We start from the raw sequence: 132500 nt of genomic DNA on the forward strand, positions 1-132500 counted from the left end.
AAATTTTATAACCCAGCACATGAGAATAATAAATGTTAGTGTTTTGTCCTTCATGTGACACAAAACAGATATGTGTTATGGAATTTAATGAGAGTGTCATTTCTGAATTTTTAAAAACAATGTGGCCGACAATTTGAAAACCTTTGAGTTTATAGTCACATTTATTTTTAGTGAGAGTATGTATGTGTGTGTGATTGTGTGTTGTGTATATTCACATAGTTTTCAGACCAATTAAAACAAAGATTTATATTTAAATTTTCAATTGGTCCCCTTGAAGTTGATGATTTACCTGATATAAATAATCATATGTTCACCTGCAATGTCACTTAATAGATCAAGTGATGTTTCCTTTACAAAAACAAAAATATTCAAAATTCTTCTCCTATTTGGAAAACAAGCAGAATAAAATATTTTTTTGCAAATTACAGCATAATAAACCAAAGAAAAATAAATTGAAGAGTTAAGAAGATAAAATCGTTTCCCTTCTCTCAATTAAATAAACAAGAAATGTGGAAGTAAACCAGAAAATCTAAATCCCAAATTAAGAGATATTGAATTGTAAATGGCAGCAACCGAAAGTTCAATACATGTGGAAGATGTATTCAGTAAGGCTCTTTTCAAATTGCAAACAAAATCTTAAAAGTACACCGAATTATGATTGCAAAATAAAAGTTAATCACAGAAGAGATCACAGTAGCTAATTAAATTGATCAAATGGCTAGGTCCATAGGGAAAATGGTTAACATCTGATTACAAGACAGCTTAGGTAAGTTCCAGTTGAATATTAACCAAAAAGACTCTTGCGGAGAAGAGTTTAGTGTCATGCTTTACCTAATTTGAAAGTAGATTATAAGTTGTAAGCTTCCAAATGTAATGCTATGACCAAACTCACAATTCTACCTTTTATAATACCTGGGTCAGTAATGGCTTTTGCCACATTTTTTTAGAAGAATTATATTAAGCAGAAATTATTAAACAGTTGAAAACCATTAATGAAGATGAAGCCTAAAACTTGCTAAATTGTAACATACAACTGAATATTTTTGTTTCATTTGGTTCAATAAGATGGCAAATTTCACATAGAAAAATAGACAAACAAGCATAATTTTTTTTATTGTAACTATTGTGATTATTGTTTATGAGTTATGTTCAATGGTGGGAAACCAAAAAGTTAAAAAAATAACAGATGATGAAACTGAAGATTACCCATTGTAGTAACTGCCACACTTTATTATAAGCAAGAACTGCACTGAATGCACATAAGCCTACACCACCATACCCTACTTATATATATATATATATATATATATATATATATATATATTTGTATCTTGTAACAGCTGCTACTTGTTTAACCCCTTTATACATTACTTAATTATTTTTGGTAAATGAGAAATGCCTAAATGTCAACAAGAGAACATTAAGATGAGAAAAAAAATTTATTTAAAATAAATGAATCCCTATTTAGTGACTACGTATACTGTTGGATATAATTGTTTTAGCTTATCTATAAAGCCATTAAAATAGTATGTATTTGGAGAAGTTCAGTATGTGCTTATCATACAACACTATTAACAAATTAAATAATGATTTGATATGACTTTTTCTTCCTTGCAATAATGATTGAGTCAGCAAAAAGTCATTCTACTGCCAAAATGTTGAGACCTGTATCATCACAACAGGACATTCTGTATCTGAAACAGGAGCTCTGTATAATTACCAAGTATCTATCATAGTTTGTAGGGTATAGCTCAAGTATTCAAAAGAGCCTAGGTATTGATAAAATTATTCACAGTATTGTTTCTACTCTCCTTATAAACAATATTTAAACTTAATTATAAACTAAATTAAGAAAGAAGTTCTCTTACTTCTATGGTAAGCTGCCACACTTAGAATCAATGCATTAATATTAAGGCAACAGGATATTAAAACTAGTTTCAGAATGATTCTTACTTATCTTACAACCATTTTTTAAAATAAAATATTGTTCCTAAGTAGAAATGTTGTTGTTTATACAGATGTAAAAGCATATCATCTCAATTTCTGCTGAAATATTTTTCAATACTTCTCAATTACGAGCATAAAAAGAACATTTCTTTATAAATATTTATTCTTCTACAACTAATTTCATTATGTTATGATGGCCTCCTACCACTAATACACTTTGTTATTATTAGTTTGCTTTCTATCACTTATTTTAATCAGGAATTGACATTAATGTTAGACATGACAAGGAATGAAATTGTATTCTATGGCTAGAGTCTAGCTACAGAATACAATATAATTAGCCGCTAGACTAATATAGTTCCTGGGTTAATAACAGGTGATCATCATCTAACATCCTCTTTCTAAGCTGGCATGGGTAAGTGGGTGGGTGGGGGGGCACGGGGCGCACCAGGTTCCGATCTGATGAGGAAAAGAAATGAGGTATGAAATCAGATTTGAAGTGACATAAACACAGTCTTATTTCTTTATCAAACTACCAAAGATAAAATATATAAAACATTATTTGAAAATAGCCACAGAAAAATATGATTTTGACTGAATGGAGTGTTGAAAATATAAATTTCTATTTTTTCATGGGGTGAGAAGATAACATCATCATAACATTGTCTCCAATTTGTCTTTATGCTCCTACTATTGTTATAATAGGGATAAAAACAAACTAAGTGTAAGATACTTCATGCTATTTAATAACCAAATCCTTCAGCTAAATAAAATAATAATAATAATAATAATTATAGATGATGATGATGAAAAGGATATGAAAATAGCAGAAATTCTCATATATATTGACCACAAGGTTTGAAACAAAAAATGGTGAAGAAAGAAATGATTTGGATGTACAAAAAAATTAATGTAAGAGCATCAATGACTTAATTCAAATATCATTTGTATGTATATGCACACACACACACACACACATCTATATACATAAAAATACATTCATACAATATATACAAAATTATATTCATATTACACACATGCATACGTTTATAGTTATCCACCAGTGTAAGAGTATCTAATGACTACATACATACGTATACATATATAATTTGAATCCATTTTGTTCTTTAACTGAACAAACTTGAAAGGAGTTGTTTACCCACTCATAATAATGGCTTGTCTATAATCAATGTCATAGAATGTACCAATTAAAAGTCTAAATAGGAAGGACAGAAGCTTGTTAAGAATAGTGCATGAAATGTGTATATATATATATATATATATATATATATATATATATATATAATATATATATATATATATATATATATACATACATATACACATACATACATACATACACACACACATAAACACATGTTTACGTACCACATATACCCAAAGGTAGATTTGGAGCAGATATCAAATCATAAGTCTTATGCATAATCACATTCTAAAATCTATACCCAGTTCGCTTTTAATTAATGAAGGCTATGACTTAAAATTACAACCATAGAAAATGTGTGAGATGTTAGAATATGATGCTCCACTCACAAAATATTTTTTCATTTATATTGTACTTTAGCATTTTTGTAAGGGTACATCTCTTCCTCCCTCTCTCTCTCTCTCTCTCTCTTGCTTACATACAAATATGTGGGTAGCAGTGCAATGTTTGAAATTCAAATTTTCTCTTGTAGATGTATGAAAGACAGTTGATTCTTGTTCGCTAAAGATAGTTAAAACTAGAAGGGTTAAGTCTAAAATCCTTAAACAGAAGCAGTTTAGTGTCATGGCTAAAATTTTCATCATTATCCTTTAAAATTCTTAGTTAAATAGTTTATAACCAATGCTGAATGATAGTTATCATGTTTAGAGAAGCTGACCAAACTATTAAACAGATTCAAGACATTAAAACAATGTAAATCTCAATAAACACCTTTAAGTTAATTCTATCTACTAAAGAAAACATACATGTCAAAATATATCTTCTGAAGATGGTCAGAGATTACAGTAAACATAGTAAACACGTTAAGTGAAACACAAAAATGAGGTTAATGGTTCAATTAATCCTTACTACTCAGGCAATAATTAATCACTGACTTAGTGATTCCTTTCCACCAGGAGTGTATAAAGACAAATACAGCAAAGTAATAACATATATCATTATTCTTACAAGTAAACTTTTATGGGGCCTTGATGGAATTAGTGCTTTTAATTACCTTATTACTGAAATTTTGACACATCATAATCACATTTTGTTGAATTAAAGTAATATAGGTTTAATGGAATATGGACCCAGATCATTTCAATGTAATAAAAGATTATTTACAAAGTCAGAAAACAGCACAGCTCCCATGACTTTAAGAAACATTTTTTCACACTGACAGTTGCTGAAGCATGGAACAAACTGCCAGCCTCAGTTGTTAGTTGTTGGAGCACTGCATCCTTCAAAACTTCCATGCTTTCTGAGATTCGCCAACACTACACCTGATTTCCTCCCCTCCATACACACACAAGCATGTATCTGACTCATACATTGTTCGCTTTCCAGACATTTGCACATTACTGCATACACTTTATACGCACTTTTGACAAGTTGTGGTGCACCTGAGCACTGTATACCATAATTTCATTATTATTATTATTATTATATTATTATTATTATGAGAACAAAAAGAAAAGCTGGGCACAGGAATAGCCATGTCATTTCAGACACAGTGTTCCAGGTTGAAATCTGTTGTATGACATGTTATGCAAGTATCTTCAACTACAGCCTCAGTTTGGGTTTGATCATTGTGAGTGAAATTAGGTATCCCTGGCAGGTAGATTTAATCTGTCACCAAGTTTAATGCTACCACCTGGTAATAAAGGTCACATTTGTGGCTTGTAAGGAACTAATAAGTAAGACAATGTTTTATAAATGTTCGAGTATTCCTGTATTCTCAAAAACACAAGTGTTGCCTATATAAGCTGTTGAAATTGAGAATCATAAGGCTACATGCTAGGTTCATAGAGAACTCACTAAAAGATTTTAGTGGAGCCCAATTTGTTGCAAGCATTTGGACCAGTTTTCCAACAATGGATAACACAGGAGTTAAGAGTTTCTATCTTCTTTCAGTAAACTAGTCCTCAAGGTCCTGCTTTCCCTGCACCAACTAAACCATGATAGTTTTTGATTTGAATTTACTTATCTGCTTTTTATTTGAATATTCTAGCTGTCTTCAGATAATACTCTTGAACAGTAATTTTGCTGTCATTAATGAACAGCTTCCTACTTTGAAGAAATTCATTTTGCTTGAAATGGAAACATAACAACATTATCAATATATAAGAGTAAGGAATAAAGATAAATAAAAAGAGAAACAATAATGAAGCTTCATGATAAATCTTGAAAAGGAAAAGAGAAGCTAAGTAAACAAAGAAAATATAACTAAGTTTAATATTCTTTACCGGGAACAAAATTATAAAGTTTGTACACACAAATACACAAGCACAGGTTTGGTGATGCAAATGAGAAAAGTCAAAACGCAAAGTAGAGCTCATATATTTCTTCATTAACTATAAAGATGTGTAAATACTGCAAAAGCCGAAAGTTTTGTACATGGTAATCATCAACCTTTGAGATGTGCTATGAATGAAACTCTAGTCCCTTGAGTCATTTACATATCTTTACAGCTAATAAATATATATAAAGAGATAAAGATGACATATATATATATATATATATATATATATCACATTTGTGGCTTGTAAGGAACTAACAGGTAAGACAAAGTTTTATAAATATATATATATATATGTGTGTGTGTGGATCAAAACAGTTTCATTCAAATTCCTTGGTACTCTGAGTTTCAAAGCATGATGCTGAGGATTAGCATCATGCTTTGAAACTTGTAGTACCAAAGAATTTGAATCAAACTGACTGTTTTGATCCATACATGTAACTCCCAATAAATGTATTGAGTGCTCTTCTTTTGTTTGTCCACTCACTCATATGTATGTGTGTATATATATATATATTATATATATATATATATATATATATATATATATATATATATATAATGCTGAAAAGGTGCTTCCCATGAAAATAAGCAAATACAGCATATGTAAATAAATTTTTAGCAAACTCAAAGGGAGTAGGCAAAAGACATCTATCCCTGAGTAATGATTTCTGAAAATATTGTATACAAAATCAAAATCTATTTAGCATAAAAATAGATTATCCACCTACCCACACACACACACGTATATATATATGCACATATATGCATGACTTAGATTTTCTCTTGTTTTGCTAAATAAATTCATGCATGAGATATTTTCAAGAATGCGTATGTGTGTGTGTGTGTAATTAAGTAGAATGTTATGTAATTAGTTTTTTTGTTGTTGAACTATCCTGCCTAAATGAAATGCAACAGGCACATGTTTTCTAAAAATACAGTCTTGCACAACATTTGAAAGTGTTTGTATTTATAGTTGATCAACTCACAAGTTGTTTAACAGTGACCACTATGTGTGATAGGAAAACTTATAGCCAAACACAACTGCTTAGACCAGTTTCTTTTTAGACATAGATAGATGTACCTAGTGTAAGCTATGGACACATAAGAGGTGCAGCAATATCAAAGGAAGGCTAACTGGGAAGATAGTTTTTGTATGTGGCAGATGCTCAGGAGCAATAAACACTGAAAATGTGCAGTGAACAACTCCTGTCACATTCCAGGGAGAAAAACTAGAAGTGGTTGATAGCTTCCATTACCTAGGGGACCAAGTCAGTAGCAGGGGAGGGTGAACTGAAAGTGTAGCTGCTAGAATAAGAATAGCCTGGGCAAAGTTCAGAGAGCTCTTACCTCTGCTGGTGACAAAGGACCTCTCGCTCAGAGTAAAGGGTAGACTGTACGACGCATGTGTATGAACACCATGCTACATGGCAGTGTAACATGGGCCGTGACTGCTGAGGACATGTGTAAGCTCACGAGGAATGAAGCCTGTATGATCCGATAGATGTGTAATGTCAGTGTGCATGCTTGACAGAGTGTAAGTACCTTGAGAGAAAAGTTGGACCTAAGAAGCATTAGATGTGGTGTGCAAGAGAGATGACTGCGCTGGTATGATCATGTGGTGAGAGTGGATGTGGATAGCTGTGTGAAAAAGTGTCACACCCTAGCAGTGGTTGGCATTAGGAAGGACATCCAGCTGTAGAAACTCTGCCAGATCAAGATTGGAGCCTGGTGCAGCCATCTGGTTCGCCAGTCCTCAGTCAAATCATCCAACCCATGCTAGCATGGAAAGCAGACATTAAACGATGATGATGATGATGATAGATATTAGATACTGAGTTAACTTTCTACTTCTATCATTGAATGACTTAAATTTTAATGAAATTGTAAGATTTCAGCTTAGGTAAGTAAAGTTTTGTTACATCCAAAAGTTTTTTTGGTCTGTTTCTAAAACCTTTGTGGCTAAAGAAATTAAGTGATTATATTATTTAAAAAAAAAAAAAACGGTAACACTTTATTGTATCTACTTTAGGAGAGAGAGAGAGAGATCAACAACCAGGTATGTCAAAGAATGACCAGCAATAAAAAATGTTAAAAAAAAAAGACAAGAAATTATGAGGATGGGTTCATTCTTGCATAGTCTGCAGAACAGCGAACTGATTATGAAACAAAAATGACAAGCAACAGGTACAACTCCCCAATAATTAAACTAAACCAAATTAGAAAAGAGGCCTCAACTGTTGACAACTTGAACATAAATCTATGAGCATCATGTTGACAATTTACTCTTTTACTTGTCTCAGTCATTTGACTGTGGCCATGCTGGAGCACCGCCTTTAGTCAAGCAACTCGACCCCGGGACTTATTCTTTTTGTAAGCCCAGTACTTATTCTATTGGTCTCTTTTTGCCGAACCGCTAAGTGACGGGGACGTAAACACACCAGCATCGGTTGTAAAGCAATGCTAGGGGAATAAACACAGACACACAAACATACACACACATACATATATATATATATATATATACATATATACAACGGGCTTCTTTCAGTTTCCGTCTACCAAATCCACTCACGAGGCATTGGTTGGCCCGGGGCTATAGTAGAAGACACTTGCCCAAGGTGCTACGCAGTGGGACTGAACCCGGAACCATGTGGTTGGTTAGCAAGCTACTTACCACACAGCCACTCCTGCGCCTGTGTGATACAAGTAATGAAAAGATACAAGTAATGAAAATCCTCCACCATATAATTCTTGTAATGTATTTTGATAGTCTTACACCAATATTTCTGTATTTGCTTTCATGGAAGAAACAAGCAACTTCTCTGGTGGTCTTTATAGGCCAATTGTATAAGATGAATTTTTAGTAAACATTTTAATATTTCTATGCTTATACTTAATCCTTTTGTCTCTTTAACATGGTGAATCAATGGCAATTGATGAATTGGACGGAGGTATAGAGTAACTTCATTATGTATTTTAAACAAGAATATATAACTCTAGTTACACAGCAAATCTGAATAATCACCAATACAAAATCAAAGTGGGTAAATGTTGAGGTCATGTATTTTAAGAATGAAGCTGAAATATTAACTCTAGGAACCAAAAAATAAATAAATAAAATGTAGAGTTTCAAGCACAGCTATTAAGTCAGTATAAAACATCTATATATGACGAAGAATTTCAAAATGAAATGTTGCATAAACTGTATTCATATCAAGAATTCTAGTGAAAGTCATAAATACGAAGAGATTCTAACAACTGACTAAATGACCGCACTTCAATATTTAAGCATCGGGTCCAGAGGTAAATATTCAATGTTATTTTATAGAAATGATTGTTAAAATGTAGATGAACAATGATAGGAAAATACTTTGAACATGTGCAAGAGAATAATAGGAGTGTTATTTCATCTGTAACACTTTTACTTCATCAAGCTGAAATCTTTAAACTTAAGGTAGCGATCTTTATAAGTGAGAGGAATACAGATCTTTATAAGTGAGAGGAGTACAATAAGGTAAATTGATTCGAGCGAGGTCATTGCCAGTACCGCCTGACAGGCCCCTGTGCCGGTGGCACGTAAAAGCACCCACAACACTCTCGGAGTGGTTGGTGTTAGGAAGGGCATCCAGCTGTAGAAACACTGCCAGATCAAGATTGGAGCCTGGTGCAGCCATCTGGTTCGCCAGCCCTCAGTCAAAATCGTCCAACCCATGCTAGCATGGAAAGCGGACGTTAAACAATGATGAATCATAAAAACTCAGAAAATTCAGCACTGGAGTACAAAGGTATTAGACAATAACAAGACTAAATAGATAACTGAAAAAAACCCAAATCAACACCAATTTCAAAATAAGTAAAAGACTGAATTATCTTGTGGTATAATCTAATAACGCTTCACTCTTCAATTCCATTGTAAATCAATACTAAAATATAATGGCCAAGCTAGAAGTCCCTTACTCTATTTTATATGTTTCCCTGATATTATTTTATTTTAAATTAAAATGAAAATTAGTTCTTAAAGCAACTAAAAGATTCCATCAACTACTCCAATGAACAAAATGGGGAAAAGCAATAAAACTACATCACAACATCTTTCTGAGACAGGAAATTATAAATTGTTTAGATATATGACTCCATATACATAGAGCAAATCTGAGAACATATATCAAGAAAGGTTATCCCAACAGTTTTGAAACAAGTGATTTATAGACACTACAACTGCTTTTAAAGTTATTTGTTTTATGAGAGCAGAACATTGTATAGAAGGAAGTTTTATTTTGGTAGCAATAACAAAAACTTGATCATGAAGAATAATGAAGTTCGTTTTTAGTAGCAATCATTCAAAGGAACTGCTGCAGTTACCTTTAAAGTTTAAGCCAGTGTAATATCAGTTGAAAATACATCTAGATTCAATAAACAAGCAAAAGCTTATATTTTTTGAAGCTATAAGGTCCAACATATATTGATGCTCAGCAAACATGCAAATACGGTACATATAAAGAAATCTTAAGAGTTTAGGAATGTTTTACATCCATCTCAGAACATAAATTGCTTGCACACTTAAGACATTCAAACATTATATTTTGATAATCAAAACTGAAAGAAACTGACAAGGAGCAAGCCAGCTGTAAATTGCAGTGAACAGATTCAATCGGCAAGCAATTACAACATTTGCTATGCTCTTAGACATTAAAGAGTTCTTAGCCATTCTAGATTCTGATAAGGCTGCAAAAGTTTCAGCAGAGGATTTTGTATTTGATGACATTTGATATAGATTAAAAGGTAGACAAACTTTTAATACATAACGAATAGCATAACCCATTGGGTCACTGGAACATCATTGATGATTTGTCATGTGCTGAATCTAAGGCAAGTCAGCTTGGTCAAGCCTATCCTTCCTCTCCAAGTCATACTTATAGCAGGGATTGAATTCAAGACAGTAAGTTAACAAAATATTTGTTAATTTTATGATTTGCAAACAAAATATTGTTCAGTAGGAATGACTAGTTCACAAACAACAGAAAAACTAAATATCTATAAGGAAAAGAAAGACAAATTGATAGAACAACTTTCTTATTTCAAAGTATTAGATTTCAGACAGACAAAAAAAAAAAAAATCAGCACTAACAGGACTTGAACAACCACACATCTAATGTTTGCTGGACATTGATCACAATATGAATTACATACAAAGAGTTTGTTATTCTACTTTCTCAACTCTATGAATACTATTTTTAGTCATATAAGTTAACTGATAATTCTAAGTTTATAATTGAGTCAACTAAGAGAATACAGAAATATTCTTTTAGTTGACAGAATAATGCAACAGAATTTTAAAAAATCTAAATCAGTTTATCAGCTCATTCATTTACTTAGACAAGAGCTAAAAGAAATACTTGGATCCTTATTAAAGATTATAAGAGTAAAATTAAACAAATTAATCTGTAGGAGAGCCACCCTAAATGAAGCGTAATATAAGCTGGGTTGGGGAGAGATAAAACTCTATATACCATCAGTAAAACCTGCATAAGAACAATTATCATTATGGCAACTGTTTCTTTCTACCATTCAGCTTTTTGTGTAGAGCTGTAGCTGTCTCAGTTGAAAGGGGTGTCATTCAGGAGTAGCTTGAAAGACAATAGTATCTCCTATGTTGCTGGAAAAGATACTAATGCTCAAAGCTTAGTCAAAAGAGTAGTAGGTAGACTCAGTTCAGTAATTTAAGCGGCAGTTCTGTATAACTGATATGTATTTCTTTAACTTGTACCGAATCCATATCTTCACATGGATCTAACCTAGAGAGAAATGGACTTTTGCTAGCTGCATGAAGACAAAAATCTTCTGTGGGGAAACCAATCCAGTTATTTTAAAGCTGGTTCTACCAAAGACCACGACCACAAAATTTGTTTCTCAGAATGCATTTGTAAAAATATTGCAAACTGCTTGGATTTTTGGAATGAAAATTTAGATAAGACAGGAGTATCACATACAGTAGAGAAGATAAAATAAAATCTTCTGACTACCATAATACCCGTTTCTAAAGGCTGAGACAATTGTTATAAAATAAGCATAATAAAGAAATTATTTTTACACAACCATAATTTCTAGTGCTCTTATAGAATAATATCCTATAGAGAATGTTTAGCTAGGAAGTACTGTAAGAGCCAGTCACAGAATACACAACTATATGTACATGCATGAATATTAATTCTCTATTTTTATTATATTTGTATTATTTCTGACAAGATTTTTTTCCTCCTTTCTTTTAACAGATTTTATGTACACAACCTATCTTTTTATATAATGGGCTGCAGAAATTAAATTAAAATTGCCTATATAATTTCAAAAGGTTCTAGAGAATAACTTTTTTGCATTAAACTTGAATAAATTGATGCTATTCTTTTCTTGTAACAAATCAAAAAGCTTAAATCTATATTTTATAAGTAAAGATGATATTTGGAATGTAAGAAACAATATATGAACAAATAAATCAGAAAATGTAAAAGATATTCCTTTAAAAATACACAAACTGTTCAATACATCATTTTTTAGAATGTATAAATTAAGTTATTCAACATAGAAGGACTACAATAAGACTAAGAGGAAAACTTGGTTAATATGAAGACTATGAACTTGTATACGTGTACTGAGAAAAGTGGCATTGAGTAGATTAACAAGATATTAAAATAACTATAATTTTGTAGAAATAAGCTAAACAAATTGTTTATAATGTTCTTAGATTTGGATGAAGAGCAAAACTGTCTGAGAGAAATACAAAACATTTAATGCACCTATGCAATTAGTACTATGAGTTACACACTAGCGCTACGATATAAAAAATTTCTATCTACTGCTATTTGTCGTAAAATATTTTCCTAATTGAAAACCAATCAAGAAAGTAAGTGGTAATCTAGGCACTCAACAACGGCCCAAATGCTCCAACTTAGAAGAGAGTGGTAATTCTATAGTCTTTTCAGGAATGAAAAGAAACACTGAATCACCATATTTGAATGAATACCTGAGAGAAAAACCTAAGAACTATTCATATTGACAGGTAGTGTGCATGTGCGCATGCACCTGTATACAAATGAAAATTAGAGAAGATTATTTTATTTGCTAATTATTACTTGACTATTTCCAACAGTTCAGCTGAGTCATCAATTCTGGTCTAACAAGTTGCATAGTATTCAAAGACAGGATGCACATTTATGCTCTTGTTTCTATGCTGTTTAGACTTTTGGTCAAGGAAACATCAAGAATGAAAATTCAGAAACCAGATTTTTAAAAAACTTCCAGCTAAAAGCCCCTTGGTCACAGACACAAGTAAGAACAAGACAGGTATTAAACAAAATCACACAAAAAAAAAAAAAACCAAGTCACAGTACAAAATGTCAAATAAATAATTAAAAAGATGGAGGGGAAAAGGTATAGTTGCATACGAGAGAGGGTGTATACATGAGTATACATGTAATATATGTAGCAGTCATGTAGTATTAGTATTATAATGCTAGTTTAATAATTATATAGCAGAAAGGAAGTTGAAACAGCAATTACAGGATAAGGTACTGTAGGCAAGGCCAATTAAGAATAATTTCTTACAAAGATATAAAACATCACATACATAGAAATAAATGGGATATTTATTTTGTACATGTGAAACAGTTTCAGTAAGGAATTGAAACCAAGTTGCATCCAGATCTTACTGTTACAATGATTATAATTTTTCTTTTTTTTTTTTTTTTTGTGTGTGGAAGAGAATATATAGCTTTTATCTTATTTTATGCGTGTGAGATATGGGGAGGTGTACCGTCTATAAATTCATCCCTACGATATTGCTGCTATTTATTGAACTTCAAAAAAATGAAAACCTAACTGATTTAAATTTAGAAATGCAAAAGAAAAAAAAAGATATTATAAACAGTATATAATAATTTCTTTCAGCTAAGAATAAGGCTCTATATTTTAGCAAAGGGGAAATTGGAAGTGGCAACATTTATGCTCATTATTTACATTTGACAGATATTTGTCCTCATCTCATTTGTTAACAATGTTTCAGCTGATATAATCTCCAGCCTTCATCAGGTGTCTTGGAGAAATTTCAAACCTAGATTCTCATTCCTAAGGTATTTTTTGATGTTATTATTATTATTATTATTCAGGTCACTGCCTGGAATCGAACTCAGAATCTTGGGGTTAAGAGCATGGGCTACTAACCCCAAGATTCCAAATTCGATTCCAGGCAGTGACCTGAATAATAATAACATTGAAAAATACCTTAGGAATGAGAACCCAGGTTCGAAAATTCCCCCAGACACCTGATGAAGGCTGGAGAGTATATCAGCCGAAAAGTTGTGTCAACAACAAACAAGAGGACAAATATCCGTCAAATGTAAATAATGTACATAATTCCTCATCTCTCATATACAGAACAACATTTATGCTTTTCCTAAGGTATAAGTGGGTATAATCATAGTTAAATTGAAATTTTTCTAATTAGAAAGCAAAACCAGATTGAGATCTTAATTTACCAAGAATGTATATCACATTCTCTATGGCACATGCCAGTAATCTAAAAACATGGGTAAATTTAGTAAAAGAAAGAGAAGTAGGGTTGATTGATTTAACTACAGTATATATCATTGATGTGTATTTTATTGTCCTCAGGAAGACGAGTGACAAAGTTGACCCCAGTAGCTTAGGAATTCTGAACAGTGTGGGACAGTAAAATGATCAAGTCCAATTATCTATTGTTTCTGTTATCACCCCCCATTTTCATATAAAAATAATTTCTTTAGCCAAGGCACAGAGCCATTTTCATTTTTTTTTTTTCCTTTTTTGTCAGGAGATAAGATAAACAGAATCAATCGTGGCAGGATTAGGATTCAGAATACTGAGTCACTGAACCGAGACCGGGTGCCTACTGCCAAAATGATCTTCACTACTCTCATACAATGAAAATGTATGTAAAAGAATGTTGGCAATGAAAGTTTAAGAATGGAATACATGATACCTACTTCCTGAGGACAAATACAATATTTATAGTCTTTGATCTATAAACATTATAAAACAAGACTTAATTAAGACATTACTTTTTTTTTTTTCAGTCATTTGACTGCGGCCATGCTGGAGCACCACCTTTAATCAAGCAACACGACCCCAGGACTTATTCTTTTGTAAGCCCAGTACTTATTCAATCGGTCTCTTTTGCCGAACCGCTAAGTAACGGGGACATAAACACACCAGCATCGGTTGTCAAGCAATGCTAGGGGAACAAACACACACACATACATACATATATATACATATATACGACAGGCTTCTTTCAGTTTCCGTCTACCAAATCCACTCACAAGGCTTTGGTCGGCCCGAGGCTATAGTAGAAGACACATGCCCAAGGTGCCACGCAGTGGGACTGAACCCAGAACCATGTGGTTGGTAAACAAGCTACTTACCACACAGCCCCTCCTGCGCCTATTTAATACTTAATAGTTTACAGTGTAGCAGAAGAAACTGGTAATGCGAACATGGAGTGGATAAATCATATTTCTGTACACCACTAAGTCACAGAGTAAATGAGACATGAGAAGGGAGAGGGATTTTGTTATTTGATCAAGTTATTGGGTGCAGATCAAGATCCAGTGATCCACAGAAACATAGATACAACCTCTTGTTTTCTTCATCATACTTTTCTTACTAGCAAAGTGAAGATTAATTGGTTTGGAACAATTTCTGTGTATGCGTGTGTGTGCATACACACACACACCCAAATGAAGGAAATGCTAGCACTCAAACACCTAAAAAGGTAGTCAAACTGTAAAGGAATTAGTCAAGAGAGAATGTTAAGCATGATGTGATATGTCAGTTTCTCTAAAAACATCCAATAGAACTCAATAGTTAAGCTTTCTTTCTTTCATAAATTCTATGATTTTACTAGGAACATAAACTTAAAATTGCCTAAATTCTTCATAGATTAATCTTTTCTTTGCTCATTACACCAACAAATAGTGATTCAGACAATACAAGCTCATGAATCTAAGAGCAACAAAAGACAAGGATATAAAAAAAAAATTATTAGTTTTTTAGTAATAGTTTGTTCCTTACCATCCTTCTTAATGATTTTTTTGTTTTTTGATCCCAATAGGTGCTATGGAGGTAATGAGCTGGATAAAAATTTCCATTTTCCATCAATATTTGCTGCCAACAGGTTACTGTGCAAAATCTTTATCACAACAGGTTAGACAGTTCACATGAAGGAGACTTTAGGATGAGAAATCAGCATATATAGATGGCCAACTGAACACACTGGCAGTGAACTGTTGTACTTAGTAGAAAAGAAGAGATAGACAAAGGAAGGAAATAAGAGAGACAGAGGCAGAGAGAGAGAGAGACAGACAGAGAGTCAGAGATAGAGAGATTGTGTAAATGACTCCAGTCCAACATTAAAGCCTACTTCCTCAAACATGGCATAAAACAAAAATTTGCCTTGTGATTATATATTATACATTTCAAAAGATCCGGATCCTCTGCCTTGCATTTGTAGTGTGGCGAGAGGAAAGAAGGCAGACTTTTCTGTTATAAGATTAAAAAAGAGAACATATTGCACATGCATGCCTGTGTATGTACATGTGTGTGTATGTGTATATATATACATACATATATACATACATATAATATATATATATATATACATACATATATACATACATATACATACATATATACATATATATATATACATACATATATACATACATATATATATACATATATATATTACATACATATATACATATATATATACATACATATATACATACATTATATATACATACATATATACATACATATATATACATACATATATACATACATATATATATACATACATATATACATACATACATACATACATATTATATATATATATATATATATATATACATACACACACACACACTCTCACACACAATGTATGCATGCACAAACACACACACACGCAAGTGTGTATATTTCTTTAATGTTCATGAAAACACGTTTCTACATACACTCCCTCCTCCCTCACATGATATATATACATATATATACATATGTTAATGGTAATATACATTAACGGAAAGATGAAAACAGATTCACTTTTAACATGGTAGCTTTCAATCTAGTTGATTTTACGGGCATCCACCACACAAGAAACCTTGTATACTCATACGTAATGGAGAGATTAAAACAAACAAACACACACGTTATCGATGAACTAACATTGAAGAGAGAAGCGGTTGATTCAATACTCAGAAGCTATATACAAATATTACACATATCATTCAATACACAATGCTATATCACATAGGTTTTCATACAGAGAGAAAGAGAGAGAGAGAGAGAGGAAGGAGGGAGGGAGAGAGAATCCACAAATGATTTATGTATGTTCTTAGAGGCAGGATAATACAGAGATTCAATTTTGTATACAGACAAATGATGTAATCCTTTCATTCGTATATATATACATTCACTTACATCCATATATTGTATCATCATCAGCTTAGAAACATTTAACCAATGAAAGAAATTAAAATGATACATCGGCATTTTGAAGCCATTCAAAACCCAAATAAATGAAGCAGTCACAAGTTCCTAAGAATGTTTAAAGGATGATATAAAATAATAATACACAATAACAAGAGTGTGATATGATATAGTCAATCAGCATTGTATTACTTGCCATATTTCACTCTTCTTATTGTGCATTTAGCTTTCTGAAGAGTTATGTCAATCTTCATAATGATAATAATAATGATGATGATGATGACAATAATAATAATTCCTTCTAATTTTGGGTCAAGTTGATTATATCAACCCAAGTACTTGGCTGGTACTTTATTTTCTTGACCCCCGCCCAAGAGGGTGAAAGGGAAAGTTAACCTTTGGCAGGATTTAAACTCACAATGTAAAGAACCAGATGAAATGCCACAAAGCATTTCGTCCAATCTGCTAACGATTCTACCAGCTCATTATTACATGCCATGTTATGATGACATGCAGATAATTAGCATGCAACCAATTTTGTGAAATAATTTTCGAAGTGAAGGCAGTTTTCCTTGCAACCAAATACTGCGGTGGAATTATTAGAAAGTAGATTAAATTAAGTTATAAAATAGCTTTATATATACATATACACGCACACACATGTATGCATGAATGTATAGACATATGAGTATGTATATACATATATACATGGGTGTGTGTGTGTATGTATATATATATATATAAAAATGTGTGTGTATGTCGGTTATTTGTGTATGTATGTGCACATACACTAGTTACTTATACATTGCAAAGATGGTCTGTAAGTAGTGAAACTTGGGTTTCTTCTTGAGACAAAGACAAAACTGAAATGAAATTTGGATACTTTTTGGCCAAAGAAAATAAACATGGAACTAAACAATAATGTGTCTCTACATAATTGCAGGCAACTCATAAGTTAGGAAAGATGTTACTATGGTCACCAAATTTATCTCCAGGAGAATGTAATTTAGGTTTCAGACTTAATTTGTTTTTTTTTTTAGAAGCCTTATTAGCTGTTTGTTGCCAGTTCTGTCACAGAGTGATACTAAAATGAATGAAAGGAGACCCAAAAGTTCAGTAAAAAGCTGATTAAGAATTGGTGTGATGGAAGTGTAAAATATGATGTATGAAGTTATGATTTTTGTACAAACTTTGATGATTATCATTCTGTGGGCAACAATAGAAATCAACTTTGGTTGGTGAAAGTCACTCTGCAGAAATGGATAGAAAATGGGATGACAATGTAATGACAACCATCACATCTGCCTGCAGCAGGATTAGGATTTTGATCATATCTGCTTTAGTAATATCACTGTCTCTACCACTATATGGATGACTGCAGTACTGTCCATTTTGAAAACAAGCAGATATATAGTGTCCTTGCCTGTCCAATATCGAATGATATGGGGATGATAGATGGAGCTCCAACACTGGAAAGAGAACACCACCATTAACTGGAAAAGAATAATGGCAATAGAGCAATCATCTATGTTATGGAAAGAGAAATGGGTCACTAAAATGTTTTCGGTTAAAACTTAAATCATGCTTACACAGACATCATTATTGTTGTCCAGCATCGTTTACTGACATTTCTATTTAATTAATCCAAAAGAGATAAAACGTTAAACTTACCAAAATAGAATTTTCAACACAGAACCAAGAGACTGCGAATTGGGATATGAAGATTAGAAACAAAAGTAACGAACAGACCATTAATGAATGTGGGGGGGGGGGGTGACTTGTTTGCATAGGGAAACAGGTTGCAAAGAATGATTCAAGCAAAGAATTATTATTATTATTATTATTTTGCCCATACATTTGGACAAGTCTATCACTCATTTTGTTTAAAATATTAACACTTCCACTTCATTTTCGCTTATTGATTTTTACATGGGGGCAGAATAACATCAACTTTTTGATGCTTTTTTGCCGTTTTATTATTTTTTTTTTTGTACAATGAGGGGATGATGAATGAGAAGGGAGAAAAGGAGGGTGAAAAGGATGATTAATGTTTTGGTAGAGAGAGAGAGAGAGATGTCTGAAGGTGAGATGAGTGAATGACACTGATAGGTTATCAAAAAGAAAAAAATCCTTCGACATTCAGCAGATTTCAGTTTCAATTTTACATACAATTATGCACATAGATACACACTAAAACATGTGCATGAACACACACACACACACACACACACACACGTGCACACACACATCTGCATTTATGAAGGAAAGAAATTTTCAAATTATAAAATTGATCCATTGATTACAAAGGAAATCTTTTCTACAATCTTTCTCTCACGCTGTAAGGTGTTCATTGTAGTTTTAGCTTCAATGAAAACAACATTTAACACATGCACACACACACACACACACACACTCAAATATTCATTGAAATAAAAATATACATTGAAATAAAAATATATACATATATATATGTATACATATAAACAAACATATTGCCATGTATATGTAAACATTCAAACACATCTGTGTGTGTGTATATTTGTTTATATATAAACATAAACTTAATTTCAATCATATATGTGCATGTATGCACATATATATATATATACACACATACATGTATACATGCACACATACCATGCCTTGTCTTTCGCATTTTCAAATTAACAATGATGGTAAATGATGATGGTGGAAAAAAAAAAAAAAATCTGCAATGAAGTTAAAATCTCTTCTGATTATTTACAAATATGCAAATTTTGCTTGAGGGTGTAGAAATGCTGCTATACTTCATCTTGTAGTAGCCAGCTCGGTAGGAGCCTATAACAGGTACATATAATGGCGTAAATTAAGCTGCTGTCAATCTGAATAATCAACAACAGCCTTTTCAGAGCGGTGACACCATTGCATTTCTGATATCCCTCAATTCTTTATATTAGCTATCAGCAAAATGTATTGTCAACGATAACAAAAACAACTATAACATTTTGATTTGAAGAAAAATTATTTTTTCTTTCTCATATTTTTTTTTGTTTTAGGGCTTGAGATCTGAAGATTTTTTTTTTCTTTTTGCTTTTTTTTTTTTTGTGTTGTTGTATGCTGCTGTTTGCATCAGACAGTAAATCTTGGCAAGATTTAGCTGCTCATTGGTTGCGGTTAATTCAGCTGTTTTACCTCGACTGCAAAGCTTTTTTTGTACTGATGCTATTTTAATAACTATTTCTCTTTTATCTCCATTTCCTAGGTCTTGGCATGAAGAGGTATGAGGAATTTATGTCCGAATGGTGAAGAATACGTGATGCCAACTTGTGCCATCACCTTACGAGGAAGACCAATATCGCACAGGTAAACTTGTCCAAACTGCCCTTTGAGATTGAGTGGAAGGCAAAGACTTAAACTCCACTTGGCATGGATGAGTGTGCCTTGCTGTGGGGGATCAATAGCTAAAACTGGAGCCTTGCTGTTATTAGCCCATACCACAAGTGCTTGGTACCAAGGCTGGTCTCGCAAAACCATGTTTTCATGATTATCCAAGCTATTAACAATTATGTCCACAGGAAATTTTGGCAAATCTGAAAAAAAAAATAAAGTTTTAAATTTCATAGTTGACAAGAATTAATTCAAAAACTGGAAATACTAGTCTATCACTAATATAATTCATTTAGAATTAAAACAAAACAGTTCATCCATCCATCCACATATATCTCTCTCTGTTTGCTTTTCCTGTCATAGGTTGGGCAGTTCAACAGGATCTAACAAGTTAGAGGACCATGCTTCACTTAAATGTTTAAGTTCTGGTATGGTTTTCTATGGGTGGTTACTTTTTTATGTGGTACCAGCATTAGAGAAGTTGTCATGATTCTTGGTAAAATTAAAGAGTCCTTTCAACCCTGCATTGTCCCTATTTGATAATTCCCCAGCCATTTTGCAGAATGTATTGGGTGTTTTTCATGGTACTAGTACTAGTGAGGTCACCAAGTAACTCCCAAAATTGAAGAGAGAGACAGATGACTAGGCAAGATACTGAGCAAAATAGATATACAACACATGCATGTGGTCAAACTTAGTTATTATTTGGAGCTAGTGCTCTGCTAGATGGAGTGAAGGACCACACTTCACTCTACATCAGTGTGAGAGTGTATGTACATGCACACATGTGTGTGCACACACACACCATCTATCTTTGCATTTGTAGCATTTTTTTCCAATTCTCACAATGGCATCAGAAGCATGTAGAAAAACATACACGAGCTCAGCTGTAGGTTTCTAAAGTGAGAATTCTAAGAAATTATCTGAATGCGTAATGTTAGCATGCATGAATGACGAGCTGTAAAAGAGCTAAAATAGAAACAGGACTTCAGAGGATCACAGAAGACTACACTGATTCAAACATGTGATATATAAGGAGAATATCAGTTGATTAAAGAAGTGTTGAGTACTCTAAGTGGACAGAACATGGAGAAGAGAGAAAATGAGGAAGACATAGGAAGACGTGGTGAAAACTAATCATAAGAGGCTGGAACTCATAAAGGAAATGACAAGGATTTACAAGTGCTGAAATGCTGTGCAGGAGAAGACCTGAGCAACCCACGCAGGCAAAAAAAGATGATGATGATGATGGACATTGGAATATTTAATATCTACATTTAGGTCTCTTGCACTAATTATGTTCATACTGTATCTACTACTAAACCTTTTCTTGTTATACACTCTCTCTTTCCCATTACCTCTTCCTCTATCTCTCACTGAATTCTTGCTCTCCCTCTGATCATCATCACATATTCCAACAGTTCTCCATCACTCACTTTCTCAATATCTCTCTTCTATCTTTCTTTATTGAAGTCCAACACCTTCTTTCTTCCCTCATCCCATCACCTTAGTAAATTGTGAGTCGAACATATATTTGTTGGAGGTGCTTAATATTTACTCATGTATTTCACTTGCTCAAGCTGTTCTACCTCAGCCTCCTTACTAATATGTGGCTGTTTATCTTTCTCTTTTCAATTACTTGGACTGGCTCGTGTGCAGGTGGCACATAAAAAGCACCATTTGAGCGTGGCTGTTGCCAGTACCGCCTGACTGGCCCTTGTGCCGGTAGCATGTAAAAGCACCCACTACACTCTCGGAGTGGTTGGCGTTAGGAAGGGCATCCAGCTGTAGAAACTCTGCCAGATCAAATTGGAGTCTAGTGCAGCCATCTGGTTCGCCAGAACTCAGTCAAATCGTCCAACCCATGCTAGCATGGAAAACGGACGTTAAACTATGATGATGATGCTTATCACCCTTCTGCACCTATCATTGATTCCCTTTCATACCTTTTCTTTTCCAACCTCTCATTCTCTCTCTCTCTCTCATCACTCTCTTCTTTACTACCCTTTCAGCCTTGTTGCTTTTATTCAATCTCCTTACCAACAGTCATCATGTAACTGTCTAACCCGTTTACTCTCCTCTCTTTCCCTCCCATTATTCAGACTTCCATCGTGTTCTCTCTCTGGTTTCCTTCAGACCCAATAGTGTGAGAAAGAAATAAACAAACAACATCAATGCAGAGAAGAGGGAGCTCTCTTTAGTCTTGCTGGAGACAAACAACCTTTCGAGTGAAAGTTTCACAAACGAATGTACCCAATGCATCATATAAAGTGGTTGGTGACAAGAAGGGTCTCTTGCCATAAAAACCATCCTAAAAATGTAACATGCAAGTAGGATACAGTTTTAAATCTACCTTGGAGGACTATAATTCTAAATAGACCTGACTCACAGGTTATATTTAGAGTTGCTTTGACAAACCTATGCAGCACAGATAAACAGAGATAAAATGATGATGAGAAAGAGAGAGAAAGGGAGAGAGGAAAGAGAAAGAGAGTGCATGTGTGTACATTGAACTCGATCAAAAAGATGGATAGTAAAAACTAATGCAAATTTATACAAATTGATATTGTGGACTTTTATCTATCTATCACCAGAGATCTCTTCCATAGTCATACAGTTTACAGCCAACCACACAATAAGTCCAGACAATTTCTAAACTATAACACATTCAAGATAATCACTCTTACTTAACAACAATGAATATTCAAAAGTTATTATTAGAGAAAATAGCTGCTGTTTCGTGTTTAGGTTTACACGACTGAGCAACAGAAATGTCTAACTCTTAACACATGTTACATAAGTAAACAGAACTATAAAGCTTTGATTCTTACCTTTAATTGAAAATGTTTTTACTCCATCAGTGAGATCATACAAAGCTAATTCATTTTCAATAAAATGATCCATTTTCATATAATTTGGCACATAGATGTATGTTTTTACATTGTGATTAGCTAGCAATCTGGCACAAGTAATCCCTTGAGCTCCCTGAATATGTGGGCCACACAAAACAACAACAGTAGGTAACTGGTGGTCATTTTTGGGGTTCAATCTTGGGAAGAAAAAAAGAAAGGAATAATTACATTGAAGATTAGAAAACCTGATTGCATAAAAGCATGGCTTTTTATTGAAACTAGCCATACCTGCCCTTAAATCATGCAAGAAGTCACAATTTAATTTTTTTAAAAATTAACCAACATCATTAGTATTATGAATGCTCAATGATTAATTTTATTACAAACATCAAATGAAAGTATAACCTCAGTACTTAACTTTGATGCAATATTTTGCTTCAGGACAGCTGTTTTTTTTTTTTTTTTACTCTTCACTTTTTTTTTCTTAGAAAAAGCACCATCCGAAAGTGGCCGATGCCAGCGCCACCTTGACTGGCCCCCGTGCCTGTGTGGCACATAAAAAGCACCAACCAATCGTGGCTGCTGCCAGACTCCCCTGGCACCTGTAAAAAGCACCCACTACACTCACGGAGTGGTTGACATTAGGAAGGGCATCCAGCTGTAGAAACACTGCCAGATCAGACTGGAGCCTGGTGCAGCCTCCTGGCTTCCCAGACCCCGGTCGAACCGTCCAACTCATGCTAGCACGGAAAACGGACGTTAAACGATGATGATGATGTTTTACATACATTTCTCCACACTAGATATTTCCATACTTGTACATGTGAATATTGTTATAGATATATGTTCGTACCACGAGATTCTTAATTCAAGGGCAACAGGTAAAGTTGCTTGTTAAGCAGACTGAGACGTGGATAAATACAGATTTTATCATAAGTTAAAACTGCACAATGAGCAAAAAAATAAAATTTTTTAAATATTACACTAACCTGTGACTGCCTCCTAAAAGCTGCAAAATCATTTCTGTAGTTGACCGCCCTACAGTTTCAAGTTGCCTTGATTTTGAGAAACCAAATTCTTCACCGGCAGAAAACAAACGTGACCGTAACTCATAAGATATACTTGGAACAGTCAGTCCAGAATCTGAGAACAAGATTTTTATCAATGACAAAACAAAAAATAACACAGAAAAAGATTCAATGTTTTGAACTGGCAATCTGAAATTTCTAACTAAAATTTCTCATCAGAAGTTTTCAATTATTATCCAGGTAACTATGCCACTTTATAATGCCAGCATAGCTTGCGTATTATGAAAATTGCCTTATACCACTAATTTCTTTCGTCTTTTTTTACTAAATGTTGTCCCTCAGTTCAAATTCAGATACATTGGTAGAGAACTTAACAAAACCAACATGTAAAAAGAAAGTGTTGTTTCTTAATTAGTCCATCAGTGCCACTAATTTTTTCTCATTTTCTCTTTCTCGGAGATGCTTAAAAATGAATAGATTAGAGTAAAAGCAAAAATCTATTCAACAGAACATTTGAGAAAATTAACTTTCTCACATGCTTAAAGACAATATGATAGGTACGTCATACTATTTCATTATATATTTCATTCAATCTTTCAAATCTGTGATGATAATTTTACCAAACAGAATATAAATCCAACAAACCTGTTACATATTCTTGGTCTGAATAACAAGGAACTTTAATTTTACATAAAACCACAGGACCAGACTCCAAAATATTTTCATCATGACGATATTTGGCAGGATTTTTCCTATCATTATTATGGTGAATTATTTCTGGCAAAGAATTTTCCATTTCCTGGAAGAAAGCTTTTTTGTCAAAAAGAGCCAAATTTTTCTCAAAGTCAAATTCCTTCAGAAAAGATTCAGAAGGAGCACTAAAACAATCTTCTCGTGTCATCAGTTTGCGACGGCAATCTATTTTTCGAGCTGGAGTTTTCTTCCTTGGTTCTGATGCTACAAAATAATTTTGTAATTATTTAGTCAAAAGAAAATGAAAGAAGGCAATTATCATTTTTTTTCTTCTATAAAACACTTTTAGTAAGTTATTATTATACACATAAATTCATAGCATTATTTACAAATATAAAGGTGCTTGGCTTCAATAACTTTAGTAGATAAATCTTTTACTGTTAAAAATCAACTTCTCAAATATTTAGTTTACATCAGAGTCTATGAAAAGTTTTGATAAGCCCAAATATATATTAAATGTGATCCATAGATGGTTAGTTTACATTACTGTTTAGTATTCAACAACAGCTGAGGTAATGGACAGCTGTGAGGAGAATAGAAAAACAACATCAGAAAATCATTAAAACAAAAAAAAAAAACAAACTAAGATTTAATTTGAAATCATGATTACAAAAAGTTGGCAATGAAAGCCCAAGATTGAACAAAGTGATATGGATAACAAAATAATCAGCACCAGTTAAGTAAGGCAGGACACGAAACTTAGACAAGCATTTCTATAGGTTGGAAATTTCATACACATAAAAAGCACCATCCAAACATGGCCATTGCCAGCGCCGCCTCGACTGGCTTCTGTGCCAGTGGCACATAAAAAGCACCATCCGAACGTGGTCGATGCCAGCGCCAACTCGACTGGCTTCTGTGCCGGTGGCACATAAAAAGCACCATCTGAACGTGGTCGATGCCAGCGCCAACTCGACTGGCTTCTGTGCTGGTGGCACATAAAAAGCACCATCCGAACGTGGCTGATGCCAGCGCCGCCTTGGCTGGCTTCCGTGCCGGTGGCATGTTAAAAGCACCAACCGATCGTGGCCAATGCCAGCGGCACGTTAAAAGCACCAACCGATTGTGGCCGATGCCAGACTCCCCTGGCACCTGTGCCGGTGGCACGTAAAAAGCACCCACTACACTCGTGGAGTGGTTGGTGTTAGGAAGGGCATCCAGCTGTAGAAACACTGCCAGATCAGACTGGAGCCTGGTGCAGCCCCTGGCTTCCCAGACCCCGGTCGAACCATCCAACCCGTGCTAGCGCGGAAAACGGACGTTAAACGATGATGATGATAGAAACTGCATGAAGTGGTAGAAAACACAAACAAAAAAGCGAGACAGAGAGAATGATAGTGACCGAACTATAAGACATGTCAATTGACACAGACAAGGAGATTAAGGCATATTGCTCAGAGCATGTCAGAAACACCATTCCAGCAACCTATCCTGAAAGATATACAGAAACTATACAAATCTAAAGACCTCAAAAACAGAGCTATCTAAAATGTGAGGATTGAAAACAGAAACAATTCCAATAACAAAGGTTTTTGAATAATGAAAATGACAATTATATAATCAAAATGACAAGACTTAACAGACATGCAGAAAAGAGCACAATTAATATAACAGAAAATAGAAAGAAAAGACACACAGAAAAGCATGCAATAAAAACTATCTATATAATTAGCAAGACCTTTCTCTATACTGTGATAATAAAGAGCTTTTTGTAAACAATGCTCAAGTGCACTACAACTCGTTAGAAAAGAGGAGTCAAGTAAAGAAAGACAGTAAAGATTATTGTTAACAACGATGCCATGGTCACATTCACCAGCAGACTTCTTAAACTTGGTGTTGTGGAGGGGGTAGGTGAATTACTGGTTTTCCTTCCAAAAATGTATAATGATACACTTATCTACAACCAGCTTGAACTGTCAGTTATAATCCATTGCTATATTGTGTCTAGATCAGATTACAGGAGAGATCTATAGCATATAAGATCTGCTCTTTTCATCTCAAGGTACAGCTTAATTTTGTCTGCCTATTTTAACAAGCTTCAAGCTAGCATCTAAAAATATATGCAACACCCTGCTGGACACAAGATGGCATCACATAAGGTGCAGAATGTTGTCCTAATATAACTGGCTACTGCTTTTCAACCGGCCAAGCAGGATTTCAACCAATTATAAAGATAAACCTTCAAGCCCCTTGCAAAAAGCTATGCCAGAAGTTATTTGTATGACAAAGATTTAAAAGCTTTAGTAAAGTCAGGATAGATAACATCCACTCATCTTTTGGGGGTTGAATAAGGTTATAAGAAGTCTAGAAGTTCCTAAGTGTCTCTCTGACACTTTAATCAATTTGGCAATACAGCTTGTGAGACTGATTGGATGGTAATTAACAGGTGATGTATGGTCACCTTTTTGAACAAGGTAAAGCCGTGCAGTAGAAAGAGGTTCCAATTTAGAAAAAGGCCAACAGTATTGAAGTGAGGGGGGTTAGTTGATTCCACCAATCTGGTTGATGCTTTATTTTATTGACTGCAAAAAGATGAAAGGCAAATTGTCCATAGCATGATTTGAATTCAGAACACTAAGAGCTGGAAAAAATACCATGAAGTATATTTTGCTGATGCTTTAACAATTCTGCCAATTTACTGCTCTCTAATGATTATTTTTAACATATAAGGCAAGCAATTTATAGGGCAGGATTTTTTAAAATTTTACTCCTGGAAGAATGAAAAACAAAGTTAACCATAGCAGTATTTGAACTCGGAATGTAAAAAGTTAGAACAGACACTGCAAAGCATCTGGTCTGATGCTCTAACAATTATGCCAATCCATTACCGTCCAACCCATGCTAGCATGGAAAGCGGACGTTAAACGATGATGATGATGATTACCTAAACAAGAATAATTACCATTAAAGCCTTCATTTCAGTTTCCTTGTTTTAATTAGTTTTAGAATCCTTCATAAAATAGGGTAAATTTAGACTAAAGGAGAATCACATTCAAGCATCGCAGAAACGCATTCCATCTCAAATATATTTTCTCTCATTTCTCTCACTGAATTATCTGATTTGGATAAATGAAAAGTTTCTGACCACAGATAAAACATCTCACAGAGCCACTGAATGAACCAGAAATTCAACTCTGTTAATAATGTTGCTAATTGATAACACACCTATGTGTGAATATACACATATATTATATGACTGAAACAGGAGTTGTCACTGTGCTTACCAAAGATCAGTTTCATTGCAATCTATTTTTAATTAATTTAAATACCAGAGTTTTCCAACTATCTAGCAAACTATGTAAGAAAATAAAACATACCACATAAAACATATTAGCAAAAGGAAAGGACCAAATCTGACAAGTTCACCTCATATATAATCTTTTCATGAATTACAGGTGCTCACATAGCTTACGTTTCTGTACTGTTCATGTGAAGATGTTACTCTTTTTGGCTACGATTTTAGTCAATCACAACCAATTTTCTCTGGCTACTTCAGTTCAATAAATTGAGGAAATAAAAGATGAAGTGTTATGCCAAATGACATAATGAATGGTTGATGCAAGGTAACTTCTTGTTTAATTTGATGTAATGTAATTACATCAACAGTAATGTAATTCTTCTTCTTCTTCTTATTATTATTATTATTAAAGCGTCAAGCTAGCAGAATCATTAACACACCAGGTGAAATGCTTAGCAGTATTTTATCTGTTTTCAAGTTCTGAGTTCAAAAGCTGCCAGGTTTACTTTGCTTTACATCATTTTGGGATTGATAAATTAAGTACCAGTTACACACTGGGATCAATGTAATCAGCTGGTTCCCTCCCCTAAAATTCAAGGCCTTGTGCCTATAGTAGAAAGGATTATTATTTTTTTTTTCTTCTTTTTGGACAAAACCCTGTGTACTTTTCATCCTGTCTTTGTCCTTACATGTTTTTGATTTATATTAGCCCTTGTGGCCAATAAAACAAGAATTAATTATTATTATTATTATGAAACAAGCATTATGCAAGCAAAAAGATTTTCTATCACTTTTTAACAACTATCACTGGAAAAACCTCCAGACATATTTGTGTCACAAACTATAATTTTAGAGATGATAACCAACATATAACAATAAATTGAATTAAACAATAAAAAAATAATTTTTGGTAAACTCTGAATAATAGTCACCATGAAAAAAAAAATCTCTCATTTGTAAGGACATAAATTCAATCCTCAGTTTTCCTACTAAAGTTTTTTTTTTATAAGACCTTTACAAAAAAAAATCTTAAATCACATGACAAACATGAAGAAAACAAGGCATGTGTGAATGTTTAGTGAATAGCACATCAACAACAACAACAAAAAAAAACCTTAAAATTTCAAATTGAAAACTGATTTTTAAAGTATTTAAAAAAAAATCATTCAAAGCATTCAAAACTTGTTTGTTAATTCTGTTAAGCGGTTTTGATCCTACAGCTGTGTTCAAGTTAATAAAGAATAATTAAGTTCAGTTAATAAATAAAAAAAAAAAGATTGCATAATTGTTTTAGCTTAAAAGCACAATAATCAAGCAAACATGCATAGACATTAAATACTAGCATGCATAAACAAGTTTAATGTCAAGAAATATTTTTAGCTTTAATTTATAGAACAATAAATACTCTAACAACATGCCAACACCCATAGTGAGGTCAATCTTTTGTCAATTCTATTTTTATAATGGTCTCTCACACCACAGTAATACTGCAATACCAATATAACACCTTATTTGCTGATGGTACAATCATAACTGAAAGCTCAGGCAGTTCTTCTACTGAGTATAAGAAAACATTCTCTCTTCTACAAGCTGCCTATTAACCAAAGTTGATAAAATACTTGCATTATACTGCACTAGATTAATACTTTTCCCTAAAACCAAACTTTAATCAAAAGTAATAGTTCATGCTCGCAGGACAGCCTGCTGCGCTGACCTTGGATTGTAGAGTGACCCGCTGTTCTTGAGGAGACCTGTTGAGTCAAGTTCATCATCAAAAATTTGAATGGTAATTGTAGTTAAGACACCAGTGCTGGTAACACGTAAAAGCACCGTTCGGGCGTAGCAGTTACTAGCGTCGCCTAACTGGCGTCCGTGTTGGTGACACATAAAAGCACCAACCGATCGTGGCCGTTTGCCAGCCTGCGCTGGTTCCTGTGCCAGTGGCACGTAAAAAACACCCGCTACACTCACGGAGTGGTTGGCGTTAGGAAGGGCATCCAGCTGTAGAAACACTGCCAAATCAGACTGGAGCTTGGTGCAACCTTCATGGCTTACCAGACCCCGGTCGAACCGTCCAACCCATGCTAGCATGGAAACCGGACGTTAAATGATGATGATTATTTATGCAGTTAGGTGTTAAATTCACTCATTTAATAGCCCAGGGCACAAAATCCCAGTGCTACCCAGGAAGTGGTCTATCTCGATATGGAGGAAGTGAGTGAGCAAAAACTTGACATTGTATACTCAATACAAGAAATTGGTATATAACAAGAGTCTCTGTCAAACTGACCTCAGACTCAGATGTGATATGCAGTGGTAGTAGGAGTACCCTTGAAATAAAATCCATAAACAGCTTGTTCAATATAGGTAGTTTCTTTTAGTCAGGTAATCTAGTTAAGTATATGCCAAGGGAAGAAACTAGAAGTAGATAATAGCTTCTGCTACCTAGACGACCAAGTCTATAGTGGGGATGGTTGCTATGAGAGTGTAGTGACTAGAATAAGAATAGCCTGGGCAAAGTTCAAGGAGCTCCTACCTCTGCCGGCAACAAAGGCCCTCTTGCTCAGGGTAAAAGGTAGACTGTATGAGGCATGTGTGTGAACTGCCATGCTACACGGCAGTGAAACCTGGGCCATGAATGCAGAGGACGTGTAGACTTGAAAGAAATAAAGCTATTATGATCCGCTGAATGTGTAATGTCAGTGTGCATACACAACAGAAAAGTTGGACATAAGAAGCATCAAATGTGGTATGCAAGAGAGGCGACTGCACTGGTATGGTTATATGTCACGTATGAATGAAGACATCTGTGTGAGGAAGTGCCACTCCCTAACTGTAGAAGGAAATTGTGGAAGAAGTAGACCCAGGAAGACATGGAATGAAGTGATGAAGCATGACCTTTGAATATCAGGCCTCAGAGGCAATGACAGGAGACCGGGACCTTTGGAGACATGCTGTGATTGTGAAGATCTGGCTCCCATGCTGGTGGCATATAAAAAGCACCGTCTGAACATGGTTGATGCCAGGTCTGCCTGACTGGCTCCCGTGCTGGTGGCAGGTAAAAAATACCAACTAAACATGGCCAATGCTAGTACCACCATCCAAACATGATTGATGCCAGGTCCGCCTGACTGGCTTCTGTGCTGGTGGCACATAAAAAGCACCCACTACACTCTCAGAGTGGTTGGTGTTAGGAAGGGCATCCAGCTGTAAAAACTTTGCCTGATCAGATTGGAGCCTGGTGTAGCCACTGTCTCTCCAGACCCCAGTCAAACCGCCCAACCCAAGCCAGCATGGAAAACAGACGTTAAACAATAATGTTGATGAAGAATCTAATTAAGTATAATCTGTTGAGTGTATTAATTTGCATTAAAAAATTGAGCCCAAGTGTGGAGAGAGAAAGAGAGAGAGTGGGGAAAGAGACTATTAAAGTTATACTCAAGAGATAACTATTCTGGTATAAACCTGTTATCTGAATGGATGATGAGTGCTTAGTGAAAAAGGACTGTAAGTTGATATTAAAAGGTGTCTGTTAAAGAGTAAAATGTGATGAAGTCAGATTTCAGAAGGCCTCACAGATAGATTGACAAAGGATTCTAATTGATGATACGATACAGTAAACAAATATTAAAACAATATTAATGATATTATTAATATCAAGCAAATACCAGTAGCATATACAGAACAAAATAACACCAAAACCTAAAATATTTCCTTAGTGTGTATAGACACACATAAACACACTCACATACACTGATAAGCTTACATGTTATCTCTACTACTGCTACTATTTAGGCTGGCTTTTTTTTTTTTGGCGGGGGGGCAGTTACATTTTAATTACATAGAGTGCATTTAATGCCAATTTATGGGTGAAAATAGAAGCACTATACACATGAACAATCTGCCAGCAAAGACACAATTACACTACAATTGCACTATTTTGCATTAGCAACATATATACACACCACACTTAGTTTTCTCACTACCTAAATCAGCAGTTATAAATACCTTGCAAATTCTGTAGTTTACTCTTATTCTCTAATAGTTTAGTTTTAGCTCCAATGTCCCCTCCTAAAGATATTAAACAGACAAATGTGAGTAGAGCTGTAAATTCAAGATATGTATGGTAAGACAAAAACCAATAATACAATAACATGTATGGAGAAGATCGAATTTACATGCAAAAATATTAGTTGAGTTAATGTATACAACAATCCAGTTTTATTAATTATCAATAAAATTATTTACCAATATGACAAGTGATTAGTTTTAACAAAATTAGTGTAATTAGAAATACAATATACCCATTATCATAACAATCCAGTTTTATTAATTATCAATAAAATTATTTACCAATATGACAAGTGGTTAGTTTTAACAAAATTAGTGTAATTATAAATATTATATATCCACTATCATTAGTAACAAAATGTTTCTCCCACAACAATTAACAGCAAGCAGAACTACACAACAGAATGTTTGGACTTAAAAGAAATTTTAACAATGTTATCAGTTGCTAGTTGTTATTAATTAGGTAGAGCCTAATGCTGTATGGTTTTTGATAAACAAAACCTTGACACCTGTTTTTCCATTATGCACCTATATGTCAAAGAACAGAAGTCAACTATAGGTTTATTTCTGTCTCATCATCATTTACCATCTGCTTTCCATACTGGCATGGGTTAGATGGTTCGACTGGAACTGGTAAGTAAGAGCGCTACACCAAGTTCCAGTCTGCTTTGGCATAGTTTCTACAGCTGAATGCTCTTCCTAGTGCCAACCACTTTACAGTGTGTGCTGGGTGCTTTTACATGTCACTGGCATCAACCACGATTATGATTTCACTTCACTTGACGTGTCTTCTCAAGCAGAGCCTATCACCAAAGGTCTCAATCATTTGTCAACGTGTGTGAAAAATAATGGTGATCAAGTATAATCAGAGAATGCAGCAATTGAAATATAATGTAAATAAAAAGATAGAAGTTGAAATTAAACAGCTGAATTCATCTTGAGCACCCTAGTAATAATAACTGATGGGTATAGAACTGCAGTTCAGTAATTGATGCTGAATCATCATCAGCATCATTTAACATCTGTTTTCCGTTTTGGCAAGGGCTTGACAAGAGCTAGCAAGGTCAGGGGCCACACCAGATTCCATAGTCTGTTTTGATTTGATTTCTACAGCTGGATGACCTTCCTAATGCCAACCATTTTGCAGAAAATACTGAATACTGAGTAGAATCAGATATTCCATCCTAGATGCAGAAATTTTTGTAGAAATGAGTACATAATGATACATGAAGAGGAATTAGTGTAAAATGGATTTAAAAAAAACAACAATATTTTAAGTTAGTAAAGGTGTTATGTCTAATGATGAAAACTCAGAACTATTAAAACTTCAGTAAGAGTGAAGTCTTGTGGAATAAGTAAATATAACAAATATTTAAAGATAGCTATCATCCATTCTCACTAAAGGAATTTGTACTAAAAAAAAAATTTAAAAATAGCCAAAAATATATTAATTCTTGCCACTTTCAGATTACATTCAGCCATTCATAGAATCATTTACCATGACAAACTACTTCTGAAATTGCTAATTGACAACATATAAAATTGTGTGTCTCACATGGTAAGATAATTTTTCAACACATACTTGAAGCTGTTTCAGTAATAATGTAGTAACATTTCAAGTGAAACAAGTGTTTATCTGATCTGACACTCACTGTGGCTTTCATTACCTTGGTCCACATGCCTCAAACTATTCAAAGTACTTCCTCCCTGTGAATCACCCAGCAACTGATATCTACATGATATAGGGAGTCATTAGAATTATGTGTGTATGCACACATACACACATTATATCACACCAAGTTGTCTTTTGTTACATGATTCACAGGGAAGAAGTGCTTTCAATAGTTTAAAGCAGTGGTTTTCAACCAGGGTTCTGCCAGTACAGTGCAGGAGTTCCGCAAGAAGTTACAAAACTGCTAAACTCGGCAGTAATTTTTAAGTCTCCTGTGCAGATATATGTGCATAAGACTATTAAATTATTGCACAGGGGTTCCTCGAGCCAGTGGAATGTTTCCTTGGGGTTCCGCTCCTGCAAAAAGTTTGAAAAGCACTGGTTTAAAGCATGTGGACCAAGTTAATGAAAGTCACAGTGAATGTCTGATCAGATAAACACTTGTTTCACTTGAAATGTTACTACATTATTACTGAAACAGCTTCAAGTATGTGTCGAAAAATTATCTTACCATGTGAGACACTTACACAATTTCATATGTTGTCAATTAGCAATTTCAGAAGTAAGTTTGTCATGGTAAATGATTCTATGAATGACTGAATGTGATCTGAAAGTGGCAAAAATTAATATATTTTTGGCTATTTTTTTATTTTTTTAAATACAAATTCATGCACCAGACTCAAAATAGAACTAAAATTGTTTGAGTATAAATGTTGCCTGAAGCTACCTGAGTTTCGGCGTTGTTTCAAGTGATCATCTTTATTAGTTGGAGTACGACGATGGTTTCCGTTGTTCCACTGTGAATTCTTGTCTTTGGATGGTGTGCGGCTTTGGTTATAATTGTCATTACACGATACTACTTTAACAGGAGAAGCTGTTCCACCACAAATAGCTTCCATCTGTTCCTTTGTAAATTTGGATGGGGTTGACTGGATAGAGAGAATATCTCGGGCATCTTCTGCTGACTTCAAGATGGATAGTTCTCTGATGTCTCCAGCACTGAAAATAATAAAGATAGAAATACTTCTTCATTGTAAAGCAATATTGTGCAAGATATATAGATTGTAGAATAACATGTATCATTACAATTCAATGCTGATAGTATTAGTTTAGCCTAGAGTAATATTGGTTTCAAATTTTGACACAAGGCCAGCAATTTCGGAGGAGGGAGCAAGTCAGTTACATCAACCCCAGTGCTCAACTGGTACCTATTTTATCAACCTTGAAAGGATGAAAGGCAAAGTCAACTTTAATTGGAATTTGAACTCAATGTCACCATCATGGCCCATCTTTCCGAACGAAGATCAGGAAGGCTGTCCATGTCGCGTGCATGCACGCTCATGACTGACAAGTTCAATATGGGAAAGGCAGGTCCGTGAGCAGTGTCCACAGACGAAGGTAACATCCAGTGTGGTGTCAGAGGCAGCTCGCGCCTTCCTCCTGCGTCTCTTCTTTGTTCCTCAAACTTGCCGACTGCATTGAAGATCGTGTGGCACCAGACATCACGGTCCGCAGCCAGGTCTGACCAGCATTGGTGGTTAATATGACATGCTGTTAGAGACTTCTTGAGGCAGTCTTTGTATCGCTTTCTCAGAGCTCCTCTCACTTGGTGGCCGGTGGAGAGTTCGCCAAACTGGGCAAGACAGACAAAATGCTGCTAAGCATTTTGCCTGGCATGCTAATGATTCTACCTGATTGCCGCCTTAAACCTACAGTAACATCAGAAGAAAATATTTTTAAGTTACTATTCCAGAAAGTAGAATGTTTCCTTCTAATATACCAGAATATGAGAGGTGCAAGGCTTTGGGCCAAGTGTTTATTCTCTGGTTAGATAAACTGAGACAAACACTAACACACTCACCACGATACAGAAATAAATGCCTGTAGCAGGAAATTGATGATTTAACCATATATATAAAGGGAAAGTTTACGAAAATAAACAAAAGACGAAGGCATGTGGAGTACAAACAAACAAATGTATTAGTATAGCGCTCAGAAATAGAAAAAGTCTTTACGTTTCGAGCCTATGCTTTTCTACAGAAAGGGACACAGAAAAAAACAAGGAGAGAAAAAAATGCGTGTAGGAGCTAACGATCTATATATATATATATATATATATAATAAATATTAGGGAATATATCCAAATTTACAGGGAAAAAATCAGATTTAGGATTAAATCCAATTTTATAGTAAAATATTATAAAATATTATTTGAGACAAAACCACTATTTTGCAAAACAAACAAGGAAAGACTTAATCAATACATAAAATTTAATAAATTGATATTTATTAAATTTTATGTATTGATTAAGTCTTTCTTGTTTGTTTTGCAAAATAGTGGTTTTGTCTCAAATAATATTTTATATATATATAATATATATATATATATATATATATATATATATAGCGAGAAGTTGAGGTTATAAGAGATAATGGTGTCATTGAGACCCAAATGTGTCAGGTAATGCTGAATAAGTGCTTTAGACAGACCATAGTTAAGTTCCATATTCGGTAATATTGCGAATAAAGGGTTCAACGTTGGTTCTATGTCAACATGTGTATATAAGAATTTTTTGCGTAATAAGATAAAAAAAATCAAGGCTTTATAGATATTAGAGCATTTATAAATAGATAGATCTATATATAGATCTATGCTCTAATATCTATACAGCCCTGGTTTTTTATCTCATTACGCAAAAAATTTGTGTATATATATATATATATATATAAAGTAAACACAAAATGGAGAAACATTGATCAACAACAACTGACTTACATCAGTTATTATTTTTTATTTCAATACAAATAGACTGCAGTCTATTTGTATTGAAAAAAAAACTATGGTCTATCTATACCACTTATTCAGCATTACCTGACACATTTGGGTCTCAATGACACCATTATCTCTTATAACCTCAACTTCTCGCTATATATATATATAGATCTTTAGCTCCTACACGCATTAGTCTATTTGTATTGAAATAAAAAATAATAATTGATGTAAGTCAATTGTTGTTGATCAATATTTCTCCATTTTCTGTTTACTTTAAATTCGATTCATGATTAACTCGTGTTTATCTTTGACATTGCCTATAATTTATGAGCATAATGTGCTTGCATATGTATGCCCAGGGTTAACATAGGTAATTATACTGGTAATATAACGGATATTTTTATCCCTCAGACAGCTATTCCAACCTCTAACTCTACTAACCATATGTATATACATATCATCATCATCATCGTTTAACATCTGCTTTCCATGCTAGCATGGGTTGGACAATTTGACTGAGGACTGATGAACCAGATGACTGCACCAGGCTCCAATCTTGATCTGGCAGAGTTTCTACAGTTGGATGCCCTTCCTAACGCCAACCACTCCGAGAGTGTAGTGGGTGCTTTTACGTGCCATATGTATATATATATATATATATATATATCATCATCATCATCATCATTATACACATCATCATCATCATCATCGTTCATATATATTTATACATATATATATATATTATATATATATATATATATATATATATATATATATATATGTATATATATATATAGATATCTCCAGTAACTTTATTTAACTATTTGTTAGTAGTATTAATCAATATAGCAATGTTACCACCTTACAAACCATTTACTTGCTTCAATTATTGACTTATCACCATACTGTGACATCATCTTGAAATATACAATAGAACAATCAACCCCAGTACCTATATTTTAAAGCTTGGTACTTATTGTATAAGTCTTTTCTGCTGAGCCACTAAGTTACTAAGAAATAAACAATTGCAGCAGATTTTCTATGGCCTCATGCCTCTCCTGTCATCAACCCTTACTAGTTTCCAAGCAAGGTAATATTTACCCATGGTTGGAAATACTTTAATAAGAGATATGATAGTGATACTCATGTACAACTATCCTATGATGTCAAGACAAAGAGGCACAAATATACACACCTACAAATATATCTCACCTGGCACTTGTGCCGGTGGCATGTAAAAAGCACCCACTACACTCACAGAGTGGTTGGCGTTAGGAAGGGCATCCAGCTGTAGAAACACTGCCAGATCAGACTGGAACCTGGTGCAGCCTTCTGGTCGAATCGTCCAACCCATGCTAGCATGGAGAACAGACGTTAAACGATGATGATGATGATGATGATGTGTGTTAATTATTAGCCTCTCAAGGCTAATAACACAATATTTGAACAAGACATCCATGTTAAGTTGGATATAAAAATTTACTTTTCGGTATTAATACTACTTCCATCACTAATAAGCCTACTGGCTATTTGCAACATCAGTGTCTAAAAAGATGCTGATATCCTATATATTCTACTAGCAAAATTTCACTGGCATGCGATGACTGGATGCTTCTCACTGATGATTCCCAGCAGAATGAAATCAGGTGATATGGGAATTCCAGCACCCATTACAAACAATTCTCCTCTGCACCATGCACCTATATGAGTGAATCTCTCAAGGCTAATAAGGCAGTATTCTGTGTTCTAACAAGACATCTATGTTAAGTTGGATATTTATATATCTATATATATAAAAGCAAGTTTGTTTGTTTGTGCGTGCACACGCATATGTTCCTTATACATTCGGAAACTGAGTTGCTGACTTTGATGTATGGGGTATCAAAAGAGTCAGTAATCTTTCGGCTACCAAATAAACTTTATTTTCATTTACATAATTTCTATGTTATCTCAACAAACAGCTATAGTTATTTGAAAGACACTGCTCTACAACAACCAAGTTTCATAAGAAAGTATTGCATTACAAGAGCGACGATGTGTGAATAATGAAAGTAATGTTTCTCCGAATTGGTTACTCATTAAAAGGCATCCATTTTTCTATATGTTATGAGAAAATACAGTCACTCACTCACTCTCACACACGCACAAAAAAGATGTATGCATATGTATTTATGTAAATGTATATGAAAGATGTGTGAGTGTGTGTGTGTGTGAGAGAGAGAGAGAGAGAGAGAGAGAGAGAGAGAGAGAGAGGAAGCAACTGAGTGCCACTTACACATACATGCAAAAAAAATACATACAAGACAATATACGCCTTCACTCACTCTCTTTATATCTCGCTTTCATACACACACACACACATCCATTTCATATACACATACATACATCTTTCACTTTCTCCTCTCTTCAAAGCATACAGAAATAAAAATTTTTTACAGAAATTAACATATAATCATATGATCCCATATATGTCGAGTTGACAACTTTGCTTCTTCAAACAAAAGAATGCCATAAAATAACTCCCTTTAGCACACACACACACTCTAGGTAAAACTTCTGTATGAATTATGCTATTTCATGCCATGTGCACACATAAAAATTGCAGCTCAAATCCAATTGAAATTAACTTTTTCTGTTCTGTAATTTGTGTTTGTGATGAGCATATTTAAAAACCTGATCTTTGATACAAACTTAAAAGGAAGTTTTCCCAGAAATCTTGTCCTTTACCCCTTGTTTCTAGCATGTCTGAGGTAACATTTGCACCCCCACTTATTTTCTTCCTATATTTCTTCTGATTATTATGTTTTCAATACAGGAGATTAGGTTTTTGCCCAAAAAACACGTTCTCAATATTTTAATTTTCTCCCTCTCCACCCCCAATTTCGTCATTTTTTACTTTCTCCAAATTTTTTTTCTTGATAATCCATGGAGAAAAAAAAAACAGAGAGTATGAATCTTTAAGAATTTTCTTCCCAAACATCCACCCATCACCTCACCACTTTCAAAAAGCTACGAGCGCCCAATGTTTCACTTTTAGCTTTTTCAGAAAACAGGGAAATTTCTCCAGAAATAATGTCCTTTACCTGTTGTTTCTAGCATGTCAGGTTTTCTGGTGGTGATCTGGTATTTTTTACATTTGCTATTTCAGTACAGTTCTACGCATGTGTGAAACACCAGACGAAAGTAAAACATTGGGATGCTTTTGCATTTTGAAAGCGGGTAGGTGAGATGGGGGAAAGGGCATTGAGTGTTTCTTTAAGAAAAATAAAACTTAAAAAAAAAAAGAATATTTCCCAGATTTGTAATCTCTATTTTTCTACATGGTTAAAAAAAAAAAAATTCAAAATTAAGAATTTGCAGTGGGGACGGGTGGGGTGGGGTGGGGGGAATTAAAATTTTGAATACATGATTTCTGGGCAAAATCACATTAACCCCCTTTTATACATAGTTTGTGATCCTTCTTAAGAACAGAAAGCACTTTCATGCAAACCCATGTAAATTGTACCCACCACTTCACTTTTAAACAAACCAGTAATCCAGTTCACTATATATCAGCTGTGCCGATTCTGCCCATAAGAAAGGAACAAATAATACTATGTAGCTGTAGATCATAATACCTGGGTAACGCCGGGATGCATTACTAGTACACATACACAAGCTTCTTTCAGTTTTTGTCTACCAGATCCACTCTCAAAGCTTTGATTGGCCCAGGGCTTTAGTAGAAGACATTTACCCAAAGTGGCATGAAGTGGGACTAAACCTGAAACCATGCGGTAGGGAAGTGGACTTCTTAACTACACAGCCAGAGAAGGAAATTAATCAATAGAATTACCCCAACACTTTACTAGTATTTTATTTCATTGACCCCCAAAAGGAGGAAAGGTAAGTTGAATTTAGTAGAATTTCAACACAGAACAAAAAAATATATATGCTGAACAAACACCACAAGTCATTTTTCCAACTTTAAGGATTCAGTCAACCCCTTGCCCTACATTGCACATAATGATTCTAGAGGGAGAGAAATTAATCCAAAGATAAAATTAAGTTTATAAAAAATGCAAAATAAATTTACTTACGAAATTGTTATTTCTGGATGTTCGCAAGCAATGCCATTTCTATAACAATTATCAATAGTAATAGTCTGATTACTATTGTTGACACACTTCACCTGGCCTTGAAAGTTACCAAGCATATCACCACAGTCCAAAGAGACAATACACCCAACATAGCCAGACATTCTAAAAAATAGAAAAGAAAAAAATATTACAAAAAAATATTACAAAAATTCTTTTAATTAAAAATTACTGGTTTTGTTTAATAACGAAATACACATATCTGACACAATAAAAAAAAATGAAATGACGTTTCATTTGAAATAGAAAGGTGGAACAAAATATTTTAATTTAAATTTAGTGACGTCCTAGTGGTGTTTTTAAAGAACAAGCTAATACTTTTAATGTTATTTTCAAATTTAGAAAGATAAGGCAACAAAATGAAGTCAATAACATAAATATGAGGTAAGTGGGGGAAGAATTTAGATTTTCTTCCAGTCATTTAATTGTCAAAACCAATGGCATAAGCAATATAATAAATAGTTAGCAACAAAGCAGAAAGACCATTGTTGTCAGATCAAAATTGAACAAGGATTGAAATGCTTTTTCAATAATACGAAAGAGTTACATAGCAAATGGGCTTTTTACATTAACAACTTTCTTATATCTGAAAATATTTTCACCAAATATACAAAGTTAGCGAATGGAGAATGTACAATGTATACACTTCCCTTAGTTTAGATTATGTATTTTTATTATATTTTTTAATGGATATGGATTAGATTTAACCCTTCCCGGCTGAAACCGGCTCTGAGTACAAATGTCTTGTTTTCTTCCACCAAACCTTAGTCACAATTTATGTTTCTAACACTAGCTGAATGATAACTAAGTTATTTTACTAAATTCTTTGTTATATCTAAAGTAATTGAAAGGAACACAGAGCATCTCAAAATAAATATAGTAACGAAAGGGTTAAACATCATAAAAAGAGAATATAAAAGGCTTATTTTTAAACATTGTTCTAGGGAAGATGTTCAGTACTCATAGATGTTTAGCTTGAACATCTGAAGGTTGATGGCTGGATGAATACATGGGCAAGGAAGGGGTCACAGTTTGGGAGATGACTTAGTACAGTGTAAGGTTTGAGAAACAAAGACAATAGGGATAACAAGAGGAGAAGAAACCTGAACATTAAGTCTCTCTCTCTGAGCAGGATACTTCACAGCAAGCTAAATCAAAAGAGCAGAGGTCATTGTGTAGTGGTGGAAAAGAAAGCATTAGTATGTTGATGGATGGAATTATGCCTATCAGTCAGAGAAGCTCTTTTTATTTGTTTAGATGTGCATGTGACTTAAAAAGCACATCAGATAAGTGAGCTGTATCACATTGCAAGTAGTTTTGTTAAGTGTACAATTAGGATTGAAGGGCGATCTTATGTGATTGAAGTATTTTTTAGACATTGAGAAGAAACACAATCCATGAGATGCAATCTTGTCTATATAACAGATGTGTCATTTCAATGAAAGAATATTATTTCATAAAGTCTAGCACTTGTAGATAATGTTTTTAACTGTGTGTTGATTATGAATAGAGAAAGTGGAAGCATAGTCTTGTTTATTCCTAGACAACTCATATCAGTAGACTGGGTTTTTCTCCGATGGTCTAGACATATCCTTTCTACTATAGGCACAAAACCTGAAATTTGGTTGGGGAGGAGCTAGTTGATTACAAAGAGCCCAGTGGTCAACTGGTACTTATTTTTTCATCAACCCCGAAAAGATAAAAGAAAGTTGACCTCAGCAGAATTTGAACTCAGAATGTAAAACTGAAAGAAATGGTGAGAAGCATTTTGTCTGGTGTACTAATGATTCTGCCAGCTTGTCACCTTTATCTATATATACCATATACATACATACATACATACATACACAACAAGGGTTTGGCCAGCCTGGGGCTATAGTAGGATACACTTGCCCAAAGTGCCATACAGTGGGACTGAAATCAGAATCATGTGGTTGGAAAGCACATAGTCATGTCTAATTCATCATCATCATCGTCTAACATCTGCTTTCCATGCTAGCATGGGTTGGACGGTTCGACTGGAGTCTGGGAAGCCAGGAGGCTGCACCAGGCCCAGTCTGATCTGGCAGTGTTTCTACAGCTGGATGCCCTTCCTAACGCCAACCGCGAGTGTAGTGGGTGCTTTTTACGTGCCAGGTGATGCTGGCAACGACCACAATCAGTTGGTGCTTTTTACGTTCCACAAGCATGGAGGCCAGTCGGGGCACCACTGGCAACGGAAACGTTCGGATGGTTCTTTTACGTGCCACCGGCACTGGTATAACAACTACAATTGTTAACATTATTTAATTCATTATAGCCTTCTCAACCCTTTTCTGAAGAATGGAGGACTTAGTAAATTTATAACTACTGTAGTAGGATTCCAGACATTTGAAACTTGTAAGACAGGAATTGCAGCTTAAAAATCAGTCCCTCAAATATGCAGCATTCAATTCACAGTAGCCTCGTTTTGCCATTCAGCAAACTGAAATTATATGCTACTGCTATATGTACAATGGAAACAAACTAATTTACATAGCTCCTTCTTTTCCAAACCCATGTAAATATGCTTCAGAAAGATCTAATATGCCATAAAAGCATTGATACTGAAATGTTCCCTTCAATAATATTTGAAAACCAAAAAATTTCCAGTAAAGTTACTGATCATTTTGCTTAAAAGCCAAGAATTCCATTGAGCTATATATATAAAATGAGATGTTAAAAAACATTTTATATTACTACTTCCTATTTCATGAATTAACTGAAGTAATACAGAAAAAAATAATATTCATAAAAATAACAATAACAGTGTCATTTGCTAATTGCAGCATTGTTTTGACACACTAACATGGAGGAATTGTGCATTTATGCATTATTCATTGGGTCAATTGAACAGCTGACTGGTTCGTTTGCATTAATTTATTATAGAGTCATGAAACATGTCCAATGAGAATGGCAGACTTATGCAAGTTGTGAATATTTGGCTACTTTTGTCTGAAGTGAAACCTCAGAGTTAGCACTTTGAATTTAGTGTCAAACTCCAAAGTTCATCATCATTGCCAGATTGAATCCCTTTAACAAGGGAATTGTAACTGGTGGATAATCTCTGCATTGGATATATGTGATTGCTGGGTATGGTCACCTTTGTGTTGCTGTGAATTCACTGGTTGGACCCAGCCCAACTTGTCCTAAGTTAAAAGCAAGCAATTACTGCAATTCTTGTAAGATCATCAACCAAAACACAAAGGATGCCTCCCTACATCGCATAGTCAGCAAGTTCTCTCACCTCACAAACTGCAAATGATCTTTTTGGTCTCTTGCCAACAGAATCTGTATCAAATCTGAGGAGTCTTCCTTTCCTCCACTTCTTCATCACAATTCTGTAAGCAGTATTTCCAAGGAGAGAGCCTCCATATTTGTTGCCCACTTTGCATAAACTCTGCCAGATCAAGACTGGAGCCTGGTGCAGCCATCTGGTTCGCCAGCCCACAGTCAAACCGTCCAACCCATGCTAGCATGGAAAGCGGACATTAAATGATGATGATGATGACTACCACTAACACATTATACAAATGTCTCCCCATATTATCCCTTTTAACTCCATTAGACACATCATCACATACATGTCATGTGTGAAAGCACCTCTGGTCACTTCAAACCAACACCACCACCAGCTCTAACAATGTCACTACTATTACCCTCAAACAATGTATCCAAGAGCTAGGTCCTAAATTCACTTGACCTGCAGTAAGTAACAGCCAAATCTTCCTTTAAATCAGGTTCTATAGTCTTTAAAAAAAAAAGACATTGTATAATGTAATTCTAGACACAGTATCTGAAATATTGACAAGAGGGTTGTACCAGACAGTATAGCAACAACAAAAGAAATTACCAACTAGCTTATACATTACACTGTATCATAAAATTAAAACATGCCATTTATTAATTTTTTCATTCCTTCAAAAAAGCCAATTTAGCTGAGAAGTTTCATGTGGCATAACAATATTGAAATATTTAATTTTGTAAAGCATTGCCACTGAAACCATTACTGTAATATTTTGACATTTGGTTCAGTTAAATATCTCTTATTTGACTCACAACATGCCAATATTTATTTCAAATAAGGGTTTCAAGTATTAAACAATAAAAAAAACCTAGTTTTATACCTGGGTTTCAGCTATTTATTTACCATAGAAAAATATCCAAGTGACTTTTGACCAATATGTTTTTCTCATGTTTTATACTTCTCTTCCTTACCCCAAAACCACTTCCATTTCCCATTTAACTGTCCCCACCAATCACTTCCTTTCTGTGCCTTCTCCCCCTGTGCTGTTTTCCATCATTAACACCTCACTTATCTTCTATCACCTTCAATGCCCTTATGTAGCTACTGCAACCCCCATCTCCATGCCTCTCCTAAGCTTCTCTCCTTTATTTGCTGCAATCACCTCCATATCACTTCATCTATTTTCACCACCCACAAAGCTCCACAAGAGTATGTCCCAATTCATTTTTGCCATCATCTCTCTCACTATCGCTCTCCTTTCTAACTGGAGTATCCATGACTATCTCTGTCCCTCTGTACTTTTGATTTCTCAACTAGCACAAAGTCAACCACCTCAATACTACTCCCCACTGCCAATTGAAGCGGTTTTGCCTTTTTTCTGTCTCTCTCCTTTTTCTTGTCTTACAAGGTACTTAGGTGACCCTCTTGATGGTGCCACGTAAAAAGCACCCAGCTGTAAAAACCATGTCAAAACAGACAATGGGACCTGCTACAACTCCTACCCTTGCTAGTTCCTGTTAAACCATCCAAATCATACCAGCATGGAAAACAAATGTTAAATGATGGTGGTGATGATCTCATTTTCCACATTAGAGTGGGTAACTTTAGAGCTGGATATTCTCTCTGAGCTAAGAATTAGAAAAGGTACATATTTTTCAAGCAGAAACATTAAGATCTTTCGCACCACAATTTTTGTAGTCATAAAAGGTACATTAGGCAAGTGCCTTCTACACCTGTCAAGTGACCAAAGCCTTGCGAGTGCATTTGGTAGATGGAACCTGAAAGAAACACACGTGTGTGAGTCTTGCTTTGATATCATGTGATAGTTATGAATGTCAATGTCATCCAATATTCTGTGAAAATGTGTCTGGCCATGGGGATATATTACCTTGCTTGGAAACAAGTAAGGGTTGGCAACAGGAATGGCATATGGCTGAAAAAAATCCACCTCAACAAATTACATCTGACCCATGCAAGCATGGAAAAGTGGATGTTAAAATGATAATGATTATACAAGTTAGCTTAACTATAATTAACTTTCATATCAACTACGCATTGCTCTCACAAGCAATCAGTCCTCAACTCTTTTGTGATTATCTCTCAAGACTAAAAAATAGAAAAGAATTAGAGTGCATCTTACCAGAAGCTTCACATTCCCCATTAAGTTAACTGCTAAGCCTCTCTTGATTTGGTAGTTTCATATATACTGTAATTTATATTTAGTATTTTTATTTCCCCCATAGGTGTAGGAGTGGCTGTGTGGTAAGTAGCTTGCTTACTAACCACATGGTTCCAAGTTCAGTCCCACTGCATGGCACCTTGGGCAAGTGTCTTCTACTATAGCCTAGGCCAACCAAAGCCTTGTGAGTGGATTTGGTAGACGGAAACTGAAAGAAGCCTGTCATATATATGTATATATATATATATATATATATATATATATATGTGTGTGTGTGTATATGTTTGTCCCCCCAACATCACTTGACAACCGATGCTGGTGTGTTTACATCCCCGTAACTTAGTGGTTCGGCAAAAGAGACCGATAGAATAAGTACTAAGCTTACAAAGAATAAGTCCTGGGGTCGATCTGCTCAACTAAAGGTGGTGCTCCAGCATGGCCACAGTCAAATGACTGAAACAAGTAAAAGAGAGCAAGAGTATACTATTAATCACTGTTTTTCTAAACCCTTCTAAAGAAAGGTAGTATTCTCTATTCTTTGTCGTAGACTTTTCCTGCAGATGCTTCACCAGAAATATATAGAATATATGGTACAATGACCTAGTAGAAAACTTAAACTCTATGTCATTCAGATTCACACGATATAGTATTAGCTTTATATTAACTCTTACATCACCCTTGAAAATAAACTGTACTAATTTGAAGCTCCTATAGATACTTCATCCTTGTGTGTTATTTCTTTTACTTAGCAACAGATAACAATTATTCCAGCAAAGCAGTCATTGGGGAAAAGTACTGTCCTGCATAATTCTCAGTCAGCAATCTTGAAACTATTGTTTTTATTCAGACTGACATTTCTAGCAGCTCAGCAATTATTCCTGATGCAAATTTTCCAGTCTTTATTTGTTTCTTCCAACACTAGAGACAAATGTGAATGAATTATTTGTTTTTACACAATGCCTTGCAACTTTGAACACCTCACAATGTTACACATTTCTAAAGTTTCCTGTTGTTTGTTAGCTATAATTTCCATCTAATTTTCATATACCAATCCCAGAGGATCCTATCTTCAATTTCTGCCAAACCTGATAATTATAACTTCAATCTACTAATGCATTCCCTCTACTTTAGTCACAAAGTGAATTTGTCATCTTACAGAATTATCCCTCTATCGGTGGCACGTAAAAAGCACCATCCAATCGTGGCTGTTTGCCAGCCTCGCCTGGCATGTAAAAAGCACCCACTACACTCATGGAGTGGTTGGCGTTAGGAAGGGCATCCAGCTGTAGAAACACTGCCAGATCAGACTGGGCTTGGTGCAGCCTTCTGGCTTCCCAGACCCCAGTTGAACCGTCCAACCCATGCCAGTATGGAAAGCGGACACTAAACGATGATGATGATGATGAAACATCCAACTGTCCTGTATGCTACTGAAGGTCCAATGTCTACTTAAAGAAGCACCATCAAGTACTATTTGGAAATTTTCCCTTATGGGCTAACCTAGAGCTAAACAAATCAAAAAAGAGAAAATAAGTGTAGAAGTAAGACTAACTTCAACTGCTTCATTTATCTCATTGTTTTGTTTAATACCTGGTCAGCTCTGATTTAGACTCATCAAAGTTGCTCTAACTACGACACCACATCCACCTTTTCAGATATAGCATAACCATGAATACACATTATCCTTTCTGGAGATGGTGTGATTTGAAGATTTGGCTGTCATTTCCAGCAGAAAGATTAAGGATGAAATAAATCAGATATGACATAAGACTGATGGAATAATATGTGACCAAATTGAGTTAGCAAATACATTCATGCGCGTGCATGTTTTTCATTCTTTTACTAGTTTCAACATTTGTAACTGGGTCAATGCCTTCAAGAGTATATTGTAAATTATATTGTCTCCACTATGTGTTGAAGATACTTATTTTTATCAACCTCACACACACATGCACATCTATACATATATCATCATTATTTAAACAGCAACTAGCACTATGACCCGGCAACGCTGGGTCATAGTGCTAGTGCATGCATATACAGCTGTGTGCGTGTGCACATACACGTGAGTACTGTCCAAATTTCCAACCAATCACATACAGCTAGCTGGCATTCAATTGGCGTATCAAGTTTCGGGCATTCTGATTGGGTTTTGGATAGAAAATTCACAAAAAAGTCACGTCTATTGATTTTTTTAATGGCTTTGTGGGGTGACTGGGGAAATGTAAAGATCTGCATGACCACCCCTGGACGGTTTTGAATGATCATAGAAAGAGCGAGCCCTCTAACAGAAAAATTGTGGATTTGTATAAAGAACACACACACACAGACATTTTGCCGTTTATATATAGAGAGATGTTCCAATGCTGGCTTTGGTTGGACAGTTTGACAGGATCCCATGGGTTCAAGGACTGCATCATGCTCCAATGTCTGCTTTGGTATTTCTATGGCTGGATGCTCTTTCTAATGCCAACCACTTTACCGCATCTACTAGGTGCATTTTCTTTTTTTCTTTGTCACCAGAACCAGTGAGATTGCAAGACTACAATTCCCAATGGGTAGATAGCTTTATGCTAAATGAGGAGTTAGAGTATGAAAGAGGCCAGAGCAAGCTTTTTGCTGTAGGGGAACTTAGGACCACTCACATTTTAGAAGAGTGGTTATGAGGTATCTGGGTGGACTTTCAAGGTATGTGGTAAGTAAGAGTGAGGACAGAGAAACCTGGAATATAGGTGAATTGAGGTTGCAAGAGTGTATGAGAGACTGAAATAGAGAAAAGAGAAAGGAAGGTAGGAAACAATTGTAGAGATTGTGTAGGGTTAAAGTAATGAATGGTGGACAAGGGGTGGAGGAGGACTAATAATGCATACAGTGAGTAGTAGAGGATGACTAAAAGAGCAGCAGAATAGCAATGATGACACAATAGATAGGGGAAGGACAAGTAGGAGATAACATGTGTTTGGATAGGCTGCAGAAGGGAAGGGGTGAGGTAGGTATAGTGCATGAGTGACATACATATGGTGGTAGAAGGGAAGAAATAATTTGGTAGTACAGTGGGATGGGGGTGATCAATGTAAACTGTGGGTGGAGAGAACAGTGTTAATGGATGAAGGATGGAGAACAAGTGAAATGGTACCAAGTAATAAGAAAAATATGTAGTAATCAAGGAAGAACTTCAGTTAGAGAGCTGATGTGTAGTGGGAATATTTTTAGGAGATTGGGCAGAGGGCTCAGTTTTCTCTCTCAGCCAATCCTTGAAGGTATGTCCTGACACATCTACCACCATCTTTCCATGTCTATCTTTCTCTCTAAGTCTCCTTCTCCCTTCTCTAACTGGAATATCCTTGTATCACTTCTACCGCAAAGTCCCTCTATTATTCTTGTCAACTCTCATCAACTGGCTCAAACCCACGTTCCTCAATACTACTCCCCCATCTCCAGTCAAGAAGACTGTCTTGCTTTGCAAGAAACTTGGTAACCCCACCGATGATGGTGCCACAGAAAAAGCAGCCAGCACACTCTGTAAAGTGATTGGCATTAGGAAGGGCATCCATACATAGAAACCATGCCAAAACAAACAGAACTGGGACCAGCCCTCCAGCTTGCCAGCTCTTGTCAAACTGTCCAACCCATGCCAGCATGGAGAACACGTTAAACAATGATCACACAGACACAGCACTTCCAGGACTCAATTTCACTGAGATAGGAAGGGTTCTTCTCAAGAACAACAAATTGGCAGTCACCCCAGCCCTTTGTTATCTCTGTGAGGCTCAAGGTCCCAAGATCAGCCTTTACCACTTCATCCCATATCTTCCTGGGTCTCCCTCTTCAAATTTTATCAACATTAATATCAGCACTTCTTTATACAGCTGCTTTCATTCATATGTATCATATCATACCAGCACAGTCTTCTTTCTTGTACACCACATCTGATTTCTCTCATGCCAAGTTTTCTTTCTCTTAGCACATTTCTACTATGTTGGTCATACACACTAACCTTGCACATCCAATGGAGCATGTTCACTTCATTTCTTTCCAATCTTCTCAAGCCTTCTGTATTCATTGCTCATGTCTCACTACCATGCAGTGTTGCAGTTCTAACACAAGTGTCATACAATCCACCCTTCATTCTAAGGGAAAAGACCTTTATTGCCAGCAGTCGGAGCAGTTCCATGAACTTTCTCTCCAGCACATTCTTACTTAACCCTTTAGTGTTCGTATTATTCTGCCAAAATTAATCCTTTTTTATCCACATTGTTTTGCACTAATCAGGCATTATCTTGGTGCTATGAGATTTTGACGAGGTAGCTGTTAATTTTTAAAACGATATTGTAGGGTTGGTGTGAGAGACCAGATCTGGCCAGTTTGAACATAAAACAGGCAGAATACTTTTGGCCGGATATGGCCGGTTTGAATGCTAAAGGGTTAAGCTACTATACTTTCAGAGCAACCATCTCTGTTGCTAATAACACCTACTAGGTAACAAAAGCTATCAACTATTTCTACTGAGCAATCTGGGCATTTAAGAGAATCTATTGTCCAGTGTGCTCATAGTACATACTGCACCAGTGCATCTATCACATAGTAAGCTTAAGTTCTGTTTTTTTGTGATTCCGATAGAAATCTTGTGTGTCTATTACAGTGGGTAGAGCATATGGAGTTTATACCAACACCTTTTCTGCACATCAAACAAGTTCACTTTTCTGAAGATATCAGGATCCTGTCTTCTTTTGTCTTTGTTAAGTCTACCTTTAAACTTCTCAATTCTTGATTTAGTTTCCATGTCTGGAATTTCCTTTCTAATTCTCCTATAGATTCAGCTATAGGGACTAAATCATCAACAATAGGAGTCCCCATGGACAACAAGTGGTTGGAGCAAAGTGCCAGCCAAGCTGAAAGTAAGTGTTATTGAATGATATGGCTAATAGGCAGAATCGTTGGCATGCCGGGCGAAATGCATAGCCGTATTTTGTCTGCCGTTACGTTCTGAGTTCAAATTCCGACAAGGTCGACTTTGCCTTTCATCCTTTCGGGGTCAATAAATTAAGTACCAGTTACGCACTGGGGTCGATGTAACCGACTTAATCCGTTTGTTTGTCCTTGTTTGTCCCCTCTGTGTTTAGCCCCTTGTGGGTAGTAAAGAAATAGATATGGCTAATAGGGAGATATAGGCTAAGAGACAGGCTTGTAAAATCTGGAAGGAAGAAGGTAGCCAAGAGTATTACCAACTGGTTAAAAGGACAGCTAAGAAAAGGAGATACTTGACTATGGGTGTGACATCCACCCCTGCTACTGACTTGGTCCCCTAGGTAATGGAAGCTATCAACTACTTCTAGTTTTTCTCCCTGTAATGTGGCAGAAGCTGTTCTCTGCACATTTTCTGTGTTTATAGCACCTGAGCATTTGCCACATACAAAAACTATTTTCCCAGTTAGCCTCCCTTTGATATTGCTGCACTTCTTATGTGTCCATAGCTTACACTGGATTCACCTTATGGAGTATCTACCTAAGCCTTTTCTACAGATCGAGCCTAGATGAGCATTCATCCATCCGTTGATGCTCTCGGTGTCAGGGGTTGACCTGCTTTCTCTTCTGTGGGTCTTACAAATAGCAAAGGACCATGTTTCGGACTTCTCCCACTACAGAGGCGCGATCTTGCGAGCTCTGGGACGAAGACCACTTCACTCAACAGCAACAGCGTCAACAACAATTTCAGTGATGAATTTACCATGACAGTAAGAGTCCATCAGGGTTCAATCTCCTCCTATTCATCAAAGTCCTATATACATATGCATACAAACATACATATATATCTCATCCCTATCACATCTTTTCTCTCTCTACCTAAAGTAGCACGTTTCTCCTCTAACTTTTTGTTTGTCAATACCACTCTTCTCCATAAAAAACCATGCCAAAGCAGAGTTTCATGCAGTCTTTTGACTTGCCAGATCCTGTCAAACCATGGGAAACGGACATATGATGATGATGCTCAGTATCAAGTGAATGAGAAAGAAGCACTCAATACATACAGAGGATATGGTTTTTAACTGTAACTGAAACTGAGAGTCTTTATCGTGACTTGAATGTCATGCTACTGTAATCTTCAGGCAAAGCTTGACCAAAGATCACTGTGGCATGAAACTGTAGTTGCAAAACAAACTCTCAGCTTCAGTATTAATAAAAAAAACTATATATATATATATATTACATTATATATATATATATCCACACACACACACATGTATCATCATCATCGTTTAACGTCTGCTTTCCATGCTAGCATGGGTTGGACAATTTTGACTGAGGGCCAGCGAACCAGATGGCTGCACCAGGCTTCAATCTTGATCTGGCAGAGTTTCTACAGCTGGATGCCCTTCCTAACGTATATATACACATATACATTATCTTTTTCTTTTACTTGTTTCAGTCATTTGACTGCGCCCATGCTGGAGCACCACCTTTAGTTGAGAAAATCGACCCAGGGACTTATTCTTTGTAAGCCCAGTACTTATTCTATTGGTCTCTTTTTGCCAAACCACTAAGTGACCAGCATCAGTTGTCAAGCAAACACACACACACATATATATATATATACTTATATGCGATGGGCGTCTTTCAGTTTCTGTCTACCAGATCCACTCACAAGGCATTGGTCGGCCCGAGGCTATAGCAGAAGACACTTGCCCATGATGCCACGCAGTGGGACTGAACCCGGAACCATGTGGTTGGTTAGCAAGCTACTTACCACACAGCCACTCCTGCGCCTATATATATATCCACATACACACAAACATGTATAGCGGCAATACATATACTAAAATTGGAATGTAGAAGTAAAAGGAACTTTTTACATACATTTTTTTACATTTATATATGTGTGTATGTATGTATGTATACACACACAGGTAGCAGTGTGTGTGGGGGTGCTGATATAGCCATCCTGTACCACTTCGATGATTAAAAGAAAAGAAACATTCGTTCCAATGAAGTTGATGGTTCTATTTCAGTATCATAGTTCACTACGATTATCTCAGCTAGATCATAATCTATGGCAGTAATCTGTTTCGATGATCTCAATAAAAAAACCCAGTTTACAGCTCTGGTTAAATTACAACTCAGTTTACAGCTGAGGTTAAAATATCTAAACTAATGATCTAAGAGCTTAATCTTATCTTGAGGTTGACTGATGTTCATTGCGTGTTAGACAAACGTAATATATTAGGTCGATTACAAATAACCAAGTAATTAAATACAAATTGGTTGTATACTGTCAATCTAACGTGAACGTGACAGTAGGGGGTTACACCACCGCTGTTTAGCCCTAGGAGGCATCGACGCTTCCTGATGGTTTTGACACATTATTCCTGTGTCCTTATATACATTTACGAAGGGGAGACAAACACCCCCAGCAGCCAGGCCTGTATCAAGAGACACGCATGTTTCAGGATCATTGTCCTTCATCGGTCTAGAGTAGCAGACGCCCGTCAGCCGCGAATATCTGTCCCGATCCGCAAATGTATATATCTAATTTTCAGTGAAGTTTATTCACTGATTACCAAAATCAGAAATATTAAATTTCTAAATCTCTCATAGAGATATGCACGGTAGTGGGGCGATAGAATGGTTGTATACTGTCAATCTAACGTGAACGTGACAGGACACAGGAATAATGTGTCAAAGCCATCAGGAAGCGTCGATGCTTCCTAGGGCTAAACAGCGGTGGTGTAACCCCCTACTGTCACGTTCATTCTATCACCCCACTACCGTGCATATCTCTATGAGAGATTTAGAAATTTAATATTTCTAAATACAAATTATTTTAATTTAACTTTAACCCTTTAGTGTTAAAACCGGCCATATCAGGCCAAAAGTATCTTCCTGTTTTATGCTCAAACCAGCCAGCTCTGACTTCTCGCACCTACCCTACAAAGTCATATTAAAAATAAACAGGGACATCGTCAAACTCTCAGAGTTACAAGATGTACAATTAATTTTAAACAATGTAAGAAGCACTATCCGAATCGTGGCTGATGCCAGCGCCGCCTCGACTGGCTTCCGTGCCAGTGGCACGTAAAAAGCGCCAATCCGACCGTGGCCGTTGCCAGCCTCGCCTGGCACCTGTGCGGGTGGCACGTAAAAAGCACCCACTACACTCACGGAGTGGTTGGCGTTAGGAAGGGCATCCAGCTGTAGAAACATTGCCAGATAAGACTGGAGCCTGGTGCAGCCTTCAGGCTTCCCAGATCCCCGGTCGAACCGTCCAACCCATGCTAGCATGGAGAACGGACGTTAAACGATGATGATGATGATGTAATTAAACAGGCTTTACATTTGACAAAGTAATCTGAATGCTTAAAGGGTTAAAATGAGAAAACACCTCAGTATCTAGTTCGTTTTCAATAAAATACATAATTTTAGATTAACTAGCTTGTGTTTGTTTTTGATAAAGCTGTAGGTTTATTATAATTCAGAAAACATTAAACCTAGCTTTGGAGGATAACTTGTTTAAATGAAGATAATTATATCAAAATTGGCACTATTTAACATTCAAAAGTAAACTTTGGTCTTTCCGAGTCATCATTCTAATATTTAAAAAGATCTAACATTGTATTTCTTGTGTACTATTACACAGAAATAATTTACAGACAAACGAGGTAATAAGAGGAAGTGAAATTTAGCTAAAACGAGCTTTGGTTGGGGAAAGATTGACTTAGTAATCTTGACTAAAAAATATATTTCCTTTCTTCAGTTAATTCCCTTCTATCCAATCTTTGAACAATTTTAGAGAATTTCTATTCAAACTCTAAATCTCAACTGCTTATTCATGTTATGTCTTTAATTAAGGGATACATTTTAAAGCATGTTATGAGACTTAACATTTCTTTGCATGATTATATAGTGATGCTTAACAATAAGATCAATCAATAAAAACTTTACGAGACAGGTTTCGCCCTCACCTACGAATTATAACAACAAATGTTAGATCAGACCACTAATAGGTCTGTAAAGTTTCCATACTCAAAATATATACATTAGAATTAAGATCATCACTCATACAATCGGCATTGAGGGTACCTAACAGGTTTGATTTCATGTAATATAAATAATTTTATTTTGAATAGTGTGCAGTAGAGAATTAATATTCAGAAAAACGGAAGTACTGTGAGATATATATAGTGTTTTTTGTTTTGTTTCGTTTTGTGGGTTTTTTTTACAAGGACTGGCCAAGCCACAAAATGTACATTTATAACTAGATACTTTAAGAATTTTGGCAATCTTTCGTCTCTAGTAGACCTTTCCGTCGATTTCCGTAAAAAATTTTTTTTTTTTTTACATATGGGCTTGCGGGAACTTTTGAAGTAATGAGAGCGAAAGAGACTAAGAGAAAGCGATTGTATGACGAGGGAAGTTCTTTTGAAGTTACCGTGCATGGGAGCATTGATGTACTTGTGTGTGTGTGTGTTTGATGGGGTGTGGGAGACCGCAAGCCCATATGTAAAAAAAAAAAAAAGAAGTTTTTTACGGAAATCGACGGAAAGGTCTACTAGAGACGAAAGATCGCCAGAATATTTTAATTTACACCACAGCAGGAATAGTTATTTCAAGATCGACAGAAATCATTAAACTAAAATATATTGAAACTATTATTTGTAATGTATCATACGATTCTTGATGTTTTAATGGACATCAAGACATGTTTTAATTAGATTCCTTAAGACAGTATAGAAGAATACTATTGTGTTGCTATGTAAAGCAATAGAGCTAATGGATATTTAGTGGGAATTTTCGTCGGTTCTAAATTTGCTCAATAATTGTGGACTGTATATATTATTGCATGTTATTTTGATTACAAGTCTTCACGAGATTCATCCCTAATTTACGTGAAAGGGAAAACAACAAGCACTTGCCAAATAGATTTCTGGATTGCTAGGAAGGACAAAAATAAAGAATTCCGCTGATCATTAACTACTAATTAATACTGAACGAAGAAAAACATTTGTTAATCAGAATGGCAATGTTTTGTTTTTGTTTCATCGTTGAAACACTTCTTTTTTTATAATTAACAAAATAAAACGACTTGCATTTATTTTTTTTTGGTCTTGTATATATATTAAAAAAAAATTAAACTCACTCGTTTCTAAGTATTCATGTATTTTCTTCCGAGATAGGTTATGTAAATGAAGAGAAGCGAAAACAATTGTTCCAGGAGAGAGAGGAAAAGAAATGAAGTACCGAGGTCGACTATCACTGGAGGACCAACTATGGCGCCGCGCTCACTTTCATACACTTCCGCGAACTGTCCCCGGTTTCAACATAATGCAACACTCTAAAACGTTACCCGGTTGCGGCTTCTACTTCCGCCTACTTCTGCGCAGTTTATATCAAGTTTTTGTTTGTTTTTGCTAATTAAAGACAAAAAAAACTAGCTCCAAGAAATTGTTGGGTTTACGTCGGTGGGGAAAAAATTCAGTTTAAATAATTCTTAAAAATATAATAAATTCCTGTGCTTAAGAAGAAGGGCCGTTTCGGTCATTGACCTTCGAAGAAGGAAATTTGGGCGATCTCTTTCCCTCTTGTTTTCTATTTACATGTTTGTGTTTGTTGACAGTTTTAAACAAAGCAAAATGTGCTAATATTAACAGTACACATATCAGAATTAAAATGTTAACTCGGCGATGTTACGGTACACACACACACACACATACACGTACATACACACACACATACATACACACATACATACACACACACATACTACATACATACATACACACACAACTACAACTGGACAGACAGATAGATAGATCGAAAAAAGTAAATTGTAGGATTTGTGTGTAAGTTTAAGCATCTGAATTTTGAATGCCTTCAGTTTATATTGAAAGCATAGCTGCTCTAATTGTTGTACGCAACTCTTTTACACATTACTAATTATATGACCGTGCGTTTTAATTAATTGAGTGTTTCGGGCGGTATGAATAACCTCTTGCCGTTACGTTCTGGGTTCAAATTCCGCTGAGGTCGACTTTGCCTTTCATCCTTTCGGGGTCGATTAAATAAGTACCAGTTACGCACTGGGGTCGATATAATCGATTTAATCCGTTTGTCTGTCCTTGTTTGTCCACTCTATGTTTAGCCCCTTGTGGGTAGTAAAGAAATAGGTATGAATAACCTCTGCATGTCTTCTCGTACGTAATATGGTCGACACAGTTCATGCTCAATTTGAACTTGTGGACGTGTAGGAATAGTAAATGGGTTAAGCGAAAATAAGGGCGACAGATCTATCTGTTGTGCTTGGGTGAATGTACTATACCAGCTAACTAGTTCAGAGAAGTGGCCGTTGTCACAACAGTTTTATTATTTATTTATTTTTGGTTTTAATCCGGAGGAAGAGGACTGGTCACTCTATGGTCGTATGAAATTGACATGATTGATGTTCGGAAGAATCTGCAAATTAATGGTTGCATGCAAACTATGTGCAATAAAGGATTCCAGATGGCTGATATCTGATGAGAAAGGATTTGGAAAAGTGGTTATGAGGGTGTTGTGAATCTTGCAAGCATGAAGTGGATTCGATCCACCATAGCCAAATTTAAATTACAGTTCAACAGAACTTTTCACACAGTGGAACAATGGGTTTTTTTCAGTGACAGCAGTTTTACATATGCCAGATGCCTTTAGCTAGGCCAAAATAATGTCTTCACCACTTGACCTCTTCTATTTCACCAAAGGCTAGAATTAAGATAACAAGACCACCAACTAAATCTATTGTTCTCAACAATATGTCTATCCTTCTGGATAGTTATAAAAACAAGAACCCGCAAGCAAAAGACAGTTAGTCACTTGGTGATAACTCTACCAGTTAGTGACTTGGTAACAATCGAATTAGTCGGTTCGTGACAACTCAATTAGTTAATGAATGACAAACTCGAGTCAGAGACAGCTACCATCAGTTAGGGAGCAGAACGCTAGAATCATGATCCAAAGCAAGGCAGTTACTAAAGACAACGGTCAAATGGAGAAATGAAATTTACTGTCAGCAGCTATGAGACCCAACTTCCCCCACTCTCTCACTTTCATTAACTCGCTTTATCTTCCCTGCACATTACCATTTCTCTGTAGTGAATCTTGCATGCATGAAGTGGATTCGATCCACCACAGCCAAATTTAAATTAACACTGCAACGGAACTTTTCCAACGATGGAACAATGGTTCTTCTCTGACAGCAGTTTTACATTTTCCAGATGCCTTTAGCTAGGCCGAAATAATGTCTTCACTACTTGAACCTTTCTAACCTCTTCTACTTCACCAAAAGCTAGTATAGAGATAACAAGACCACCAACTAAATCTATAGTTCTCAATGGTATATCTATCCTTCTGGATCTTTATATAAGCAAGCACATCCCAAGCAAAAATCAGTTCGTCACAGTCGGTGACGACTCCACGAAGTCTGGCTGACCAGCTAGAACATTGGTCAGAGGGAGAAATGAAATTTACTGTCAGCAACGTCCCACACCCTACAATTTTCACTAGCATCATCCTATCTGTCTTCGCAATTACTACTAAACAATGAAGAGAACCCAAACACAAAATTTACTTCGCATGCCTTCGGACATATCATGAAATTGTATACAAATCAATTTATCCTGTTACATCTGCTTCTATGGTTTACTACTACAATACGAACACACAGGCCGAAATTAACTTTTTTACTTCGCACGCTCTAGGATTTTATCACCTGCCCGTCGAGGCAAGGTATTATATTCAATGTAACGGTAAATAAATATTTTCTTCACAATTTCAATCACTGTTCTGTCATCTTTATATAATGGCTATCAACGAAGAACCAATTCTTACACACTGATTACGACTCCGACGTTCCATCCTACTGTGTATCGACTATCGTCTTCCCATATTATTGTTTACTAAATAATATCGCCCGCTACAAAGAGCCTGGGAGCACGGTAAACACAATATGGATGATGAGAAGAGGAGAAGCAAGTGAGTTGGATGAACCTGAATGGAGATGGATCAAAATCAACTCCAAGGAGCAGAAGCCACTCTAGTAGTTTTAGAAGCAGGGATTGAGTGTGAAAACAGCACATCTCTGATACAATAGCTGGATTGTGTTGGTCAGAGACTTGGGTGGGATGGGTGTAATGCTGTTTAAAATATCTGGATGCGTACCAGCAGCATCGCCCCAGATATGGGAGCAGTATTCCATTGTAGATCTCAACTGGGCTTTGTGTAAGTTCAGTAGCTATTTGGGAGCTTGGCTATAGGTTGTAAGGTCACCAAGAATAATCACGATTATTAGTATTTGTAGCAACTCTGAGGATTCTAGATACATAAAGAGACAAAAGAAACATCCGCTAGCTGCTGTAACACATTGGTGACTGAGTTTTTGCCAGTCAACCTGATAGTCTTGTCTAGGATATTTATTTGCAGAGTAGCAGCGCTATCTCAAATATATATGGAATATATTTGAGCTTTGTAGAGAATCTACAATTGGTTGAACTCGTCTCTGACCTCAATGAGAAGACCTAGTCTCATGCGATGTAGTTTCAACAGTGTAATTATGAGAGGTTAGGTATTTAACATTTGAAGGAACTCTAATAATTTTACCAGTGTGTCGTGCAAAACTTTCCTGAATATGTATAGTGATTGTTTTTGTAATGATCACTCACACTAGATTAGATTGATATATTCCGTTTAGAAGACATTTATGAGGTTTCTGTACGTAGAAGACATATAAGGCTGGTAAGATGTCTAACTCTAAGAGATGAGTGACAGGTGAAGCAGTTAAGCGAACAAACTTGTATTTTGCAGGTAAATTTAACAGCTTTCGAGACAATCATATCGTATCTTTTAGTATGACTCTTTCCACGTGGATTTTAATGTGTAGTTTTGCATGTGACGGTTCTTCGTTTATTCTAACGATTCACATTCTTTGCTAGCAACGATGCATCACGATCAGAGTGGATGTATGTCAATGTAAAGACTTCTCGGCAGCCTTGATCATTGTCTTCTGACGTCCAAAATAACTGAAGTTCAAAACTCAATCAACAGCGAGATGAAACTTAGAGACAGATTTTTAGAATGCACAATATCATTCTTGTTGTTCCTGAATGGGACAACCCTTCGTGTATTTGGATAGTAAAATAAAAGCACAGAAGGTACGCATCAATACATTTCGAACAATATTGTTCTTTCCAGAACAATGATTAGTCGAGTAAGAAAAATATGCATTCTGCTTGACACGCCATTCCTGTATCTCGTCTTTCAGTTTATAGAGACTTCTTTTATCCAACATAAAGACGACTGACCCTTGATTACTGAAGAGTAAAATGGTGTCCAGTAAGGTGATTACACTCTCAAACAGCCTCGATAATTGGAGTAACTTCTGTAGCGTGGCTCGGTGATATTCCTCAATGTTTGAGAGATATATTAGAAATGATCTCGGCTATTTGGACCCTGTTGTGTCCGCTGCTCTGATTGGTTGGCATTGGCGTAGTTTGTCTCTTGACTTATTTTGCGCCAATGTGTAAACCAACCAATCAGAACCTTCCAATAAGATCATGTGAGAAAGCTTGTTCACAATCCAATTTGAGCCTACCGTTAGCTTTATAAGGTGCCAGCAAATCACTATTTCTCGTCTTTGGTTCTAGTCCTTCTCAGGACTAACCCCTGACCACAGAGCGACTCAGTCAGTTCCAGTTCCTACGACAGACGACCAGACCAGCCAGCCATGTTCCTACTCCAGCCAACGACGATGCTAACATACACCAGCAACGCAGGATGTTCTCCATCTCCGTCGCCTTCATCTCCACCAACAGTAACACGTACACAGCAACTCGCTCAGGTTTAAACTCCACACTGTTGTGAATATTCACCAAGGTGAACAGTTCAATCAGCCTGCCAGATTCCTGTATCAAGTAACCCGGCACGACATAATAACCACAACCTCTGCCCGTGTAGTAACCGGTACTACCTTGTGACCTCAACTTCTTTCACAGGACTCCAACTGTTGTGTAACCTCACTACGAACTGAATTTATCTCCATCTTGTCTGAAATATCCCGAGAGACTCTTTTCTATACTCTGTATTCTGTCTCACATGCATACACCTTGTTTGTACTTATGTTCACTCTTATAACGCACACACGAACACAAACACTTGTTGCACGCACCGTTGTTGTACTTACAACGGACACACAAACACTTGTCGCACGCACTCAGACACTCCACTCTGCTAGCACCCCTACACACTCTTATTGTACACATCTGTAAAATAAAGTCTTTCTCCTCTCAAACAGTTGAACGGTTGTATCATCTTTTTTATTCATTTTGGCACTTATTCTTTTATACCATGTATTTTGGCTTATTCTTTGTAGGCGACCGGACGGCATTTAAAAGGAAACATTTCTGTCACCAATTCCTTACGTACGGTCGTTTTTGCTACACTTCTTTCACTTTTGAAGGACCACTGCCATTTGGAGATCTTGACAAAGCAATTGTTAAACTGCAGTATCAGATGCCGTGTATTCAACAATAAAGAGTTGAATTCTAGTTACATTTTCTAAGTATCAAAGGCATCGAGTGCATTCTGACTTTGAGGATATGACTGTATTCCTGCTAAAGATCTGATTTTCTGCATACATACTACTTAAAGCAGCCTTTGCCAAATCAGTAGCCATTCAAGTCCATCGCCAACAAGCAACATCAAAGACGAAACGAAAGAAAACTTCTACTCTCAGTTAAATTCCTCACTAAACAAAAATATTGAAATGTAAAATTATAATTGTCTTTTAAGTTAAAGTAGGAAAGAGACGGATGGGTACTATCAGTCCAATATTGAAAGGAAAGTTATTCCGTGCAAAGTATGTCCGCCCGCGAAATTTTTTTCCCACGAGAGTTCCGGATCCCAGTAATGAATTCAGAGCTCACCTTGACCTTGTTGTCAAGTTAACAAATGCACTCTACCAAGTAAACTCAAGGCGAAGAATGGTGTTGTAAATCGACCGATCGCCAAGTTATACCTGATTTTAGGAGACAAGCAATTAGATAGATTTGCATCTATACCTATACTGGATATTTATAACATTCTATAGGCTCCAGAAGAAATCCCAAAGGACTGTGTCACATGATCTTGTTGGAATGTTCTGATTGGTTGGTTCACACATTGGCGCGAAATAAGTCAAGAGACAAACTGCGCCAATGCCAACCAATCAGAGTAATGAACACAACAGGGTCCAAATAGCCGAAAGATGGTTGCTATCTAACATGAGATCATTTCTAATATATCTCTCAAACAGTGAGGATATCACCGAGCTACACTACACTATTATCGGATTTTGTTAGGGCCCCATATGGTAAAAATGTGGGTAGAGGGTGATGTGCTAGCAACCCCCTCCCCTCACTGTTTTAGAAAGTAAAGAACAACACAAATAACTACGCAGTGGCAGCCATGGTTGAAACAAGAACAAGATCATTCCTTACTCAAGTGACCTTATCTTATCGCCCATCACTTGTTATGCGCTCATGAATTAGTTTGATAGTTGAACTCTGATTGGCTATATGCAAATGAGTTCGTAACTGGGGTCCGGAACTCTCGTGGAAAAAAAAATTTCGCTGTCTGCCCATGATAGCTGAGATTGGTTTCACCTATATAAAAAAATCTGTTTGACATTTGCATGTGTTCAGAGGGACAAAATTTTTTTTTATTAATTGGTAAACTCGATGAAAGAGATATCAGAGAATCGTATCACCCACACCAATTATCATGTTAAAATCAACCTGACCCTCTGTACTGTATATGACTGATCGTTCAGAGAAATCACCAAGGAGGAAGTTCAGAGGGCTTTGAAATAATTGAAAAGCTACAAATCAATAAGAAGGGGTGGAATCATGGAGGAACTTGTTAAATATGGAGAGGAAGTCATGGAGTTATCGCTACTTATTTAACACGATCTAGTGTGTTGAGAAAATACCAAATGACTAGAAAACAGTCCAGCGGAATATCTTTGTTTGTTGTGACCAGTAAGCTACTTTCAAAGATTGTGTTAAATAGGATGAAGGAAGCAGTTACCAATTTTAAGAGAGCAAAGGGATGAAGAAAGCAGTTATCAATTTTAAGAGAGCAACAAGAAAAAGATATTTTGTTAATATACTTTTACTTCGTTTCACATATACATGCAAAAACTCTAACGTGTTTTTTTTTTAGATGAATTTATCGTTTATCTCTCCACACACTACGTTACCAGCAAATTCTATAACCTCTGCATGTTCACTTATTCATTTCAAACTTGTTTGGATTTTCTATCTAATATAATCCACACTCTCTCGAAAACGTATTTCTGCAAAATGTTATCTAACATTATGGGTAAAGAAAGAAATAGCAAAAAATATTTGAAAATGGGGATCTTTTCCTTTTGAATGGCACTTTGTAACATAATTTCTAGTTAACTAAACACTTTTAAACTTCGTATACTGGTAGAATGTGTTTATAAAACATCATTATATTAGAAAAGTGCCGTTCAAAAGGAAAAGATCCGAAAATAGGGGTGGGGGTGAAATTCTTGAGGGTTCCACCCCCACCCCGTTTTCCGGACAGAAAAGAGGGTTTTGTAGCAATGATTCCGGGATATGGGGTGGGGTGGGGTCCGGTTTCCCACCCCACTTTTTCCCCCAACAAAAATAAGAAGTTTGCAGCATATTAGGGGGTCAGGGTACTTAATTCCACGCAAAGAATCCGAGTTTTTTTTCTTAATTCTTAGTGAAAATCGTGCGGGTGAAAGAATCAAATAATACCGAAACGTCTGCTTGACTCGCATGAAACAATAACAACAAATAAACAGAATTAAGGAGAGTTGTGGTAACTAAATTCGGGTTGCATTTTTCTAGTTGCAGGTAAACGTACTAGTTCACAGTATGGGTTTACATTTTTTTTAAATTGCCGATATATGGTTTGTAACGATCTTACAAGTACGGAACATACAAGTGCGACAATTAAAACGAAGCCGATAATAAAAGGCAATGTACAAAAATAACTTGGCAATCCCGAATGACCGAAACGAATTAAATTTAGGTTATAAATTATTATAAATTATTTTCTTCATTTCTCGACATCATCATTTAGTTGTTAAGGTAACATTATTGCAAATAAGATATTTCTTGTTACAAAGAAAAAAGGTGATACATGTCAAAGTGATCGAAAATAAATGTATCTCTTGAGAAAAGTTTCTATATTTTTTTTTATTCGTTTCGGACATTCAGGATAGCCAAGTTAAATTTGTACATTCCCCATAATTATTGATTCCGTTTTTGATGTTTCAGAATCGATATATTGTTCACTTTGCATTTATACCCAAAACATTTCGTTGGGAATTTGAAAACAGGTAAAAAGAAAAAACAAAACAAAAAAAGACTTATGAATGGAATAAAAGCATCAAAAGGAAAGAAAAAAAATATATGTTTATCATGTAGCCGGAAGTGACCCTTCGCACACGAGCGGATGTGACCCTTTAACTCTGTGTTGCTGTGGAAGTTATCCTTTACTCTCACCTGCCGCCAACGTGAATTGTTTGAAGTGTTAAAAATTGTTTATATATATAATCAAGCCCTTGCAGTGGTGGTTTTCTTGTTTCTAACATATTCCGGGTTTTCTGTGGAATAACCAGCTATCTCTGAAGAATGGCCGAAGAAGCATACGAAATTGAGTGGGACGATGAGACGGTTCGTAAATCGAAATTATTCAATTATTCTTAAGAAATTGTAACAAGATCAAATTCCCTGTTCGTGTTGTAGAATTGCTTATTTTCTGTATTGTATTCTTCATCATTAATTTTCATGGCGATTGACAGAAGTATGGACATCAAACTTATTTTCATTTCTGAAACCCTATCGCTAATAAATTCAATAAAATCGTGTTTCGTAGAAAGGCCAATTATTAATTTTAAAGTGCGTGTTTCCAAATAATAGATCTAATTGTTTACTTAGTACGACACAATGTAAATGAGTGATCGAATTCTGTAATTTGTTAACTGTTTATTATAAACAATCAGTAATTGATTCGGTATTTAGACTCCAAATTCGCAGGGTATTAATTAAGGTCTGTGTTATCAGTATATTTTCTACTTTTAAGTTGAGACCTCATTCTCAAACTTTTGTTTATTACCTTTCTTTAACTTCGAAAATTCAAAATACGAATATTTTTTTTCCAGCATCTTTCTGTAAAGCAGTCGTATCCATACAATAGCACCCAGTTTTACTTGCTGCAAATGCCATCAGAAAGCTGGAAATTTTAGTGTAAAAGTTATCACATTCAGTGTATGCTATAAATTATTCTTAAAGTTAGCCAGGTGTGTTTACATGTCAGAGAGCGGCGAAGCAGTTTAATGTCAAAAAAAGCAACAGTGCTTTTTCGTTTTCATTAATGACGTCTCCTTCCCGCTTAAGACAACGAGCTGAGCAAAAATTGGTTAGCGGCATTTCTTCCGGCTCTTTACGTTCTGAGTTCATTTGCCATTGAATTCGACAAGGACGATCTTTCGATTTGACAACAGTTTATATCACTTCTTAAACCACGTGCATTTGTTTATGTTTCTGAACGAGATCTTCGCTTTCTGTAAAATGTTTCTTTTTTTTTTTTTTACATGTGGTGGGGGGATCTTTTGAAAGCGGCGTGAAAGCGAACGAGATGATGGAGTGTGCGAGACAGAAAGTGTGGTGTATATGTGAAGTTGTTTTATATATATATAAAGGGCGGCGAGCTGGCAGAAACGTTAGCACGGGGGTCGATAAATTAAGTACCAGTTACGCACTGGGGTCGATGTAATCGACTTAATCCGTTTGTCTGTCCTTGTTTAGCCCCTTGTGGGTAATAAAGAAATATATATATATATATATACACACACACACACACATACAAGATCTACATATGCATATACGTATATATATACATACATACATAGATGTATATATACGGGTTAATATAGTGTCTCTGGCATGTAAACACACCTGGCTAACTTTAAGAATAATTTATAAGCATACACTATATTAACCTATATATGTATACAAACATAGATTTATATATGTATATATATATATGTACATATATATATATATATAGATGTACATATATGCATCATCATAATCGTTTAACTTCCGTTTTCCATGCTAGCATGGGTTGGACGGTTCGACTGGGGTCTGGGAAGCCAGGAGGCTGCACCAGGCCCAGTCTGATCTGGCAGTGTTTCTACAGCTGGATGCCCTTCCTAATGCCAACCGCTCCGTGAGTGTAGTGGGTGCTATTTACGTTTCACCTGCACGGGTATCACAACTTCAATTTCCATTTGATTTTTATTTTGATGTTGATGTACTTGACTCAACAGTCTCCTCAAGCACAGCAGGTCGTCCTACGATCCAGGGTAAGCACAGCAGGCCATCCTGTGATCCAAAGTACTTTGGATGGACTAGGGCTGCTATGTGAAGCTGGTGCAGGAAACAGCCATGAACTCACGTTATTTGTCGCATCTTCGCAGTCACAGCATATCTCCAGAGATCTTGGTCTTTCGTCATTGCCTCTGTGAGGCCCAACATTCGAAGGTCATGCTTGACCACCTCATCCCATGTCTTCCTGGGTCTACCTCTATCCCAGATTCCTTCAGTTGTTTGGGAGTGGCACTTCTTCACACATCTCTCCTCATCCATACCAACGCAAACATCTCTCTTGCACGCTACATCCGATGCTTCTTATGTCCAGCATTTCTCTCAGGGTGTTACACTCTGTTGTGTGTGCACACTGTCATTATGCATCCAGCGGATCATACTAGCTTCATTTCTTTCAAGCCTACGCATGTCCTCTGCAGTCACAGCCCATGTTTCACTACTGTGAAGCATGGCAGTTCACACACATGTGTCGTACAATCTACCTTTCACTCTGAGCGAGAGACCATTTGTCACCTGTAGGGATAGAAGCTTTCTAAACTTTGCCCAGGCTATTCGTATTCTAGTGGTGACACTCTCTGAGCATCCACCTCCACTACTAACTTGATCACCTTGATAGCGGAAACTATCAACTACTTCTAGTTTCTTCCTCTGGAGTGTGATGGAATCTGTTTTCTGAGTATCTGTGGTATCTATTGCCCCTGTGCATCTGCTGCACACGAAAGCTATCTTCTCGGTTAATTTTCCTTTGATGTTGCTGCACCTCTTATGCATCCATAGCTTACACTGGGTACATCTTATGGAGTTTCTACCTACACCTTTTCTACAGATTGAGCAAGGCCACCTACCTTAGTGGGTGTGTGATGAGTTCGCCTTCCTACTTACTATAACTTTGGTCTTTGCTACATTGACTCTAAGGCCTTTTGATTCTAAACCTAGCTTCCACACCTGAAATTTCTTTTCTAGTTCTGGTAGTGATTATGCTATGAGGCCCAGGTCATCAGCATAGAGGAGCTGCCAAGGGCAACCCATCTTGAATTCCTCTGTTATTATTATAATTATTATATATATAGATATACATATATATATATATATATATACATAGATGTGCATATATATATGTGTATATATATATATATATATATTATATATATATATATATATATATATATATGCATAGATGTATATATGTATATATACATAGTTGTACATATACATACATTCACACACATCTCTCTCTCTCTCTCTCTCTCTCTCTGTATATGTATATCATCATCATCATCATCATATATATATATGAATTTGACATGGGCGATTCTTTCTTGTCTTGGTATTCGTGGTCAAACAGCTGGGTGGATTTGCCCAAAAAGTTACGCAGATGTGTAGAATGATCCAGGGATGGTGCAGGGCTTAGTATTTTTTTCATAGCTCCCATGGTTACCGAGATAATCTACTATAATAATACTCTTGTGTCTATGAATGAGAAAGGAAGGGGTGATGTCATACTTGGTTGTATTTGTTTGTTTTATTTTTGTTTATGTTTGTTTCTGTTTGTTTTGCATCTTTGTTCGCTTAGTATTTGGGTTTATTTTTTTGATTTGGTTGCATCTTGGTTGTTTTGCTTTTTTTTTGTTGGCCAATTATTTTTAGCATTTTGACAGAAAAATGTCATTCTAAAATTGTATTTTAACACAAGCGTGCCCAAACAAATTGAATGCTTGCACAGAGCAGGTTTTACATGCACATCATCCAAACCAACCGGATGAAACCAGTCTTATCTGCTGGTTCCTCCTCCCTCCCATCAGATTCCCTGATGAGGATATCCCTAAATCTCTGACCATGTAGTGTTTACATCTCTATAACTTAGCTGTTCAGCAAAAGAGACCAATAGAATAAATACCAGGCTTAAGAGAAAAATAACTACTGGGGTTGATTTGTTTGACTAAAATTCTTTTTAAGTGGTGCCTCAGTATGATTTCAGTCTAATGACTGAAACAAGTAAAAGATATATCATCATCATCATCATTTAGCGTCCGCTTTCCATGCTAGCATGGGTTGGATGGTTTGACTGTGGGCTGGCGAACCAGATGGCTGCACCAGGCTCCAGTCTTGATCTGGCAGTGTTTCTACGGCTGGATGCCCTTCCTAATGCCAACCACTCCGTGAGTGTAGTGGGTGCTTTTTATGTGCCACCCGCACAGGTGCCAGATGGAGCTGGCAAACAGCCACGGACAGATGGTGCTTTTTACGTGCCACTGGCACGGGGGCCAGGCGAGGCTGGGAACGGCCACGAATGGATGGAGCTTTTTACGTGCCACTGGCATGAGGCCAGTCTGGGCGGTGCTGGCAACGGCCAAGAACGGATGGTGCTTTTTCGGGGCGGCGCTGGCAACGGCCACATTTGGATGGTTCTCTTACGTGCCACCGGCACTGGTAACTCGAGCATGATCATTATCAGCATCGCCTTACTGGCACTTGTGCCTGTGCTAGTATGGTGCCAAGAGCACCATCCGAGCGTGATCGTTGCCAGAGCAGCCAACTGGCTTCCGTGCCAGTGGCACGTAAAAGGGCACCATTCGAGCATGATCGTTACCAACGTTGCCTTACTGGCACCTGTGCTAATGGCATGTGTAAAAGGATTCGAGCGAGGTCGTTGCCAGTACCACCTGACTGGCCCCCGTGCCAGTGGCACGTAAAAGCACCCACTACACTCTTGGAGTGGTTGACATTAGGAAGGGCATCCAGCTGTAGAAACTCTGCCAAATCAAGATTGGAACCTGGTGCAGACATCTGGTTCGCCAGCCCTCAGTCAAAATCGTCCAACCCATGCTTGCATGGAAAGCGGATGTTAAACAATGATGATGATGATGATATATATTTATATATATATATGTGTGTGTGTGTTTAAATTAAAAAAAAGAAAAAGCAAATTGTGTTATTTAAAGAAACCATTAATGGTAATATTTCAGGGTTCACCAATGCAAGAAAATGATGATGAAGATGAGCGAGTCCAGGAAGAATGCTTGAACGTCCTTTCAACAGATGATAGCATTATGGAACCTGGAGTGTTTCAAGTATTGAAAAGGTAAAACAGTTGAATCCAAGAAAATTAGTGACAGATTGTATTGGCAAATGGTTAGGAGAAAAGAAGTTCACAAATTTGTTGAATAAATTAGTTTATTGTATGGAAGAGAGGTGTAACCTTTTGGGCAGTATACCTCTGTGAAGAGTCTTAAACTAATTTATTCCATTTTGTGAGCTTTTTATATTAGCCTTTTAGCATTTGGATTATTCCGTCAAATGTACTGCTTAATTATTTACAGTGTTTTGAATTAATCAGTCATTATGTTGTCGCTTTGAAACTTCTTTGATGTGATAGTTTATTTTTAGAATAATGTAGGGAAGGTGTGAGAGGCCAAATTTGACTGGTTTGAACATAAAAAGGTAGAATATTTGATTTATTGATATAATAAACATATAAAGTGGCGAGCTGGCAGAATCGTTAACGCACCAGGAAAAGTGCTCAGCATCATTTCGTCTGTGCTTATGTTCTGAGTTCAAATTCTGAAGGTTGACTCTGCCTTTCAGCCTTTCGGGGGTCGATAAAATAAGTACCAGTTGAGCACTGGGGTCAGTGTAATTGACTTACCCCGTCCCCGAATTTGCTGGCCTTGTACCAAAATTTGAAACCAATATAATAAACAAGTGTATTATATTAATATTTTAAATTTACATTGCCAGTAAATTAATTTTACAAAGTCTTTATAGGATGAATCTTGTATCGTTAATTACATTTGTCGTATTCTGTTGATGATGAAACTATTTCATTCCCTATTCCTAGTTAGCTTAATAATTTGTGTAATTTTTACACAGGTTTCATCTTTCCTCCCTTGTGTAGGTTGAATAATTCTGAACAATTACTAGTTTGCATGCAATACTATTCAATATTTTACATGTTTTTCGGTATATATATATATATATACATGAATTGATATAAGCAGCTAGGCTAGGTACAATATAATGTAGAGGCTTACACACCTTTAGTCACGATTATATAGGAGTGGCTGTGTGGTAAGTAGCTTGCTTACGAAATTCATGGTTCTGGGTTCAGTCCCATTGCATGGCATCTTGGGCAAGTGTCTTCTGCTATAGCCTCGGGCCAACCAAAGCCTTGTGAGTGGATTTGGTAGACGGAAACTGAAAAGAAGCCTGTCGTATATATGTACATATATATGTATGTTTGTGTCTGATCGCTTGACAACCGATGCTGGTGTGTTTATGTCCCCGTAACTTAGCACTTCGGCAAAAGAGACCAATAGAATAAGTACTAGGCTTACAAGGAATAAGTCCTGGGGTCGATTTGCTCGACTAAAAGCAGTGCTCCTGCATGGCCACAGTCAAATGACTGAAACAAGTAAAAGAAAAGAAAAGAAAAAATATATATAATTGTAGTGGCAATGTACTAGCCAGGTTATGAGATCAAATTCTATCTTGCATACTATTGTACTTTTTAGTAAAGCCCATTACTCAATCTATCTAGTTGAAAACATTCCATTCCTATATTAGAACTAAAGAGATAACAATAGAGAAGGGATAAAGATTATTCAAGGAAATTTAATTTGTAGAACCATTCAACCAATACTATTATTAGAAAACAAATACAAAAGTATAGAACTATCAGTTATTTTGCACTTTTATGTTCCTTTTATTACATATATTTTTTCAATTAACAGCTATTAATTTTCATTACATTAAATAATTTTTTTATATATAGATTTTTGCAAGCAGGAGGGTCTCCAGAACGTGTAGTAGAATTGCTTTCTAATAACTATATAGCTGTGGCACAATGTGTTAACTTATTGGCTGAGTGGCTTATTCTAGTTGGTGAGTAATTGGAATATTCATTATCATTTTTATTTTATATATTTTGTGAAACATACTACTGTAATTAGCATGAATTGCAGATTATCTACTGATCAAATAGATTCCTGGCAGTAGTAGTAGATAATTTTTGCTTCAGAGGTAGTAAGCTTTAATGCTAGAAGTGAGTATTAACTTTGTTGCATTTAAGAGATACAGAAGAAATATAAAGAAATGCAACCTCTTGGAAACAGATTATCTTTTTGTGCAGAAGGTTTAACTATAGGAGTTTTATATATATATATATATATATATATATATATATAATATATATATATATATATATCATTGTCGTTTAACGTCCAATTTCCATGCTAGCATAGGTTGGACTATATATATATATATATAATATATATATATATATATATATCATTGTCGTTTAACGTCCAATTTCCATGCTAGCATAGGTTGGACTATATATATATATATATATATATATATATATATATATATATATATATACACATCTAATATAGAATAAAATTTTTCAAAAAAAATTTTCTTAATGGCCAGCATATTAAAAAATACCTTTAAAAGTAAAATTTATAAACAAGGGCAAAAGAAAAAAATTTCTAATGCCAAATATGCTGAAACTAGACACAACGTTGTGTCTAGTTTCGGCATATTTGGCATTAGAAATTTTTTTATTTTGCCCTTGTTTATAAGTTGTATATATATATAAGAAGCTTACTATTCTATGGTAGATAAGCTAACAAAGAATTTGCTTTAGCTGGAAAAGAGTGTTGAATGCACAATACTAATCTATAACATTCCACATGAGTTAGAGACCAATTGAGGATCAAAGACACTATCAGTTGTTTAGGGGAGAGAGCTATGTTCATATAAATATGTGATATAAATGAATGTTTTTTGGAATCGATGATAGAAGGTAGCAGGGGCTGATAGAAAAATTTTGAGAAATGGCAAGAGTATATGATCATATTTATATTTCATTATTTCATCTCTAAAAAAAACATTTTAATAAAGAGCTTAAGTTAGCTGCTCCTTTGAGAAATATTTCAACAATTAGCACATGGGAAGCTAATCAGTTTATTTGGTAAAATTTCTGTTGTTTTAAGTAAATATATAGTTAAAATGATATACATGCAAGATTGTATAATGTATGTAATTTATATTTTATGTTGCTTCATAGGTGCTGACTACAAAGAAGTTCAAGAGAGAGTTGAAACATATCTGAAAGAAATGATTTTAAAATGTTTTGACCCAAAGAAAGCCGATTCTATTTTCTCAGTCGAAGGAGAGGTACATGTACTCTTCTGACATCTATTAAGCTATTTGTATTATACATTGGTTTAATTAGTTTAATTGTTTCTTGAGTCACAATACTTCATAGGTCACTTAACTCTGGTTCCTATAACATTAAGCAAACATGACAAATCTTGCCATGAATAGAACAGTGATATCATAAAATGTCAAATTTGGCAAACAACTTTCTCATTCTTAACACACACGTTCTAATGATAAATGTTATATTTGGAACATTTTCAAAAAGTAATAATTTGACTGCAGTGGTCTTAAATTCAAGAACATATATTAATTTCTTTTCTTCTGCAGGTCCCTTCATGGTTGGCAGAAATGGTTGAATTTTCTACTTGGCGTACATTATTTTACAAATTGGCTGAAGAATATCCTGACTGTCTTATGCTTAACTTTACCATCAAAGTAAGAAAATCGATAATGAGATTTTTATTTAAATATAATGGTTGGTTTCCATTAAGGCGGTGAGCTGGCAGAAACGTTAGCACGCCGGGCAAAATGCATAGCTGTATTTCATCTGCCGTTACGTTCTGAGTTCAAATTCCGCCGAGGTCGACTTTGCCTTTCATCCTTTCGGGGTCGATAAATTAAGTACCAGTTACGCACTGGGGTCGATATAATCGACTTAATTCCCTTTGTCTGCCCTTGTTTGTCCCCTCTGTGTTTAGCCCCTTGTGGGTAGTAAAGGAATATATAATGGTTGATTTTCATTTACATCTATTTACTTGCTTTAATGTCAGTGTTATAATCATTGGGTCAGATTATTAGGCTTAACCTCACTCTTTATTCTTACTGTATACTCCTTGGCTAACATCTATTCCAATTTGCATCAATTTTCAGAAAAGCTGGTTGATTAGTCAAGTCAGTGGCTGTACCACTACTTTGGTAACTTAATCACTAAGTTGTTTAGTTATATCTGACGGCTATGATATTGTGAAAAAACACAAAACCTTGAAGTAAAACATGTTGAACTGCTCCAGTGAAAATTATTGAAATGGACTTATTTGTCTTTGTTTCTGGGTTAACATCTAGAAGTAACTACTACCCATAAAAGATATTAAAATTTAGACCAGCTTTTATGTTCAGAATTTTTTTTGTTTTCCTAACGCCAACCACTCCGTGAGTGTAGTGGGTGCTTTTTACGTGCCATCGTCTGGCACTTGTGCCAGTGGCACATAAAAAGCACCCACTACACTCACGGAGTGGTTGGCATTAGGAAGGGCATCCAGCTGTAGAAACATTACCAGATCAGACTGGGCCTGGTGCAGCCTTCTGGCTTCCCAGACCCCAGTTGAACCGTCCAACCCATGCTAGCATGGAAAGCGGACGCTAAACGATGATGATGATGATATACCATTAATTTATTAAGAATAGTAGTACACACTGTAAAGTGGTTGGCATTATCCCGCTGAAGAAACTATGCCAAATCAGACACTGGGGCATGATGCAGACTTTGAACCCATTGGATCCTATCAAACCGTCCAACCTATGCCAGCTTAGAACATGGACCTTAAATGATGATGATAGTCTATATCTCTATGAGCACTCATTGATTAGCAAGTATGATCAGTGTAATTAAAACATGGAGTTTATAATATTGGCACAGTTAATGTATTGTAGGAACATGTGGCGTGCAATGAAGTACAATTAGGTAACTATCTTGGAAATGCAGAATAGTGAATTTTGGGAGAGAGAATATTCTATGATATCAAGAATCAGAGGAAGGGTTGTAAAAGGTGAGTTTGAGTAGAGTGGTTGCTAAGATGCTGTAAGACAATTCATTATGATACATTGTACGGGTAGAAAAAGAAGGGAGAGAACTCATGCTGGACTGGATCTGCAGTAACTTCACACAAGTAGAATTTATTCTTAGGGTCATGCTTAGTTGTTTTAGAGTTTAGGTCACCAAATGATCCAATAGCTTTCCAATGTTCCAAAATATGATTACAGGACACTTAAGATATATTATGTTTATATATTATGATATATTATATTTCATAAATCTGTGTACAATTAGATTTGAATTTCTCCCTAAGAGCACAGTGTTTATATTCATCATCGTCATTACTATCATCATATGTCATTTTTCCATGCTGGCATGGGTTGGACGGTTTGACCAGACCTAGCAAGCAGGCAAGCTGCACCAAGTTCCAGTCTGATTTAGCATGGTTTCTGAGGCTGGATGCCCTTGCTAATGCCAACCACTTTACAGAGTGTGGTGTTGGGTGCTTTTTATGTGGTACCAGCACAGGTGCTTTTACGTGCTGCTGGCATGGATGATGCTACTATGTGGTACGGGCAAGGAAGCTTTTTACATGGCGTCAAACTACTGAAATTAAGTTTGGATTGTATTTCAATATATTTCGACCCTGTGCTTGAGGAGATCCATTGAGTCAAGTACACCAACATCAAAATCAATGGAAACTGCAGTTGTGATCCCTGTGCCGGTGGCACGTAAAAAGCACCATCTGAACGTAGCCGATGCCAGCGCCGCCTAGACTGGCTTCTGTGTCAGTGGCACGTAAAATGCACCAATCCGATCGTGGCCATTGCCAGCTTCTCCTGGCACGTAAAAAGCACCCACTACACTCACAGAGTGGTTGGCATTAGGAAGGGCATCCAGCCATAGAAACATTGCCAGATCAGACTGGAGCCTGGTGCAGCCTTCTGGCTTCCCAGATCCCCGGTCGAACCGTCCAACCCATGCTAGCATGGAGAACGGACGTTAAACGATGATGATGATGATGATGATTTTAGACGGTGGTTGTAATTAATGCTGATACTTTTAGACTTTATTTAATTCACTTACTTATTTCAGATGTTAAAAAAAATATAAACAAATTTATAAATTGTAGGGTAAACGTTTGCTTTTGGGTTTTTATATTTTCAATTTCATAGTTGCACAGTGACTTAATATATATTTTTTTTTTGTCTGAAAATAACAGCAATTCTGTTATTGAGAAATGTTTTACTAGAAATGTTTTAAAAATAATTACTATTTTATCAGTTTCTTGTGAGGTATACTTGCCATCTCAATATGGCTAACCACTAAGGGTGGGTGTTACTGTAGCTTGTAGCCCCAGGAGAACATCGTCTCCAGCTGGCTTTAGGCAAATTTTCTGTGCTCTTATGGTATTTGCAAAATAAGGGCACAGAAAGTGTGCCTAAAGCCTGTTGGAGACGATGTTCTCCTGGGGCTACAAGCTACAGTAACACCCACCCTTAGTGGTTAGCCATATTGAGATGACAAGTATACCTCACATTGTCGTGCAGTTACTGTTTATACCTCGTTCAGAGATTTGTTATCAGTTTCTTGTTTTCCATTCATCATCATCATTTAGCGTCCGCTTCCATGCCAGCATGGGTTGGACGGTTCAACTGGGGTCTGTGAAGCCGGAAGGCTTCATCAGGCCCAGTCAGATCTGGCAGTGTTTCTACGGCTGGATGCCCTTCCTAACGTCAACCACTCCGTGAGTGTAGTGGGTGCTTTTTACGTGCCACCCGCACAGGTACCAGACGGAGCTGGCAAACGGCCACGAACGGATGGTGCTTCTACGTGCCACCGGCACGGGGGCCAGGCGAGGCTGGCAACTTTCATTATTCGTACAAACTCATGTATCTATACTTAAGCATGTTTAAACACTTGGGCACACACACACACACACACACACACAGACACTAACATAGTCACTCAAAATTCAATTTATCACGTTGTTTACCTTCAAAACTTATCGACGTATTGACATTTATTTCGTTTCAAGTTGATATCGGATGCTGGTTACCAAGGGGAGATAACCTCAGTATCTACAGCGTGCCACCAGATTGAGGTTTTCTCACGGGTCTTGAGAACATCAATCACTACATTCCTTGAAGGAGGTGAAGAAGCACTGGAAAAAAATTTACCAGAATTTACGGTAAAAAATTTTTTTATATCTTTGAAATATAAATTGTTCTCATTCATTGACTTTATTACAGCTTGAAGGCTGCATCAGTGCAAACCATAAGATCATTTTCATCACAGAACTCCAGCAGCCTGGTTCCATCCTCATTGCAGGAACCAAAACCATAGCCTCCATGTATGCCATGGAAGCTCCCTGCATATTGTCCAACATGTCCATTGAAGTCACCAGCCACAAAGAGAAGTGTCCATGTCATTTGTCAATGAGGTAGTCTGCAAGAGGATGTCATAAAATCGGTCTTTCTGTCCATCAGGTAGCCCCAGCTGAGATAATGGTTGCTGACCCATGATGTGACACTAATCTAATTTTACATATTCTATCGCATACTCTGACTACCTCGATTACCTTATCTACCCATTTCTCTGCAAGAAGTATACCCACGCCCCTGACCCTGTCAGTGTTCCCTGCCCAGAAAATCTTGTACCTGTGTTCTTTGCCTGTGAGGAACCTAGCAGAACCTCTTCTCCACCTTACTTCGTGGAGGCAGCACAAATCTACACGTCTCTGTTCAAGCATCCATCTCCGTTCTCATGCTCACTTTATTTCTCTCTGGTCTTCACAAATCCTTTGCATTCAAAGCCCAACTCTTCCTACCATGTAGCATCACATTGAAATTGAAGGTGCAGGTTTTATATTCTATTCTTGTCCTTAACCTCTCTTTTTTATTTATATATTTGAATATTGTCAAAATACTTGTTTTTAATAGTTCAGTGCCCTCCCAACAGCTAAATCTTAGATAAAATAAGCATATTTTTATTACTAGTTAGACTTAAGGAGATTGTGTGAAACCATTAATATTGACAGAAAAAAAGTGGCGAGCTGGCAGACACGTTAGCACACCGGGCGAAATGCGTAGCCGTATTTCGTCTGCCGGTACATTCTGAGTTCAAATTCCGCCGAGGTCAACTTTGCCTTTCATCCTTTCGGGGTCGATAAATTAAGTACCAGTTTTGCACTGGGGTCGATGTAATCGACTTAATCCCTTTGTCTGTCCTTGTTTGTCCCCTCTATGTTTAGCCCCTTGTGGGTAGTAAAGAAATAAATATTGACAGAAAATATATTTTAGAAGTGAATGTTGTAATTTTCTTAATTGTTTTATCAATTCTACAATTATTGAATAGAAATTAACAGGAAAATTATATATTTATATATTTATATATATCTATTACTATTTAAGAAAATGGTGTGCCATGGTGAACATACTTACCTATACAGCCAAGTGTTGATGCAGTTGTTGTCGCAGGAGATAAAAGGGGGATCAAACTTGAGAAGATTGTGTCAAGAGTTACAGAAATGTGCAAATGACAGGTAATATATTTTTGTTGAGACTCTAGTATAATTTAATTACTCTTAGTATAACTGATACTTCTCAATCCTATATTAGGGAAAAGAAGGTTTCAAATTCTGAGCAGTGATGCCATATCAACTATTGTTACTACATTAGAATCACAATTTAATAATGATGATATTTTTATGGTGACTGAGTCCAGCTGTGAGTCCACTACTTTTATGCTCAAAAGAAAACCAAGCATTTTTCTTTGCAGAATGTATTTTTCTTTGTGTATTGATATTCAGATATATTTTTTTTTTTGCATCATTTAAATAAAACATCATCATCATCGTTTTAATGTCTACTTTCCATGCTAGCATGGGTTGGACGATTTTGACTGAGGGCTAGCGAACCAGATGGCTGCACCAGGCTCCAATCTTGATCTGGCAGAGTTTCTACAGCTGGATGCTCTTCCTAACGTCAACTGCTCTGAGAGTGTAGTGGATGCTTTTTATGTGCCACCGCCACGGGGGCCAGTCAGGCGGTATTGGCTCCGACTTCACTCGAATCGTTTTAACGATCACGCTTGAGTGATGCCCTTTTATGTACCACTAGCATGGAAGCCAGTTGGCTGCTCTGGCAACGAACACGCTTGGATGGTGCTGTTGGCACCCTACTAGCATGGACACAAGTGCCAGTAAGGCGACGCTGGTAACGACCACGTTCGAATGGTGCCTTTTAAGTGCCACTGGCATGGGTAAAAAAAGTTCTTTTACATAAAATATTATATAGCCATCTGCGTATCATACTTAATGTGTATACTTTGCTGATAGGCTAGTTATTGCAGTATTTGTCCTGGGGTAACATCTCTTATGGACATGCTGTGTTAAAAATGCAATAAATATCATAGGGAGCTGAAAATTACTCAAGCAGCAGCCAGTGAGAACACTAGGTGCTGGAGTGATTTTTGTTTCCCTCTAATATTTGTCACGTTTTTAACACAGCACATTCATAACAAATTTTATCTCAGGACAAATACTTCAGTAACTGGCCTATCAACCTTTTAGCTTTATGCCAAATAATATTCTATCTGTTTTATGTTTAAATCAGCCAGCTCTGGCCTCTCATATCTACCCTACACTGTCATTTAAAAGTAAAGAGTCATATCATTGATATCTTGAAGTTATAAGATAATTAACTCAAAACAATATGAATGAATAAGCATTACATTTGACAGTAAACTGAATGCTAAAGGGTAAATGGTGTATATATACATTAAATATGATAAAAGGTGGCTATATAATGATATATAAAATTATTTAACTCATATGTTGTAGATGTGTTATAAAAATCATCATTGTTTAACGTCCGCTTTCCATGCTAGCATGGGTTGGACGGTTCAACTGGGGTCTGGTCAGGCAGTGTTTTTACAGCTGGATGCCCTTCCTAACGCCAACCACTCCGTGAGTGTAGTGGATGCTTTTTACGTGCCGCCGGCACAGGTACCAGACGAGGCTAGCAACGGCCACGATCGGATGGTGCGTTTTACGTGCCACCAGCACGGAGGCCAGATGGGGCTAGCAACGGCCACGATCGGACAGTGCATTTTACGTGCCACCAGCACGGAGGCCAGTCACAGCGGCGCTGGCAACGGCCACATTCGGATGGTTCTCTTACGTATCACCGGCACTGGTATCACAACTACAATTTCCATTAAAAATACAACTAATCTTCAATATACAAGTAGGTTTTCAATAATGTTTCCTACCATTCCAGAGGACTTGATGTTACACCAATTACTATGGCACTGAGTGGAGCAGCAGCCTATCCCCGTGCCTGTCAGGCACTCTCATGCATGTTGTCTCGGCAGTCATTAAACCCGGCAGATATTACCATTGTAAGTGTATTTACTAACAAACCTTAAATATCTTTTGACTTCTTTTATTTACTTTTTGCAATTTTATATCCATTAAGCCATGTTGATAACAGGATCATATCTCTAAACTAAAGCAATAGTTCAGTGCCCTCCCAACAACTAAGTCTCAGATAAAATAAGCATATTTTGTTACTAGTTAGACTTAAGGAGATTGTGTTAAACCAATTAATATTGACAGAAAAATATATTTTAGAAGTGAATGTTGTAATTTTCTTAATTGTTTTATCAATTCTACAATTATTGAATAGAAATTAACAGGAAAATTATATATTTATATATATATTACTATTTAAGTTATTTATTTTGTCTGCAAGCACCACAATACTTATGGTTAATTTTGAATCCCTGACTATGTGTGTGTGTGTGTATTATCATCATTATTTAATATCCATATGGTTTGACAGGAGCTGGCAAGCCGGAGAGCTATACCAGGCATTACTGGCATTACACATCCAGTGGAACATACTGGCTTCATTCCTTGTGAGCTTACGCATGTCCTCAGCAGTCACGGCCCATGTTTCACTGGCATGATAGTAACTCAGCAATTAGAGCAAGGTCATCTGCATAGAGGAGCTCCCAGGGACATCCTGTCTTGAATTCCTCTGTTATTGCCTGGAGAACTATAATAAATAGAAGGGGGCTGAGGACTGAACCTTGGTGGACCCCTACCTCTACCTGGAATTCTTCACTGTACTCGTTGCCTACCATTACCTTACTGACGGCATCCCTGTACATGGCTCGCACAGCTCTCACTAACCATTCATCTATCCCTAGTTTCCTCATTGACCACCAGAGGACCCTGTTAAAGGCTTTCTCCATGTCAACGAAAGCCAGGTACAAAGGTTTATCTTTGGCTAGGTATTTCTCCTGCAGCTGTCTTACCAGAAATATAGCATCAGTGGTGCTTTTCCCTGGCACAAACCCAAACTGCATCTCATCTAGACTGACTCTCTCCCTAATCAGTTGGGCTATGACCCTCTCCATGACCTTCATTACTTGATCCAACAACTTGATACCTCTGTAATTATTTGTATCTAAAGCGTCACCTTTACTTTTGTAGCAGTTGACTATGGTGCTGCTACACCAGTCATTGGGTATGACTCCTTTGTGTATCACCTGGTTAACTATACAGGTGACTAGGCTATAGCCGACACTGCCAGATATTTCGAGCATCTCTGCGGTGATTCCTGATGGGCCAGGGGTTTTCCCTGCCTTCATACTCTTGATTGCTTTATCTACCAAGGTTCTCTCTCTCTCTCTCTCTCTCCTCTCTCTCTCTCTCTATATATATATATATATATATATATATATATATATATATATATATATATATATATATATATATTATTGTCATCATCATTAACATCTATTTTCTATGCTGGTATGGGTTACATGGTTTGATGTAAGCTGTAGAGCTGCCACAGTTTCTACAACTGGATGCTCTTCCTAACACCAACCACTTTACAGAATGTACTGTGTGTCTTGTGTGTGTATGTGTATATATATATATACATACATATACATACACACATTTATGATAAAAAATTTACATATATTTGAATAATAAGCCTTGATTTTCATTGCTCTTTAACAGTTGTTTAAGCGTTATTCTGAAGGAAACCCTCCACCAGTAGAATTGATCCGGGTGCCAGCTTTTCTTGGTAAGTACTAACATCTTTGAAAAGACTGTTTTTGACTTCTATTCTTCCATGTATTGAATAGTTTTCAGTTATTTGGTTATTTGCTTCGGTTACCATATTAAATGTTTGACACGGTAGTGTCTTCTTTATTGGTCACCACAAAATAATACTTGAGTAATAATATTGGTCTCAAATTTTGGCACAAGGCCAGCAATTTTGGGGGAGAGGGTAAGTGAATTACATTGACCCCATATGTGTTTAACTGGTACTTATTTTAATGACTCTGAAAAGATGAAAGGCAAAGTCAAACTCGGTGGAATCTGAATTCAGAACATAAAGATGAACAAAATACTGCTAAACATTTTCCCTGGTGTGCTAACAATTCTGTCAGCTCACTGCCATATACTTGAGTGATATTATGGCTATAGTAGAGACAACATCCTGTCACTAACCCTAACCCTAAATTTTTTTTTTTCTTAATTGTTAAATTAATTTAATTGTTACGCGTGTAAAAGAAACTAAAGCAATGGAAAATAATTTAAACAATTAACATACAGAGGTGGTGAAGCACGACCTTCGGATGTTAGGTCTCACCATGGAAATGACTAGAGACCGAGACCTATGGAAGTATGCTGTGCGTGAGAAGACCCGGCAAGACTAGTGAAGCCATAACCCGTGGCCCCTACCTGGGACGTAGTCAGTCCACCTGTGCATACCTTCCTTCTTGTGACACTTGTGAAGACCTGTTGAGGCAAGTGAGAATCAAATCAAATCAAATCGAACCAAATCAAAATAGATGAACATCAATGGAATTTGTATCCTTGTGGTACCAGTGCCGGTGGCACATAAGAAAACCATCCGAACGTGACCGTAGCCAGTACCGCAACGACTGGCCTCTGTGCTGAGGGCACGTAACAAACACCATCCGAGCGTGGCCGTTCGCCAGCCTCGTCTGGCACCTGTGTCGGTGACACATAAGAAAACACCATCCGAGCGTGGCCGTCTGCCAGCCTCATCTGGCACCTGTGTCGGTGGCACATAAAAAAACACCCGAGTGTGGCCGTCTGCCAGCCTCGTCTGGCACCTGTGTCGGTGGCACATAAAATCACCCACTACACTCTCGGAGTGGTTGGTGTTAGGAAGGGCATCCAGCTGTAGAAACACTGCCAGATCTGACTGGCCTGGTGCAGCCTTCGGGCTTGCCAGACCCCAGTTGAACCGTCCAACCCATGCTAGCATGGAAAGCGGACGTTAAACGATGATGATGATGATACAAAATAATTCTATAATTTTATACACACGCTTTCTGTATACGTACGGAAAGCGTGTGTATAAAATTATAGAATTATTTTGTTTGTTAATTGTTTAAATATATATTATCATTGTTACACGCGTAACAATTAAATTAATTTAACAATTAAGAAAAAAAATTTAGGGTTAGTGACAGGATGTTGTCTCAGTTTTAGACGCAGCAAATGATTTTAGCTCAATTAGAGGCGATTCATTGGTTAAAATTCGAAAAATTAAACTACGTTAAACAAACGAATTACAATTTTATCAAGAAAGCCAAGAGAGAAAAATGTTTTATTTTGACACATTCTACCAGTATACGAAGTTTTAAAGTGTTTAGTTAACTAGAAATTGTGTTGACATGTGCCGTTCCAAAGGAAAAGATCCCAGGTGTCTTGCTATAGAAGAGATACCTGCATTATATAGGGGTGAGTAGGAGTAGCTAGAGAGAAGACAGTGAGGTGGCGATAAGGTATCAGTATACTTTCAAGATGCAAGAAAGTGAATATAAGAGAGAATACAGACAAAAAGATCAAGTGGGGATGGATGTATAAATTCATTTGAGTGTGAGAGGTTCCTGACAAAATATAAATTTTTTGTTTCTTTCAGAATTACTTATTGAAGCCTTGTTTAAACCTGGTAGTCGTACCATCAACCGTGAACACAAACCAAAATACATCTATCTATTAGCGTATGCTGCTAGTGTTAATGATACATACAAAAAAGTGAGTTTCCTCTTCAGATTTTCCTTGATACTTTTCTGACAAATTTCTGTGGTATAAATTTAATGGACATTATACTGTTCTGTAATATAAGCAACAAAGCTTTAATTAGTTAGAGAGAGGGTAGATTGCTGGTCATTTTTATTATTGACCTTCGAAACATGAAATAAAAAAATTGTGACACTGGAATTTTAACTGAGAAGATAATTGAAATGTGACTAAATCATCATCATCATCATCATCGTTTAGCGTCCGTTTTCCATGCTAGCATGGGTTGGACGGTTCTACTGGGGTCTGTGAAGCCAGAAGGCTTCATCAGGCCCAGTCAAATCTGGCAGTGTTTCTACGGCTGGATGCCCTTCCTAACGCCAACCACTCCGAGAGTGTAGTGGATGCTTTTTACGTGCCACCCGCACAGGTGCCAGGCAGAGCTGGCAAACGGCCACGAACGGATGGTGCTTTTTATGTGCCACCGGCACGAGGGCCAGGCGAGGCTGGCAACGGAGACGAAATGGGGCGGTGCTGGCAACGGTCGCGAAACGGAAGGTTCTCTTACATGTCACCGGCACTGGTAACACATCTGCAATTTCCATTGATCGATTTCCATTGATCGATTTCGAGGAAACTAGGGATAGATGAATGGTTAGTGAGAGCTGTGCGGGCCATGTATAGGGACGCTGCTAGTAGGGTGAGGGTTGGAAACGAGTACAGTGAAGAATTCCGGGTAGAGGTAGGGGTCCACCAAGGCTCAGTACTCAGCCCCCTCCTATTTATCATAGTCCTCCAGGCAATAACGGAGGAATTCAAGACAGGATGCCCTTGGGAGCTCCTCTATGCTGATGACCTTGCTCTAATTGCTGAGTCGCTATCAGAACTGGAGGAGAAGTTTCAGGTGTGGAAACAAGGATTAGAATCGAAGGGCCTCAGAATCAACCTAGCTAAAACCAAAGTCGTAATCAGTAGGAAGGTAGACAAATCACAAACGCCTTCAGGTAGATGGCCCTGCTCGATCTGTAGAAAAGGTGTAGGTAGAAACTCTATAAGATGCACTAAGTGTAAGCTATGGACACATAAGAGGTGCAGCAATGTCAAAGGAAGGCTAACTAGGAAGATGGTTTTTGTATGTGGCAGATGCTCAGGAACAATAAACACTGAAAATGCTCTGAGACCAACTTCCGTCACTTTCCAGGGAGAAAAACTAGAAATAGTTGATAGTTTCCGTTACCTAGGTGACCAAGTCAGCAGCGGGGGCGGGTGTGCTGAAAGTGTAACTGCTAGAGTAAGAATAGCTTGGGCAAAGTTCAGAGAGCTCTTACCTCTGCTGGTGACAAAAGGCCTCTCGCACAGAGTGAAAGGCAGACTGTATGATGCGTGTGTACGAACAGCCATGCTACATGGGCCGTGACTGCTGAGGATATGCGTAAGCTCGCAAGAAATGAAGCCAGTATGCTCCGATGGATGTGTAATGTCAGTACTCATACTCGGCAGAGTGTAAGTACCTTGAGAGAAAAGCTGGACCTAAGAAGCATCAGTTGTGGTGTGCAAGAGAGACGTTTGCGCTGGTATGGTCATGTGGCGAGAATGGATGAAGATAGTTGTGTGAAAAAGTGCCACACCCTAGCGGTTGAGGGAACCTGTGGCAGAGGCAGACCCAGGAAAACCTGGGACGAGGTGGTGAAGCACGACCTTCGAACTTTAGGTCTCACTGAGGAAATGACTAGCGACCGAGTCCTCTGGAAGTGTGCTGTGCGCGAGAAGACCCGGCAGGACAAGTGACTAAATATTTGAAGATATTTCATCTGATGCTCAACTGACTCTGCCATCCATAATCCACTCATTTCTATATCACATGATCTTGTTAATTATTTATGAGTCTTTATGAAGATTACGATCCAGGTATTAGTGAGAAAAATTTGTGACACAAGTAAAAATGCCTGCTGGTAAATATTCTGATTTTCAACTTGTTTTCAATGAAGTTTATTCAAATGTCTCTCAAATTGTTTGTTCCTTCTCAAGCCATGCTTGGTTCGTAAGGGCCAGTTTCCCGGTTTCCTTGGTGTATAGGTTCCCACCTGGACGGGACGCCAGTCCATCGCAGGTGAGCTACAAGACGCAGGAGGAAAGAGTGAGAGAAAGTTGTGGCGAAAGAGTCAGCAGAAGTTCGCCATTACCTTCTGCTGGTGCCGTGTGGAGCTTAGGTGTTTCGCTCATAAACACACACATCGCCTGGTCTGAGATTCGAACCCATGATCCCTCAACTGCGAGTCTGCTGTTCTAACCACTAGGCCATTGACTCACAAAAATCATTCATATTTTATTATGTGGTCCCTTTATATCACTATAACACTTTATTGTCGAACCCCAGATCAGCCCTGATTGAACAAACTTGGTTCAGACTTTAGCATAGTCTTATTTTTAGGCAGTGCATCTGAGACTAAATTATACAATGTATTTTCCATTCTAATTCTTTCAATAACAATCCATCTGAGGTTGATCTTGGTTCTATGATACAAAATTCCTGTTTTAAACTGATTTAAATTAAAAACTTTCATCAAAATTTCACATTAATTTATGTTCCAAACATCAATAAAGAAAGATCATCACCGTTCATCGTTTAACGTCCGTTTTCCATGCTAACATGGGTTGGATGGTTCGACCAGGATCTGGGAAGCCAGAAGGCTGCACCAGGCTCCAGTCTGATCTGGCAGTGTTTCTACAGCTGGATGCCCTTCCTAACGCCAACCACTCCGTGAGTGTAGTGTGTGCTTTTTATGTGCCACCGGCACAGGTGCCAGGCGAGGTTGGCAACGGCCACGGTCGGATTGGTGCACTTTACGTGCCACCAGCACGGAAGCCAGTCGAGGCGGCACTGGCATCAGCCATGTTCGGATGGTGCTTTTTACGTGCCACTGGTACAGGGATCACAACTACAGTTTTCATTGATTTGTTTTACTAAATGCTTCAATAATTTTTAAAATTTATTGAAAAAGAAACTTGTGTATTTCAGCAAAAATATTGTTGTTTAAAAATAGTAGGGTATTATTTTAGGGAGATTTGACTGCTATGTTTAGCACAATGAATGATCATGTCGAGGCTTCTTTTGTTGGCTCACACATTTTTTAACTTGTTTATAGACATACTTGTTTACAGCTATAAGTTCTAGCTGGAAACTTCATCCTCATCTATTTCAAACAGCTAAATGTTTGGCCTAGAAACTAAAAAAATTATGGTTTGAATTACTAAGAAATGTTAACACTAAATGTTATGTAATATTGTTTCTATTTTTTAAGGGTGTGCGGAAATATGTTAACAAAGATGAGCTGAAACCAACTGTTCAAGCTTTGGAAAAAACCCAGACATTATGTAGTGAAAATAAAGGTTCATCGGAATTAATTGCTGATATAAACACTTTGTTCCAATGTATACGGTAAATTTACATGCTTTTTTTCTTAAACTTTTATTTGTTTGGTTAGGAAGAAGAGCTTTGTTGTCATTACAGCTCCTCTGAATGTTGTGAGATTTATGTACTTAATAGCTGCAGGGAAAAACATAGACTGGGAAGATAATTTAGAGGGTCAACATTTGGGAGAAGGACTAAGTGTTATGGTTAGTTAGTTAGTTAGTTAATTTGGCTCAAAAGCAAATAGCAAGGCCATGTAGGGGGACATGGAGTTAAGTACAGGGTGGTGTTCATGTAAAGAGTTCAGGCCACTTGAGGTCAAGGGAGGCTTTGAACAAAGCGGTCGTCAGCATCTTCACCATCTCGTCTGGCAGCTTGTTCCACGGATCCGCAACCCGGACGGAGAAAGCTCCTCTCCTTCGATTGAGATGAAATCGTCGCAGGTAGAGCTTTTCGGAATGACCCCGCAGCCGACGCTCTGGAGCAGGAGTGAAGAACAGCTCTTTCGAGAGGTTACACTTTCCGCTTATGATGTTGTGGGCGAGAATGAGATCACCACGGCGGCGGCGTTTTTCAAGAGAATAAAGGTCGAGCGTCCTCAGCCTTTCTTCATAGGACAAATTTTGAGACCATGAACCATGCGGGTAGCCAGCTTCTGGACTCTTTCGAGATGCTGTATGTCTTTGAGGAGATAAGGAGAAGAGGCTTGAATCCCGTACTCCAATATGGGTCTCACCAGCGTGACATAGAGTGGTAGGAATATGGCTGCTGTGAGCATTCCGAATGACCGTCGAATCAAGAACAGAATTCCGCGTGCTTTGTTGGCAGCATGGACGCACTGGGCCGAAGGCGAAAAGGAGGAATCCACCAAGATACCCAGGTCCTTTACCTGATCGGTCCTCTCCAGCAGCAGACGACCCGGCTTGAAATCAAGTTGAGTTGCAGGAGGAGAGCCAATAGGCAGATAACAGCACTTTGACACGTTCAGACACAGGTCCCATTCGTTAGACCACTTCCAAATTTGGTGGAGGCATCGACGAAGATCCTCTATATCACCGCGAGGAGCGACCAGTTTGATATCGTCGGCAAATAGAAGGGTGTGTTGCGTGAGGTCGTCGGGCAAGTCATTTATGAAGACTAAGAACAATAAGGGCCCAAGCACTGAACCTTGAGGCACGCCACTGCTCGCACTGGAGACGTCGGACCGCGAACCATTAACTTGGATCCGGAAGGAGCGATCTGAGAGGAAGGCACCAACCCATCGTACAATATCCGGATGGAAACTATATGCTTGAAGCTTGACAAGTAATAGGCGGTGGTTTACCGAGTCAAAAGCTTTGGCAAAGTCCAATAAAACGATGTCAACAGCATCACTATCATCGAGGATGCGCGTCACCAATTCTTCCATTACCAGTAAGTTGGTCAAGCATGATCTCTTCGGCACGAAGCCGTGTTGGGAATCAGAGATAGAGGCTGTGTTTTGGAGGTGGAGCATCATACTTTTCTTAAGGATGGTTTCGAACATCTTGCTGATTATTGATGTAAGGGAAACTGGTCGGTAGTTAAGTGGGTCTTCGCGTCTGCCTTTCTTGAAAATTGGGCAGATTATCGCTGTTCTCCAGTCCGCAGGTATAACACCCGTCGCCAATGACATATTGAATAGACGTGTTAAGGGCTCGCAGATGACCGGAGCCAACGCTTTGATAACCCGTGGGTGTATGCCATCAGGGCCGTGACCCTTGTTGACATCGAGGCCTAGTGATAGGAATAGGTTTGGGTGAGACATTGTATATGACGAGAGAAGACAAATGAGTTTGGAATTCTTGGCATGAACTTGCCAGGTCAGATAAAGAGAGGCTACTGTAGTATAAGTTGGAAAGGTAAAGAAAGGATGCAACAATCCTGGACCAGAGGTTGGAGTGTCCTGATGAGGGACTTCATGCCAATAAAATTAGGTGCTCCCTCCCAAACTTTTCAAGGTGGGATGCAGTACTCCATTGTAGGTCTCACTTGACTTTGAAGAGGGTTAGTAGTTTGGTATATTTATTATCATTTTCTGGGATATAACTTTCAGACTAAGCCAAAACTGTGTTGCCATTGGTTTTCATTGTAGTGTTTTATTTGATAAAAATTTTACCTGAACCACAGCTACTGAATATGATTGTTCTATAGACGAAAGATTTGGCAGAGTGTGATTGTTGCCAGAGCAGCCAACTGGTTTCCATGCCAGTGGCACGTAAAAGGGCACCATTCGAGCGTGATCGTTACCAAAGTCACCTTACTGGCACCTGAGCTGGTGGCATGTGTAAAAGGATTCAAGCGAGGTCATTGCCAGTACTGCCTGACTGGCCCCTGTGCCGGTGGCACGTAAAAAGCACCCACTACACTCTCGGAGTGGTTGGTGTTAGGAAGGGCATCCAGCTGTAGAAACTCTGCCAGATCAAGATTGGAGCCTGGTGCAACCATCTGGTTCGCCAGCCCTCAATCAAAATCGTCCAACCCATGCTAGCATGGAAAGCGGACGTTAAACGATGATGATGATGATGATGATGATGATGATGATGATTGTAAGTAGAAATTATCTAGTCATTGGTACTGTGCTGTATCCTTTGCTAAAAGATTTGGATTTCAGTGGCCTTGTCCATCTTGTTTAACCATTTGACTGTGTAATTAAATTTCATGTTCATCCTGTAATGATGTTATCCACCAAAATATAGAATTTATATTTTCTGATTCTGCAATATTTTTTCAGTATCTCATGTGGGTATGGTTTTCATATCCACCACTAAAAGTATTTAATTCTTGCTCTGTAAGGAGATATTTGATAAAATATGTGGAAAAAATAAGGAAAATCTAAAAACATTTAGTTTGTGTTTTGTATCACAAATTATTTAAATTATGGATAATTATGGATAATTGTTCAAGACTGTTACATAATTCATCTTTTACAAAACATAGAATTTTATATATCTGTGTAACAGTACTAATAATTTATGACTCATATTGATTACGTCTGTGCTGGGTGTCTGTCTAAATAGGCTGTAGAACGATTTCATACACATATGGATCTTATAGCAAATAGGCTGACAATTTGCAATTAATTTTAAGTCTGCCAAGTTTATGCAGACATAATATGACCATCTACCACATGGTGAAATTTCAACTTACAACTTATACAAGGCAGTTGACAGAAGTAGACTGAGATTCAAAGATATGTTTTATATGACATCTGAAGATCATTTTTACTGTAACTTCTTATTTTATAACCATCATCATCATTATTGTCAATTTGATGTCTATTTTTCCATATCCAAATGGATTATACAAAACTCGCTGAAGCAGATTTTTAATGAATTTTACTTGCTTCCAAGCAAAGTAATATTTTGTCATGGTTGAAAGATTGGGAATGATTTGCAGTGCTTTTATGTCAGTGCCTCTTGTTGACAACTGTCATGTGATATCAGGACAAGGACATGCGTGCGTGCACACACGCATGCACGCACATACACACACATGTGACAGGTTTCTTTTATTTTCCCTCTACCTAATCCACTCAAGACTTTGGTTGGTCTAAGGCTGTAGTAGAATATACTTACCCTCAGTGCCACATAGTGGGACTGGATCTGAAGCCATGAGGTTGTGAAGTGAACTTTGTAACTGCACGGCTAAGCCTGCATCTATAGCATCATTTAGCATCTATTTTCCATGCTGGTATGGCTTAGACAGTTTGACTGAATTGGTAAGCTGGAGAGATGCACCTGGCTCCAGTCTGCTTTGGCTTGGTTTCTATGGCTGGATGCCCTTCCTAATGCCAACCACTCCACAGAGTGTACCAGGTGTCTTTTACGTGTCACTGGCACGGGTGCTTTTACGTGTCACTGGCATGAGTGCTTTTACGCGTCACTGGCACGGGTGCTTTTACGTGTCACTGGCATGAGTGCTTTTACGCGTCACTGGCACGGTGCTTTTACGGGTCACTGGTACTGGTGCTTTTACGGGTCACTGGCACGGGTGCTTTTACGTGTCACTGGCACTGGTGCTTCTACGTGTCACTGGCACCGGTGCCTTTACGTGTCACTGGCACAGGTGCTTTTACATGTCACTGGCACGGGTGCTTTTAACGGGTCACTGGCACGGGTGCTTTTACGGGTCACTGGCACGGGTGCTTTTACGTGTCACTGGCACTGGTGCTTCTACGTGTCACTGGCACTGGTGCTTCTACGTGTCACTGGCACCGGTGCCTTACGTGTCACTGGCACCGGTGCTTTTACCTGTCACTGGCACAGGTGCTTTTACATGTCACTGGCACCGGTGCCTTTACGTGTCACTGGCACCGGTGCCTTTACGTGTCACTAGCACCGGTGCTTTTACCTGTCACTGGCACAGGTGCTTTTACGGGTCACTGGAACGGGTGCTTTTACATGTCACTGGCACGGGTGCTTTTACGGGTCACTGGCACAGGTGCTTTAACGGTCACTGACACGGGTGCTTTTACGGGTCACTGGCACAGGTGCTTCTATGTGTCACTGTCACCGGTGCCTTTACGTGTCACTGGCACGGGTGCTTTTACGGGTCACTGGCACAGGTGCTTTTACCTGTCACTGGCACAGGTGCTTTTACGTATCACTGGCACGGGTGCTTTTACGTGTCACTGGCATGAGTGCTTTTACGCGTCACTGGCACGGGTGCTTTTATGGGTCACTGACACGGGTGCTTTTACGTGTCACTGGCATGAGTGCTTTTACGCGTCACTGGCACGGGTGCTTTTACGTGTCACTGGCATGAGTGCTTTTACGCGTCACTGGCACGGGTGCTTTTACGGGTCACTGGCACGGGTGCTTTTACGTGTCACTGGCATGAGTGCTTTTACGCGTCACTGGCACGGGTGCTTTTATGGGTCACTGACACGGGTGCTTTTACGGGTCACTGGTACTGGTGCTTTTACGGGTCACTGGCACGGGTGCTTTTACGTGTCACTGGCACTGGTGCTTCTACGTGTCACTGGCACCGGTGCCTTTACGTGTCACTGGCACCGGTGCTTTTACCTGTCACTGGCACAGGTGCTTTTACATGTCACTGGCACGGGTGCTTTTACGGGTCACTGGCACGGGTGCTTTTACGGGTCACTGGCACGGGTGCTTTTACGTGTCACTGGCACTGGTGCTTCTACGTGTCACTGGCACCGGTGCCTTTACGTGTCACTGGCACCGGTGCTTTTACCTGTCACTGGCACAGGTGCTTTTACATGTCACTGGCACCGGTGCCTTTACGTGTCACTGGCACCGGTGCCTTTACGTGTCACTAGCACCGGTGCTTTTACCTGTCACTGGCACAGGTGCTTTTACGGGTCACTGGAACGGGTGCTTTTACATGTCACTGGCACGGGTGCTTTTACGGGTCACTGGCACAGGTGCTTTAACGGGTCACTGACACGGGTGCTTTTACGGGTCACTGGCACAGGTGCTTCTATGTGTCACTGTCACCGGTGCCTTTACGTGTCACTGGCACGGGTGCTTTTACGGGTCACTGGCACAGGTGCTTTTACCTGTCACTGGCACAGGTGCTTTTACGTATCACTGGAACGGGTGCTTTTACGTATCACTGGCACGGGTGCTTTTACCTGTCACTGGCACAGGTGCTTTTATGTGTCACTGGCACGGGTGCATTTACGTGTCACTGGCACGAGTGCCTTTACGTGTCACTGGAACGGGTGCTTTTACGTGTCACTGGCACGGGTGTTTTTATGTGTTGCCATGGCAGAGTTTTGGAGCTGTAAATGTAAAAGTCTAGTCAGAAATACCATCAACATTAAATAAATAATGGGGTAATAAATGCAGTAAAGTTCCACTATTTAATTAAATTAATTATCAAAACTGTTGTAGAATAGTGGTCCAAGGAGAAAAAAGTTTGACAATCTTCTAGCTATAACAAATTATCAACAAAAAGTAAGTGTGGTGATTATGTTAAGACAAAGGTAACAGGTAAGAGTATGTAAAATTTTATGGAATGAAAGACATTATTATCAGATACTAAATTATCTCATTGAAAATCAGTAGCATCTTTTTCTAGAACAGTTTCCTTACATTTTCTTTCTCAACAGGTTTTCAGTAGTGGCAATGGGTGTTCTACGTTGGGTTGATTATACAGTATCAGATAAAAGCTATTTCAAACTCAACACTGATCACACTCCTTTACATCTGGTTCTTGTGGATGAGGTAATTTAAACATATTTTTTGGATAATTCTTTGTGAATATTAAACATATTGTCTACATTCACAATTGCATATGCTTAATATTCATAAAACATTTGTGTGATAATTCTTTGTGAATATTTATGATTAAACCTATATTCCTTTTGATGATAGTATAAGCTACTCATATGTGACCAGATGTCACTACCATTGAAAAGCAGTGAACTGTTGGTTAAGTGTTGACATACAAGGCGGCGAGCTGGCAGAATCGTTAGCATGCCAGGTGAAATGCTTGGCGGTATTTCATCTGCCGCTACGTTCTGAGTTCAAATTCTGCCGAGGTCGACTTTGCCTTTCATCCTTTCGAGGTCGATTAAATAAGTACCAGTTACGCACTGGGGTCGATATAATCAACTTAATCCATTTGTCTGTCCTTGTTTGTTAGCTCTGTGTTTAGCCCCTTGTGGGTAGTAAAGAAATAGGTATTTTGTCTGCCGTTACGTTCTGAGTTCAGATTCCACCGAGGTCGACTTTGCCTTTCATCCTTTCGAGGTCGATTAAATAAGTACCAGTTACGCACTGGGGTCGATATAATCGACTTAATCCGTTTGTCTGTCCTTGTTTGTCCACTCTGTGTTTTGCCCCTTGTGGGTAATAAAGAAATAGGTAAAGTGTTGACATATACATAAATGGTTTGACATATGACTCAAGCTGGTGAGTTGGAACCAGAATTGTTTTAGTAAGATTATCATCAAGATAATCCATCTATTTGTGTTTCAGAAATAAATAAACTAGTTATGTGGTCAAGGTTGTGTATATTATCTGAATAAATCCTAATTAACTATTCAAGGGCTGTGCAATTCACACTGCTAAAATAGTAATCTAATGGACAGATATTATCAGTGCAGGAAACGTATTACAGTGACTGGTTTGTGTCTCAAGGACAAGGGAAGTAGTTTGACTATATTCTGCATCTGTATATTTATGTGTGTGTGTTTGTGGTTTCTTTTTTTCTCAGTCTGCTTGTCTCTCATGCAGTCACACTTGATCAAGGTGTCAAAATATACCTCAGTGTTATCATCATAGGTATGGGTTGGGTGATTTGTCAAAATCCAGCATATCAGAAGACTGCATCACTCTCTGAAGTCTGCTTTCTATATTTAGATGCTCTTCCTAACACCAGCCATTTTACGGAGTGTGCTAAGAACTTTTTTTTTCTTTGACTTCAGCACTAGTGAGGACATCATAAAGCTTACAACATTAAAATCCCTATTTGCTGAGTGGGACTACAGCAGAAATAGAGGCAGCTTTATGCTAGATGATAAAAGATTAGAGTGTAAAAGAAGGGCCAAAGCAAGTTTCTTGTTGAAGAGATACATATCTGGTGGCATAATACAAAAGAGGGTGGAAGTAGTCTGTGTGGAGCTAGAAAGAGAAATAAAGATGATGGTGACAAGGTATCAAGGTGGGCTCCGGGGGAAGAAGATCAGAAAGGGAGGCTGGATAGCAATTGCAAGTGTGTATTGAGAAAATGAGGGATGGTAAGAAATGGGGTTGGGTATAAGTATACTGAATGGTGAACAAAGGTTGAGGTAGGGTGGTTGTTGACATATGAGTTGGGCAGAAGATAGGAGAGAGTAGATGATGACTAGGAATTGGGAAGGGTATAATGAGGAATGTAAAATTACTTGGAAACCTGACTTGTGACAGTAGCATGAAAAAACACCCGGTCCACTCTGAAAAGTGGTTGGTGTTAGGAAGGGCATCCAGCTATAGACCCCCATGCCAAAACTGACATTTGAGCTCATTCGATCCTGTCTATCTGTCCACTCCATGCTACTATGGAGAATGAATGTTAAATGATGATGTTGATGATGATAAGTACTTGGTCAGCTGAACATTTGATGCTTCCTCTAATCTTAATTACTTCTGTGTGTCTTGCACACCAGAATTGCCACAATACCTCTGCATCCTTTGTATTTGTTTGTACTCAACATCAAACTCGTTGAGCAATAATTTCCCACATAGTTTCCTCAGCCCACATCAGACTACAGAGATTTTGAAGACCTACTTCTTTGTTGAATTTGTATTAACTACTGTTTATTGTGTTCTCCACAGATTGTAACTAGTCACATGCTGCTACATCAGAAAGCCCTTGACCTTTTAATTCGATTATTTGAAGCCTCCTATGAAGAACTTGATGTTTTAGTTAGAGTAAGTGATTTCTTAGCTCACAGTTTGTTTCTGTTTTCCTTTTCTTATATTATTAAAATGCTCAGCAATTGAGCTTATCAATCAAAATCAAATTCGATGACTGGCGTCCGTGCTAGTGGGGTGCAAAGAGCACCATACTAGTGTGATCATTGACAGAGGGGCTAACCGGCTTCCGTGCCAGTGGTGCTTAAAAAGCACCATTCGAGCGTGATCGTTATCAGTGTCGCCTTACTGGCACTCGAGCCCCGTGCTAGTAGGGTGTTAAGAGCACCGTCCGAGTGTGATCGTTGCCAGTGTGGCTATCTGGCCTCCGTGCCTGTGGCATGTAATAGACACCATTCGAGTGTGATCGTTACCAGCATTGCCTTACTGGCACCCGCACTGGTGGCATGTGTAAAAGATTCGAATGAAGTCGTTGCCAGTACTACCTGACTGGCCCCGTGCCAGTGGCACGTAAAATCACCCACTACACTCTCGGAGTGGTTGGCGCTAGGAAGAGCATCCAGCTGTAGAAACTCTGCCAGATCAAGATTGAAGCCTGGTGCAGCCATCTGGTTCGCCAACCCTCAGTCAAAATCGTTCAACCCATGTTAGCATGGAAAGCGGACGTTAAATGATGATGATGATGAATTCTCATCTGCAAAATCCATATTTTTACCATTGGAAATATATTAAAATATACTTTTGTTTCTGTGTTGATGAAATTGAACATGAAAATTAAATTCCAGTTTGGTTTCATTTATGTAATTTCTCTGCCATGAATGAAATAAAATAATATATTTTAGAAATTCTTCTTGTTTTAAATTAACAAGATTAGAGGTTTCTGTTTCACTTGTAATTCTTTCTTCTTCAGTTGGAACTAAAGAAAACTGTCCTCGATCGAATGGTGCATGTTTTCAGCCGTGGCTGTGTCATTCCCGTTGTGAGTTACATAAGAAAGTGTCTTGAGAAACAAGATACCGACATCTCTTTGATACGTCATTTTGTTACAGAGGTATGTTAAAGTGAACTCATAATTTTGATTTTCATATCTTTGTAGTTGGTGAAGTGGAAGAATCATTAGAACATTGGATAGAATGCCTTGCAATATTTATTCCAACTCTCCATCTCCTTAGTTCAAATCCCACCAAGATCAACTTTACCATTCATCCTTTTGGGAGGGCAATGGGGTGGCAGAACTGTAAGACTACCAGATTTGATGTCTGGTGGTATTTGCTTTCTGAGTTCTTTGCATTCTGAAAATCCTGCCGAGGCCTACTTGGGTGGTAGACTTAATCCATTAGCCAGATTAACACCACCACCACCTGGTTCTTGGGTGCCTTTTGTGGAGTCCACTTTGAGCAAGCATTTAGGCTATGTTTCTGGTTTGAGGTTTTCTTCCAGGCATTCCCACCAGTTTCAGAGGCTCTGGAAAGGGTCATGAACACTGCTGTTTCTCTTAGTTATAAGATGAATACAAAATGATAAAAAAAGGGAAAAAATATGAAAACAAGAAATCCCCCTCCTCCTCATTCTTTTTATGCCATTTCTGAATTGTTGGCAAATCAGATGAGTTTTTCATTCTGGTATGGGTTGGACAGGATGTTTTGAGATAATGTTTTATGGCCAGATGGCCTTCCTTGATGCCACCTAGTTTTTGAAGTCAATTTTTGTGACAGGGAATTGTGTACTTATTTTAAAAACCAATATATCTATGATCAATTTTAAAAATATATAAATCATATTTCTATCTGTCCTTTAATATTTTGTGACCTTTTAACTGGACAGTTGTGTAACATATGTTTAAATGCAGTGTTAAACATAACAAGGGTCTATAAAAAATGAATCCTTGTTTTGAACCATGCCACTTTGTATGCTTATACCAAAAAAATATATTCCCATTATTTATCACACTGGTAATTATAGACACAGACATGGCTGTGTGGTTTAGAAGTTTGCTTCCCAGCTCCATGTTTCCAGGTTCACCCACTGCATGGTACTTTGAATAAGCGTCCTCTGCTATAGCCCCAGGCCCACCAAAGCTTGTGAGTTGATTTGATAGATAAAAACTGAATGTGTGTGTGTGTGTATCTGTCTGCATGTGTGAATGAAAGGCTAAGTTGACCACATTGAGATCTGAACTTGGTGCAGAGTCAGAATGAATACTATAAAGCAGTCCTTCTAATGCTCTGGTGACTCCAGTATGTCCTTTGTTTTTTGTTTTTTTTAAGGCAGTAAAATGTGCTTTGAGGTAGATCTGGCTACTATCTCAAGCAGGTCAAGCAACTGTGTAGAAGTGCCCTCATTAGCTCATATAATGAATGTTTACCCCTTTCCTGAGCTTGTTTTATATAATCTATTTCCTCCATGTTTCTTAGAGACATTTAGCGAAATAACCAACTTTAATCCTTATTAAGCTCATCATCATCATCATCGTTTAATGTCCGCTTTCCATGCTAGCATGGGTTGGACGATTTGACTGAGGTCTGGCGAACCAGATGGTTGCACCAGACTCCAATCTGATCTGGCAGAGTTTCTACAGCTGGATGCCCTTCCTAATGCCAACCACTCTGAGAGTGTAGTGGGTGCTTTTACGTGCCTCCGACATGAGGGCCAGTCTTGTGGTACTGGCAACGACCACGCTCAAAATGGTGCTTTTTATGTGCCACCTGCACAGGAGCCAGTCCAACAGCACTGGCAACGACCTCGCTCGAATGTTTTTTGATGTTCAGGAAAAAGTCTCGCATTAGATAGTAAAAGGATGTTGTAATTTCAGTATGAACACTTTAAAAGGAGGCTTTATATATTTCTTTACTGCCCACAAGGGGCTAAACACAGAGGGGATAAACAAGGACAGACAAACGGATTAAGTCGATTATATCGACCCCAGTGCGTAACTGGTACTTAATTTATCGACCCCGAAAGGATGAAAGGCAAAGTCGACCTCGGCAGAATTTGAACTCAGAACATAACAGCAGACGAAATACGGCTACGCATTTCGCCCGGCGTGCTAACGTTTCTGCCAGCTCTCCGCCTTTAAAAGGAGGCTTTATATCAGACCTAGATGCAGTCTCAAGTGGGTGGATGTTATCAAAAAAGGTTAATAAAAAATCTTCCATTGCTAGCTATTACAATCCAGAATATTCAGCTTTCTAGAATATTCCAGTCTATTGCAGTAGTTTCTTCATTTTTCAATGACTTAATAGAAAAATGATTGTTGAGTTGGTATAAATGTAAAATAGTTGATAAAATCTCAAATGCCATTGTTAAAAAAAAGTTATTTCTCTTTCTCTTTTACTTGTTCCAGTCATTTGACTGCGGCCATGCTGGAGCACCGCATTTGGTCGAGCAAATCGACCCCGGGACTTATTCTTTGTAAGCCCAGTACTTATTCTATCGGTCTCTTTTGCCGAACCGCTAAGTGACGGGGACGTAAACACACCAGCATCAGTTGTCAAGCAATGCTAGGGGGGGACAAACACAGACACACAAACATATACACACACATACATATATATACATATATACGACAGGCTTCTTTCAGTTTCCATCTACCAAATCCACTCACAAGGCTTTGGTCGGCCCGAGGCTATAGCAGAAGACACTTGCCCAAGATGCCACGCAGTGGGACTGAACCCGGAACCATGTGGTTGGTTAGCAAGCTACTTACCACACAGCCACTCCCGCGCCTTCTTCATATTTCTTCATATTCTTGTATATATTTAGAAGCATTGTTACTGTAAGCCTAAAATTCTGAATGACTGACCACAGTACGGTCCTATTATAACAAAGCAAATTCCTCAGATAATTTAATCTCTCTAAATTCTATTTATCTATCATGGTTGAGATGTCATGTGAAAATATTTGTTTCAATTATTCAGTTACACCTTAACATTTCTGAATTGTTGGCAAATCAGTTGAGTTTTTTAGAAAGTCAAATAGAATGCCTCAGAGTGTTTGTCCAACTCCCTGCTTTCTGAGTTCAATTTCCATCAAAGTCAACTTTGCTTCATCCTTTCAGGGTCAAAAAAAAAAAAAGAAAGTACCATTCCTAGGTCATGGATTGGCAAAACTGCATAAGAATATTGGATTGAATGCCTTGCAGTATTCATGCCTGCTCTTTGTGTTCTGACTGTAAATCCCATCTTGGGATGTAAGCTTAATCCATTGTCCAGTTTAATACCACCACTTGGTACTTTGGGTACTGTTAACCCCTTACCCGGCAGAAACGAATATATTCGTTTTGACCAATTCGTTTTTTTCTATCTCTGGCGAGTTAACTCGTCAAAAGATAGACTCGCCAAAATTGACAGCAAACGAGTTCCTTCGTCTAAAAACGGGTTAACTCGTTTCTGCCCAAAGCGGTAATTTAAAATCAATATTATTGAATTAAAATTCCTAATAAATAAGGTTTGAAATATACCTCGAAATCACCATTCAAAACATAGTAAAATAAAACAATTAAAAAATATGTCTGAAAAAATACATTTATTTTCAAAATAATTGTTGGGTAAGGGGTTAATGGAGTTCACTCTGATGGAAGCTTTCAGGCCAGGTTGCTAATTGAAGTATATCTTCTTCCTCACTGTTCTACCAGTCTTGGAGGCCCTGTAAAAGCTCATGGGCTCTACCATCACTTCTGGTAAAAAAAAAAAATCTCAACATCATTTTTCATTTGAAGTTATTGATTTCTTGTATCTTAACACAAGCCTTTCCTGTAAAGGCATGAAGTATTATTGATTGAATCAACTTAAGTATGTTACTGTTTATTTGAGTAACTTTGAAATCATGAATAACGAAATTGATTTCAGTTTAATTTTAACACAGAAATATCATGGGTCATTATACAGAATACCATGTGGCTTCTTATTTCTTTATTGCCCACAAGGGGCTAAACATAGAGGGGACAAACAAGGACAGACAAAGGGATTAAGTCGATTACATTGACCCCCAGTGCATAACTGGTACTTAATTTATCGACCCCGAAAGGATGAAAGGCAAAGTTGACCTCGGCGGAATTTGAACTCAGAACGTAACGGCAGACGAAATACCACTAAGCATTTCGCCCGGTGTGCTAAAGTTTCTGCCATTCACTGCTTTCTTGTGCCAAGATCATCTTCACATCTTCACTTTATTAACAAAAGTAGTGAAATGGCATGTAGCAGATCTTTTACTTGTTTCAGTCATTGGACTGTGGCTATGCTGGGACACTAACTTGAAGGGTTCTAGTTGAACAAATTGACACCACTACTTCTCACCAAAAGCAACATGGCATCACTTCTGCACCCACCCTATTCAGCTGATTTAGCACCAGCAGACTTCCATCTCCTCCCCAAAATGAAAAGGTAGCTCAAAGGTCACCATTTTAACTCTGTTGTCGAGATCCAGAGCGAATTGCAGGTCCTTGACTCACAAAACAATTTCCAGGCTTGATTCGAAAAGCATTCCCAGGAATGCTGAGACTGTTGTATTGCTATGCAAGGTGACTATTTCGAGGGAGATGATAATTAGTCCAGAAACCTTGCTCAAGGTGCCATGCAGTGGGATTGAACCTGGAACTTTCTAACCTAACTGTAAGATACAGAGATTCTGTTTCTGGTTAATTTTTTCACAGTGATGGTAGTGCTGGTGGTTGATGTTTGGTTATTAATAATGCATACAGTTAGGAATCAAACTCCTTACTGTATGGTCATGCCTGCACCTATTAAAAGACCCTACCAGATATTAGGGTCTGTCAGTAAATATAGATTTGAAAGAATTTAACCCTTTTGTTACTGTATTTATTTTGAGATGCTCTGTGTTTCTTTCAATTAATTTTAAATCATCATCATCATCATCGTTTAACGTCCGTTCTCCATGCTAGCATGGGTTGGACGGTTCGACCGGGGTTCTGGGAAGCCAGAAGGCTGCACCAGGCTCCAGTCTAATCTGGCAATGTTTCTACAGCTGGATGCCCTTCCTAACGCCAACCACTCCGTGAAAATATAACAAAATAACAAAAATATAAATATAAATATAACAAAGAATTTAGTAAAATAACTTAGTTATCATTCAGCTAGTGTTAGAAACATAAATTGTGACTAAAGTTTGGTGGAAGATTTTAATTCAAAACTTATGAAAACAAGACATTTTACCACAGAGCCAGAGCTGGTTTTTGGCCAGGTTAGTAACAAAAGGGTTAATGAATGATAAGATTGTATTCTGAGAAGTTTGGTGTGAAAATCTAAATGTATTTGTAGGTTCTTGATATGATTACACCTCCCTATACTGCTGAGTTTGTCCAGTTACTGTTACCTCTCATTGAAAATGAAGATATCACAGGTTCTTTAAAAGTTGAAGATGGAACTGATCCAGTCACAGAATTTATTGGTAAGTTATTTCTAAGTGATATTCTCCTAAATAGCTTTGACTGCTATTAAATAAATGATATCTTTATATCAGATACAGAGACTTATTTGTGAGACAGAAATTTATGTTGGTGCATGTTAGAGTGTATTTGTGTGTATGTGTTGTTGTTTAGCTCAGCTATCCTTGACAAAGAGGCCTTCCAGTCACATTTTGTCTTTTATTCAGATACTCTTTTACTTGTTTCAGTCATTTGACTGCGGCCATGCTGAAGCACCGCCTTTAATCGAGCAACTCGACCCCGGGACTTATTCTTTTGTAAGTCCAGTACTTATTCTATCGGTCTCTTTTGCTGAACCGCTAAGTAACGGGGACATAAACACACCAGCATCGGTTGTCAAGCAATGCTAGGGAGACAAACACACACGCATATATATATATATATACGACGGGCTTCTTTCAGTTTCCGTCTACCAAATCCACTCACAAGGCTTTGGTCGGCCCGAGGCTATAGTAGAAGACACTTGCCCAAGGTGCCACGCAGTGGTACTGAACCCGGAACCATGTGGTTGGTAAACAAGCTACTTACCACACAGCCACTTCTGTGCCTGGATTCTCCTTTTAAAATAGTTGTGTGTCATTTGAAGGAGATATGGCTTCTATTTCTAGCAGGTCATGTTACTACATAGAGTGCATTGATTCAAGTGTATATGTGTTACAATTAATGGTGTCTGACTTCATGAGTTTGTGATTCCCTCAATGTATTAATTGATTTGATGAATGTCCTAAGTCAATGAGTGTATGAAACCTAATTTTGGAAGAATATTCTGCTAGTTAGTTCCATTAATTAAAGTTCTCATGTTGACCAATTTTGATAAAACGATTTTCTTTATGAATTATGGTTTTAAAAGCTACCAACTTTCATGGAATTGAAACAAAAATCAACACAAAATTTATATTTTACTCGGCTTGCATTCCAAAGTTTACATTGTTAGTATTTGAGTAATGGATATATGTGACATTTTACCTATAAACTCACATGAACTTTAATTCCTCTTTTGTATCTGAAATTTTATAGATTAAATCTTTACAATCTATAAATCCAACAATTACTTGGGATTCATTATGTAGAATCATCATCATTCATCATCATTGTTTAACGTCCGTTTTCCGCACTAGCATGGGTTGGACAGTTCGATCGGGGTCTGGGAAGCCAGGGGCTGCTCCAGGCTCCAGTCTGATCTGGCAGAGTTTCTACGGCTGGATGCCCTTCCTAACGCCAACCACTCCGCGAGTGTAGTGGGTACTTTTTACGTGCCACCTGCACAGGTGCCAGGGGAGGTCCAGCATCGGCCATGATCGGTTGGAGCTTTTAACTTGCCAGCGGCACGGAAGCCAGCCAAGGCGGTGCTGGCAACGTTCGGATGGTGCGTTTTATGTGCCACCAGCACAGAAGCCAGTCGGGGCGGCTCTGGCATCGGCCACGTTCGGATGGTGCTTTTTATGTGCCACCAGCACAGAAGCCAGTCGGGGCGGAGCTGGCATCGGCCACGTTCGGATGGTGCTTTTTATGTGCCACCGGCACAGAAGCCAGTCGAGTCGGCGCTGGCTTCTGTGCCGGTGGCACATAAAAAGCAGGTAATTTAAAAACTAACCATCAAATTTTTAAATAATAAATTTCTGAAAAAATTATTTTCAATAAGACTTGTGTTTATTTTTTATGTTACTTCTTAATTTTCTATGCATATTTTCTTCTTCAGCTCACTGCCGATCAAATTACATCATGGTAACGTGAAAGATAATTTACCTAGTGGTAGTTAAAGGACGAGCATGAACTGGATTTCAAGACAAACAAATGTGAGACAATAAAGCTGAACATTATGCCTTCTTTGAAGCCATTCATATCCATTGCAACAGGAATATCTGGAAAAATGTCAGTCTTTACTTAACATCACTGACTAAGCTGACTAGAAAAATACTAAATGTCTCTGTTACATCTTTTGACCAGTTTGATCGTTATTGAGAATAATGATATTTTACCAAAAATATTTCTATTTTACTATCAATTTAGTCATAAACAGAATCTTGGTTTCCATACTTTCAAATCTGACTGTAAGATACAGAGATTCTGTTTCTGGTTAATTTTTTCACTGTGATGGTGGTAGTGCTGGTGGTTGATGTTTGGTTATTAATAATTCATAATGTTGTTTTCAATTTTTGTGAGTCCCTTCCGAATTGGTTTATGAAAATAGTAAAAATCTAATAGTGATTCAAAACTTAGTTTAAATGAACTATTTTTGCCTGCCTGTTGTGGTTTTTTTTTTTTTTTTTTTTACTGTGTGTGAAATATAATTTTAATTCTTTAGAATTAGAATAGAATTATGATGCTATTTAAATCAATAGTTAACAAATAGTCTCTTATTTAAATACCAACTACAGTGATGGTAATGTTATGATCTTGTGCATACATTAACTCCTGGTATTCTGATTGTTATAACATTGAAAATTAGTAACTACTACTTAAGCTGGAAAATAAGTCTCAGTTCTTCAAGGGACCAACATTTGAAGTCTTTAGATTTCTTTCTCAGGACTGTCCATATTTAAACTGTTATAAGTTTTTACATTCATTCCATTATTAGCTTTAGAAAAGTGTAGCCTCTGATGCTCTCTGTCTCTCTTTCTCTCTCTCTCTCTCTCTTATATATATATATATACACACACACAGAGCAGAGAACCAATCTTAATTTTATCTGAAACTTTGTAATCAGGGGTGTGAATGGTTCAGCTGATGTTAAATCATATGAGAGATAGATTCAAGTGTCATGAAAAAAATACTGAGCTATGAATATGAAAAGTTCTGTTAAGCATCATGAATAATTCAGCTAACGTTTAAACTATATTGGTATTTTGAATTCATATCCGTTTTCCTTCTTGATAAATCGATGGAGACCCTTAGTATTATGGATTATCTCATCAAATCAATGTTGCTGATCTTCCTGATTTGTCTTCAGTTGTAGGTACTTGTCCCTCATTTGTTGTATTTTGACTCTAATTTCCTCTTCTATAAGGGACCTTTATTATAAAGCTACCAATACTCATTGCTACATCCACATCCTAATGTGCTATTGCCTGTGCGATGCCACTGATCTGATCAACTATCATTATTTCATCCAAAACTCAAAAACAATACATCTGATATCTGGAAAATAAATTATTTTTACATTAAAAAGAACAAAAACCTAACAACTTCATATTTTGCGTTTTCTCTCTATTTATTCTCATGTGTTCCGTGTTTTCTCTGACTTACAAAGTATTTAAAACAAGTTTGTATCAGTTCTCTATAATCTAGATACATGTTTATAATGAAATCGAAATTGAATTCGAAATCGAACCACATACGACGACTGGCATCCATGCCAACCTCCCTTCATTGGACACTAAACTCTGCTTGCGAAGACCTGTTGGGGCAAGTGAAATTGAAATTGAACCAAATCCTATGACTAGCACCTGGCCGTTGCCAGTGCCACTGGATTGACTCCTGTGCAGGTAGCAAGTAAAGAAACAGCGTTTTGACCCTGTGCTTGAGGAAACCTATTGAATCAAGTACATCAATATCAAAAATAAATGGAAATTGTAGTTGTGATCCCTGTGCCGGTGGCAAGTAAAAAGCACCATCCGAACATGGCCGTTGCCAGCGCCGCCTTGACTGGCTTCCGTGCTGGTGGCATGTAAAAAGCACCAACCGATCGTGGCACGTAAAAAGCACCCACTACACTCACGGAGTGGTTGTCTTTAGGAAGGGCATCCAGCAGTAGAAACACTGCCCAGATCAGACTGGAGCCTGGTGCAGCCTTCTGGCTTCCCAGACTCCGGTCAAACCATCCAGCCCATGCTAGCATGGAAAGCGGATGTTAAACAATGATGATGATGTTATTGGGAATAAAAACGCATTCTTCATAAAAATCCAGTTCCTGTCAACTTTAACTGCCATGGTATTGATTAATGTTAAATCTACATGCCCGCATGCATTTTGAAAAAGAAAAACTGTGCATTGATTGATATTTAAACAAAACTTAAGATTTAACACTTCAGCATTACTCTGTCAAATGTGATGTTTATTTCTTCACATTGTTTTGAATTTATCACGCACTATCTCAGAGCTTAGAGATTTTGATGATGTGATTGTTTATTTTTAGAATAACATTATAGGGCATGTATGAGAGACCAAATCTGGCTGATTTAAAGATAAAACTGGTGGAATATTCTGGGTGGATAGAGCCAGCTTAAATATGAAAGGATTAATCTTCCAAAATATTTGTTAATTAATTTTTTTTATTAATGAAATTTTCAAATCAAAGCTGAGAATAAATATTTTCTCTTCCTCTACACTGGCAGTGATCTTTTTCAGATATTACTAAAAAATCTATTCAAGTAAAATCAAATGAATTCCATTTAACAAAAGCATGCCAATCATTTTCTCTTAAAATTGTTTCATATGGCATAGAAAAAATTGTTAAAAAATATTTATGGGCTCAGTTAATATCAAATGAAAAAGTCAAACACACTGATGTAAGATTAGTATATAAAGTGCATATTATGAGGTCTGACCAATAAGTATCTGGACTTTTGCCATAGTAACAAAGCTAAAGCATGCAGAGTGAAGCCACTTAGTACAAATTGACTTTGAACTCTGCTGTGCATGCACATTGTTTTAACATTCTAGCTTACCTCTGCTGTTTACAGCAGTGCTTCGAAGGAAGGTGTGTAGCGTGTGATTGTCGCTTTGATTTTAACAGAGTAAGTTGTCGAGAGGAGTGTATGAGCCACACAAGTGTACAAGTGGTTCAGACGTTTTCAAGATGGCCGAAAAAATGTTGATTTTTGTTGAACATTCTGTGAGACCTGCAACCAGCAGAACTGAGAAAATCATCGCAGATGTGCATGCAGCTGTTAGCGGAAATTGTTGAGTCACCATCTGTGAGTTATCACAGGATGTGATAAGATCTGCAGATTAGTGACAGTTCAGTTCATTATCACTGAAGGTTTGGGTATGGGACACGTTTCTGCCAAAACTGACCAAAAAGACACTCAGGGTTTTAGTTGCACAAGATCTTGATTGTGTCCATAACAAAAACTTTGCGTAGGCCTCTGATCAGGTATCGCCAAGCTTTTGGCAAAATTTGATGCAGTTTCTCTGTCTTGGTCAGTGTGATGATCACACGCTACACACCTTCCTTCAAAGCACTGCTGTAAACAGCAGATGTGAGCTAGATCATTAAAACTTAGTGCGCATGCACAGCAGAGTTCAAGGTCAATCTGTGCCAAGTGGCTTTACTCTCTGTGCTTTAGCTTCATTACTATAGCAATAGTCCAAATACTGGACACTAAAGAAAGCTGACCAGAAGAGAATTAATGCATTTGAGCTTTGGTGTTGGAGAAGACTTTTGTGGATTCCATGGACAGCGAGGTTCACCAATGGAGAAGTTCTTAAGCAGATAAGGCCGAAAATGTCACTAGAAGCTGGGATCACCAAGCGTAGATTGGCATATTTTGGTCATATTATGAGGAGAGAATCCCTGGAGAAGGACATCATGCTCGGAATGGTCAGTGACAAGAGAGGAAGGGGCCGACCAAGAACCCGCTGGTTTGACACCATCAGGAGTGATACCGGAATGGACATGGCCAATTTGAAGGAAGTGGCCTAGGATAGAACTGACTGGAGGACACTGATCCAACGAGTGACTGAGAGTCGACTTCGACTGAGCAGATAGAGAGAGTCCAAATACTTAGTGATCAGACCATGTATACCAATTGTGTGAAAAAAATCTGATGAAATTCTGCATCGCCTTCTTAATACAAATTACTTGTTCCTGGCTTTTAAAGATGTTTTATTTAGCAGTTTTCTGTTGAAGTGTGCTTTGTGTGTGTGTGTATATTGGTGGTAACACCTGGCCTACTAGTTAGGAGTGTTCAGCTCATGACCCAGGTTCATTTCCTGGACTAGGTAATGCTTTGTTTTCTTGAACAAGTGACATCATTTTAACTGTTCATATTTACTCAACTGATGTAGCCTTTTCTCTGTTTAGTTGACACATCCTGGAAGGCTGAGAGTATGTCTGTCAGCTGGTGACTACACAGGCACCTAAAACAATTTGCCGAATCATGTACAACATGTTTCCAAGCCATATTCACTTGTGAGTGATGACTGGTTCCATTGTATACAGTTCTATTCTTATACATTAACATTCCTCCTTTCAGAAATAATAAAAGTACTATTTTATAAAAAAAAAATGTCTGCCAGGGTCTGTAGAATTAACATACGTTTTTAATTGTGGACTAGATTAGCAAAATGTATAACTTTTTTTCTAAAGTAATATTTTACCCCTATTCTTATACATTAACATTCCTCCTTTCAGAAATAATAAAAGTACTATTTTATTAAAAAAATGTCTGCTAGGGACTGTAGAATTAACATATGTTTTTAATTGTGGACTAGATTAGCAAAATGTATAACCTTTTTTTTAAAGTAATATTTTACCCATCATCTATGAATTTTACAATGTTTTTTAAAGAATTTTGCATTCTTCTGTATGAGCCAAAAGATTTTCATGTCAGCTCCTCAGTTGAAAGAATGTATTTTAAAGAATCAATTATGATAATAAGGACTGAATGTGTCAGTGTGTGACACACAATAGATTTCATTGATCTCAGTTATCTATCTTCCTACATAGAATCCTATTTGTCAATATTGTTATCACACTTTTTTCTTTCTCTCACCTATGTATGTAATATATATATATGAGGGGTTGCTGAAAAATTCCTGGCTTTATGGGTATCGTAAAAGGCTTGGTTGAAGGCCCAACTTTCGAAGTTCTTTTACAGGGCTTAGAAAACTGAAGGATTACTGCAATAAGTTTGTGAATCTGAGAGGAGAATATGTTGGATAAAATCATAAATAACTGATCCTGTATTTTCATTTAACCAAAGCCAGGAACTTCTCAGCACCCTCTCAAATATATAGAGACACAGGTGTGGCAGCATGGTAAGAAGCTTGTTTCCAACCATCTGGTTCAAGTTTCAGTCCTACTGCATGGCAACTTGGGTAAGTGGTTTCTACTATAGCCTTGGGGCAACCAAAGTCTTGTGAGTGGATTTGGTAGAGGGAAACTGAAAGAAGCCTGTCGTATATATATATATATATGTGTGTGTGTGTGTGTGTAGTACCTGTATTTTAAAGGACCACACTTTCTGTGTCCTATGTTTAAGGGTATTCGTGTCATTAAGGTGGCGAGCTGGCAGAAACGTTAGTGCGCCGGGCGAAATGCTTAGCAGTATTTCGTCTGCTGTTATGTTCTGAGTTCAAATTCCGCCAAGGTCGACTTTGCCTTTCATCCTTTCGGGGTCGATAAATTAAGTTCCAGTTACGCGCTGGGGTCGATGTAATCGACTTAATCCGTTTGTCTGTCCTTGTTTGTTTCCTCTGTGTTTAGCCCCATGTGGGTAGTAAAGAAATAGGTGTTCATGTCTCTGGAGTGCTCACCACTTGCATGTTAATTTCACAAGTAAGTTGCTCTGTTAATCAGATCAACTGGAACTCTCATCATCATAACCAACAGTGCCAGTTATTTATGGTCCCTCTCCGTTGAACCACTTTCTATTGACCTTTCCATGTTCACTATACATCTTATTCTCCGCATACACTTGTCTTTTTCTCCACTCACTCTTGCAACTGTCCACCCATACGACATCTCTCTTTCTCCCGTCTTTCTGTTTATCCTTTTACTATTCTGCTGCTCTTCACCTCTCTTTACTCTATTGCCAGTACCTCTGATCTTTCCCTCAACTCCACCATTCACTATCTTTATCCTCTGCCCTACCCAACCTCTGGTCATCATCTCTCATCCTTTCATTTAACTCATATTTATCATTGACACCCCTCTGCCTCGAACCTTGTTCATTTAGTATATTCACACCACGATGCCATCTCTTTCTGTAAAGGGGAGGAGGGAAATGAGACTGTGTCCCCATGCTTCTTTCTCTGAAAGACCTAAACCAAAAGAAATAAAAGAAATGAAACTGAGATTTTAGAACTTTTTGACTTGCTGCTGGCATCATACTGAATGTACTGCAAGGCCTTACATACATACACACATATATGTCTGTGTGGCCGATGCCAGTGCCCCCAACTGGCTCCCGTGCCGGCGGCATGTAAAAAGCACTGTCTGAACGTGATTGATGCCAGGGCTGCCTGAGTGGCTCCCGTGTCGGTGGCACATAAAAAGCACCATCCGAATATGGCCGATGCCTGTGCCCCCTGATTGGCTCCTGTACTGGTGGCATATAAAAAGCACCTAGTACACTCTTGGAATGGTTGGAATTAGGAAGGGCATCAAGGTATAGAAACATTGCCTGATCAGACTGGAGCCTGGTGCAGCCACTGGCTTTCCAGACCTCAGTCAAACCATCCAACCCATGCCAGCATGGAAAACGGATGTTAAACAATGATGATGATGATACACATATGCATGGCCACATCTCTGGTTTCAAATTTTGCTACAAGAGCAGCAATTTTTTAGGTGATGGGATGAGTCAATTACGTTGACCCCTCTTTTTCACCATATATTCTTGTAATCTCTACATGTAAAAATTTTGGCCCCAGGTCTTGCCCTGTCATCTCATCACCATTATCATTTCTGTATCCAGTTACAGATTAATTACTCACCCCAATTTCTGTATAATATGAGCAGTCTTCTATCTCCTTCACAGCAAGAAAATTGTTCCAGTTCCTTCCTTCATACTCTAACCTTTCATCAGCTAACATAAAGCTGTTTCCCTCTCTATTGTAGTCCTTTTCAGTTCAACAGAATCTTAGTCTTGTCAGCTACTTGGTGAGTTCACTAGGATTGGTGGCACTAAAATAGCTCCCAATAAAGTGGATTAGCATTGGGAAGGGCATCTAGCTGTAGAGGCCATGCTAACACAGACACAGGAGCATTTGCAGTCCTAACACACTTCAGATCTTGTCAAATCATTCAAACCAGGCCAACGTGGAAGACGGAAGTTAAAACTAGACCTATAAGGGAAAACATTTCAGGCATAGCCAAACTGCCTTTAGGGTTATCAGTGACATTGTATATAATGTATTCTTCACTTTTACCCTTTTCTTTTTTTTACAATGGTATGAAGTGAGTTATTTGGCTGCTATTTTTAGCAGGTTGAATGGCCATGCAGAAGCTCCTGTATTGGGCTTGTCAATAAAGATGCAAGCACGGATGAGAAAAAGAACAATTTTAACTTGTATTATAAAGAGCTGTAACTAAATCCCTCTCTCTCTCTTTCGGAGAGGCACAAGCACCTACATGCTCATATGCACACACGACAGTAACTTCCACCTACCGAATTCAATCACAAAGCTTCGGTCGGCTCGGGGCTATAGCAGAAGACACCTACCCAAAGTGCCACGCAGTGGGACTGAACCCGAAACCATGTAGTTGGGAAGCAAGCTCCCTAACCACACAGCCATGCCCGCGCCTACTATAATATTGTAAGTTATTTGGATTACAGGTTTATCCAGTCTGCCATTTGGAACCCCTAAGTGAATTATGACAATGCCAGGATGAAGATTTACTTTTGAGAAAAACTATAAATTAAAGTACAATGCAGCTTCTAATGTATGTAAGAAACATAACGCAACAAATTGGCATGAAAAAGGAGTATGAGATTACAGCCTTTAATTTCACCCTTCTTCCTACTCCTTTTAAAATAAGCCAGAAGTCAGTTGTATTTTACTATGCTAGGGTCAATAAAACATGTACCGGTAATATACACAGGTTGATTCACTTGACTATAAAAATTAATCTTCATAAAAAGCACCATCCGTTCGTGGCCGTTGCCAGCCTCGCCTGGCCCCCGTGGCAATGGCACGTAAAAAGCACCATCCATTCGTGGCCGTTGCCAGCGCCGCCCCGACTGGCCTCCGTGCCGGTGGCACATAAAAGCACCATCCGTTCGTGGCCATTTGCCAGCCTCGCCTGGCCCCCGTGCTGGTGGCACGTAAAAAGCACCATCCGTTCGTGGCCGTTTGCCAGCTCCGTCTGGCACCTGTGCAGGTGGCACGTAAAAAGCACCCACTACACTCGCGGAGTGGTTGGCGTTAGGAAGGGCATCCAGCCGTAGAAACATTGCCAGATCAGACTGGGCCTGATGCAGCCTTCTGGCTTCACAGACCCTAGTTGAACCGTCCAACCCATGCTAGCATGGAAAACGGACGCTAAACAATGATGATGATATCTTGCAAGAAGAAACCAATGTTCAACCATTTACTGGTTTAGTAAATGTTGATTTTATTTTGCTAGCAGAGAAATGCTGTTGAGAATGTTAGGAGAAATTATATCTGTTTTGAGTAAACAGTTACTTGGTTTCACTCAAAGATTATTTATAGATATGATCTGTTTATGGGGATTTATAAGAAATCAATGTTATTAAAGTAGATCAAAATAAGAAGACTTTCTTCAGTTGAGTCAAGGAAGTAAGAAAATTTAAGTAGTCTCAATTGATTGGCGAAGTGCACATTTGTGCTGCAGCTGTTGTTGCTATTAACACAAGAAACACTATTGTATTTAAAATGTAGTTTGTAAACCAAACTAAAATAATCAACTTGCATTATACTGTGCTCGAATATAACCTATAACCAATTGATGGCAAAAGTATCTGTTAAGTTGATGGTTGTCAGTTCTTAAATATCTAAGAAGTCTATAAAATTCGCAGCAACCATTCTGCACTAGAAAATTCAAGATTTATGCCTGAATCTTCACTTGAAATACTGTTACATAGAACTATGTCTGAATATACATATGTGTATGTCATCATTTAACATTCGCCTTCCATGCTGGCATGGGTGGGACGGTTTAAGGCGGCGAGCTGGCAGAAACGTTAGCATGCCGGATGAAATGTGTAGCCATATTTCGTCTGCTGTTACGTTCTGAGTTCAAATTTCGCCGAGGTCAACTTTGCCTTTAATCCTTTTGGGGTCGATAAAATAAGTACCAGTTACGCACTGGGGTCGATGTAATCGACTTAATCCGTTTGTCTGTCCCCTCTGTGTTTAGCCCCTTGTGGGTAGTAAAGAAATAGGTTTAACAAGAGCCGACCAGGCAGAGGCCTGCACTAGACTTCTGTATCTGTTTTGGCATGATTTTTATAGCTGGATGCCCTTACTAACACCAACTACTCAGCAAAGTGAACTTAGTGCTTTTTATGTGGCACAAGCACATGTGAGATCAGTTTTGGCAAGTATTTTACAGCTGGATGCCCTTCCAAACACCAACAACTTTACAGTGTAGACTGGGTGCTTTTAAGTGGCACTTGCACTCACAGGGTCACCAAGTAACTTGCAAGACAAAAAACAAACTCTTTTGAGAGGGGTGGGGGCATTGGAGAAGGTGCTCTTGTATTGGATGATGAAAAGTGATAGTGAAGCAGAGAAACAGAAAAAGGTGTCTGGCTGGAGAGGAGGTACTAGGTTACCTGGGCCAAGAGAGAGAGAGATCAGGAATGAAGACAGAAACAGGTGCACTGCTGCAAAGGAAATATGTGGTTACCCAACCTGATGGAGAGAGAGACAGAGTGGGAGGCAGCAGGATAGAGATGGTAGCAAAGTGCTGGGCATACCCACAAGGGACGGGGATCAGAATATAAATGGGATGGTGGAGTAAAGGAAGAGAGAGATATAGATGGTGGTAAGTGCCAGGGCATACCCTTGAGGTTCAAATGCCATAATATAAATGGCAGGATATTGCCAATGGCTATTCTGTGTGTTCATCTGATCCTGGAAGAAATTTTTCTCATCTGAGAAAACCTGAGTATATATAGAGTCGGGGTGGGGGCTACTGGATAGTAATGATACAGAGGAACAGGGCCATGAGGACAGGATTGGGGGTGAGAGTTAGGCATAGTGCATGAAGGAGGAAATTTAAGGAAGAGATTTGGTCATTCCAAGCATACAACCTTGTAAACAGTGTTGGTTGATTGAGGGGTTTTGTTGTGAATTAATATGTGTTGGTAGTGTCAATGGATAGATAGAGGGAGGAGAGATGTGTATGATTAGAAAGAAGACATAGGTCAAATCAAAAACAGGAAGAGAGAATGGGAGGAAAAGAGAAGAAGCAAAAGGGAGGGAGACAAAACAGAAATGAAGAGAGAAAGAATGAAATGAGAGAGGATGTGTTAGCTAGTGGCCAGAATAAAGTGATAGGAGCAAGGGAGAAGTTAGAGGGAGAGAGGGTAAGGAATAAAAGAGTGTGAAATATGTGAGTAGGGGTGATGTGATAGAGCTGTATTAAGAAATGGATCCAAAAAAGGTAGAGAGAAGGTAAGTGTGGAGTGACATGGGTATTGGTTTTGATAGTATTTGACATGAATAATAACTATTCTTCTATTTCTCCTAAACTTCTAAATCAAGCTCTTCCTCTAGCTAAGAACCTGACTAATCTAACCCCACTGGAAATTAACATAATCCTTAATGCCTGTAAAACACTTATTTCTTTGGGGACAAGCTCTGGTGCCGAGCCAATCACCACAACAATAAGCATAGCAACTTATTTGACATTACCATGGGATCATCTGATTCTGTCCAAGTCACTGACCTAGTTGGACTATATATACTCCACCAGCTCCAAATACATTTTCCTAGCATCAAGGGGGTTCTCTACAGAGATGGCGCCTTGCTAGTTACCAAAAGCATAAATAAACCCTCCTTGGAAAGAACTAGAAAGATTCTTCTCTAACTTAAACCTCTCTATCATGTTTGAAAACTCTCACAAAACTTCTAACATTTTAGATGTAACTCTAAACTTATCTACCTCCCAATACTCCCCTTACCACAAACCTAACCAATATCTTAAATACCTAAACATTCATTCCAATCACTACAAATCCACTTTTGCAAACATAATCAAGGATATCTTGATCCGTATATCTGACATCTCTTCCACTGAGGAAATTTACAATAACCACACACCTTATTACAATGAAGCACAAGCCACTAGTGGCTTCTCCCAACAAATAAAATACATCCAAAACACCAGGCTCAAACAATAAATATCACAAGTCACATCGCAAAGATACACCAACCAGCAGAATCACAACTGACCACACATAAACTTTGATAGAACCCCGGAAGATCTCACACCTAGACAACCTAGACCCTGCACGCATACATTTAACACTAGGTCAAAAACTAAAACAGCTAAAACAGCTAACAACAACAGGCTTTACTACCCACCTCCATTCTCCAAAAATGTGGATAACACTACAAGTGGTGGATGCTCCTTTCTGTGGTACACACCCTTCTTACTTAACGTTAAGAACTTAACTAAATCCTTCTTTAAAATACTGAACTCTAACTTCCCTCGTCAACATAAATATTATTCTATCTTTAATAGATCTACCCAGAAACTATCCTATTCTGCCCCACCCAACTTCCAATCTATCATAGCAGCTCGTAATAACCAAAAGCTTTCTCTCTACCACCAAAACTCACATAATTATAACTCTAGATACACAAACGCTCAACATGTACATAACTCCACCACAGAAACAATTACATTAGGCCTCAACCACAATCCAACCCATCCTGCTACAACCCCTACCACTCTTACAAATAGTACAATTAACAACAACTATAATAACAATAACAATAATAGTAATAATTACATTAATAATACTAATAGTTTGGACCTTTCTACCCTCTTCTCTAACCTCTTCTCTGATAATATTACCTCCATCGAGGCATGATGGAAAATTATCAGTTTATGCTATAGAAAATGTCCTAAGGAAAAAGCAGTGAATGTGTAGCACCCAAAAAATATTAGAATGTAATTGGCAAAAATGTTAATCAAACAGACTGAATTAAGGATTTTTAATTTTGGGTAAGAGTTTTGAAGTGGCTAGTTTAAGTTGGAATAATTATATGAAAAAGAAAGCTCATGTGAAAGCAGAGGCAAATTGTAACTCGTAAATGAATACTGTTGGCAGTACTGTGCAAGCAGTTGAGAAGAGCTCGCCACAGCTGACAAAGTAAAGTATTGATTTTTTCCAGCTGGGTGTGTGTCATGTTTTTTCGTTGGCTCAAGCCAAATCCTAGGCGAATTGAGAGTAGTCTATTTATGTTGGGGGTGTGGAATTTCGAGGAAGAAATTATAAGAAAATGTGTCCTAAGTCAAAGACAGCACACATGTCAAATTTGGTGAAATTTTGTTGAAAATTGTAGGAGTAGAAGTGGTTCACACAACACACACACACAGACAGACAACTTGTCTTTTAATAAGATAGATATATACTCAGTCTGCTGTGATGATTCTAAAATACATTTAAAAAACCTAATGGCATATCTTTTCTCTATGCCTCGGAAGAGATTTTGCCTAATATAATGATTTAAACTTGTCAACATCGAAATTTCTGAACATGTTTTTCTAATTCATAATTCTAAATTTGTCTGTTATGAACATTTTAATTTGTCAACATTGAAACTTTTAAAGATGTTTTTCTAATTCATAATTCTAAATTTTTACCAATGATAAACAAAAAATATTGTTGAAACTAGTTTGGTATATATGTAAATGAATCTAATATAAAAAGCAATATTTTCTATTTTTTATGACCAATGGCTGTAAGGAAGACGATCAATTTCTGAAAGTTGCTTCGCAAAGAGTTACCTCCCTTCTTTATATAACCCAGGAACATAAATTATGTGGAAAATTTTAAGAATCTAAAACCATCTCTGGAACATAAGTAATGTATGTTCCCAGTTTGGAGAAAATCAGTTGAAAAATACGACCATCACAATTTTTTACACACACAGAATGGGATTTATATATACATATATATATATATATATCATAATTCATAATCATTCAAAAGAAAGTTAGAAAATGGAATATATATATTCCTGGTTTCAGTTAATGGTTTGACAACATCTTCAAAGGTTTTAGTTAATTAAATCAATCTCAATGCTTTATCAGTCTGTTATTTGATTGATCTCTATTTTCTCAACTACAAAGTTATGGGACATACATTTATCAACTACTGACTAATTTAGCTATTGTCTTGTCTAACTGCGTAAATCACATAATATTGCTTGCTCCAGTTTGCCTGATTTTAAAAAAATGTTCTTTTCTAACTTAATATTTGAGAAATTTACAGTTGTAAAGGTATTTCATTCTAAAAATGATTGCATAAAAAATGCATCCCAGTCTAGCATCCTCGAGGGAAAGCATGACTAACTGTCTAGTATCTTCTTTCATGTGGAGCTGGGAGACTTATTTAGTAATAAAAGATTTATCTATTTTTAGAGTCTATAATGTAATAATAATTACTACTAAAGCTTCATATGAACTACTAATTAAATAACTAATTAAAATTAAATGCTAGACTTAATCCATGAGCTATAGTTTAACGCTACCACCTGGCCCTTGAGAGACTTTAATGGAATTCATTATGTTGCAAATATTTAGGTCAGTTTCTAGTCTAAAGTTAAACTTCTCTCCTTCTCTCATTAGTTCTGGCAGCCCTGAAATGATTCATGGGTACCGTTTTTCCTCCAATGAATAAGACAGTGAAAAAGAAGAAAAATATTTATCTACTTTATAATGGTGTTGATATTTCATGGTATAGTAAAAATAATTGGAAGGAGAATTTTTTTTCTTTTCATATTAAATTTTGCTTTTATCCAGCTTTCATGAGGTTCATTTTTCATAGATGCCATCACTCTTGCTGATTATCACTAAATTTTTATCAGAAATACTCTATCTGAAGCCAAAATTCGTTTTACACATGTTCCAGGCAAGTGTTAGTTATTTCATAAGAGAAAACTTGTTCACAAACCATAGGTATCAGCAAATAGATACCCTGGTGTGATGTTTCAATCATTATTTTACTTTTAAATACATTCTGTTTTTAATTTGTAACTTATTTCACTTAGAAGATTATGGAGTTTCAGTAGATACAGCAATATGAGAGGAAGATGTGTAATAATGCGGGAGACAGCTGAACACATGAGAGATATTCTCTGTAGCATTATATGGATTTCTTGCTCAAAAATAAAACTTTGATCCTATTTTCCTTTGAGGAATTAAATATGAAAGTGAGCTAACATAGTGCTAATTGGGAACACCCATCTGACACAATTTGGTTAGCAAGAACACATCTCTATTTAACAGCACTTGTTACTAATATGTTTTTAAGACAATAGTGTAAGAGATAGTCTAGATCAGGGCTGACCAACCTGAGGCCCATGGGCCACATGCAGACTTTTATCTTGTGGCCCGCTTAATACTTTCTTGAGTATTAATTTATTGAGTATTTAATTTCAAGATAAAATTGTTTGTGTAAAACATTTGTTTCAAAATAAAATTAAAATTTATAAGTGGCAATAAAGCAATAGCCTACAGTTTTATAATTTTAAACAAACGAGAAGTATGAAAATTTCTTGATTCTGTAATTTGATTATCTGGCTATAAGTGCATAAAGTATACAAATGGCCCTCAAAAAACTTTCTGTGATTAAAGTGGCCTGCAATGTAATTCGAGTTGGCCAGGCCTGGTCTTGATAGGATACAACAAAGATTATGACCTTGACCAATTTCTGAAGACATGAGTTTAATGTGTTGTTTGATTTATGTCCACTTTCCGTGCTAGCCTAAGTTGAAGGAAAATGTTATATGAGGCATAGTTTTACAGCTGGATACCCTTTCTTATGCTAACCCTTACTTGTCTTCAAGGAAGATATCACTTACCTCTACATGACTTTGAAGGTATGAAGTGCTTGAATGATTTAACCACCAATCTGCTTACTAAAAGAGTTAGCTTTGCAAACACTAAACCACTATTTAGGTAAAAAAAAATTAGCAGAATCTAATGTTAAACGATAAGTGCTAACTTCTATCATATGAATTTAGATTTGGTTTGGTTTATTTTGGCTCTAAAAACCCTAAAAACAGACCTAGAGAGATGAAAATTTCATGTTGTAGCTTAAAAATAGAGCTTTTCGAAAAAGGTATAGCATATCAAAATCAGATGATAATCAAGGTGTATGCATATAATTAAATGAACAAATGAAATTAAGCATTTGTATTTCGGTTAAAATATACTTTATTTACCGTACAAAAAGATATAGTATATCATAGGTGTCATGGCAAGATCAGATAATGATCAAAGTGTACTATTCTGGTTGGTCCTTCTCCATCACCTCAACATGATGCTGGTTGCTCTTCATAAAAATCAGCCCCTCAAAGTTACCATTTGACAGGATGGCTCTCTTGGCCCTCAAAATATATTTGTCTTTTTATAAAAAATATTAAAAAATATAAAAAACTAAAACACTAAAAGTAAAAATTATATATATACACACACATATGATTTTTTTCCCTTTGTCTTCCCTTCTCTGGATCTTTCCTTCTATGTTTCCAACGAAGAGCTCCGCTCGAAACGTTAAACCCTCCTTCTTTCCTGAGTGTCCAATAATACTATATTTGTTCCAAGTTGTGTTTTATTGTGCTTTCATGTTTGGATTAACTTTTTCTCTCCTTCCCCTTCTTTCAGTTGTTGTGGTTCTTCTTCTTCTTCTTCTTCTTCTTCTTCTTCTTCTTCTTCTTCTTCTTCTTCTTCTTCTTCTTCTTCTTCTTCTTCTTCTTCTTCTTCTTCTTCTTCTTCTTCTTCTTCTTCTTCTTCTTCTTCTTCTTCTTCTTCTTCTTCTTCTTCTTCTTCTCTTCTTCTTCTTCTTCTTCTTCTTCTCTTCTTCTTCTCTCTTCTTCTTCTCTTCACACATGCTTTTGTATTCTTTATATATATATATAATATATATAATATATAATATATATAATATATATGTATATATATATATATAATATAATATATATAATATATATAATATATATATATAATATATATATATATTATATATATATATATTATATATATAAAGAATACAAAAGCATGTGTGAAGAAGAAGAAGAAGAAGAACCACAACAACAAAAAGAAGGATGAAAGAAGGGGAAGGAGAGAAAAAGTAAATGAAATAATTAAAATTAAGATTAATAGTAATTGAGAAAAGTAGGGAGAAGTGATATGTGTCTGTGTGTGTGTGTGTATATATACACCATCACACTTGTGAGGACTGAATAGTTGACCTCACCACACAGGTCAACTTTTGACAAGAACTGACCACTCCTAAATTTTCCATTTGGTTATTCATGATAGACTTAAACCTTTCCTCCACTGTTCTCAATTACTATTAATCTGATTTTTTAAAAATCTTATTTTTATTTATATATTTATTTTTTCTTGATTTCATTTACTTTTTTCTTTCCTTCTTCTGCCCCTTCTTTCTTCCTTCCTTTTGTCTTTGTTGTTGTTGTTCTTCTTCTTACATGGTTTTGTATTCTTCATATATATATATATATATAAAATTGTATATATATATATAAAATTGTTATTATATGGTTTCTTTCCTCCAAGTAAGTTTATATATATATATATATTAAAAGAAATAAGGTACTCAGAAATCTGGATGGCTTTATATTTACAGATATTAATAAATATGTTACATTTTTATAAATCATATATTAGCACTTGCGTCCACTCTAGTGGAGTCTTCAGATTCTGAAGATTCCACTAGAGTGGATGCAAGCGTTAAAATATGATTTATAAAAACATGTGACATATTAATAAATATCTAAATATAAAACCATCCAGATTTCTGAGTACCTTATTTCTTCTAATATATAATACCTATACAAAGCACTACAATTCTAAGAGGAAGTGTGCCACCTTCAAACTATGTGTCTTTCCTCACTGACACTAACTCCATGCATCCTTGGGGTATGCATCACCAATACATATTCCAACCATATTTTCTTGTACTCATAAACTGCTTCTTCGTCTTGCATCATTTTCTTTTGGACATAACACTCTTTTCTTGCAAGTATGAAACTGCATCTTCCTCTGGCACATGATTTAAGGCCTATTTGGTTGCTATTTTTGCCACATATGACAGCTATCTCAATGACTGGAACATATTAGTCAAAAGAGTTCTCATGTTTGGCTTGTTAGTTTGGGAACAGGCATGAATGTGTCAGTGGCTTAAGATTGGCTAAAATTACTCAAAATTTAATAACTAAGAACTTTAATAACTAAGAACTCTTCAATCTTTTACTCTTTTGTTTCAGTCATTTGACTGTGGCCATGCTGGAGCACCACCTTTTTTAGTCGAGCAAATCGACCCCAGGACTTATTCTTTGTAAGCCTAGTACTTATTCTATCGGTCTCTTTTGCCGAACCGCTAAGTTACGGGGACGTTAACACACCAGCATCAGTTGTCAAGCGATATTGGGGGGACAAACACAGACACACAAACACATACACACACATACATATATATATATACATATATACGACAGGCTTCTTTCAGTTTCCGTCTACCAAATCCACTCACAAGGCTTTGGTCGGCCCGAGGCTATAGTAGAAGACACTTGCCCAGGGTGCCACGCAGAAGGACTGACCCCGGAACCATGTGGTTGGTAAGCAAGCTACTTACCACACAGCCACTCCTACGCCTTCGTTTATTGGTTTATGGCGAAAATGATTTTCATGGCATTGATTAGCCTGTAAAAATGTTTCAATACACTGAATATGAAATCAGTTTAAACAGAAATTGAACTTGGCAGCCAAACGGAAAAGGTCCAATCTTTCTTGCTGTCAACAACATTGGACTAAAGGTACTTGATACTTGAAATAACTGATTTGTTAGTGTTTTGTGCCATAGTTGGAGCAAGTTGGCAAGTGGCATTCATCTTCATTCTTGGTTATGTAACATTTATTTAGTTGTATTTGCATTGAGGGACAGACTGGCCTTGGCTAGAGCTTTCTCAAGTGATACAAAAAAGTCTTGTGTATGAACAGTTGATATATGTGTGTATATGTATGTATACACACATGTATAAATATATATGCATACATACATATATACTCATAACTACATATGTATGTATGTATGTATGTATGTGTGTGTGTGCTTGTATATGGCATTTGTTTCACATTGCGTAATAAATTAAGGATAGAAACATTTGTTCTGAATTTCAATAGTTTCTGAGATACCAGAGAGAGAGAGAGAGAGAGAGAGGGAGGGAGAGAGGAGGAGAGAGAGAGAGAGAAAGAGAGAGAGAGAGAGAGAGAGGGAGGGAGGGAGAGAGAGAGAAAGAGAGAGAGAGCGAGCACAAGGTAAGCAATCTATCAAACAAAACAAACTGAATGAAAACTGTGACAGCCAGTCTTGTGGTGGTCAGCTGTGTTGATGAGAAGAATGAACCTAACTGTACTGCTCTTTTTGGTATCTCAGAAACTATTTATATCAAAAGAACCAAACATTATGAGCAATGATTTATTATGCAAAATATATATATATAGAAAAAGCTTTTTTTTTAATATTTTTCGTTTTTAGTTTTCAATTATATTATGGTATGAAGGAGGGGAAGAGCATGTGTCTAATGTATTTTTCATTATAGGGAAATACTCTGTGAAGCATGTAGAACCGTTTCCTGGTGTTAGATTTCTACTTCTCATATTTTATCTCTCAGAATCCTATTTTGCACATGGTCATTTCAATAGCATCCATTCTGTTTGTTATATAAATCAAAAATTATATCGACATCACCGTCCACCATTCCAAAAGCACTCCTTTATAACATGTGCGCGTGCAATAAGTGAAGTATGGAATTTATGGCATTACATTTATTCCATGGATTTACTCTTTTACTTGTTTCAGTCATTTGACTGCGGCCATGCTGGAGCACCGCCTTTAGTCGAGCAAATCGAACCCGGGACTTATTCTTTGTAAGCCCAGTACTTATTCTATCGGTCTCTTTTACCGAACTGCTAAGTGACGGGGGACGTAAACACACCAGCATCGGCTGTCATGCAATGCTATGGGGACAAACATAGACACACAAACACACACACATACATATATATATATACGACAGGCTTCTTTCAGTTTCCGTCTACCAAATCCACTCACAAGGCATTGGTCAGCCCGGGGATATAGCAGAAGACACTTGCCCAAGATGTCACGCAGTGGGACTGAACCCGGAACCATGTGGCTGGTTAGCAAGCTACTTACCACACAGCCATTCCTGCGCCTATTACAATTGTTTCAAAAACTTGCAGGTGACCAGTCACATATCATGTCTATAGATGAGTAGGTTGTGGAACCATCTAATGTGACTTTACTCAGAAGGCTGTAATCTCATTTGACAGGAAACCCAGTAAAGAATAAATAAAAAAAGGCTGTGAATTTAAATGAAAATGGTCTGGTGCAGGGAAGCCATGGTCATCTCCTGTGCGTTACCTCCTATCTGCTAGCTGGCGTGTCGTGTGAGAGAGAGACTAGATCACATCTTTACTGTCTGACGTCCTGGCGAGACAAGAGGAAGATATGAGTCTCTGAACCTTAATGTTGCGTAATACCCTCTATTGTCCAACTAATTAGGCAGCCGCCGTCAGGGGAGGTAACTGCGGCTACAGAGGCACCCCCCCCCCTTAGACTGGAAGTGGTCGATTAAAAGTAGTATAGGCGAAGTGTGTACTAAGAGGGCACAGAAGAATGAGCCATGGCAAAACAGTTGTATGAACAATTGAAATTGAAAAAAAAGAAATATAATGCAAGTATGTACAAGGAAACGTTCAGCAAAGAAAGGGGTCCAATCAAATAGAACAAAGCATATATCTACAATGCTACAGAAAGAGAGAAAATGTGAATGCGGTGTCTATAACAACATGAGTCTATTTTCCGGAACAGCTACTGGTGAGGCAAAGTTATGAAATGTAAATAATCTGAGATAATTTCTTCAGCCAATGAAACAATCTGCCAGAACGTGTCCTGTAAAGTGAAGAATGCGTTTGTGTAGTTGGTATTTTGGTGGGTGGAGGTGGTGCTTGTGGGAGTGGGGGGTGGCAGTGTTTGTGGCAAGATGGGTGCGTCAGCAAGTAGCCTAAATGTTTCGGAAAAGGCTTTTTTTTTTTACTCTGTCGATAGAGACAGTCTCTTTTTTTCCATGAATGTCCATAGCGAACAATTTCGGTGTGCTTCTAAGAATGCCTCGGAAATTTCGGACTTGCATTCGTTGATGATGCAACAGGCATCACAAATACAGCCCCTGACAGCGCAAATACAGGCCCTATCGTTTGGTATCCCCCGTCAAAGTAGTAGCTGGCCACATCAATTTGGTAGACAATCACGAAGCTCAAGTGCGTCCTGTTATTCACGAGAAACATGTTGGTACCACCGTGCGTGTGGAACACAGGCGACATCCTGTTTGGGAAACGAAAGGACCAGGGATTGAACGTGACGGAAGTTCCTCGCTCTCACCCACAAAGTCGCCTGTTTTTCATCTGTGATCGTGTAGCAGGCACGTGTTTCCTTATTGACACCGCCCCGAAAGGCAGCACAATCCCTGTTTCCTGCACTCCAGGCAACAAAAAAGAAACACCAGTCTGTCTTCAGGCAGTCAATCACTCACAGATTCCTTCTTATAGTGAACAGTCCCTAACAGTGGACTCAGGGCTACGCTTCACCTTCTAGTGGGTATTCGTCATAGCTAAGCTGCCGACCCCTATTTTAGGAGCCGATTTTCTACATCATTTCGGTCTCCTAGTGCAGTGGTTTTCAACCAGGGTTCCGCCAGTACAGTCCAGGGGTTCCGCAAGAAGTTACAAAACTGCTAAAGTCGGCAGTAAATTTTAAGTCTCCTGTGCAGATATGTGTGCATAAGACTATTAAATTATTGCACAGGGGTTCCTCGAGCCAGTGGAATGTTTCCTTGGGGCTCTGCTCCAGCAAGAAGTTTGAAAAGCACTGTCCTAGTGGATATCAAGCATGGATGACTTGTTGACAACACCACACAGTTCACTGTGCGCGGTATAGCCATTCGGATGGCCGTAGTCAGCCCAATCATTTTACAGTCAACGGAAGTTAATTAGTCCGATAATGATTTCCAAAGTTAACTTAAAAGTTAAATCGTTAATGAAAATATCAACTTCGTTAATTAACGATTAACGGTTTGGTTAACAACACACATATTTAATATTCATACGTATATAATTTTGGATGGCCGTTGACTCTTCTTGAGTTCATCTGCTTTTTGACTGGTTTTGTTTTTCATTCTGCAAAGGTGTTCAAAACCACTTACACAATGCAAGCTTGGTGCAATTGCCCATTAAATCGCGGATGACCCGACCATGCAACTAGCTTACATGTTAGGAGTAGTGCTCCCAAACAACCAGGCGTAATACGCATGCATTTACACATTCTGCTCTAATGGATAAATCCGACCACCAAAAGGCTCAGTGTAACAATTCGTTCAGTTTGCTTGAAAGTTCACTTGCTTTATATTCTCTTTGGTATCTCAGAAACTTTTGGGATCTTTTCGGTTTGAACGGCAGTTTTTAAAAATAATTTCCACGTAACTAGACACTTTTAAACTTCGTATACTGGTAGAATGTGTTTATAAAACTTATTTTTCTCCTGGCTTTATTGAGAAAATTCTATAGCTTGTAAGATATTTGTTGTTTTTTTCTTCAATTTCTGCAATTTCAATCAATCATTGACGTCTATTGAGGTGAAAACATTCTATGCCGTATGAATATGTCCCTCGTTTAAGAAACAGATTGGGTTTATTTACATTTCTGAAGAAAAAAAGATACCCTAACCCTAGCCCTAAAACCGATTGAAATGCAATAGATCGATACTAGGGTTATAATTATGGGTGACAATTTCATATGACACCACTAGAAAAAACTGCCGTTCAAACCGAAAAGATCCAACTTTTGAAATTAAGAAGATCAAATGTTTTGATAAATGATCTACAATGCAAATTAAAAAAAAAAAGATTTTAGTCTCTGTTTTTAATCTTAACTCTCATCTATATTTAGATATGAAGAAGGGAAGGGGTGCACATCGAACGTGATTTAATAAATTTATTTTATTGTGATAATATTATTTTTGAATTTACTATTTTCCTTGGATCGGAAACTAACGGAAATGATTTTACTAAGAAAAATGAGTGTAGGAGAACCGACCATCACACACAGGACAGCTCTCCTTGACACGAATATCACATACACACATAAATAGGATATGGATTATTTCTATATACCAAGAAATTATCCATTGAACGTCATTCTAGCTTCCACCATCCTGTCTTTTTTCTGGTATTCAGTATTAGATTATTCTGGAGGAAGATTTGGCTGCACTTTCTTGCAGGAAAAGTGACTGTATTGAAGATTTTTCACTAATACACACACACACACCGCCTACCCAACAAAACTAAAATACCTTCTGGACGTGGGTGGGGCACAGCTCGTAGCTGTACCAAACTTCAACCCTGCGCAGTCCTTTTCACTGTATGAAAATCCATGAGCAAATAGCTAGACAAATATAAATGCCCTAGACACATATATATATATATTTCTTTACTACCCACAAGGGGCTAAACATAGAGGGAACAAACAAGGATAGACAAAGGTATTAAGTCGATTACATCGACCCCAGTGCGAAACTGGTACTTTATTTATCGACCCCGAAAGGATGAAAGGCAAAGTCGACCTCGGCGGAATTTGAACTCAGAACGTAACGACAGACGAAATACCTACGTCTTTATTACCCACAAGGGGCTAAACACAGAGGGGACAAACAAGGACAGACATAGGTATTAAGTCGATTACATCGACCCCCAGTGCGTAACTGGTACTTTATTTATCGACCCCGAAAGGATGAAAGGCAAAGTCGACCTCGGCGGAATTTGAACTCAGAACGTAACGACAGACGAAATACCGCTAAGCATTTCACCCGGCGTGCTAACGATACTGCCAGCTCGCCGCCTTCTAGACACATATATAACGCCCTACTATAACTTAGCCTACTCAAGCCAGCGAGCATAAGGAACACACATATGTAGAAATAATTGTAAACATCAATGGCCTTATTGATGGGATGCACACCGCAAACAGTAAATGCAGAGAAATAGTAAATTGTCACTCAATAATAGAGCCCACCTTGTCTTTCTTCGCTTTGACCACCACTAGAAGCTAAGGTACAGACCGGACCCTTATGGCAAAAAGGCCATGGGGCTAAATACTACGTTTAAAATGTAAAATAGCAGAAAACCTAACCACGAATAAAAATCAAAAATCAAATACATAATAAATCAAATTTTCGAAAAGAAAAATCATAAAAGTTTTAAATTTTTAATGATTCAATTTTAGTAGTTTAGCTGTAAGAACACTCATAAAATGAAGTCTATCAAATCTCTACCTAGGTAACGTAATCAGCTCTGAAATTGGGTGTTATATATAACTGTAAATGAAGACATTAATATTGTACTATAGCAATACATTAACGGTTGTATTAAATATTTATAACTCACTATTTTATTGGAGAATAAAATTATTTATAGTATCATAAAAAATAAGCGCAAAATTGTACATCATACTGTTTCTGCATATAAAAAAAATGAAAACTTCATTAAGTGTTATATTTAATTAAAATTTTATTCTACTTCTGCTTGATATTGTAGCAAGCCACTTCATTCAGAAGTTAATCTAGTCTTCCTTTTATTAATACACTCCTGATACACATTCTTGAAACTCTGCCGATGCTGCTTCGTTCTGCATGTTTGAAACATTTTCTTCGAGGCTCACCACCAGAATCCAGAATCAGAGCTGTAGATACAAGAGCCTGATCCTTTCTAATACTTTCAATGACCTTCCATGAGAGGACTCACAGGTCACAGATCTGTAGAAATAGCATTAATCATAGCACATTCAAAATCAATCACAACTGCGGTTGAGTCTGGATCGAATCCCCGATGATCATATTGATCTGAGAAAATTCCTTCTTAAATTAATTTGTGATTCAGCAGGCATTTTATACATATTACTAGCAATGCATCCCGGCGTTACCCGGGATTATTATGACCTACAGTTACAATGTCACAGACAACAACAGGCACTCTAAAACAGTGATTCCCAAAGTTGGCGGTATCCCCCCCATCCCGGGGGCGGTGGAATGTTCCAAGGGAGTGTTGAAGAAAAGTGGCGTGATAATGGGGTAGCGATTCATAACAAGATAATGGATTCATTTGGTTAAGTTTTATTTGTGAAATACAGTTGCTTTGAATTTGCTACAGAAAGAGGTCTATGTTTGTGATGGTTACTTGGGGTGGGGCGCTAGGAATGTGGCGCGGGTGTCAAGGGGACGGCAGCCCGAAAAGGTTTGGGAATCACTGCTCTAAAATATCAGGATTTATGACAATAAATCTGAGTCGACAAAGAGATTTATAGTGTCTGCAATCAAGCAGCCTTTACTTTCCCCATAATTTGCAGATGGGACTTGTGAAACAACTCCAAGACTGATCTGATTCCCCCTTGTGTTAGCTGTTATCTATCTATATATTAAAAAAAAATGTGTGTGTGTGTGCGTGCGTATGTTCCTTACGCATTCGAAAACTGAGTTGCCGATTTTGACGTAAGGGGTATCAAAAGATTCAGTAATCTTTCGGCTACCAAATAAACTTTACTTTTATTTACGTATTTTCTACGTTATCTCAACAACCAGCTATAGTCATTTGAAATATACTGCTCTATAATGACCAGGTTTCATTAGAAAATTACAATAGTTTTACACTTTCAATTTTAATCAAAATTACAAAGTGTTGCATTACGAGAGTGATGATGTATGAATAATGAAAGTAATGTTTCTCCGAGTTAGTTACTTCTGTACCGCCCACTTTGGGAACCACTGTTTTAGAGTGCCTGTTGTTATCTGTGACAGGTATGTTGGGTTCTTTTTTAATGCTCCTTTCTTTTGATATCAACCGTTATATTTCAAGTCAACTTTACCAATGACGCAAAGAATTACTAATATATAGTGTCTGCAACAAAATATGCCTGTCTGATCTTGTTGGTCAAAGCAGCTTTCTCTTTGGATTCTTTAATTTGGCTGCTTTAATATTGTTAGGATCTGGGTTATGGTTATAATTTAGTCACGAAAAGTAGTTTTGTAACAGGATCTGGAATCGGTATCACTGAAGGGGTGTCCGATCCGATCTCGTCACATTCAATTTAGTTAAATATAATAGACGAAGTCAGGTTATCTGGGAAAGACAGCAAATGTTGTTTATTACTCGTGATGGTGTACGTATTTCTGAGGGGAAACGACAGCCGAATCTTTGTACTGCTTCTTGTTGGTTGATTGAAGTGATTCGATGTGGTCCGTTGCTAAGCCGGTGTAGAGTTCTCAGAGACTACCAAATGCACGTCTGTTCACGAGGGCTGAAAAGGCCAGAGAGAGTGAGTGAGTGGTCTGTGTTCTAGGGGTCAGTTTCCCGCACATGCACAAGACTTCCGGTGGCCACCCGGAAGTAGTCCCATTCTGCGCATGCGCGCTGAACCTTACACAGTAGCATCACTACAGTTTCTTCCTCTCAAAATTTCTAAGAGTACAATTTTGCAAGAAAGTGCATTTCTTTGATGACATTTTCAACGTATTTGTGTATCTTAGTATATTCGGGGTGCGTTGCGAATACAAATTAGCGGGCTTTGAAATGGAAAACGACTTAACATAGTATTATGCAGAATGTCCTAAATTTTAACTTTATCATTTCTCTTTCCAACGTACCAATAGCATCAACATGGCAGATTCCAGTCTAACATAGAAAAATAAAAGACACACTATGCTCATGACTGTAGCCGCCAACAAGTGATTTGGAGATGTCCAGTTTCTAAAACGTGGATCTTTTCGGTTTGACCGGCAGTTTTTTAAAATAATTTCCACCTAACTAAACACTTTTAAACTTCGTATAATGGTAGAATGTGTTTATAAAACATCTTTTTCTCCTGGCTTTATTGAGAAAATTCTACAGTTTGTAAGATATTTGTTGTTTTTTTCTTCAATTTCTGCAATTTCAACCAATCAATGACGTCTATTGAGGTGAAAACATTCTGTGCCGTATGACTATGTCCCTCGTTTAAGAAACAGATTGGGTTTATTTACTTTCCTGAAGAAAAAAAGATACCCCCCCCCCCACTCCTAACCATAAAACAGATTGAAATGCAATAGATCGATACTAGGGTCATAATTATGGGTGACAATTTCATATGACACCGCTAGAAAAAAACTGCCGTTCAAACCAAAAAGATCCTAAAACGTAACTGGGTCCTTCGTGTTCAGAGTCAGAAAATATTTAAAGGCCTCTAGCAAAGATATATCGTTTGGAGCTAAAAGAATGGTCAGACATCGTTAGGACCGACCGAGTGCGTCCAGGGCATCTTCAGCATTAGAGGAACAACTGGGCCATCATAGCGACGGTATTCACTATTAAGGCGGCGAGCTGGCAGAAACGTTAGCACGCCGGGCGAAATGCTTAGCCGTATTTTGTCTGTCGTTACGTTGTGAGTTCAAATTCCGCCGAGGTCTACTTTGCCTTTCATCCTTTTGGGGTCGATAAATTAAGTACCAGTTACGCACTGGGGTCGATGTAATCGAATTAATCCGTTTGTCTGTCCTTGTTTGTCCTCTCTTTGTTTAGCCCCTTGTGGATAATAAAGAAATAGGTATTCACTATAAGAAATTTGATACACGAAGACATTGTGTCTTCAGTGCTGAAGTGAAATCAATTCAATGTATAGAATCCTGATTTGAAATGTCTGAACTGTCGCATGTAGGGCATCGTAGGGAGTGGGGAAGAGTGCCAGCAGCCCTCTGAAGAGAAAGCATCATTTCACACACAAGAAAAATTGAATAAAACATTGATGTTGCAAATAGCCGACCATCCAAAATGCAGAAAGGACACAGAAATGGAATATCATTCACAAATGTGCTGGATGCAGCACAAATATTGTTTGTAAGATATGTTCGAAATATAAATTTTGTACATGTGGGCGAAAAAAAAGACATTGTTTACCATATATCACTTTGAAGCTGGGTCAAAGAAATGTTGCGACGACAGATTGACATGAAATTACGTTTGCTTCGTACTGTGACAGATATTTGGTTAAGTAACAGTTACTGGATACACTAACAGGTACCATTTGTGAGCATAAAAATTTTAGGGAAGCTTCAATTTACGTGTACCTTTCGATATAATATTTTCATTACAATAAAACTGGAAGACAAAGAATTATGTGATAAGTATTGTAACAAGGAGTAGAGTTACCAATTTAGTATGTAGTTAAAGATACAACTGTTGTACACAAATGATTAACGTAATCCACAAATTTATTTAAGGAACGGATAACAGCTCTGAAACGAAACAAAGATTATTACAATTTCCACATTAGTGTGCGAATAGAGATGGTGGATCTTTGAAATTGTCACCCATAATTATGACCCTAGTATCGATCTATTGCATTTCAACCTGTTTTAGGGTTAGGGTTAGGGGTGGGGGGAAGGGTATCTTTTTCTCTTCAGAAATGTAAATAAACCCAACCTGTTTCTTAAACGAGGGACATATTCATACGGCACAGAATGTTTTCACCTCAATAGACGTCATTGATTGGTTAAAATTGCAGAAATTGAAAAAAACAACAAATATCTGACAAACTATAGAATTTTCACAATAAAGCCAAGAGAAAAAGATGTTTTATAAACACATTCTACCAGTATACGAAGTTTAAAAGTGTTTAGTTGCGTGGAAATTATTTTAAAAAACTGCCGGTCAAACCAAAAAGATCCGAGATGGTAATCTGATGGAATGAGGCTGGCAAAAAAGGGTTAACACACTAATAATCAGTAAAAATCCATGCTTTATGTAAATGGTGATTAGTGTGTGTGGCACGGCTAATAGCGAGAGATAAGGCAATGAATTGCTCTGTGTATACAAGAGAAATACCAGCATGTCGCAACACGTGACTAACGATCACCAGGGCGCCTTGATAAAAACATGTTATCTTGTCGGCGCCAAAGCAGCATCTAACTTCGCTCTCTTAAATTTCGCGTAAATCACGGCTGGGTGGAAGTTGCTATGTGTATCCCTCCGCCGCCAGTTCCGACTAGGAGGAGTAACGTGGCCCAGCGTGTTACTACGCTAGGACGAAATAGTTTGACTGCCATCCTACAGTATTATCCCCCACCCCCGGAACATACTTGTGTGTGCAAAGGAGGCAACGTATACAGTATAGTACTGAACGATATAAACATTTACAGTACTGGACGTGTAAATAATGTACTATGGTGTGAATATAAGTCAATGAATAAAGTCTAGGGATCTTTACCTTTTGACCTACAGATTTAAAAAATAATTTTTTGTAACTAAACACTTTCAAACTTCGGACACTGGTAGAATGTGTCATATAAAATATGTTTTACTCTTAGCATTTTTGAGAAAAACTTATATTTACGAAGTTATTTCACGTTAAAGTTCTCGTATTTCGGTAATTTCAATCAATCAATGACGTGTATTCAGCTGAATAAAATTACTGCTGTTGTTTGTCAACAAGAACTTCCGGCAGTGTATATTTCGTTTGTCACTGTTATTTATAACAACCCTAACCCTAAAACCTT

At 37.3% G+C, this 132500-nt stretch overlaps 2 protein-coding genes across 3 annotated transcripts; one reads left to right on the forward strand and one right to left on the reverse strand.

Annotated features, from left to right (window-relative positions):
- Nucleotides 1-19992: 19992 nt before the first annotated feature.
- LOC115231526 (enhancer of mRNA-decapping protein 3-like) lies at nucleotides 19993-56593 on the reverse strand. 2 transcript variants are annotated; one of them, XM_029801539.2, is made up of 8 exons: nucleotides 56436-56593; nucleotides 40803-40964; nucleotides 34681-34952; nucleotides 32219-32281; nucleotides 24865-25176; nucleotides 24181-24334; nucleotides 23171-23388; nucleotides 19993-20542 (listed from the first exon to the last, which is right to left on the reverse strand). In XM_029801539.2, the coding sequence occupies exons 2-8, from the start codon at nucleotides 40961-40963 to the stop codon at nucleotides 20211-20213; spliced, it is 1512 nt and encodes a 503-aa protein (XP_029657399.1). In that variant the 5' UTR covers nucleotide 40964; nucleotides 56436-56593; the 3' UTR covers nucleotides 19993-20210. The 2 variants fall into 2 exon arrangements, with proteins under 2 accessions (XP_029657399.1, XP_029657401.1); XM_029801541.2 differs by lacking the exon at nucleotides 32219-32281 and having other exon boundaries at nucleotides 20211-20542.
- An 8140-nt stretch (nucleotides 56594-64733) lies between these two features.
- Nucleotides 64734-105142, forward strand: LOC115232615 (negative elongation factor D). Its single transcript, XM_029802609.2, has 16 exons — nucleotides 64734-65034; nucleotides 69717-69832; nucleotides 71522-71631; nucleotides 72821-72930; nucleotides 73243-73350; nucleotides 76707-76859; nucleotides 78082-78212; nucleotides 79951-80071; nucleotides 81705-81771; nucleotides 83650-83765; nucleotides 87053-87189; nucleotides 93263-93377; nucleotides 95472-95567; nucleotides 96421-96561; nucleotides 101786-101915; nucleotides 103652-105142. Exons 1-16 carry the CDS (start codon nucleotides 64993-64995, stop codon nucleotides 103684-103686), a joined length of 1728 nt encoding a protein of 575 aa, XP_029658469.1. The 5' UTR covers nucleotides 64734-64992; the 3' UTR covers nucleotides 103687-105142.
- The last annotated feature ends 27358 nt before the right edge of the window (nucleotides 105143-132500 follow it).

Source organism: Octopus sinensis, linkage group LG2 (genome assembly GCF_006345805.1).
Source record: "Octopus sinensis linkage group LG2, ASM634580v1, whole genome shotgun sequence".
Classification (NCBI taxonomy): Eukaryota; Metazoa; Mollusca; class Cephalopoda; order Octopoda; family Octopodidae; genus Octopus; species Octopus sinensis.

What these genes read in the sequence shown, in the direction of transcription:
- LOC115231526 (XM_029801539.2), bottom strand. Translation starts at nt 40,963, where the DNA reads ATGTCTGGCTATGTTGGGTGTATTGTCTCTTTGGACTGTGGTGATATG. An exon ending in TAAACTACAGAATTTGCAAG is followed by an intron (nt 25,177 to 32,218) that starts GTATTTATAACT and finishes ATTATTTTGTAG; the next exon opens with CATCAGAACCAAGGAAGAAA. An exon ending in CTTTTAGGAGGCAGTCACAG is followed by an intron (nt 23,389 to 24,180) that starts GTTAGTGTAATA and finishes TTTCTTCCCAAG; the next exon opens with ATTGAACCCCAAAAATGACC.
- LOC115232615 (XM_029802609.2), top strand. Translation starts at nt 64,993, where the DNA reads ATGGCCGAAGAAGCATACGAAATTGAGTGGGACGATGAGACG. An exon ending in ACTTTGTTCCAATGTATACG is followed by an intron (nt 87,190 to 93,262) that starts GTAAATTTACAT and finishes CTTTCTCAACAG; the next exon opens with GTTTTCAGTAGTGGCAATGG. An exon ending in ATCTGGTTCTTGTGGATGAG is followed by an intron (nt 93,378 to 95,471) that starts GTAATTTAAACA and finishes TGTTCTCCACAG; the next exon opens with ATTGTAACTAGTCACATGCT.